Source organism: Pleurodeles waltl, chromosome 5 (assembly GCF_031143425.1).
Source record: "Pleurodeles waltl isolate 20211129_DDA chromosome 5, aPleWal1.hap1.20221129, whole genome shotgun sequence".
In the NCBI taxonomy this organism is placed as follows: Eukaryota; Metazoa; Chordata; class Amphibia; order Caudata; family Salamandridae; genus Pleurodeles; species Pleurodeles waltl.
In genome coordinates, this window is record NC_090444.1 from 1,365,232,645 (window position 1) to 1,365,376,823 (window position 144,179).

Below are 144,179 nucleotides of genomic sequence, written 5' to 3' on the forward strand. Positions count from 1 at the left end.
TGTTAGGTACGGGGTTAGTATCCATGGTCGTAGCGCATATGCACTGTCACCTGTTTGGCAAAAATAAGCAATGTTAGCAGGGCATGGATGGTTTCTACAGTGACCTGTGTGTATGGCTTCAGGGTGTCTTCACAATACCTAAGAGATATCCGTCTCCAAACTCCCCACGTTCTAGGCGTTGGTGTATCCCACTGTGCCTGAAAATGTAAGAGTCATGTGTACTCCCTGGAAATTTGGCTACCATATCAGTGATGACATAATGGGCGTCACATACCACCTGGATGTTCAGTGAGTGGGTACATTTCCGGTTGCGGAACAGATATTCCAGATTTGCAGGAGGGCAAATTTGTATATGGGTCTCCCGCCGGTTTTCCGCTGCCCTCAGGAATCCTCCATGGCGGCGCAGCTTGCTGCGCCGCCATGGGGATTCCGACACCCCATACCGCCATCCTGTTCCTGGCGGTTCGCCCGCCAGGAACAGGATGGCGGTATGGGGTGTCGTGGGGCCAATGGCATGGGCACTGCAGGGGCCCCCGTAAGAGGGCCTAACAAAGAATTTCAGTGTCTGCAACTGCACCCGGCCCACCTTCCCACTCTGCCGGCTCCATTCGGAGCCGGCTTCCTCGGCCCAGCCCAGCGGGAAACACAGAATCACCGCGGCGATCTTCAGACCGCGGAGCGGTGTTCTGTCGGGGGAACTCTGGCGGGCGGCCTCCACCGCCCGCCAGAGTTAGAATGACCCCCTTAATGTCCATGGTGTGGTTGATGTTACATACTAACTCAATGTGTACAGCCCAGGGACCAGCTATTACACCTATGGGCTTCTCTACCAGGTTAGAAGTGCGCCTCTTTTACCTTATTAACTGAGTCATCTTAAAATATGTCCTTCCTCGTGCTATAACATTGTCAAAACTTTGATACGCGATTGCTAAAATAACTGAACGCTTAAAAGTGAGCCAACTGTCAGTTAAAGGTGTGTCCTAAATAGCAAATTTACGTTTGTGGTTTCGACAGTCAAAAATTTGATGAATCTGCAGATTGACTGCGGATTGTGACGGTCAAACATTGACATCACTGCTGGCCGACAAGAACGAGTCCCATTCGTCTCAAAAACTGGTTTTAACAGTTGTCGGCGTGCTTCTTTTAAGGCCGGGCAAATACAAATCAGGTGGACCATGTCTTACTTGGGGCCTTTACATAACCTACAGGAAGATTCTCCTCCATTCTTCCAAGACGGTTGGTCTGCTCTAGATGGTAGAGCTCCTAGACGAAGAGCCAGCAAATGACGCTTGATATGTAGTGCGAAAGTTGAGATCAGATATTGCAATGGCACCAAAGTAGTATAAGTGTGCATACGAAGCCAGGCGTGAGAGCGTTGTGAGAATTTAGATTTGTCAGCTAGAAAGGACTGCAATCCTATTTCCTTTTTTAGCGCGCAACACAACAGTGGATATGAGATGTTGGAGTCCCACAGGCGCATCATTTCTGTCTCTTGCAGAGAATTATACAGATACCTATTGTATACTGATTTTGAATTGTTGCTCACTGAATACCATAAAGCCCCGACTAGGGGGATAGTCGTGTTTTAACTTATTTTGTACCCAGACTTTATTGTGTGCACTTTCCTGTCCAACTGCTGTTGCATTAGGCCAAATTATAACCTGAACTGTGTGGGAGAAGCGGAGCGAGGAAGTTTAAAGAACTGCTTGTAGGTTTTTATTTGTTGCTGGTCCAGTAGCAGGGCGTCTTTCCCGTGTAGAGCTGCGCTTCCATATGTAGTGGCTGGGAGGAATTTGGCCGACATAACAGACAGTAACGGTTTATAAGATGGGCCTTTTAATGTTTTTGCTACGATACAGAAAGCAAACGTTAAAGCTTTGCACTTCTGTGCAATGTGGTGCTTCTGCGGCGCGAGATTGGCCTTATTGTCTATAGTGGAGCCAAGGTATTTGTAGCAGCGAGTTGTTTTGAGAGTAATGCCGTTCAACTTTATATTGTTTGCTAGATTCAGAGGACATCCTATGGACATGGTTTTGGTCTTTGAGGTGTTAACTTCTAATTTGTTTGTCTTTGCATAATCACCTAAGGTACTTACCAACTGCTGCAGCCCTATTTTTGTGTGGCTTAGCAGAACGATATTGTCAGCGTATGAAAGGTGTGATAGAGACAGACTTCCCATCCTTGGAGAGTGTGAGTTGGTTGTGTCCAGCTTCGAGGAAAGATCTGCCGTGAAAAGGTTGAAAAGGTGCGGGCCAAAACACAGCCCTGTTTTAGTCCTATATTTGTCGGTATCCTCCTAGAGATTTTCGAGCCATCCGCTACCTTGACCTGCACCCAAGTTTTGTCGTATAGCATTTCTATGCATCTAAGAGTTCGCTCTTGCAGGCCCCATCTTCGCAATTTGCTCCAGAGAAGTGCTCTATCCACTCGATCAAAAGCACTTTTGACGTCTACGAAACATAAATATCGTTTTTTCTTTGAGCATTTTTCTCGGTTGGCGATGTCTCCTAGTGTAAGAATATTAGTCACTGTACCATATCCCTTCCGAAAACCAGTTTGATTCAGAGGAACCAGGTTATTTGAGTTTGACCAATTGAGCAAGTCGGCCAAGACTAAGGTGGCGAAATATTTGGCCTTGCTCTCAATTAGTGCTATCAAGCTGTAACTGGCTGGGTTTGCTCTACAACCCCCTTTGTATATTGGATTAATGATGGATCCTCTCCAACTTTCTGGAATGATTGTGTTACACTCAACTTCAGTGTATAGGGTTGACAGTGTCGTTGACCAATACTCAAGATCAGCCTTAAAGACAGCTTGCGGAAGACCATTAGGACCAGGGGCCCCATCCCTGCAACACCTCCTGATGGCTAGGGTGACGTTCTTGGCACTGAACCCTGTCCCGCTCTGACTAACGTCTTTGAGTTTTATTGACTCCTTCAGATGCTGATTTGCTTCAGAAGAGGGTGGTTTAAAGAAACTGTCAGCAAGGTAATCCACCCATTTTCCTTCTGGGACTGATGTGAAGTTTATTGTTCTTACCTGCCGGCCGATTCCTTTCACTGTTGCCCAAAAGACCCTTGAATTGGCCTTCCTTGAATTATGAAGTAATTTGAGCCAGAAGTCGTCCTCCTTTTTGGTTCGCATTTGCCATACCTGATTCTTGTAATTTTTCCGTAGGGTTTTTATTTGGGCGCATTGGGTTTTTGTGGGAGATCTATCTTTTATTAGTCTAAGGTTGCGCCTCAATTCCTTTCTTAGTTCTAAAATGTTTACTGGTAGGTTTGAAGACCTTGTCTGATTATTGTTTGGCGATTGACGCCTGGCAGAGCCAAGAGAGGGTACTGACCGTAGAAAGCTGGCCCACGCTTCCACTGCTGATAGATCCTGACATATTGCCGATTGAAGCAAAGATCTTATGTTTTTACAAAGCCTTGGTAATGAGGGCTCCGACCAGATCAGGCGGTTTAGGTTGATAGATGTTATCGTTCCTAGTTCCTTTATAGCTGGAAGAAGGCATGGAGCATTCCAAACGACTTCTATGTGCTGATATGAGTGATCACTGTGGAGAGTAAGTTTAATTTTAAATTTGCTAACATGAGCTAGCAAGGGAAGAGACACGGCTGTATAGTCTATTATTGTCGCGGACTTTGCGCTATGATAAGTGAAGCTTCTCGTCATCGTTGATCCTTCCATTTAGTACTCTCATACACATGTGCTCTAGTGCCTCTACCAGTTGTTTACCCCTTGTGTCCAGTCTTTTCTGTGCTGGAGATATTTGCAGAGGCACTGACTATATGGCATTTTCAGCTGCCAGTTGTTCATCCGGTTCTGGAGTGTGTATTAAGTTAGCATTAAAGTCGCCTGTCACTAATATGTCCCATGCTGGATTGGCGCATCTTATCTCTTCTAGCTTGTTCAGTAGTTCATCAAAGAGCAGTGGGCATAGACATTAAAAGTGACTAGCGGGGCGTGCTGATTATTACTAAAGGTGATTTTAATGGCCTGCAAGTCGCTCTTTGAGAAAGCCAACTGCTCTGTTGAAACAAGAAGTGCCGTTGAAATGTATGTGGCTAGACCACTGCCTGGCCTGCCTGATTTCTTTGATTTTTTGGCACTAATGTAGTGTAGTGAGTAGCCTCCTAATTCGATCGGGTCTTCCAGACAAGTTTCTTGTAGTAGGATTATGGAATAATTGCAACTGGTCATTGCTGTGAACCCGTCTGCTATGATAGATTTTTCACCGGCGATGTTCCAACATTATGGTGACAGCCAAACTTTGATCTATATTTACTGCATTAGATGCGCTAAGTCAATTATTTCTCCTTGAATTTAAAGTGTGAGCTATCCATCTAAATTCAACCTGCTCTCCATTCAGTACAGTTGGGGGGCCACTGATTTTTGAGTTGGGTTCCTTCCCTTTAAACTGCCTTTGTTCCAATTCCCCGGATTCCGGGCCCCCTACGAATTCGAGGGCCATTGGAAATTTTCCTCTAGAGTTTAACAATAGGGGAAAGGGATAGCGTCATCTGGATGGTTCTGATAACGGTATGCCCCAAATTTCGAATTGCTGTTTGACTGCCATTATAATGTAACAATATCACTTGTTCTCCACATTGTTAGTGTTTGTTCCAGCCCGTTTTGAGCGCTGCCAGAGAGGAATTTCACTGATGTCAGATCTGCGGATGCGATTTTCTTAGTTGATGGGAACTCAGCGAGAAGCCTCAGAATGTTACCCCTATTTAAGCTGTCTTGTTGGCCCCGTGATTTATATTGCGGGGTAAAAAGGATCTGCCTTAATTCCCGATCGTTCTCAGTGGCATGAGCGTATTGTAATTGATGGGGGTGATCGGTGTTTCTATGTGACAATGGCCTTCTCAACTGGCCCTGCTCCGACTGACTACTGTACGGTACCATTTTTAATATGGGTGTTTGTTTGACTGAGGAAAATTTGTTTATGAGATTGGTTGTATAAGTTTGCCTATTGTGAAACGTAACTTTTGTTTTTATTAGCCCTTGATTGTTTGTGATTGTAACCACCCTACAGGGATGGCTGTAACTTAGGCTTGTTATCTGGTGCTTTTCGCTGCTGATGTTATTAATGCCGGATTGCGAGCCGTTCGCTGAGAGGTAGAGTTTATGACTCTGACTTATGGACTGTGCTTTTGCCTCATCAGTATTTTTTCTTGAGTGTGGTTTGTGGCTTGATCGATTGCCAGACATTGTATCTGGGGAGATTTCTGTGACTTGCGTAGCACCAGCTTGGGTGCAAGATCCTTTCCGTGGGTGTAACTTGAGGCTCGACATGATGCCCGCTGTAGTATCCGGGAGAGTTGCTGTGAATTGTGTGGCAGCTGCATGCGAAGCAGTGGTTTGGCAAGGTGATACTTGGGGGACCGGTTGCTTCTTGTTCCTACCGGATAGAGTGGCAGCTGATGCCATTGCGTGTGGAACGTCCTTTGGTCTTGGTATTCCAGCTGTTATAGACCCTGGTGGGTCCTTTCTCTGTATTGGAGCATCTGGTAGGTTTGAAGATTTTTTGCTACTCATGTGCGTTTCTTCCGTTGGACACCTCTTTCGGGGTGCCTGGTCCAGAAGTTCCATCACCCTCATCTCCAAAGCGTGCGGGTTAGACTGAAATTGTACTGTCGACTGAAACATTTTGTGTACAACTGACTTTGGTGAAGCAGCTGTTGGCAACAGACCTGAACCATTGACTGCCCCAACCCTTGTGGCTTTCACATGATTTAGGGCCTTTTGATTCCCTAAAGACCCAGAACCTTGGGTATGTGGTTTCTGAAACACCAAAAATATTGGGTAAAGATTGTCATTAACAGCTTTGGCACATGTTTGTTTCCTTGCCTTCCTGGCTCACTTTTTTTGTCTCCTAGATAGGGGTTTCGGTTTTAGAGCTGGACGCTCGTTTGTACACTCAGAGTTAGTGGACACTATTTCTTTCAGCTGTAGTGATTCATTCGTACTAATTGAGTAGATACCCTGGGTATTTGCCTCTTTTTTTATAGGACTACTTGCCTCCAAACCTAGTGTCTTTTGAAGTGTGACTATATCACCTGAATCGTGGTTTGTATTGTTGAAAGTTGCTTCATCGGTATTGCTTATTTTAACTTTCTGCAGTATCTCTGTTAAAATAGTTGGTAACGTGCTTAGTTTATCTATTACTGGGCCTCAGTTGCAAAAGGCTTGCTGATGACTAGATATTTGCTCCAATGGCCAGATGGCCAGCTGATCCAACTTACGATTGATGTCCGCGATGTGGATAGCCATAACCTTCATTAGATCCATTTGTAAGTCAAGCTTATCCGATTGCATGTTAAGAGCCGTCATTAAAGTATGTAGAGCGTTTAACAGTGAGGCATTTAATCGAGTGAGATCTTCCATATCGCTACTCAGGTGACGTGCATGAGTGGAACTTTTGGAAATAATTTTACTTTCTCTATTGATGGTCCCCAGGGGAGAAATAGTCAGGTTGCTTCTTGCCATTGCTTCAACGTCATGTTGTAGTTTGCTTATACCACTAGAAATTTCAATAATTGAGTTAGGCGGCCTTTCTTGTTGCAGTATAGAGGAACTGTATTCGGTGCTGCCCACCAGTAGTGGTTGGTTTGAATACTGATCTTTAGGATTCATTAGGTCAAAGGTTTTTAAGTCCAGTGCTTCACCCAGATCTTTGTTGTTTGTTATTGCAAGTGACTGCAGCCAATAGTCTTCCATTATTACTTCAAAGCACGTGTCCAATCTCTCATTGCTCCCCTGGGTACTAAGATTTAACTGCGGGATGGGGGTCGATTGTTGGCGCATTCCCTCATGCACAATGTTATTGTGTACCTCTGTCGAGATACCTGTGGTGATTAGAGGCTCTGTGTTACTTGGATTGATAGATGTGCCCTGCTGTTGGTCACTTTAAAGAGATTCCCTCTCTTGATCATGAACCGGAGCCGTGATCACAATACTGCCCGCCTGCAGGTTTTTCTTACGCACTGTTGGGCTGCTAGTGACCCTGGAGATGTTTAGTCGTTCATGAGCTGAGCAGTCATTATGCACTTCGGGGGCCAGATGCTTTCAAGCTTCGTGGATGGGGAAATCGACCCCTGATTGTTGAATAGGGTTTGTTGACACCTCGAGGCCCAACTGCCCCGTGGCCATTGGTTGAGGAACCAAAGGGGTTGGCAGGCCCAGGTCGGTGTCAAGATTTGAGAAGAAGGCTGCAGCTGGATCTTTTAGAAAGGCAAACTTTTTGGAAACTCCTGCTTTCTTGAAGTAGACCTGCAGAGGAGTGAGGGGCGATACCTGCTGATCCGGCCTACTACTTTGCGGGCTCTGTGCGGAGCAATTTACCTTCCTTTGTGCCCTTCTTTGAGGTCTTAAAGTGTTGACTTTACCCTTTGTTGGCGGCCTGAGTCGTCCTGATCTCATGGCTACTTTCTCTTGACCCAGATGTCTGCGGGAGAGACACAATTTGCTTGAGACTGAAGGACTAGTGCTGGTGACCTGAGATGTTCGATGAGCAGGGCACCGGGGACTCTCAAAAGCCACACCCGGACCTGGCAGGGCCGCTTCCATGTTGCCCCGGTGTGCTCTGTCTGCTGCAGTTTACTAAGACTGCTGCGCTCACCCTGGCTGGAAGGAGATGGATGGGTCCTAAGCCCAAAGCCTCCTGCCGGATGTTGGTAAGTAAGGTGATGCAGCAGTGAGCTGAAGAGTTGGACTTCTCAGGAATGAGGGGTTGTCGATATTAGGTGCAATTGGTGAGCGGGGCAAGCAGGGCGCCCACAGGCTGCGCCCAGACCTGGCTGGGCCGCTTCCGTGCTGCCCTGGTGCACTCACTCCACAGCTGTTAACTAACACAGCTGCGCTCACCCAGCGCTCTCCTAGCTAGCGGTGCAGTTTGAAGGATTCTTGGTGCAGGTGTTCCTTTTTTGATTTTTGAAAAATGGTTTAAGATGACGTGAAGTTAGCTAGATGGGCGCAAGCCCCTGGTGAGGGGTGAGTGAGGGGAAAGTGAGGGGAGAGTAGAGGGGAGACCCTGGAGGAGAGGGAGACGAGGCTGGAGGGAGAAAACTGAGGGGAGATGCTGCCCCAGGCGGGTGGTATGAGGGAGACCGATGCCGGGGGAAGGCGGCGCGCGGAGGCAGTGGGATCATGCAGCCACACTGCCAATCTCCACCACGCTTTTTGGCGCGCTCCACAGAACCCGGCGTCACCCCTCACCGACCAGCCACCGACCTCAGACCACCACCTTGCACACCTCGCCACTCCTCACCCAGCCCCACGCCCCACCCCCTCACAGGAACTGCCAGGGCACTCTGCCCCACACCGCCTCGACCCTCCCGCCTCACTCACCGTTGTTAGGCCTGCGCCCACCAAGATTTCCAAAGGATTCCGATCCTCCTGGTCCACTGCCTGGCTCCAAGATGGCCCAAGTGGCTTCGAGGTTCTCCCCTCCTGGCTATCCTGGTTAGCCTGCCACTGCTGGCTTGGAACCAGGCGTGTGCCTTGCGTTGCTTGCGCTGCTCGGGCTGCGGGTGGGCAAAGGGAGCACGGTGCTCGGCGGCTCCCTTCCCCTTCCGCACCTGCAACCTCGTAAAAATGCTTGGGGCAACCCGCTCTCTCCCACCTCTCCCGCTGCCTCCCGCTGCCCTGGCGCTAACGCTCCTGCTGCCTTGGCCCTGGCGCTGGCCCTGGCGCTGGGGCTTCGGTGCTTCGGGGCTTCACGGCAACAGGGCAACAGACGGGGCGTCAGAGTTTCGGACGGACGGACGGACGGAGCTCTAAGACGCGACTCCTCCTCCTGTCTCCTTCCTCTTTCTATTCCGGTTCGTCCTCTTCCGGATGACAACCAGTCCTCCTGGACTCCTAATTTTCGGTCACCTTTGAGGTGGGCTACTATGCATTTTTCAGTGAGAACCTAGTCTGTCTGTCTTGGTCATGCATCCTTCAGAATTGAATACTGTTTTTAGGTGACATTGGTACCACAGTAGTCATCATTCAGGCACTTTTCTGCCATTTTAGAAGTACTGTGGACATCCAGTTGGGAATTTTTAATGCTACTTATCCCACTATTGATCAGCCATCTGTGAACATTACATGCAAAAAGGAGCATTCACATGAGCAACAGTGTTTCTAGAGCTAGCAACCCCTGAATCGCATGTCTGATTTAAAATACGTTTTCTTAATGCTTCTTTTTTCGGTGCCTTTAAACCAAATGCTACTGCTTGGAAGTGGCTACATAAAACCTGGAGTATTTTGCCAAATTGTTTTCTGCATCGCACCTTGGCCTGAACTTGAAGAGATTGCTTGTCTGTTTTTTTCCATGATTCTTTAAATTGCAGTGGCTTTTTCACAAAATCAATGGGTTTGTTGTAATGGCCCCTCACGAAGTACTCTACATAGTTTACATCAATGGGAAACTCTCCACATAAAATCCTTTACTCTTTGGGTGGCTTTCTCCAGCAGTAAATGCCTAGCTCTAATGTGGTAATGTTAAGGTTGAGATTAAATGCATAATAACACGGTCATTGCAGTTGAATTAATTTAATATTCCCACTCACAGTGAATTAGTTACACAGAAACACATTTATATGACACAGTAAAGCACTACTTCTTTGTGCACTGTGTCTTTAGACATTTTAGCTAGCTTGGGTCTTCCATACAGTGAAGGAGAAGAGTAACAGCTGAGAAACAGAGTTTCCTCGGGGCATCTAGTTAGTCCTATCCTTGAGGAAACAGATGTTGCTGCCCAAACATATGTAATTTTATGGGGCCCAAGTCACAGGAAGAGGAGAAATCCTAGTATCATATATAAGCCAATAACATTAGGAGAAAGGATTGAGTGGCTAATCTCAGTTTTGTTAATTTACCTAAATATGCAAATAATCATTACAGAAGGCAAAACGGTTAATTAAACATCAAAGGAATTAGCATAATTCAATCATAATAGATGCAAAGTTAATGTGCCTTTAAAAGCACAGCATATTTGTCAAACAATCAAATAGCAAACCCTAAGTCTAGAAGCAAACTACAAGCATCTATCCCTCCCTAAGTGCCAAGCAGACTGACCTGATCTTTCTCGTTCAATGTCCAAAACTAAAGACTCTAAATAATTAAAAGCAGAAAGCTAAACAGCTGCGCTCAAATAAACTCATAGGAAAAACTGGCTGTTCCCTTAAAACCACATATTTTATGTTTTAGACAAAGAAAACACACAATTTTCATAGCACAATAATACATTTCTGAATTGTTACTTGCACAGAACTAATAATGTGATTACTTAAAAATAACACATATCTACATCCGCGAGAGACAAACAGTGAATTGATTTAGCACATAAATAATATCGACATGTTAATGGAGGCTCAGCTAAGTGGCCTTGCAATGTTGCAAGATCAGAACATGCTTTCCCAAAAACTAGTTGTTAGACCTGTTAGTCTTAGGGTGGTCTTCCCCCAAACCTTTGCCTTAAGCCTCCTATTTTTGCTGAATTTGCTTTTGATGGCCTTAAGACTCTGCACGCTTTGCAACCCATTGCTAGCATGCTTGTGCATGTTACTTTAAACATGTTAAAATTGATTTACAGCCAATTAGCATATTCAATTACTTGTATCCCTGGGTAAGTGGTACTACATGTACCCTGAGCCTGTAAATTAAATGCTACTAGTTGGCCTGCAGCATTTGTTGTGCTACCCACTTAAGTAGCCCTTTAAACATGACCCAGGCCTGCCATTGCAGACTGTGTGCCATTTCAACAAGCACAATGAACATTTTGCGAGGCCTAAACCGTCCTTTTAAATACATATGTCACTGCTAGTATAGGACCTAAACAGCCCATAGCTCAGGGTACAGTATATTTAAAACTTTTGGCATGTACCTTTAACTTTTATATGCCCTGGCTGTGAAAAACTATTAAATTCATTTTTCACTACTGCAAGGCCTGCCACTCTCATAGGATAACATTGACTTACCTTATTACATTCATTAAGTGATAAGGAGCAGGTTGGAATGTTAAGTTTAGTCTCTAAAGAAACCCACTTCAATGGTGAAGCTGAATTGTAAGTCACAATTCTGAAAATGCCTCTTTTAGAAAGTTGACATTTTTTCATCCCAGCCATTTGGTACCTGCATTTGGTACCTACAACCTGTTTCCTGGGACACATGACTAGGTGTAGTTGACAGTTGGTCTTTGTGCATTGCTCCCAGACAGTGAGACAAAGGGGGAACAGTTGTTGGTAGGATCGGCCATCTCTGACTTAATAGGTAGGTTGTCACCTACCACGCTTGAACATCCCAAGGACTCTGCCTCAGCACACTCACAAAGTGTTTCACACTAGTATTTGTACCCCAGACAAGCTGGAGTTGTGGCAGGGAGGCAGGGAATACCAGACAGCTCTGTAGGGGGAGGACCCTAGAAGCTTCTCCCATTTCTAAGTGCACATTGTGAGAAAGGGCCTCTTTTTACATAGTTAGCTCCCCACTTTTTGCCTGGAAGATGATGTGGTTTCAAACTGTAAGTGCCCTGGGCCCCTGCTTAACAAGTTCCCAGGGCCAGATCTCATCCCCAAAACTGTACTTTGTTTGGCACTTCAGCCACCTGTGTTAGTCCCTAGTAAATGGTACTCCTGGTACCTAGGGCATGGGTACTGAAGAGGGCACCCCAGAGCTGCAGCACCAATTGTGGCACTCTAAGAGGCCCCACACCAGCCTCTTGGAGTCTGTCATTGCAAGTGCATTACAAGGTGTATGCAAAGTTGCAAAATGGCATGGCACTCACCAAGAGTGCCATGTCCACTAACAGTGCATGCGATTTAGGTAAGTCACCCCTCTGGCAGGCTTGCAGCCCCAAGGCAGGGTGCGCTATAATGTATTTGAGGGCATATGTGTGCACGAGCAAATATGCCCCTTCTGTGTCTTTGCTAATTCTTAGACATAGTAAGTGTACAGGGAAGCCATAGCAAATGCATGTGCTGGACACTGGTCATTACGAGTTCCCCAGCTACTTGATGGCCTTCCTGAACCCTGGGTTGTTTGGTATCAAACAACCCAACAAAATAAACTCACACTGATGCCAGTGTTGGATTTATTCTAAAATGTACCCAGAGGGCACTTCAGAGGTACCCCCGGAAAAACTTAACAGCCCTGGCATGGTTGCTGGCTGATCCTAACTAGCCTGCCACCACTAGATGTGATTTTGGAGTCCAGTGGTGAGATCTTTTGCTCTCAGGAGCCAGAACACAAGGTCTTTCCTGGGCAGAGGTGTCACACCTCCTCCCCCAGGCAAGCCCCCTATACCAGCGGTCAGCTTCAAAGGCCTGGCCACCTTTGAAATCTGATCCCCGCTTTGCTGCTAGCAGCCGAGTGCCACCCAACAGTATTACCCCCACTTTAGGAGAGAAAACCAGAGGGAAAATCTAGCATGGATAGGAGGAGTGGTTACCCTCAGCCCAAACCACCCCCCAGGTGTGGCAGGCAAAATGACCACACCATTTCATTTTCCTTCACTTGGATGGTAGGAAAATAGCCAATCAGGGTTAGGAATGTGACCTCTTCCCTCAGTAAATGATCATTTAGTGGGTGTAGCCACCCTAAGGTAAGTAGGCCATTGGCCACTACTAGGTACTCCCTCTAATGCTCCCTAAATGCAGCATTTAGAGGGCATCCTTAAACCACAACCTCAAATTCAACAGACACAAGTAGAACAAAGCAAAAGAAGACTCAAGGCTCGAGAATTGAAGTCCTGCTGCACAAAGAAAAAGGCAACAAACCCTGCCTGCTGCTCCAAGGACTCAATCATCACTGCTGAGGTGTAGCCTTGAAACCTGAAGGACTCCACAAACCCCCAGAGAACCTCCAGCCTTCTGAAAATCACCAAGAACCTCACTCTGAGTGAAGGCATCACTCCCTGCACCCAGCAGACAAGGAACCCTCAAGTCCGGTAAATGAACCCAGAAGCCCAACCAAATTTGACAACTCAGCGTCTAAGGATAAGACTTGCCAACTTGCAAAAATTGATAGCACTGTGACTCTCCAGGGCTGTGGAGTAGCAGTACTCCGGGTACTAGACCCCCAACATCGGTCAACTAGAAGTGAAGTCCACTCCGGACTCCAAAAAGCCTAGAAGCAAGTATCAGTCAAGGGACCTCAGGACACCCAGGTACTACCCCCCACAGTGGCTCTGCTGAACTGCAATCTACCCTCAAATGTACCTGCTTCTGACTCCAAGACACACAACTCCTGGCTATCCTATCTATGCTGCACACAGCCTCCCTGGCCCCTGCAAAGCCCAACCAGCTGTGCTCTAGGGGGTCCTAATCCCTTGCAACCTCCATGGAGACCTACCAAACTCAACTTTAAGTCCACCTGTGAGATGTGTTTCCAAGTGGTTCCCTTCTCCTCTGGACACCAGCTCCAAGTCTTTCAACCACTGCTCCTGCTTGAACTGGGAACCACCTGATGTTCTCCGGCTGGTTCATTGGACACTTTGATGACCTCTACCTAAAAAATAGAAGGTGGCATTTGTGAGATCATTGTCTTATTTTGTATGCATTTTTAAGGTTTTTTCCATTGATTCCTATGATGCGTAATTACGCACAAAAACTGAACTTTTTCTAAACTTTGAAAAATCATAACTAAATAAGTACTTACAGTATATTGAGTCTTGAGTTAGTCTTTTGAGTGTATGCCCACATTTATTGATACTGTGAGTTTACCCCTGGATACTAAAGTGGGGTTGCGTGGACTCTCTGTGCATTGCATGTCATTTTTGTACACTAAATAGAGAGCCAGCCTCCTACAGCCACCAGGTATGAATAGTAGATGCTCAGACCTCAAGAAGGACTGCTACTCTGCTGCCTGAGTGACGACAATGGGATCTTCACCTTGATTCCAAGACCACCGGAGAAACTCCAAGAACTAGTTGTTTGGCCTCCTGATGAGAGTCTCACAGATGGAAAAGGATCCAACCACCCTGTACCCTCTTCCTGGACTGTGGGACTAGTGACCCCCAAGTGGTGCCACCCCCCAGACTACCCCAGACCTGGATCCTTGGAAGTGGGCCTGAAGGTGCTTTTCCAACCCAGCTGTAGTCCTAACAGAAGCGGTGCAGAGTGATTCATTGCCTTGCTGTTCCACATCAGAACTGCCACTGCACAATGCATCCCAGATGCAGGACCTTGCAGCTCCTCAGAACTGATCCTGTGTGACATATCCTCAAGCAAAGCCTCACATTGCAGCCCTGCGCCTACTCTGAACCACTGCTGCGGGGCACATCCTTGAGAAATGACCGTGCATTGCAGCCCCGCAGCTCCTCAGAACTGCAGCTCCATTACACACTGTTGACAAAGGATCTGGCATCGCAGCTCCTCTGCACTGCCACTATGCCACACATCCTTCATGCGGGACTCAAGGAACTTTGTTTAGTGAACCTAATTTGATCCTTGTATCTACCCCATGCTCCAACTTGTGAATTTGTCCGACATGACCAAATAACCACAGTTAGCACTCTGTGCTTTTAAGCACCAGTTCTACTTCAATCACTAAAATTGAAAATCTCCAGTTCTTACTGTTTACATTTTTTGTGGTGGTGATGTCAAATAATGTATTACATTTTACTCCATTTTTTTTTAATTGGTATGGGATTTTGTGTGCTGCAAAAATACTTTATACTCAACTCATAGCCCAATTGCTTACACTACTGAATCATTATTTGTTGCATGCAAGCAGAGACCATGGTTTACAGCTGAATTAAAATGAGTTTCTAAAACAGAATGAAACCATGAAAGTACAGGGGTCATACACACAAATAAACAAGCACTCTTTTAAATGCTGTTGGCTGGTGTGCCCTACCCATGTCAAATAAAGCTGACCTAAATTAGACACCATGGGGGTCATTCTGACCCTGGCGGTAGACTACAGCCAGCTCAACAACCGCGGATGCACCGCCAACAGGCTGGCGGTGCATCCATGGGCATTCTGACCGCGGTGGTACCGCCGCGGTCAGAAACGGAAAACCGGCGGTGTCCCGCCGGTTTCCCGCTGCCCTGGGGAATCTTCCATGGCGGCGCTGCAGGCAGCGCCGCCATGGGGATTCCGACCCCCTTACCGCCAGGCTGGCTCTGGCGGTTTTGACCGCCAGAACCTGGCTGCGGTAACGGGTATCGCGGGGCCCCTGCAGTGCCCATGCCGCTGGCATGGGCACTGCAGGGGCCCCCTAACAGGGCCCCACCAAGATTTTCAGTGTCTGCCAAGCAGACACTGAAAATCGAGACGGGTGCAACTGCACCCGTCGCACCCCTTCCACTCCGCCCGCTCCATTCGGAGCCGGCATCCTCATGGAAGGGGGTTTCCCGCTGGGCTGGTGGGCGGCCTTCTGGCGGTCGCCTGCCAGCCCAGCAGAAAAACTCAGAATTACTGCGGCGGTCTTCTGACCGCGCAGCGGTATTCTGACGGCGGAACTTTGGCGGGCGGCCTCCGCCGCCCGCCAAAGTCAGAATGACCCCCCATATTTTTAACATGAAAATCGGCTACCACACGGCTACACACATACACAGGCATCATGCAACTTCATGTCTAGAAAGCCCTTTAGCTGAATCAATGCATGTCTTGGTCAGTGTAGCCTACTGCCAATCCATCATGCACATTCCATTCTATACTAAACAAGGCTCATGATCATCTAAGGGTGACCCTAACAACAGATGCAATGAATGTAATTTGGATCAGACTTACACACTCTCAGGCACCATCCTCCATCAGCTGGGAGCAATGGGCTCTGCTGGTGATCAAGCTCTCACACTGGACTGTGATTCATCAGCTGCTACAAACACTTGGATAAACTAAAGATCCAGGAGAAAAGCAGAATGAAAATGAAAGAAACATCAGTTCTGAGCTGGCAGGCGGTTGTAGCATAAACTCCCAGTCCAGCCTCATCTGCTTGTTGCGAAGATATATCTATTGCAGGCAGGGGAGTACTGACCAGTATCATACTCAAGTCTACATGCATCAGAACTCATGTGCCTATACTGCCACTAGCACTACTATTTTGTGCACAGGCTCATTTGGGTCATAAACTCTTGCCCTCCTTATTGTATGTCTTTTCTTTAGGTCTTTGTCCTTAAATACACAAGAAAACAGATTTACTCATAGGTTCCACTCTCCCCAGTACTATGGGGGTCATTCTGACCTCGGCGGTAAAAGGCACTTACCGCCGGTCAGAAGACCGCCATAACACCGCCGCGGCCGCGGTAAACCGCCACGGTCATTCTGACCCGCAACTGCCAAACCGCCGAAAACCCGACACCCTCAATAATCCGCCACACCAAAGGTCAGCGAAAAAATGGCGCTGACCAAACCTCCACCGTCACGCCAACAGAAATACGCCCATACCATTCCGACCCACAAATCCACGCAGCGGTCTTTCAAACGCGGTATTCCATTGGCGGTACACACCGCCGCGGTCAAAATACACACACCCATAGAAAACTCAGCCACATTGGTCACTTCGAAATACACACACCTGATACACATACTAACACCACTCCCACACACCCAACACAATATAAAACACACACCCACATCACCCACAAGCCCCTACGACCCGAAATCATTGACGAAGGCAAGAGACAGAGCACAGAATAGAGAAACCCACAACACAGAGGCACACAACACCATCACCCACACAGAATCCACGCACCAAACACCACACACCACCACACGCACCACACTCATCACCACAAACGCCACCCCACACCTCAACCACACCACCCCATGGCACCCTAAAGACACCCCAGGTTCAGTGACGCCGAACTCAGGGTCATGGTGGAGGAAATAGTCCGTGTAGAGCCCCAGCTCTTCGGGGCACAGGTGCAGCACACCACCATTGCCAGGAAGATGGAGCTATGGCAAAGGATAGTGGACAGGGTCAACGCGGTGGGACAGCATCCACGCAATCGGGAGGACATCAGGAAGAGATGGAACGACCTACGGGGGAAGGTGCGTTCCATGGTATCAAGGCACAACATAGCAGTGCAGAAGACTGGCGGCGGACCCCCTCCTACTCCCCCAGAATTTACCGCGTGGGAGGAGGAAGTCTTGCACATCCTGCATCCTGAGGGCCTCGCTGGAGTAGGCGGAGGAATGGACTCTGGTAAGGCAAATCTTCACTACTGCTTCGCACCCCCACCCCACCTGAATGCCAAATCATACCCCCACCCTCACCCCCTCCCCCATCACACCAACCCCTAGCAAAAGCCTCACCATCACAACCCACCCATCCCAACACCAAGCCCTGCATGCGACCCCAAAGCATGGACACCCATCACCAAAGCATGCCCACTGCACACACACATCACCCCCACAAGCCACCCTCACAAAAGCCCCCACAAGGAAATGCCTGCACATGGGTACACGGACACCCACCCATCACACGAAATCCCACACACAGAAGCAATAACCATACCTTCATACCCCTGCAGGACCCGAACGCCACCACACCGCCACGGAGGGTCCAGAGATGTCCATCCCACCCCCCGAAGAGGCCCCCAGGGATGACAGCAGCTCTGTCTCCCTGGAGCCAGACGACCAGCCCAGCCCATCGGGGACCTCTGGACAGTCGGTTCCCCACAGACAGCCACAGGCTACACCAGACCCAACCCCCTCTGGGAACACCAGCACAGCTCCCACCCAGCGGGCCCATGCCTCTGTCTCCAGGGCACGTCAATCAGCGGTGTGTCCACCACTACAGGGCACCCAGGTTGACCCACCACCCCAACAACAACAGGGACCTGGGGGCAGTGGTAGTGGGCACACCGGCCAGGGGACAGAGGCCCAGGGACACAGGGGAACTGGGAGGGCTGCTGTGCGACAGGGGGGGGACAGGCCCGGGGAACCGACTCTCCAAGAGGCCCTCTCCACCATCATGGGAGCATACCACCGCTCCCAGTAGACGATGGCGACGGTACTGGCCCGGTTCCAGGAGATCCAGGAACTGCAGGAGGAACGGTACATGAGGTTCAGGGAGGAACTGAGGAACATTGGTTCCGCAATGGGGACCATCGTCCTGGCCCTTACCCAGATCGTCACCACATTGCGGGACCATGTGGCACCCCAAAGGGCCCCTGTCACTAGCCCAGGTCAGGAACAGCCTACCACCTCCGCCGGCGCCAGTGGACAGGAGGCCCCCACACAACGACAGGCCACCAGAACCCCACCTCCTGCAGAAGAAGAACCACCCCGCAAGCAGAACCTGAGATCTCACAAGAAGACAGAGTAGGATTGCAAGACCCCCGCCAGCCTAAGATACCCCCTGATGTCATCCCACTGTCCCACATTGTCACCCTGTCCAACCTTGAACTGCCCCTGCTCCATCCTTCCACAGGCATATGGACAATGCACCTATGCGACTGAGAACTGGACTCTGCCATGGACATTACTCCACCCCCCCCATCCCCGCTTCCCAATCATTTACCTATATCTAGCACTTTAAATAAATCACTTATTCCACTTAAATAAACAGGAGTCTGCTTGTATTCTTAACAAATGTATTACACATAACGGTTCAATAATGTCCAGTTACTTTGTGATGACAACATACCAATTTCAATAAGCTTTAGTCCATGGGCAAACAAAGCTGAAGTCAGGCAGTGGGTCATACAGCTCTGAAAAGGGAAGGGAAAGTCACAAATCAGTTAACAGGAACTGGGGGAAACACAGACAGTGGAGACGCATGAGGCCTCAAGTAAATGTAAATTGGGATGGCTGTTCCGTACCTGTGTGCTACTGAAAGTATTGTTGTATGACTGTATCCCTGTTGTCCGTGTCGTCCCTGTCGTCCTCCTCTTCTTCACTCTCCACAGGCTCCACAGCTGCAACAACACCACCATCTGGACCATCCTCCTGCAGAAAAGGCACCTGGCGTCGCAATGCAAGATTGTGAAGCATACAGCAGGCCACGATGATCTGGCACACCTTCTTTGGTGAGTACATGAGGGATCCCCCTGTCATATGCAGGCACCTAAACCTGGCCTTCAGGACCCCGAAGGTCCTTTCTATGATCCTCCTAGTTCGCCCATGGGCCTCATTGTAGCGTTCCTCTGCCCTTGTCCTGGGATTCCTCACTGGGGTCAGTAGCCACGACAGGTTGGGGTAACCAGAGTCACCAATTAGCCACACACGGTGTCTCTGAAGCTGTTCCATCACAGAAGGGATGCTGCTATTTCGCATGATATACGCGTCATGCACTGACCCAGGGAACTTGGCATTTACATGGGAGATGGACTGGTCAGCCAAACAGACCACCTGGACATTCATCGAATGATAACTTTTTCTGTTTCGGTACACCTGCTCACTGTCTTTGGGGGGAACCAAAGCCACATGGGTCCCATCAATGGCCCCAATGATGTTGGGGATATGTCCAAGGGCATAGAAATCACCCTTCACTGTAGCCAATTCGCCCACCTCAGGGAAAATAATGTATCTCTGCATGTATTTCATCAGGGCAGACAACACTCTGGACAAAACCTTTGAAAACATAGGCTGAGACATCCCAGATGATATGGCCACTGTTGTCTGAAACGACCCACTTGCCAAAAAATGGAGTACTGACAGAACCTGCACCAGAGGGGGAATCCCTGTGGGTTGGCGGATGGGGGACATCAGGTCTGGCTCCAGTTGGGCACATAGTTCATGTATAGTTGCTCTGTCAAGCCGGTATGTAAGTATGATGTGTCGTTCTTCCATTGTCGACAGGTCCACCAGCGGTCGGTACACGGGCGGATTCATCCTTCTCCTCGCAAGTCCCAGCGGGCGGTGCCTAGGAAGGACAACATGGAGCACAGAGTCAAGCAACCCACAGGTTCGTTCACACAGCTTGCACAGTACACGAATCGCTATGCATGGAACGGCTTGTATGAGTGGCAATGCAAGGCCTAGGCCTGTGTGACGCAGTAGAAATCATGCCATGTGGGCCCTTGAAATGGCGGCTGCCTGATCTGTGAAGTGTGACAGTGGGATGTGAGGTCACTGCGCTGGCGTGGCACACCGTGGCGGTAGGCGGTCGAAGACCGCGGCGCAAAGCAGCATTGGTTAACATTGAACCCTATGGGTCTCAGGAGCCAATGACGATGTGCGCCGGCGGTCGCGGTACGCACCGCCGCGGTACGCACCGCCACGGGCGTGGCCGCCATTTTCTATCTGATTAATCACTCGAGACCTGATCATCCACAGGAGAGGACCTATACTGCAAGTGCTGCTGTGACCTCGGTCTGGGAGATACAATGGCTGGTCCTCCAGACCAACAGGTTAGTACACAGGGTGCACGCTGAATGGGCTATGCCTGTGTTGAGTGGGGTGTATGTAAGATGGTGGGGAGGGGAGCGAATGAGGAGTGCAACGCACGACAGATGGGAACATATGCCACATGGCAAGGTTGGGGAGTGGGGCCACTCACATCTACCATGCTGAAAAGTGATGATATTTCCTTTCCCACTCTGTACATGTCAAATAGGTCAGCGCCCATCAGAAGGTCGACATTTGGCGTGCCATCGCCAAGGACGTCCGGGCCCTGGGGGTCCACGACAGACGGGGCACCCACTGCCGAAAGAGGTGGGAGGACATCCGCCGCGGGACCAGAAAGACCGCCGAGTCTCTGCTGGGGATGGTCTCCCAACGTAGGAGGGGTGCCAGCCGCCAATTGACCCCCCTGATGTCCCGGATCCTTTGGATGGGCGCGTGAGGACATCACAGCAGACACAAGGGGGTGAGTATCAGCATATTCTGCTATCTTTGCGCGCAGTGGAGGTGTCTGGGTGGGGGAGGAGGGCTGTGGGTAACTCAAGGCCAGGGCGCCTTCTGTAGGCTAGTCCCCTCCGTTAGCCATGGCCCTGTGCCCCCGCCCCCCACCTCTGTAGGGTGCCAAGTACAGCTATCCATGGTCCTGCATCACCCATGTGTGCATTTGTCGTCCATAGACCTGTAGGCCTAGTCACAAGAACTGAGTAGTGTACCCCGAAGTTCAGGTGGCTTCTGTGTCTGTCCTCTCCGCCAACGGTGTTGCCAATGCATGCACTCAACCTGTCTTCATTTTTCCCCCCCACCCATTTTATTTTTCTTCCTGTGCATGTGTGCATTAGCATCATCAGGCGAAGTGGCATCAGGAGAAGTGGCATCGGTGCACGAGGGAGCTGCATCTCACATGGCCCCCGAGGGCCATGCAACGGACTCCGAGTTCAGCAGTGAGAGGGAGGGCGAGGGGAGCTCCACAACGGGGACCCGTGGAGACGTCAGCGACACCGACACGTCCTCGGAAGGGAGCTCCCTTGCGGTGGCGGCAACATCCGTGCCCACCGCAACTACAGGTACAGCCGCCACCCAGCGCACCAGCTCCGCCCTCCAAGCAGCCCCTCAGCGTTCGCCCAGTGCCCGCTCGCACACCAAGGCGGGCATCTCCTTCGCCCCAGGCACCTCAGGCCCTGCCCCAGTTACCCCTGCTGCCCTCAGTGAGGAGGTCATTGACCTCCTCCGGACACTCATTGTTGGGCAGTCTACCCTTTTGAATGCCATAAACGGGGTGGAAAGGGAGGTGCATCTGAGCAATGCATACCTGGAGGGCATTCATTCGGGTCAGGCTGCCCATCAGCGATCGTTCAACGCTCTGGCCTCAGCACTGCCGGCAGCCATTGTCCCTGTCTCCAGCCTCCCTCTTCTAACTCCCTCCACCCAGTCCCAGTCTCCTGTTCCTCAGCCTATCCCATCCACACCATCAGACCAGCCTGCACACACCTCAACACCCAAGGGCAGCTCATCCAGACATAAGCACCACAGATCCCACAAGCATTCACACAAACAACATCCAGATGCAGACATGCCAACAGTCACTATCACCTCTGTGTCCCCCTCCTCCTCGTCTCCCTCCTCCCTCCCTGTGACGTCTCCACTCACACCTGCTTGCACTCCACCATCAGCCAGTACTTCCATCACCAGCACACCCTCCATTACAGTCAGCAGACGTGCAGTCACCACCCCCACTGCCATTTACACATCCCCTGTGTCCTCTCCCAGTGTGTCTGTCACCCCCTCTTCCAAACCACACAAACGCAGGCAGCCACCCACCCAACAGCCATCCACCTCACGACAGCCTCCAGCCCAAGCACCTGCACCCAAAGACAGCACACTTGACTCTCCTACAACCACATCCTCTTCCTCCACTCCCATACCCACTGCACCTACCATTCCCATTGCTCCTAAAAAACTTTTCCTCTCCAAAATTAACCTCTTTGCATCACCTGACCCACCCCCTCCATCTCGTAAGAGTCCAAAGAGCACCTCAGCCACCACCAGCCCTGCATCTAGTATCACCATAGTGCCGGGCTACTGGAGTCCACCAGCTCCTAGGGAAGGAACATCGGCCAGCAGCAAGGGGACAGCCAGCCCACCCCCTGGGAAGAGGACAAGAAAACTTAAGGGCCGGCGCGAAAAGCTTGAGACGGCTGCCACCACGGAGAGTGGCCTTGCCACGTCACCTGCCACATCATCTAAGGGAGGCAAGGGCCCCAGAGCTGCAGCGAAGGAGGGCAAGGGCAGCAGGGCGGAGAAGAGATGCAGCAGCCGAGCGCACCAGGAGGGCCCCACCAGCCCCATACCGGGTGTGACGGACGACACCCACGGGCACAAGACTCCATCACAGGAGGGCCCCGCTAGCGCAAGGTCGGAGGGCGACTAAGCGGGGAGTCTTGGCCAGGTCTGGGTCCCTTGAAAGACAGGACAAGCACCGCTGAAGAGGGCCCCGCCGTGAGGAGCACCGCTGAAGAGGGCCCCGCCAAGACAGGCACTGCTGAACAGGGCCCCGCCGTGAGGAGCACCGCTGAAGAGGGCCCCGCCAAGACAGGCACCGCTGAACAGGGCCCCGCCGTGAGGAGCACCGCTGAAGAGGGCCCCGCCAAGACAGCCACTGCTGAACAGGGCCCTGCCGTGAGGAGCACCGCTGAAGAGGGCCCCGCCAAGACAGCCACCGCTGAACAGGGCCCCGCCGTGAAGAGCACCGCTGAACAGGGCCCCGCCGTCTCAAGCACCGCTTCGCTGGGCCCTTCATCTCAAGGACCGCTCCGCTGGGCCCTTCATCTCAAGCACCGCTCTGCTGGGCCCTTCCTGTCAAGCACCGCTCCGCTGGGCCCTTCATCTCAAGCACCGCTCCGCTGGGCCCTTCATCTCAAGCACCGCTCCGCTGGGCCCTTCCTGTCAAGCACCGCTCCGCTGGGCCCTTCCTGTCAAGCACCGCTCTGCTGGGCCCTTCCTGTCAAGCACCGCTCCGCTGGGCCCTTCATCTCAAGCACCGCTCCGCTGGGCCCTTCATCTCAAGCACCGCTTCGCTGGGCCCTTCATCTCAAGCACCGCTCCGCTGGGCCCTTCATCTCAAGCACCGCTCCGCTGGGCCCTTCCTGTCAAGCACCGCTCCGCTGGGCCCTTCATCTCAAGCACCGCTCCGCTGGGCCCTTCATCTCAAGCACCGCTCCGCTGGGCCCTTCATCTCAAGCACCGCTCCGCTGGGCCCTTCATCTCAAGCACCGCTCTGCTGGGCCCTTCCTGTCAAGCACTGCTCCGCTGGGCCCTTCCTGTCAAGCACTGCTCCGCTGGGCACCGCCGTCTCAAGCACCGCTGGTCCTTTGACAGTGCCGATTCTGTGTCGAGCAGGTGTTCACGAAGCACTCTGGGCACCATGCCTCCTCCAATACCAGTGGAGTCGGTTGTCCATGTGATTGACTGTGGCTTTGCACTCCCCAGGATGGTACAGTGGGCATGGAGGCCCCTCGTGGATCTGGCGTCGTGGACTCATGTGGCTGAGGTGCCCCCCTTTCCCTTCCCCCTGAGGTGCCTGTTGTTTTCTCATCTGATGCCCCAGCAGTGTTCTCTCCAATGGTTTCCGGTCTCCTGTGTGGGCTTTGCCCATGTGTTTGTACACATTGGCCCACGGACGATGGATATTGAAAGGACTGTGCAGGACTTATTGACTATGTTTATACTTTGCACTATGTTCATTATTTCTTTTGTAAATTTCATATGGCATATTTACCATGACTTAAATGAACCTATTTTACACATAAATTTTAAACTTCATTTGAATTATGTCTTTGCATTCTTCCGGGGGGTTTAGGGGGTGTCACTCTGACTTGTTGCTCTGCATTGGTGTGTAGGTATTGGGGGGGTGGGTGTATCGCGTATGTGTGTGCCCGTAAGCTTTCCTCCTCCCCCCTCGCCTGTGTCGTAGGTGCAGTACTCACTGTTGTCGTCTGCGCCGGCGTTCGTACTCCTGGTAGATGAGCAGGTAGACAATAGCCGGTAGGATGTGTAATTCGGGCTCCATGCTGTCCTCCTTCCTCGTGGAGTGTGTATAGGTGAGCGTTTTCCCGTTCGTAGTCTGTTTACGCCGTGTTTTTATCGGCGGGGCTCCCGCCCCGGAAAAGGTGGCGGATTGGTGAGTTGTGATAGGGTGGGCGGTACATTGTCTGCCGCCTGCCTGTTGGCGGTGACCGCCGCGCTGGTTGTTGGTCCCGCCGTGGCGGTCGGAGTGTTAATGTGGCGGCCTGTGTTGGCGGTTCCCGCCAGGGTCAGAATTCCATTTTTTGGACCGCCTGCCTGTTGGCGGGTTGGCCGCCGCTTTATCACCGACCGCCAGGGTCAGAATGACCCCCTATGTCCCTTAACATCATAAATGTAGGCTGAATTATGTTCTTCTTACCTTTTAAGGAGCCCTCTGCTTCTGCAGACAGAATAATGAAAATAAGCATCTTTTACTTTAATATGCCTGGTTGAAAGGTTACCGCACCTTTCCAGAATGGCAGTGGTTCAACGCCTAATTTACTGCAAGTATTAGTCATCATATTGAGTTACTTTAATTGTTGAGTAGCCCTGTTCTTCTTTCCAATGTGTACTTTTAAGTGGTTGAGGTTAGAATCTGGGTACATGCATTGACTTAGTCCTAGCTTGAACACACTTTTAATCCCTTTCTTTAGTGTTTCGGTTTGCTTGATTTGGGCCTGTGATTAGTCTCTAGTCTGGGCTTTGGTATAGGTTAATACACATGCGTAAGTGCTTTATCTCAAATGCTGGTAAGTGGGGTAGTACAAAGCCCATGTCACATACTGCACAATCACAAACCTGCCCTTTTTGTATTTAAAGGTACCTGGGGCTGTGGGCAGTTGCAGTCTGAATAGTAGCTGAGCAGAGCTGATCGAATCTGTGAAGTTTGATATGTTTTAAGAAAGTGATGGGTTGTACACTGGAACATAAGAGAGCCTCTAAGCCTAGTTGCCTAGTAATGAGAAAAGGGAGCCAGGCACGGTATTAATACCAGAGGCCTCATAAATGGCCACTGAGAGTTGCCTGTCTCTCCACAGTTTAGGCAGACCCAAGTCCTTGAGACTGGCCACTGGAGCACCTGTCACACCTGTACTATGGCTGTCCATTTCCCTCCTATCATGCCCTAGGGGGATCAAACTGGTAATTGTGCCACCATGACATGTACCCCCCACCGCCAATTGCAACACTCAGTCTTTATTGCAAATGCAATCTAAAAAATATTTGAAGAGATTCTAATTTGTTGGAAAAAATAAATATTAATAGGTACCTGTTACGAGCAGTGCACAGGCTAAATTTAAGCCTTACCTCTGGGTGCATCTACTGTGTCTGAAAACTACATAATTTCTGACATTAACCAAGGGAGATTAATTTATGGGCTACTCTGTCCTAGAAGATATAATGGGGGTCCCAACAGAATACCAGACTTACCATGGCAGTCCCTCTGGATTAGGAGCCCCACAAAGTGAATAGAAAAATACAAAATGTATGCAAATTTAAGAGACAAACGATAAACAGTATGGCTGGTACAACTGTAAAAGTCAGCTGGAACATTCATCGTTATGGTATTCTCAATTAAACCTTTGTGGAGAGTTTCATTTAGCAGCTGGTGAAAAGGACTTCTAAATTAAGCCAATGCCTTTTCTAGAGTAAATGCATAGACAAACAATAACCAAGCCCACTTTGATATCAATGACATATGTATGGAAAAATGCAGGTAGAGCAGCATACAAATTTCAGGGCCAAACTGGTAACGCTAAGAAGCCCTGGCAACCTTGTTGCACCTGCCCCTGTGGTGGGCTGGGGACAGTGGCAGGGATTGAGGGCTGTAGGGTGCAAGAGTGAAGAACTGCTGCTCTTGTTACTGGGGGTCGATATTGCAGCAATGCTGCATAACCGCCCCTTATGCAGAACCCACCTCCCACTGCTGCAAAACTGTCCGCACTCTTCCAGCTTCCTGTGGAAGTGCCTGAAGCCCACTACAGCAAGTCCAGCTGTTGGAAATGGCCCTTTTGCCTGGGTTATACCAAAATGTTTTGCCTCTGGCCTCCTGTTTTTGACTGTGTACTGCAGTTGCTTTTTCCTGGCTTTAGGACTCTGAGCACTTTACCACTGCTGACCAGTGTTAAAGTGCAAATGCTCTCTGTCTAAATGGTGTTGATGATTGGTTTATTCATGACTGGCATATTTGATTTACTAGTAAGTCCCTAGTATAGTGCATGATATGTGCCTAAGGCCTTTAGATCAAATGCTAATAGTGGGCATACAGCACTGATTATGCGACCCGGGAATAATCCTGTAAAAATGGCTCTGGCATGCCACTGCGGACTCTGTGCCACTATGTGACTCCGCGCCTCTGCTTACACTAGAGCTGTGGTCCCCACTGAGTGCAACAACCTGGACCTGCAACAGAGGCCTAATGTCGCCCCAGCGCCTCCAAATTCCCAGCACAGCGTGAGTCCTGAGTGCTGTGTCACTGATGGCCGTGTCACCCGACTCCACCACAGCACATGTGGCCAAATGGTGTGATCACTACACAGTGAAGTCAATGCCTCACACCTTGGACTGCTCGATTCATGGATCCCGCCAGGTTGTAAGGAACCAATGCCTCACCACTGTCATTGCATCACCTCCTCTGCAACCTTAAGGAAGCAATGCTCCCACCTCCCCTGCCTAGCAGTAAGGAACTGACACCTCACCTCCCTGGTAGCGGTAAGGAACTGATCCTGCACTGGCTCCAGCAACACCGCAACACCGCACCTCCGTGACACCATGCAACGTCATTGTTTCCTCATCATTTTCCAAGGTACTGTACCTGGGGTCCATGCGATTTCGTGACCCGCCCATACACCCTCGTGAGTGGCGTTGGACTGTTGGGAATGACTCCGTCAAGATGACGTGATAGCCCCAGTTGGAGCTTTTTTGTTTCTAAGAGCTACACTAAGACTTATTCTTTCAAAATTGATATCTTTGCATTTATATGTTGGATTTTTGTCATCTTGGTCTTGTTTTACTTAGATAAATATTGGCTTTTTGTAAATGGTGTGGGGTACTTTTGTGGTGTTTGCATTGTGTTAATGTGTGTGTACCAATACTTTACACATTGCCTCTGAGATAAGCCTGACTGCTTGAGCCAAAGTACCAAGGGGGCGAGCAGGGGTAATCTTAGCTTTGTGGCTCCCTTACCCTGACTAGAGTGAGTGTCCCTACTTGAACAGGGTGCAAACCACTGCCGACTACAGACCTCATTTCTAACATTGGTGATCAGCAGTGAGAATATGACTTGTATTTGTGCATGACATACACCCAGTGTACTGGTTTTATTTTTTTATTTTTGCAACTTTGATTCACAATCTTGTCTTAGTCTGGTGAGCCATCAGTTGGAGCTGTAGAGTTTGTGTTTGAGCAGGAGGGGTTGGAGACCTATTCGCTACCTCAGCTCAAAAGGTTCTGCAAGGAGCTCAAATGTCCTGGTAAAGGCCTCACTAAAACGGAGGAGCTGCAAAAGTCACTGAGGGCCTGGTTGGCAGCAAAGAAGGCTTATGATCACACAGGGGAGGAGAACGCTATTGTGGAGGGAGAGAACCAGAACCTGCATAATGATTTTGTGGAGATCCAGGATCTGCCTGAGAGGAAGGCACCTCCCAAGGCAAGCAGCAGTGTTTCCTCAAAAGATCTGACCCAAGAGGAGCTGGAGGATAAGCAGGAGGCTAGAAGGCTCCAAATGGAGCTGGAGAAACTCAAGCTGAAACATGAGAGGGAGATTCATTTGGAACTATTCAGGTTCAAAAGAGAGGCAGAGAAAGAGAAAATTTCCAGGGAGGAGAAGAAATGCTTTTAGCTCAAGAGTTGAGCTTGAAGGATCTGGACTTAAAGAGCAGGTCCAGCACAGATGGTGGCAGCAGTTCAACAGTGCAATCTGAGGGGAAGGTACACATACCCACGGATGTGGTGAAAGATTTTGCTGTAGGGGATAACATGGAGCAGTTGTTCAGGGATTATGAGGTGGCACTGAGGATACGCAGGGACCCTGAGAGAGATTGGGGGGACGGCTGTGGAAGTATTTCTCAGTGGAGGGAAGGGACACTTTGTTGGCATTAGATCCAGAAGATCAGATGAAGTACCCTGCCATGAAGGAAGGCCTAACTAGAAGCTATGGTCTCACCCCAGAGAGTACTAGAGTAAAGTTTAAGGAAAGTACTAAACTTGGTTCCTCGACTTGGGTCAAGTATGCAGATTCTTTCTGCAGAGTGCTAGATGGTTGGGTGAAAGGCAAGGAAGTAGTAACAGACTATAAGGGCTGTACAATTTGATTCCATGGATGCACTTGTCTGATTGTTGTGTTCTAGAGCTGTGCCAGCACTTGATTAACAGCAAGCTTAATGACCCCAGGAAGCTTGCCAAGGACGTGGGCCACTGGCTCAGCACCAGCATCCATAAGAAGTTGGATGTGGGAGACTCAGCAAAGGGTGGGCAGGATCCCCAACTGAAGAAGGAGCAGAAAGTCAAGGAAGACACAAACAGGTCCCCGCATAAGGGGGGAGAAAAAGGTCCCCATTTCCTTTTTGACAGGAAGAAGGGAGGATCTGGCGGGCCATGGCCCAGGGCACCCAATTTTCAATACCGTTGCTTTGAGTGTTCCCAGCTAGGACACAAGAAAGGGGACTCCCTCTGTCCTAAGAAAACCCCTCCTGGTGGCACCTGTACAGGGATGGCCAATGTAGTCATTGAGGGAGATAATCCCCAGGGGCAGGTCATAGACCATACCATAAACGCCCTTAGTTGGGAGGTGCACTCAGAGGGTGAGTTGATGATCCCAGAGTATGGGAGTCATCACGTCCACCAGGTGAAGGTGGAGGGGTTCCTACCCACTGCTGTAAGGGGCACCGGGGCTTGCTTGACTGTGGTTATGGAAAGGCTAGTTTCCCAAGAGCAGTATACCAGCCAGGTGTGTAGAGTGACTCCAAACCATGGGCAGGAATTTTTCCACCCTATGGCTCTGGTGTCCCTAGAGTGGGGTGGGGTGGTGACCCAGAGAAGGGTCATAGTTAGTCCATAGATGCCTATAGACTGTGTTCTGGGGAATGAGTTGCCTTCGGTGTCAGGGGAACTGGGAGAGGTGGCCGCTAAAGGTGCCTAACAGTTACTTTTTCTGGGGGTACCACTTCAAAGTGGAAGGTACAGGACCCCAGCAAGAGGGACAGGTGGAGGAAGAGCCCGGCCATGTCCTCTGCTCAGCCTGAGTGAGCAGTCTCAGGATACTACCCCTGAACTGGTGGGAGGTGAAGTGTAAAAAAGATGCAATGTATGTCGGAACAATGCATGCTGGAACAACGCATACCTGAACAACGAGGTCGGAACAGCTGCATTGTTACGACTAAGGCCTTTACCACGAATGCCTTAACGATTTTTCATTGTAAAGGCATTCCTGGTAAACGCATTAGTGATAGGCATGCATGGTTCCAGCATGCGTCCTGCCTGGCCCCCCACCCCCACCCTTAAAAGTTACCGTGACCTCCTCACCCGCTCCTCGTCCCCCTCCCCTAAAACCACGCCAACCCCCACCCTTGCCCCTAAAACTACCCCAACCCCCACCTTGTCCCTAAAATTACCGCAACCCCCACCCTGCCCCTAAAACAACCCCAACCCCCACCCCATCCCTGAAACCTACAGTACCCCAACCCCCACCCCTTAAACCTAAAAACACCCCCGGCCCTAAAACTACCCCGAGCCACCCACACCGCCCCTAAAACCTAAACCCCCCAACCCCTCCACCCCACCCCTAAAATTACCCGACCCACCAACCCAACCCTAAAACCTAAAACCACCCCAACCCCCATCCCTAAAACAACCCCAACTCCCACCCCATCCCTAAAACCTAAACTACCCCAACCCCCACCCCTAAAACCACCCCAACACCCCTGCCCCTAAAACTACCCCGAGCCCCCCACCCCGCCCCTAAAACCTAAAACCCACCCCAACACCCCTGCCCCTAAAACTACCCCGAGCCCCCCACCCCGCCCCTAAAACCTAAAACCCACCCCAACCCCCCCACCCCGCACCTAAATTTAACGACTCCCCAACCCACCCCTAAAACCTAAAACCACCCCAACCCCCACCCCTAAAATTACTGCAACCCCTCACCCTGCCCCTAAAACCTAAAACCACCCCAACCCCCACCCCTAAAAACCTAAACCACCCCGAACCCCCACCAAATCCCTAAAACTAAAAATACCCCTCCCCCAAACCTAAACCGCACGACCTCCACCCCTAAAACTAAAAATAACCTGACCCCCCACCCTCACCCCTAAAACTAAAAATACACCTCCCCTCCCCCCGCCCTAAACCTAAACCGCCTGACGCCCCCTCCCCTAAAGCTAAAACCCCAACCCCCACCCCCGCTCCTAAAACTAAAAATACCCCAACCCCCCACCCCCACCCCTTATAGTAAACCACCCCACCCCACCCCTAAAACTAAAAATACCCCGACCCTCCACCCCTTAAAATAAAACCCCAACCCCCACCCCACCCCACCCCACCCCTAAAACTAAAAATACCCCTCTCCACCCTCCCCGCCCCTAAACTGCCCGACGCCCCCTCCCCTAAAATTAAAACCCCACCTCTAAAACTAAAAATAACCCCGACCCCCCACACCCACCCCTAAAACTAAAACCCCCACCCCAGCCATAAAACTAAAAATACCCTGACCCCCCACCCCGCCCCTAAAACTAAAAACCCCAACCCCCCCACCCCGCCCCTAAAACAAAAAATACACCCCTCCCCCACCCCTAAACCGTCCAACGCCCCCTCCCCTAAACTAAAAGCCCAAACCCCCGCCCCACTTTCCTGACTCATCGCGTCGTCCTCCTCAGCCAACTCCCTTGTTCTGTGCCTTAACACCTTAACCACGCATGTGCGTTTTTCAGCACGTGTGGTTAAGGCACAAAACAACAAAGTCATGGTTAAGGAAAGCGCTGTTCCACTTTCGTTAACCACGACTTCGTTGTTACGTAGTCGTCGTTCATGGCATTTCCCCTTGGGGTGACAGCCTCCCATGTTTCAAAACCACAAAGGCTAGAGACCCAGGATGGCCTGGAGCCTGACTCTCTACACTGATAGCTGTCAGTGGCCTCTGTTGGTTGTTGTCCTTGTGGCCAAAGTTTTTCCTGGGTTGGGGACCGAAGTCTGACCCAAGGAGTGGAATGGGCCACATCACACTATTGCCATGGTGGTACTGTCTGCCTACTGGATGCATCTGCGAAGTAAGGTTATGTGCTGCACAGATGGAGTCCAGAGATGAGAAGAAGGGTTCCCCCTGGGTTAGTTCAGTGGGCCCTGAGAGTGTAGACATAGGGATCCACCTGGGTTCGGAGAGGTATAGAACTGGCAAGAGCCCCTGCAGTAGTGGGACATTGTCCAGGCTCTATCTTCCTAAGCAGGGAAGTCCATCAAGGTATTAATTGGCATAACTTGGCTTTAGGCTGGGAGTGGTTTGGGCAGGAAATTGCACTTTTTGCTGTGTTATCCCCAAGTCTTTTGCCTCTGACCTCCTGTTTTTGACTATGTGCTGCAGTTCGTTTTTGATAGCTTTAGAACTCTGGGTACTTTACCACTGCTGACCAGTGCTTAAGTGCAAGTGCTCTCTGTTTAAATGGTATTGGTGATTGGTTTATACATAATTGGCATATTTGATTTACTAGTAAGTCCCTAGTATAGTGCACCATGTGGGCCCAAGCCATGTAAATCAAATGCTACTAGTGGGCCTGCAGCACTGATTGTGCCACCCACATGAGTAGCCAAGTAAACACCCAAACGGGGTAAGTGGATAGGAGTGTTTCTCCTTTACCCTGGCTAGAGTCAGGATCCTTGCTTGGACATGGGGTAACCTGACTGCCAACCAAAGATCCCATTTCTAATATAAGGCAATCCCCATGTTACCCTTTGGCAGAGATAGTTTTTGCATTTTACACAGGAACACCTGCACTTTAGCACTGGTTAGCGGTGGTCAAGTGTCCAGGGTATCAAAAACAGCAAAAACAGAGTCCAGCACACATCAACAACCTGGGAAGCAGAGGCAGAAAGTTAGGGGTGACCATGCCAAGGATGCCAAGTCTAACACATGTCCCCCCAGCTGAAAGTGGAGAGAAACTACCCAACCTCATGGGAGTTCTCATCACTAAGGCGGAAGAATCTGGACAGACCATCAGCATTGCCGTTTTCTGTGCCCAGGCGGTGTTCCACCGTAAAGTCCATCCCCTTTAGGGAAAAGGACCACCTCAACAGTTTTGAAATCTCACCCCTCATCTGCATTAACCATCTGAGGGGCCTGTGGTCTGTCTGAACCCGGAAGTGAGTCCCAAACAAGTAGGGTCTTAGCTTCTTCAGTGCCCAAACCACAGCAAAAGCTTCATGCTCAATTGCACTCCACCTATGTAAGTAACCTCCTGCTAATGAAGGCTACAGGTTGATCTAGGCCCTTTTCATTTAGCTGTGATAGCACTGCTCCTATACCATGCACTGAAGTATCAGTTTGCACAACAAACTCCTTGAAGAAATCAGGTGCCCTCAGCACAGGTGCAGTGCACATGGCAGCCTTCAGGGCATCAAAAGCTGTCTGGCAAGAGTCAATCCAGATCACCTCCTTTGGCTGCTTCTTGGAAGTCAACTCATTTAAGGGAGCAACAATGGTGCCATACCCCTTGACAAACCTCCTATATCAGCCAGTGACACCCAAAAAGGCTCTCACCTCCGCCTCGGTCTTGGGAGGCTCCCAAGCCAGAATGGTGTCAATTTTTGGGGTAGGTGTGCCACCCCCCACCTGGTGTCCCAGGTACACCACATAAACCTGCCCTATTTGGTACTTATTTGCCTTAATATTGAGGCGTGCCTATTGCAGGGCATCCAACAATTTACAGAGGTGCTGAGGGTGTTCTTCCCAAGTGGAGTTGAACACAGCAATGTCATCCAGGTAGCCTGCACTGAAATCATCCAGCACAGCCAGCACCTGCTAACCAACTTGTGAAAGGTAGCAGGGACATTTTTCATCCCAAAGGGCATCACTTTAAACTGAGAGTGCCCATCTGGGGTAGACAATGCTGACCAAGACTATTGGGCTGGCCCAAGAATTATTTGAAAACTCAATTACCCCTAGAGTTAACATCTTTGATACCTCATATTTGATGCTAGCCCTGACCTTGTCAATCACTCTGTAAACCTTCTGTTTTACAGGTGGACTGTCCCTAGTGTCCACATCATGTGTACACAAGTGTGGACCCCTGAGATCAAGAACAGGGAGGCAAACTGACCCAACACCTGATGACAATCCCTCTGTTGTTCTGAGGTCAAGTAGGAGGAGGGGTTCACAACCTCCAGAGATCCATCCTTCTCCTTAGCAGACAGGAGGTCAGGAAGAGGCTCACTCCCTTCCTCCACTCCATCATCTGTTGCTAGGAGCATTGTCAATTCAGTTCGCTCAAAGTGCGGCTTGAGATGGTTTACATGAGGGACCCTCAAGGGGTTCCTGGGAGTCCACAAGTTCACCAAGTTGGTGACTTTGCTCTTGTGCTCCACCACATCAAATGGCCCAGTCCACTTGTCCTGGGGCGCCCTTGGCTCCACCAGTGCCATCACCCATACTTTCTGGCCAGGCTGAAACTCGACCAGAGTGGCATTCTGGTCATGCAACCATTTCATGTCTTCCTGGCTTAATTCTATGTTCTCTTGTGTGAGAGCCCTGAAGCAGGCAGTCTGGTTTCTAAAAGCCAGCATGTAACTGAATACATCCTGGGGGTTTACTGGGCGCTTTCTCCAAGCCCTCTTTTACCAGACTCAAAGGTCCCCTAACAGGGTGGCTGTACAGTAACTCAAAAGGACTAAATCCAAGCCCTTTTTGAAGCACCTGCCAGTCGGCGAACAGAAGGCATGGCAAGAGGATGTTCCACTTTCACCTCAAGGGCTCTGATAGGCCCATGATGTTGCCTTTCAAAGTGCGGTTGAACCTTTCAACCAGACCATTGCTTTGAGGGTGGTAAGGAGTGGTGAACTTATACGTTAATCCACACTCATTCCACAGAGACTGGATAAAAGTAGATATGAACTTGGTGCCTCTATCAGGTACTACTTCCTTTACCCCATGTGGGCAAAAACCCCCATCAAAGCACGTCCCACCACAGGGGAGGTGATTGACCTCAGAGGAATGGCTTCTGGGTACCGGGTGGCATGGTCAGTCAAGACCAGGATAAACCTGTTGCCCTTGGCTGTCTTGGGATCCAAAGGCCCCACAATGTCAATACCGACCCTTTCAAAGGGAATACTAACAACAGGAAAAGGGTGAAGGTGCATTTCCCCCCATTCCTGTCACTTGCCTAACAAGTTTGGCAAGACCTACAGTGTGCATCTGAGTGCCTGAGCATTTGGGGCCAGTAAAAGTGGGTGGCAAGCCTGTCAAAGGGCTTGCCTTGCCCCAAATGTCCAGCTAAAGGCATATCACGAGCCAGACCCAGTAGGAAGGCTGTGAATCACTAGGGTACCACCAGCACATGGGCTGACCCAGGCTCAGCAACCTTAGGCTCACTATTCAGGAGGCTGTAATCTCAATAGATCAGGTATGATCCTGGCTCTTTGCCTGCTGCCTGGTCTGCAGCCTGCTGCCGCAAACCCTCCAGAGCAGGACATACTTCCATAACCTCACAGAGTGCCACCCTGGTGGGCCCCTATTCCTACTGCCACTTTGACAGCTCAGGCACCTCCCCCAGTTCAGCCACCTGTTCCCTTGTAGGCTCTGGGGTGTCACCCTCAGGTTCAGGCTCCTCCCGGACCATGGGAACTTCTGGGGCCAGTTTCCCATGCCCCTTGCCCTTCCTCCTAATGGCGGACTCCTGTGCCACTGTTTCAGCCTCCAGGGGCTTCTGACCACCCTGGCACTGCCATTGACCGGGTAAACACACAGACCCGCTCAGGCAGACCCAACATCTCCAAGTGTGACCTGTGCTCCACCTCCTTCCAAGGGGAATCCTCAAGGTCATTGCCAAGAAAACAATCTAGAGGAATGGTTGAACTCATAGCTACTTTCAAGGAACCTGAAACCCACCCCATTCAAAGGGAACCTCTGCCATTCTGCACAGGCACTCTAAGTTGTCCACTGCAACTACTTGGTGAAGTAAAAAGGGATCTATCTGCTCTTCAGACAGCAGGTGACTCCTCATTGTAGTCACACTGGCTCCTGTGTCTCGCGGAGCCTCCACCCTCTGTCCATTAATGGTCACCCACTGCCTGTACTTCTTAGTGTTTTCAAGCACAAGGGTTCTCTGGACCATCTCACTGTCCCCTAGTGAGACAAGGGTCAATTCATCTGGCTCCCACCCAACTGGAACCAACTCCTGCCCAAGCGCTACACTGGCTAAACCCTGTGACTGTACACCAGTGGGTGCCGGTGTCCCCTTGGGGCATTTGGGATCCCCTCTCACATGACCCACCTGGTCATATGCATATCACTTGTGGGGACTCCCCTCCACAGGTTTACCTTTAGATAAACATGGCTTCTTCCCACTAAGGGGCTGGGAATCCTTATCCTGGGATCTAGGTTGGGGTCCTTTAGAGAACTTCCACTGTTTATCCTTACATCCCCTTTCTTCTGAGAGGGTCTAAGCTCACCCTTGGCGTGCTCTCCCCCATACCTCTTCTGGACCCTGGTTCTCTCCCAACAGTCTATTTTCTGCACAAGCTTCCTTGGGGCAGTCAGCTTGTTGTCAATTAGGTGCTGGAGCAGCTGTGGAAAAAAAGGGGCATATTTATACTTTGCGCTGAATGTGCATCATTTTTTTTTACACCAATTTGATGCAAATTTAACTCCATATTTAGATTTTGATGCTAGACCTGTCCGGATGGTTTTGTCTCAGGAAATGACGCTAGGCTGGTTAACGGAATTGTTTTACCTCTAACCAGTCTAGCATCATTTTTTAAGGCAATGCCCCCTTCCCCCGTACTCCCACCTCCACCCGGCTAACGTTATCTTTCCTGACGCTAGCCCAACCTTAGCACCCGCTTGCAGGATTCCATAAATTTGGTGCACGGCTGGTGTTTTGGAATGATACAGGCCAGCGCTATACTTTTTGCCGCAAAACTGCCTTTACACAGTTTTGTGGCAAAAAGTATAAATATGGGCCAAAGACTGTACAAATGCTCCCAAGAAATGAAAGTGTAAAGCCCTCATGTGTTGTGATCTTACTGCCCTTCACCCAACCATCCAGTGACCTGCAAACGGAAGCTACACACTCCAACCAAGTTTGGGACACCATCTTTTTGTAAACTTGTCCCTATACTGCTCAGGAGTCAGACCATATCTTGTGAGAAGGGTGTCCTTCATTATGGTACAGGTGATTCCCTGAAGATCCCCTAAGGATGTCAGAGTGTCCCTCCCCTCCACCTCAAAGTGCTTCCACAGACCCCCCCCCAATGTGCTTCAGGGACCATGTTCATATGGAGAGCAAACTCATACCCCTTGAACCACAAGTATATGTCATCCTCCCTCATATAGTCCTTCACTAAGTCTTTAGGAATGTGTAACCTTCTCTCAGGCTGCACTGAGGTACTGATGGCACCATCCCTACTGGACTGTCTCCACTGATCCAGCTCCCTCAAGCTGAGCTCATGAGCCAGCAGTAAATATTATTATTCACTGGCCAGCCTCCTTCCTTCCATCTCCATTTTGAGCCTCTCTAGTTCCATCTGGTGACTTCTCTCTGTCTGTCTGTCCTGTAACTCCTCAGGAGTCAGACCCTTGGATGACATGCTGCTACGTGCCCTGGAGACCCTCCCCAGGCATAACAGGTACATCCACTACCACATCATGATTACTCTGCTCCTCCTCATCCTCAACCTCCTCCTCTGTGTGCCCCCAGCCCCCTTGGCTGTCATCCAGGCCCCCAGTGCCTTTTGCAGCTCCTCTTTCCCAGAGGAGCTCTTAATGGGACAGGCAGGATCCATACAGAACTGTTTCAGTTGAGCAACTGTGTAACTTTCCAGTTTCCCTAACTCAAAAACAACTCCAGCTGATGCATCTCCAGATTGAAACATGATGCCAAATCAAATGTGCAAAGTTCCAAGGCAGAATAAAGAGTTCCCAATGAGAAGTTCAAGAATCAATAAAAAGAACCCCAAAAATATGGAAGCAGGAAAAAAAATTGTAAAAGAGAAAAAGTAAAAACAAGTAGTATGGGGTCACGTAATGGCCTGCACTGAAAACAGTAGTGTACACTTAATCACTGTATGTCACGTACAAGCACAAGTCCAATCCTCACCGCTGATCACCAATGTTAGAAATGGGGTCTTTGGTTGGCAGTCAGGTTACCCCCTGTCCAAGCAAGGACCCTCACTCTAGTCAGGCTAAAGGAGAAACACACCTGGTTAACACCCACTCACCCCCTTAGTAGCAAGGCACGAGCAGGCAGGCTTAAATCAGAAGCAATGTGTATTTGTACCAGTACACACAGTGATACAGTGAAACACTACAAAATGGACACCAAACCAATTTAGACAAATAGGCAATATGTATCTAAATCAAAAAAGACCCAAACAACAAAAATCCAACATACACAAGTTAAAATATGAATTTTTTAAAGGATAAGAGTCTTACTCCATAGAAAACAATGGAAACAATGATTTTGCACAAAGTACCTTATCTGCGTCAAAAATAAAGCCGTACCAGCGGGCATGAGTCTGAGAAGTCAGCGATGCATCGATTCCTTCCTCACAAAGGAGGCTGTGCATTGTTTTTTCTCCATTCGGGTCGGCGATGCGTCCTTTTTCCCCCTCGCAAAGAGAGTGATGCATCGATTTCCAAACAGGACACTTCAGATCCGCGCAGGGTCAGGATGACTTTGACGCCCAGGGACGATGCGTGGAAAATCCGGTTGCACTGTGTTAGAAAACTGTGCTGTGTGGGGTTCGCGTCATTATCAGCAGCCGCAAGCGGGCGTGGTGGGTCGTTTCTCCAGCCACAATGCATCAATCTCCCAGCTGCGATGCAGGTCGAGCATAGATCTCAGCCTCGAAGCTGGTGGCCTGTCGTTTATCAGCCACGTTGCAGATGGTCCATTGAAAATTTCCCTGCACGCCATTCTGTGCATGGATTTTCAGCTCTTGTTCTGCCAACTTCACCTTTCAAGGGCCCAGGGACTGGATAGGGCACCACTTGACAGGGCAGGAGCCTCAGCAAATAGTCCAGGTGCTGGCAGAGGAAGTCTTTGATGGCCCTGAGACTTCAAAACAGGAGGTAAGCTCAGTTCAAGCCCTTAGAGGTTCTTCCTCAAGCAGGAATGCACAACAAAGTTCAGTCTTTGTCCCCTTTCACAGGCAGAAGCAGCAACTGCAGAATAGCCCAACAAAGCACAGTCATAGGCGGGGCAGCACTTCTCAGCTCTTCAGCTCTTCTCGTTGGCAGAGGTTCCTCTTGAATCCAGAAGTAATCTAATTTTCAGGGGTTTTGGGTCCAATACTGATACCCCTTTCTGCCTTCGAAGTTGGTAAACTTCAAAGGAAAGTCTCTCTTGTTTGCAAGATCCTGCCTTGACAAGGCCAGGCCACAGACACACACCAGAGGGTTGGAGACTGCATTGTGAGAGGGCAGGAACAGCCCGTTCAGGTATTATTGACCACTCCTCCCTCCACTCTAGCACAGATGGCTCATAAGGATATGCAGGCTACATCCCAGCTCCCTTTGCTTCACTGTCTAGAGGGGATTTACAAACAGCCCAACTGTCAAACTGACCCAGACAGGGAATCCACAAACAGGCAGAATCAAGGAATAGATAAGGCAAGAAAATGCATACTTTCTAGAAGTGGCATTTTCAAACTAACAATCTAAAAAACAACTTCACTGAAAGATGTATTTTTAAATTGTGAATTCATAGACCCCAAACTCCGTATTTCTACCTGCTCTCAAAGGGAATCTACACTTTAATCATATTTAAAGGCAGCCCCCATGTTAAACTATGAGAGAGATAGGCCTTGCACAGTGAAAAAACGAATTTGGCAGTATTTCACTGTGAGGACAGGTAAAACACATCAGTGCATGTCCTACGTGTAACACACACTGCACCCTGCCCATGAGGCTACCTAGGGCCTACCTTGGGGGTGTCTTACATGTATAAAAAGGGAAGGTTTAGGCCTGGCAAATGGGTCACTTGCCAAGTGGAATTGACAGTTTAAATCTGCACCTACAGACACTGCAGTGGCATGTCTGAGCCATGTTTACAGGGCTACTCGTGTGGGTGGCACAACCAGTTCTGCAGGCCCACTAGTGGCATTTGATTTACAGGCCCTGGGAACCTCTAGTGCCCTTTACTAGGGACTTATTAGCAAATCAAATATGCCAATCATGGATAGCCAATTACACATACATTTCACACAGAAGCACCTGCACTTTAGCACTGGTTAGTAGTGGTAAAGTGCACAGAGTATCAAAAATAGAGTCTAGCACACATCAACAACCTGGGAAGCAGAGGCAAAAAGTTAGGGGAGACCACGCCAAGGATGCCAAGTCTAAGACCTTAAGATATCTTTTAAGTGTAATTTCCCATTGGGAGCAGATAGAGTTCAGGAGTTTGGGGTCTCTGAACTCACAATTTAATAATACATATTTTGGTGAAGTTGGTTTTTATATTGCAAGTTTGAAAATGCCACTTTTAGAGAGTGGTCATTTTCTTGCTTAGCCATTCTGTGCCTCTGCCTGTCTGTGGAATGGATGTCTCAGTCAGGATGGCAATTGGGCTGTTTGTGAATTCACACTAGACAGCCAGGGAGCTGAGGTGTACCCTGCATATCCTGGTGGGTCTTCCTGAGCTAGAGTAGTGGGAGGAGCTGACACTTGCACTGTCCTTACACAAAGCAGTCTCCAACCCCCTGGATTGTGTGTGGGGCCAGGGCAGTGAAAATACTTCTTTTTAAAACGTGCCTACTTCAAAAATGGAAATGGGTATAACTACTGGACCTGTAACCCCACAAAGTTAGAACACTTCCTGACTGAGGACATTCTGCCTGGAAGAAGAGATGAATGTTATAGGAGGAACTGCCTTTCTGCCAGTTGCTTTGCTGTGGTGACCTGCTGCTTGCTGCTTCTCTCCTGGGAGGGAAAGGACTGGACTTTGCACATCTCATTTCCAAAGGTTCTGCAAGGGCTTCGACTGAGCTTGCTTCCTGTTAAGCACTATCAGGGACATCAACCACTTCATCAGCCCGCACCCTGGCTCTCTTGCTGAGAGTCCTGACTAGCCAAGTGATTCCAAATCCAGTTCCAGGGGGCCTTGTGTGTAAGTTCTGGTGCAAACAAGAAGAAACCAAGCACACTGACTCAAGAGCTACTTTGGAACCTGCACCGCTGTTGAGTCACTGCTGCTGCCTGCACTGGAGCCATTGACCCCGCTAAGTGCAATACAGGCCTTATACCGCTGCAGTGCCTCCAAAGTCTCACACCGAGTGCCATGTCACCGACATCCATAACTCCTGACTCCGCTGTAGCACCTGTGGCCCCTTGATGTGATTATGACACCACAAAGGCAATGCCTCGCATCTTGACCTGCTGGATTGATTGACTTTGCTGGGTTATAAGCAACTTACGCCTCACCTCCCTGGTAGCAGTAAGTAACTGATGCCTCACTGGTTCCAATGTCACCTCACGTCCCCGACTCCGTGCAACATCTTTGTTTCCTCATCGTTTTCCAAGGTACTGTACCTGGGGTCCGTGCAACTCTGTGACTGGCTCACACTGCCTCATGAGTTACTTCGGAGAGTTGGGAATGACTCCGTCAAGATGCTATGATAGCCCCAGTTGGAGCTATTGTGTTTCTAATTGCTATACTAAGATTTAAACTTTTAAAATGTGTATCTTTGCTTATGTATGTTGGATATTTGTTGTCTTGGTCTTGTTTTACTCAGTTGAACTCATATAAATATTGGCTATGTTCCTAAACTGGTGTGAAGCACTTTTTTGGTGTTTTCACTGTGTTACTGTGCATGTGTGTGTGTGTGTGTACAAATGGTTTACACATTGCCTCTGAAATAAGCTTGGCTGCTTGAGCCAAGCTACGAAGGAGGTAAGCAGGGTTATCTTCACTTTGTGGCTTCCTTACCCTGTCTAAGAGTGTCCCTACTTGGACAGGGTGAAAACCACTGCCATCTAGAGACTCCGTTTCTAGCACCGGCTCTAACCACTGCGCATCCACACAAGCAGACCAGCGGTCAAACATGTACTCATCACCCTGGCTTACAAGCAGATGTATGCACAGACCACCAAATATGCAGACCTCCAAAACAAACCAATGTGGGTGGCTCAGTGAAATAAACATTCCAGCTGGTAGATGTGGTGTTGTGGGCATTGAACTCCAATAGTCAAGTGATCCCAATATCTTCAAACACCCCAGGTTATACCTTTGCAGCTCAGCAAGTTCTCTCCAGTTGATTTAGCATCTATAGACACCACCCTCGTTCCTTGATCCCATACAATTAGTGTAAATGATACGATCAAATAGTGACTGGGACCTCTCAAAAACTGAATTCTAGATCAGAAATAAATTTAAAAGATTTATTACAGGAAATCTCCTGAGGCATTCCAGAAAATATAGTAAGAAAAGACTCAGATACAAAAATATAATGTCATCTTCAGAAATATTAATCTTAGTAAGCAGCTATTCCCTATATTTAAGTGCATACTCATGAAGAGTTTTGACAGCATTCTAAGTAAGGAAAATCCCAATAAAGTCAGACGGAGTTTCAGGTGTAAAATGAGAAGTCAACCCTGATTCATTAAAAATACAGGGTTTTATACACATTTTATGCATTAGCAATTAGCAGAACTGTAGATTTAGTACAGCATGATCACCGTTTGCTCACTCTGGGCAAACATCACAAACATTAATTCTTAGTACTAAACAGTTTTTAAATGTAAGATATATCTCCTCTTGCTACCTCAGCAATATTAGTTCAGAAATGTGCAAATACAGTGTGAACCATTTTCTAGACGATCTCCTTTAGGAAATGATTCCATCAGCAGGCCCACGTTGGAACTTCCAGGGGAAGTCCTTCAAAATGATACATAGAGAGCACAAATAAAGTTTAATTCATGATACACACATTTTAACAAATTGTATAATTGACATTAAACCACCGATGTCAAAGGGAACTGTGAGACGGCAAAGTTTACAGTGACTATCTGATTAGGAGGGAGGTAACTAGGAGCAGGGTAAATGACAAAACAGAAATCAGCATCCATTTCTAATAAAATGGTGTCTCACTCCAAAATATGATGTGACTAAATTATGTTTAAACACTTCTGAACTATATTTATCTGTTGTTTAAAGTGCAATAGCATCAGTTCACCTGATACGACAACTTGCAACTTAAAAATTAGATAGAGATTCACACAAATAATTTGTCAGATGGAAAGTGAGTCTTTGGGAGGGTTCTGCATCTCAGAGAGTTACAGTGAATGAGTGCAAGATGTCCACCATGTCTGTCTTTGTGGTCATTCCACAAAAATGGAGTGTTTGGGAGGAAGAAGAAGGTCAAGAGCATGGATAGATGAGGCATTGAGCTACATTTCAGTGAGGATCAGGATGTTAAGATTATGGGTCAGGATGGAGTCTGATAGCTCAAGATAATGATTGACTGCAGATCAGGGAGTAGCATGCAGTTCAGGGAGAAGCTGCTTTCTTTCTGACATGGCTGATCCGGGAGGGTAGTTGGGATCTGTATCAAGTTACGAGGGAATGAGCGTGCACTGGGGTGGTGTCTATGAGTTTTAATGTGGTCAGAGATGATAGAGTTAATCTGGCAGGCCCCTATGGGAAAGGTTGAAGAGGGGGTGGTGACAGATCAGAGAAGCTGGTAGCGAAATTTGAAGCACCATAACTCTTTAGGAGATGGAGTAGGTCTGAGTTGTCAAGGGGAAGTTGTGTTAATTTGGGTCTTGTTGGGCAGCTATCTCTCATTATGATGGAAAAGTGTGAGGGGAGTGTCCGCAAGGGTGATAAGGATAGGAGTGGCAGGAAAACAGAGAGTTACTAAACTGGAATAAAGCTGAAGTGAGGATGGCCAGTGAGAGAGGTGTGAGAATGAGGAAAAGAGCTTGTTGAAAAGAGGCCAATTGTTTTCAGTAATTGTGATAGGATAGGGCTGAACTGTCAGGAATGGACTCTGCAGGGTTGAGGTGTAAGAGGGGGAGGGTGATTGTCTAATATTGCTGCTTTCAAACAAAATATGTATGCCTTGGCATTTCATAAGTTACAAAAATGCCACACAGACATTAACTAGAGCTCTTTTAAAGTGCCATGTATACATTTACTGTTAATAATGATATGGGCTCTTACTTTCATGGAATGAAATGTTTTTGCCATTTGAATGACACAATAGCTGCTATTACGCAAGTTATCGAGAACTCTTCTACTGTGCTTAGTTATCTACATATGGGGCCAGATGTAACAAACATTTTTGTGATCACAAATGGCCCAATGGGCCGTGTGGGATGGCAAAAATGTATTTTGGTATATGTCAAATCCAATTTGAGATTCGTTAACTTGTTACCAAATAGCAAATTTTATTTGAGACTACATACCGATTCAGTATTAGGAAGGGGTGTGTCAAGAGCGTCCCTTCCTAATACCGAATCGCAGAGGTATGTATGATTGTTTTGTGAGCATGAATGCGGTTGCAAAACAATTCCAGTTACCACCAATTTCAAATTGATGGTAACTCATTCGCAAAGGTGAGGGGGTCCCCAAGGGACCACTTCCTCTTTGTGAATACATGCAAAAACATTTTTTAAGAGCAGGCAGTGGTCCTATGGACCACTGCCGGTTCTTAAAAAATGAAAACAAAGCTTTTCATTTTTCTTTTTTAAACGCATCCCCTTTCCCTTTATGGAAAAAGGGCTTCATTAAAAATAAAAATTGCTATATTTAAAGCAATCACAGACATGGTGGTCTGTTGAGCCCAGTACGCCACCATCCCTGTGATTGAAGCCATACACAATGGGTCGCAAATTGTGACCTACCTCATGAATATTGCTGAGGTAGGTCTATTTGCGAACCCTCGCAAATCGCTATATGAAATTCCTGGAGTTTCATACATTCCAATATTGATTACTTAATTGCGGTTCGCAAAAAATTGCAACTAGGCAATCGCTATTGAAAAAAATAATGATACATCTGGCCCCTGGTGATTGGTTTTAATGACAACTGTTTTTAAACAATGACTACTGTTATGTGGAGAGTAGTGTAACTCACCGAATCCTGACTTCAAATGAAGATTTCAGTGAGTGTTGATTTGGATCACACAGCTATCACACGTCTTTTTGAAATACCCTCTGTATAAACTGCACTTTCTTCTGGCATCAGTGAGCAAAAAAGTTTGAAAACCCTGGTGCTTCAAATAAATGCATGCATATTTCTTTCTCTCAGAAAATCTGGAAGTAATTCCCGTTTCTTGCATGTAGTATCCAGTAATTTACCTTGAATTGCTGTGTAGCCATTTCAGTTATAGCACCATGCACGTTAGTTTAATAAACTAGGCCGCTGTGCACCTCGACATATTTTATTCAGCTTCACATTGTTATTTTTACAATAACCAGTTTTACGGCATTGTTTTAATTTCTTCTATCTAACTGTTTTGCTTAGCCCAGCACTATGTTCTCAAACAACACATTCTTGATCACTTTCTGCTTCAGTCAAGGCTACAGTTTGGTACATTCCCGGTGAACGTGGTAGAAGTTTAGTCTCCAACATTCGTAGAAAATACACATCCTTACGTAGGGACATTTTCTTAGAACATTAGCTGTGTTATTATAAAAACACTTCCTAGTCCCATTACACGTTAAAAGGGAGATTCCAGCCAGGGAACCACAACTATATGCTGAATGCTTCGATGCAGATGCTAACGCAGACTACAGGCCTTTGCTCAGGTATGAGGGTTGATGTCGTCCCGGGGGAACCAGAAAGGCAGGATTAGATCTTAAAATGCTGTGCTCAAATTATGATTCAGATAGAAAATAGTCCATCGACTTTAGTGGTAATATGATAGCATTATTCTTATACTTCACTCTCATCGTCACCATTTTAATATTGTTATGTTGTGTCGTTCTGGTTATTGCAGCTCACGCTTTGCTATCTAAAATGCAGTTGTTTTATTAAACCAGTCTTTCAAACTTTTACTGCTTTCATTGTCATTTATATATGAGACCGAATTGTGAATGAGAGAACCGGATGCGACCTGAGTGACCACGACTTCCCTGAGAAGTATGATATGTCATGCGCTCGGCTGCCCAATCATCTCTACCTTTTGGGAGAGATGAGGCACTGCTGGTTAGCCGGAGCAAAACACGGATTTGGAGTGACAGGTGTCACCCACCGTGGGCCAGACTCAGTCTCCCACACTGTGGAAGATCTTGCTGCTCAAAATCCAGTAGTCTCATTAGAATAATGAGAGCCTACGCGACATGGCGCCGCCAATGTTTGGTCAGGCTCTAATTTTCGGGTCCTCCGGAGTATCTCTGTCTCATTATATATAATGACACCTCAATGCCATATGCGGAGACGTCTGTGGTACTGAGGATTTCCACCACAGCTGTGTAGGTAATCATATTATAAATGGCGGTTGTTCAAGCTTGAACTTTAAAAGGAAACCCCATTTTGGCGTGCCTTCTCTGAACTCATAGTGTTACTATCATGGCAAATCCCCAACATGTACAAATAGCTGTTAACCTGAGATAACATCTCACAGCACACATATTAGCAAATGGCCTAACGGCCCAGGGAAGTCCAGTCACATTCGTGGTGGACACCCATGCAGCTTATAGAACAGAACTCTCTTACTCTTGGGTCATATTTCCAGCAGTTGATGGGAACACAAATACATTTCACCAATATACACGTGCGAACGCGCCTGGACAATACAGAGCGCACGCATATTTAGAGATACCTCTATCTTATCAAGAACATAATAATTGGCTTGATGGCGCCCTACCCCATACAATATTACCAGTAAGGTTAGGTCCACTAAGTAATGACGGTCCTACCTGGCCTTTATTGGCCACCTATACACCACATCCTGCGTTTGGAAATTTAGCAGTAGCGGAGGTTCGTCGCTTATACATTGAGTTAACGGCAATATATAGACGATTAGTACAATTTGTGATGCAAACATTAAATAAAAATGCAGCACAGTATAGTCATACACGCACCTATGCAACACAAAATTCACATAGCACTGCACTAATGAGCAACATAGCGCGTAAAAAATACAAAACAACACTAGACATTTCCAATGGGTTTTTCTGCCAGAATATAGCACCTAAAGCAGAGACTTAACAAGCTTTAGCGCACGAGGCTCTCAGAAAAAATTCTGTTGTTTACCTCAGGGGTATAAGAACAGCCCAGGACTGTTCGCGGCTCGTGTCACTGCCATTTTACACGAGATCGACCCTGAAGCATTGTCCTATGTAGATGATATATATCTCACGGATGATGAATTATTACAACATTTAAGACGGGTAGCCTGCATTGTTGTAGGGTTTGCCGAATTTGGCTACAAATTTAACTTCAAAAAAACAAAAATTGCCTTCCTCAGTGTCCTGTTTCTAGGATATGAGCTGTCAAGTGAAGGGAAGAGCCTAGCGCCACAATTCTTAGAAAAGCGCGCACAGTTACAACCACTGAATACAATTAAAAAAAAACAATCATTATTGGGTTTCTTAAATTTTGGCAGGACCTACATTCCAGATTATGCTACGCGCATAAAACCTTCATATGACTTAATAGGTCCCGATTTTTCAAGTAAATTCTGGACAACGGAGCAAACACGCATCCTTAGAGAAATACATACATACATGCTTGCAGCACAACATTTACACACAAAGGACAACAAAACACATTTGGTCATCAGGGTAATAGCTGGGGCCTTCGGTTTCACCTATGTGACATTTAATGAAGGTGAGACAGTCCTGATTGCCTACAAATCACATTTGTATTCAGCAGCTGAACAACTCTTTGCTCCCACAGAGAAAACTCTCACTGCCGTACAGATGGCTGTTATTAAAGAAAGACCTCTTGCCCAAGGCAAACGTATTATTGTCGTTTCTCCGATCCCAGCCCTAGAGGCTGTTACATAAGCTAGTATTCCGAAAGTAAAAGCACTACATCCACGTTGGATACAATGGGCTACGTCTGTAACAGCCACTGATGTAGACTACATTTTTGACCCAAAGTTACAAACTCAAGAATTCCTACAATATGAAGTAGAATATCCAGTTACAGCAAATACCTTGCCTATTGATCAGTATCATAGAGTCATGTACACCGATGGCTCTTCACAATCTGCAATTGGAACTAAACATCAATATTCTGCTGCTTGTGCAGTCGTAAGTGGCTACATGGAAGGGGATACATTTTGTCCTCTACATACCTTTACACAGTCCCTAAGGGATTGTACAGCACAATTGGCTGAGCTAAAAGCTCTGCTGATGGCACTGGAACACACAGATCGGGCACAGCCTACGCTGATTTTTTGTGATTCATTTTATTGTGTACAGTACTTTAATGAATACCTGCATTATTGGCGCCAGAATGGGTTCAGAGACTCCAAAGGCAACGCCATTAAACACAGACTGTGGGGGAAAGTAGCTGACCTGAAAGAAAAGCTACCTAATGTCCAGGTTGTGCATACACTTGGGGCCAGATGTACAGAGCGTTTTGCATGGTGCAAACAGCGAATTTCGCCTCAAGGGCATTCAGGGACATCATGGCTTAGTTGGGAGTCCAACTACAGTACTCGTCTCCATTTCATCCTGAGGGAAATAGTGTTGTGGAGCGATTAAACCGCGATTTAAAGCAATCCATAACAGCCAGAGTCTTAGGTACGGGTCGTAGTTGGCTTAATCATCTGTATGGAGTCCAGAGAGCACTAAATAACCTGCCTAGAAGATCCCTGGGGGGTCGTACTTCATGTGAGTGCCTGTTCAGAACTCAAATGTATGTTCCGGATCTTGATGGTCCTGGCGTGGAGGCAGCAGAAATACCTTTTGACATAAATGAACGTGTCACTGTCTTACAGGAATTGCAACAGTTCCATGATGATAATTCTTCCAAAAGTGCCGCCTCCACAGGAATTAAGGATGTGCCAGTAACATCTACCGGCTGGATTCCCAGAGTTGGGGATCTTGTACGTGAAAAAGTTGCAGTGAAAAAGGAATTTGGCCCTTCTTATCGAGCACCAGTCCCTGTACTAGGGATACACGGCACAAGAACTGTTTTTCTACCTCCATTGGCAGGTGCCAAAGAAAATTGTTTTGTCCCAATTGACAATGTCAAATTACACCATGTGGCCGATCCTGCACAGCCGACCAAGAGGAACATCCAGTAGTTCCCGAATCCCTCTCACTACTGGTGAAGAAGTTTCACTACAAGTTGTTTATACCAACACTGATAGCTCTCCGAGCTTGAGGAGGGTGGAAGATGATCTTGCATTAGTTCCACTAACATCAACTAACTTAGAAACATTTGACCAAGTCAACTCGACTACAAGCCAAACGGATGGTGCTGCCTATAGTATGCCACCACAGGAAACACCAACTCCACCACTGACAACGGCTACGCCATTTGCACGAAATGCCTCTGGGTATTTTTCCGACTTCAACGATGATTTCTCAGACTCATTTGCCTCTTCGACAGCTGATTTGTCAAGTGCACGTAAGCTAACAAACTGGCTTAAAGAAACATATTTCATTTTTCCATGGAACTATATATGGCTTTCTCTGACTGTCCTAGCCTTTCTACTTTGGATTGGTTTTGTTATTACCTTTTTCTTATTAATACATGGTCATTTTCTTCCTGAAAGATCAACAGTTGAACAGGTGGAGGAGGTTTTGAAACCACATTTTTCGTCACACAAAGTCTGAAGAGATTTATCCTTTGTGAACATTTCTGAAGTGCCAATTCCTGATGGGATTGTTTGGGACAAAGTAATGTTTGATATATATGGTCCCACGGAAACTATTAAAATACCGTATGTGTTCAAATTATCAATGAATGATATAGTAATACCAGGCATTGTATCTAATGATGGGGATGTGAAAACAGTTGATTCTATGATGACAGAATTGCAATATTACACTGTCTTTCAAAAAAGAAGATGCTTACCAATTCAAAGAACATTATGATGATATGCATTGCTATAATTATTATGGGCACCACTTCATACATAGAGCGAGCAGTCCCAAAATGGTATTTAATTACACGCAATGGGAACATTGTCCAACTCTACCGCAAGGGAGTTCTAAAACATATTCTGAAAAGTTTGCATATTTTTCTGGGCACAATCAAAAGAATGCTGAATCGTATTACTTTAAGGTACCAACTACTAAGGATATACACATGTTATTGACTAATACGAAATTTAGATATTCGGAATCCTTTGTTTCCTGGTTATCAATAGAAGGCTATGAATATTGGTCCAAATCAATTGATCTGAAAAGAAACAGTGTTTAGAGCATGTCTTATTCCTGTTCAGATGATCTTCTTAAATGAAACTGTGCAACAAACAAGTTGTTTATGCTTAGCAACAATCAGAGAATTAAACATGCCCAGTATACCTGCCCCTGCAAAATTTTACAAATGGTAAAAATACACGAATGCAACTAAAGATGAGCTTGATGAGTGGGTCCAGAATGGTACGTTTAATGCTTCAGTGACACGTCCAGGGGGGTGGTTATTGTGGCCAATAGATACCAATGGGTGTCATCAATGTTTTATTAACTCCTCGGGGGTTTGAAGATGAGTAGGCCAGACCGTCGCTATTTATCTCCAGAACATGCAGATATAATTACAACATATAGTGTAGCAAAATTATGCCAACAGTGGCTAAAATCATCCTCACCAAACGCGGTTAAAGAACACCTCAATCTCTTGTCTAACACCACTGACTTACAAGATTTCTTGTCAGGCCCCAGAACACCACGTAGGAAGTGTTTCCTATATGCAGTATACAATGAAATATGGAAACTTTCCCAATAAGATGCTGCTGTCCGGTTAAGGCAAATAGATCAGGAAAATCTAAAAAAGGCATTAGCTGTTGTGGATAATGGGATTAACACCTTGTCCGACCGGATATATTCAATTAACAACATTGTCTCTTCTGCTATAGACATTATACAATCTGATATGTATTCTTTATACCAATGACAGAGTCAGATCAGGTCCATTATGCAGTTGGGTTGGACGCTTCAAACATTGAAGGGCAGTCGTGTTCCATGGCAGCATGTCAGTGCAAGGGAGATATTTTCTTCTTTTAATCTGACGCAACAACAACAGCTAATGGCTAAGAAAGAGTCGACTTATGTCGTGCTTAACATCGAGAAATTAGAAAAGTTTCCTTTTACCGTGGCCAAAATACCATCGGCAGAGTGGTTAATACACGGGGTTATTAATCTGCCTATTTCCACACTACAATTCACCTCCTGTTTGAAACACATTCCGGTAGGCAGACATGTAAAGCTGGGAGATAGTTACATCCATGAGGTGTGGGAGCTTCCCTTCTCGCAGAAATGCATCAATGGCATGAAAGATGTCATTCTTAGCAGTAGTGAATGTGAGACTTCTGTCAGCCATTCAATGATTTGTAAACAGATGACCTTGCATGGGGCGTGTCACGCCTCGGCTACAAACTTGGCTTGTTATCTTAAGGGAGTTCCAGTCCCCTTGATTAGACCTACGTTCCAGGTGCTTTCAAACGGCAGCTACGTCCTTCTCAATAGTGAAGACTGTTGTGGCATGCGAGCCGGAATAGTTTACGTTGTTTCGGTCTCTAAGATCGTTACATGCTGCGGGAACGTACTGTTTCCCCCCACTAAATTTAAGGAGGTAGCTGATATCTGGCCTTACATTGCTACTTCAAACATGAATTTTGACAAGTTAAGTAGACTCAAGGCTTTATTGTTTCAAAAGCATGTGGCCCTTACATCTGCACGCGAGACCTACGCACTTCAAGTGGCAAGGTCATCAGCAGAAATACAGTCCCTGTTAAATACAAACTTTCCGAGACACTTTGGTGAACTCGTGGGACGAATATTTAATGCGTGCAGCATGACTGGAATAGCACATTTTTTCAAAGCTGTTGGTTCTGGTTTTGTTCACACCTTCTCCTCCATATTCGGTTTGATACCTTCAGCTATCCACTCAATTTTCGGTAATATTTTTGGGGGATTTCGTATAACTTTGGCTTTATTAGCTGGCATCCTGCTGTTGCTGTTGTTTATGCGCAATGGCTGTCCCACCGCAACAAGGGCAAATGACGGCGCTCCCATCAGTGCAGCTGTGTCGTGAACGTATGATGCAGCATTTTGGAGCAACACTCCTGGAGCATTTGGAGTGTGACTGGTCTTTGTCATTCAGACCGGTTTTGTATTGCGTGCAGCCCGTGTTCCGGTGCCTTTGGTGCTCTTTTGAACATGCACTGGAAGTTTGTCTTTCACAGCAGCGCCCCCCAGCAATAGATGCTGATCTGTTGATGTTCTCGCTGAGGGTTCATTACCAGACATGCGCACTGAGGCTGCGTTTGCTATGTGAAGCTAATTATGAGTTACCCTTCCTGGAGGACGTTGCCATCAACTCATCAATGGGCACTCCACGGGATGCCGCCTTGGTTGATACTGGGGCTATGGAACACACTTGCTCCTCGATCATTTTTGGCGCAGACTTTCCGGTTCTGTCATCTGCCGAAGGGGAGGATCTCCTACTTTCCATGACTCGTACTTAATTTGGAACTTTTCTAAATTGCCATTTTCATTGAATTCGGTTATAAGCCACATGCTCATGTTTTAAATTGCCAAGTAGTGTGCTTGTGTGTCCTTTTAACTTGTCAAAATTGACTAGGGTTCTATATGTGTCTTAGGTTGAGAAATTTTAGTTTTGGCTTGAACCACTTTCAACCGACAAGGGGAGGGTATTGTGTAGCCATTTCAGTCATAGCTCCATGCACGTTAGTTTAATACACTAGGCCGATGTGCACCTTGACCTAGATATATTTTATTCAGCTTCACATTGTTATTTTTACAATACCCAGTTTTACGGCCTTGTTTTATTTCTTCTATCTAACTGTTTTGCTCAGCCCAGCACTGTGTTCTCAAACAACACATTCTTGATCACTTTGTGCTTCAGTCAAGGCTACAGTTTGGTACATTGCTGGTGAACGTGGTAGAAGTTTAGTCTCCAACATCCGTAGAAAATACTCATCCTTACGTAGTGACATTTATTTAGAACATTAGCTGTGTTATTATAAAAACACTTCCTAGTCCCATTACACATTAAGAGGGAGATTCCAGCCAGGGAACCACAACCGTATGGTGAATGCTTTGCTGCAGACCCTAACGCAGACTACAGGCCTTTGCTCAGGTATGAGGGTTGATGTCCTCTCGGGGGAAGCTGAAAGGCAGGATTAGACCTTAACATGCCATGCTCAAATTATGATTCAGATAGAAAATAGTCCATCGACTTTAGTGGCAATATGATAGCATTATTCTTATGCTTCACTCTCATCGTCACCATTTTAATATTGTTATGTTGTGTCGTTCTTGTTATTTCAGCTCACGCTTTGCTATCTAAAATGCAGTTGTTTTATTAAACCAGTCTTTAAAACTTTTACTGCTTTCATTGTCATTTATATATGAGACCGAATTGTGAATGAGAGAACCGGATGTGTCCTGAGTGACCACGACTTCACTGAGAAGTATGATATGTCATGCGCTCGGCTGATTTGGAGCGACAGGTGTCACCCTCTGTGGGTCAGACTCAGTCTCCCACACTTTGGACGATCTTGCTGCTCAAAATCCAGTAGTCTCATTAGAATAATGAGAGCCTACGCATCAGAATGATTGAAGGCCATTAAGTAAAATGTAGTTATGTGGCACATGCATTGAAAATAAATACTGTAAAATGCAGTTTTTATTTAGTTCTTTTCACTTCCTGCCACAATTAATATAGAGTCAAATGTACTTTCCATTATTGAAAACAAGCTCTATTTGCACCTTTTGGTCTTGTGAATGTGAATATGTCACACTTTCAAGACAATTACCTATATGTGTGATCATTTTCTAGAAAATCTAATGTAATTTTAGCAGTTTAAGTGAAAGATGCACGCAATATTTCACAAAGCATCAGTTTTGAAGAGTGGAACTTCGAAGTGAGCACTCATAAGGAATCACTTAAAGACTGATTGGAAAATATTGTCTCTGGAACAAGAAGGTTTTATTAAGCTGCGACATAGATAAAAGACATGAATTATGCACAGCGAGTAAATGTATTTATGAGCAAAATGTTAGAGAACATTTATGAAAATGCATTAAGCGACGATTTTCTCCAAACAGTTCACATGGACTGACCAGCTGCAGTAGTTAAGTAATTGGATTGTCGACAGGTACTACCTAATCCCCCGAGCACATTTTAAAAGCCAGAAAACACTGCAAATGTATTCACATCACATAACAGATGTGGTATTTCTTGAAACAAGCTCTCCTGTAGCAAATCTTAATTAATGTATGTTTGCTACTGAAAATTTACCAGACACGAGCACTTGACTTCTGCTGTTATTTTTTTCTACATAGATTATCATTCTCATTTTTATGAATTTTCTTTTTCAGGCAATAACTGCAACATTCAATTTGACATTAGGTAGCATGCAAATTTGGTCTGAGCAAAATGTACATTACACTGGCATAATTTGCATAATTTTGGAAATTTTGTTAGGCTTCTTTTGTGAAATTACCGAAGTTAGGCCCATATTTATACTTTTTTAGCACCGCATTTGTGTCATTTTTTTACTCAAAAACGGTGCAAACTTACAAAATACAATATTATTTTGAACATTTGCGCCACTTTTGCGTAATAAAATGACGCAAATGGGGCACCAAAAAGTATAAATATGGGCCTTAATGTATTATGCCACGTCACATCATTGCGCTGCCTTTCACAACTAAATCAAAGCACAGGAGGACGGAAACTACAAGAACAACCAGTACACACATGGCTGTTGCTCACAGTAATTGTGTTTTTGAGTTTTATTATTGTGAAATGCATCCTTGTGTCAAAAATGTCAATACATATGATTTGCATTTCGCATAATTAAGTGCAATTGTGTGTAATTTCCCCGAAAATGTACATAATTACGAAAAAGCGACTTATGCAAATTTTGCATACCCTTATTGTAAATATCTTTGCTGTCAAGGAAGCCTATGTAGAGAGGCATTTCCTTAATGTGCTTTCCTTGAATATGATCTGCGTGTATGTGAAATTGAAAATCTGATCTATTAGAGAGAGATTGTCTATGAATCCACATGGTATCATGTTCAGGACGTTCTACTGCATGATCCAGCCTTCTACCTGGAATAGATTTTGCAGTCTATACTGATTAGAATTGATGGGTCTGTAGGATTTTGGGTCTCCTTTCACTCCCCTTTTGCATATTGGAATGAATGGCGGCAAGTGGTGTTCAAGGACATGGCTAAGAATACTGTTGTTAGGATTCTTTCCCACCAATTGGGGCAGGGTTTGAAGATTTCAGCTGGAATTATGCTGGGACCTGGGGCTTTCTCCTTGGCAAGATTCTTAACTTGGCTAAAGAGTTCTCCGAAGAAGACTCCTCTGGGGTTAACCTGTGACTCGGTTTTGTTGTCTCATGTTGAGTGGGGTTTCTTCACAGCTACTGAGCACTGCATCCAGTGGCTGAGTTAGTGAAATAAAGGCTGAATTCAAATGCTGTATTCATCTTTCTTCTGTATTTTGCTTTAAACATGTCCTTTGCACACTGAGATTTTCTCTAATTTTTTCTCAGAGGCAGCAATGCTCTATTACTTACAAGTAAACTTCATTCCTCCTGGTCCTGTTGTCCTCGTCCCATTCATCATTAATTGGAGATAACTCTCTCTATGACAGAAAAAAAGAACATGAGGAATACTGGGATATCCCCTTCCCAGCCCCTCCCTCTTTTAGTACATAAGCTGTACTCACCTAGCATTCATCCTGCACTACCAAGCCCCCAACAGAAGGCTCGCAGCATGAGAGGGTGGGAGGGGTGTGATGAATGGGACGAGGACGACAGGACCAGGAGTAATGAAGATTAACGGTAAGTAATAGAGCATTACCACCCGGTCTCTCTAGTCCTCATCCCATTCATCACTAATTGGAGAATACCCAAGCTGGCAAAAACAGCCTTCTGAAAACTGGACAGAGTGAAAACAACACAGGAATCCCAACAAAAAGAGAGCGAACAGACCCTAGTCTGAAATTCCAGGCCAAAACAGAGGCCGAGAGCAAACCAGAAAGGGAGCGACCAGGCCAGATTCAAGGAGCAGAGGAACCGCAGCTAGCTGCCTGGCAAAGCATAAGGAGGGTAACAGACAAAGACTGAACCTAGAAGACCGCAACCATCCATGGAATCCAGCGCAAGAGCAAGAACCCCTACAGAGGAGGAGGACCAGACACCACAAAAGCCAGTGCCACTGCCAGCTTGGGAGATGGACCCAAAAGAAATGTCAACCAACGAAAACCTCCTGGGCCTGATCCATCAAAACCTCAAAGACCAGGCACAGCCTGGAAGAAAAAGGCCTACCAAAGACATCCAGAGCCGTAGAACCGTAGGAAGGAAATGATGCCTCGCAGGTAACTTTAGGGGAAAAAAAAAAGGAACCACAGGATCAAGGAAGAACCATCACACAAAAAGCACAGCAGATTGGAAAAAAACAAGATGGGGATTCAAGAACCATGAGTGCCAAGGACCCTTAGCCCCTAAAATGTAGAGAGGGCTAACCAAGTGACCACCAACAAAAAAAAGTGGAACAGCAGCAACACCCAGAGAGCATGTACCAAAGGCAAGCAGACCAAAACACTGCACAGCGACAGTCATAACTCAGGGAAGCCCCTATCACAGCATCGTATACCAGACAACGACCAGACAGAGAGCCGTCGCAGGAGCAGAGGGAAAGGAAAGGGAAGCCACAAAGATCCACCCACAGACAAGCCAAGTGGAGTGAAAAACCATGACCACCGGAAGTAAACAACAAACAAGCAAACACCACCCTGAGTACGTCCCAGACGGAAGGGAAGGAAAAGGGCACCAATGCCACCTGGGAAAAGAAGCACAACAAACACTAGGGCCAGGGGACTGACTGGGCCCCAACCCCCAGGACCCCCTGTAGACAAGGGTCACAAACGAGAGAGAGACCACGAAGCAAACTGCTCCTGAATGGCCAAAAAGAAACACCGCCACCCAGGAGGTTGAGTGCACCACCATGGCCGCAACACCCACAGAAACCAACCCTCTCAAAAGGAACAACACCTGCCCGAAAGCACGAGCAGTGTGATGAAAGGTAATCAAGAGAAGGCCCAGCGGACCGGTCCAACGGACCTGACAGGAAAAAGCCCTGAAGGGAACCTCCCCCGACTAGGAACAGGCAACCGCAGCGAGAAACAAGGGTGGGGCCGGATGCAAGGAAAACCCCTCACAACAGAAAAACCTGAACAGGCATCACAAGATACCGTAGACATCCGGAGACAATAGAAGAACCCAAAAAGGGTGAGGAGAAACGTGCCACTAGCTGAAAAAACAAAAGCCAGCAGTAGGAACAGGACACCGGCCAACAAGCCCTCCAAGGTGAAGCCCAAAAAGGGAGGCTCCAAAACCTGTGCGGAGAACCATGGGACAGCCGACCACAACCAAAGGCAGAGCTAGAACAGGGATCATAGACACCTGGCCAAGGAGCCACACACAGCAACGAGCCAAGTGACCAGAAAAGAAGCAGCACCACCGGTAGGACCACCATACCCGGCAACAAATGATGCAGAGACTAGCGATCGATGCCGGGATACCCAAAGAAAGTAACTGGCCAATCCACTCCATTCAGAAAAGCACCCCAGCAACCAGGGAAGGGCATGTGCAAGAGGCCCCATCCTGATAAAAGACAGAGCCGCTGCCAAAAACAAAAACAGCTGGCAAAAGGCAACCATGCACAGGAGGTGACCCAAGGCCGCACCTACCAGGCACGACCCTCCCAACTTGATAAGCGCAGACTGCACCATGCGCCGCTCGGGAGGCCCAACTGAAGGCGCCTGGAAAAAACCCAGGCATCAGCAAAAGCACAAAACAGAAGGGGGATATAGAAAGACTAGCGTAATGAAAGCCATAAAGGAGATGTGATCCCCAAAAATGCAGCTCCATATGTGCGAGTAACAGGAACCAAGGGCCTGAAGTGACAGGGAACCACGCAGGCCACAGGGAAAAATACCAGGCAAAAAACAACAACACTGGTAGCTGTAGAAACAGGCAACGTTCTACGTGACAGTAATGGAAAGACAGCGGACTGCGAAGCACAAGTTGGGGAAAAACTACAGACAAACACGAAACAGAACCCACACACCACCGAAAGAGGGCCTGGGAATGTGAACACCCAGAGCAACATCCTCAGGGAGCAGGAATGAGAGACAGTGCCAGAACAGCAAGTGAAAGGAGGGGAAACAGACACCCCTGGATCCCCGTCTCACCCCAATGGCCAGGAGAGGGTCTTCTATATATCAATTTACATGATGGAACAGGCAATGGACGCAGCCATGCCCGCATAGCTTTCACCTCTCAAGGGCCCAGGCGGCCGGCGGCCGGCAGCCTCAGAGTACACGGTCAACCTGGAACCGGAGGTCACGAAGCGTAGCAACCTACAGGCCCAACCTGTTTGCAATTTGCAGGTGTAAAGAGCACGAACTCAGGGGCAGTGGAGCGTGTCGCAAGTATTCAGGCATGCAAACTGATGATCAAGTGATGAGTTGCCCCAAGTCCAGGATGTGGAGCCAACATAAAGATTCAAACCCGACTCCACAGCACCAAAGTCGACAGTGCCGAACAGAATGCCACCTACATGCCACTGCACGGGGATGGGCAGCCGGAGCCACGGCAACGGTCCAAAGGGAGGGGAGCGACCACAGGAACTGTAGATAGAAAGACATAGGAAGGAGCACCTTCAGACCAAACCAGGGTGATCTCTGTCCCACCAGCAAATGTTCCTGGGCTGGCAACCTCAGAGGGGATGGCAACAACAGACATATCCCACACAGAACTGGGCACATGAGTCCAAAGATCACAGGAGGAGAGGCCTGCTACAGGAAGCCATTGCCCAGAGTGTGCCGGGGAGGACCTGGCGGCCATACGAGCACCAGCGGTCGGCAGCTGCTACCACTAGATGGAGATGGCTGGGTCAAGGCCCAAAAGACAAGACCCAGAACACAACGAAAAGAAACACCTCATGAGCAGACCCCCAACCTGCATCAAAAGGATAAAAACCTCAGAGACACAAATCACAGACCCAACCCCACAACCGGAGGGTCCACAAGCATGAGGAAGATGCTTCTGGGGACATCACCATGGAAAAATGCGAGCCACGCAAAGAAACAGAGACACCGCCAAGCGGTACTCACCCCAGGAACCGTCAGATGCTAAGCCGGAAAGCGCGGTTCCAGTGAATGCTCATCAACACCCATGTCACCAGCAGGAAGTCAGACAAGCACGATGCTTACAGCTCTCACCACATGCCTACCAGCTGCCCAGCTGGCCAGGAGATGAGGAAAGCCGACGGCCAACGACGGGAACTGGACCCTCAGCCCACAATTGGAGGGCCCGCCAACCTGACTGTAACATCCTGGAAGATGAGTTCCAGCAGGACGAGGCAACAGCATACCAGGAAGCCAGGACAACAGCAATGAAGGGCCTGCGCAGCGGCCACTGAGAAGCAAACAACTGTGCACCCCCAGTAAGCCCAGCAGACCAAAGGGTAGCATACCCGAAACAACTGTCATCCAAACCCAGCAGGGACGACATCCTCATGTCCGTAGTCTGTCAGAAGACAGAAAAGGGAACAGGAGGAATGATGGGTAAGTACAGCTTATGTACTACCAGAGGGAGATCATGGGGAGGGGATATCCCAGCATTCCTCATGTTCTTTTTTTCTGTCGTGGAGATAGTTATCTCCAATTAGTGATGAATGGGACGAGGACTAGAGGGACCTAGGGGTGAGTGTCTTTTAATGCTGCTCTTACAAGATCTCATTGATTTAGAGTGCAAAGGACAATGTTTGAAGCACAATTCAGAAGAAAGATGAATACAGCATTTAAGTTCAGTATTTGTCTCAATAAATCAGCCACTGGATACAGTGCTCAGCAGCTGTGAAGAAACCCCACTCAACATAGGATAACGAAACTGAATCACAGGTTAACCCCAGAGGAGAATTCTTCGTAGAACTTTTCAGCCAAGTTAAGAATTTTGCCAAGGAGAAAGCACCAGGTCCCAGCATAATTCCAGCTGAAATCTTCAAACACTGCCCCAATTGGTGGGAAAGAATCCTAACAACAGTATTCTTAGCCACGTCCTTGAACACCACTTGCCCCCATTCATTCCAATATGCAAAAGGGAGTGAAAGAAGGCCCAAAATCCTACAGACCCATTAATTCTAATCAGTAAAGACTGCAAACTCTATTCCAGGTAGAGGACTGGATCAAGCAATGAAATGTCCTGAACATGATACCATGTGGCTTAATAGACAATCTCTCTATAATATATTGGATTTTAAATTTCGCATACACACATCATATACCAGTAAAGCACATTAGGGAAATGCCTCTCTACATATCCTTCCTTGACTGCAAAGATATTTACAATAGGGGTATGTAGCTTTTGAGTAATTATGTAAATTTCCTGAGAAATTACACAAAATTACACTTAATTACGCGAAATACAAATCATATGTATGTGAATTTTTGACACAAGGACGCATTTCACACACATAAACGCTCAAAAGCACAATTGCTGTGAGCAACAGCCATGTGTATACTGGTTGTTCTTGCACTTTCCGCACTCCTGAGCTTTGATTTAGTTGTGAAAAACAGCTTCATTATATGACGTGGAATAATACATTAAGGGCCAGATGTATCAATAGTTTTTGCATTCGCAAACGGTGTGAATCGCAAAATTTGGCCGTTTGCGAATGCAAAAACGTGGTCTGCGATGCATGAAAGGCATTCACAGACCAAAAATAAGAAATCGCAAAAATTGAGATTTTTTCCGTTGCGACCTGGTTTTGCGAGTCGCATTTTGCGATTCGGTATTCCGAGTAGGAAATTGCGAGGTGCAAAATGCGACTCGCAAAACTAAGTCTCAATTCGATGCATCAAAAAATCGCAAATTGCGATTTTTCACAGAATGGCATTTTGCACATGCAAAATACCACTAAGTGAAAACAGGTGGTAAACAGGTGCAACCTATATAAAGAGGGCCAGAATGCCTCAGACTCTTTTCCACAATGGCTGCACTCTACGTCATGGCGAGGAGGATGAGGATCTTGGCAGGTTTGAGGAGAGGGAGGAGGAGACAGGAGCGCATTTTCAGAGTGCGCATTACACTTTTTGACCAGACAGAGGAGGAAATATTTGAGAGGTACAGGTTAAGCTCTGCCATGATACTCGACCTGATAGCTGAGCTACAACCCATACTGCAGCGCACAACACATAGGACTCATAGCATCCCCACCTATGTGCAGGTATTATGCTACCTCCACCTTCTTGCCTCAGGGAGCTATCAAGGGGTCATAGCAGCAGCTGGAGGGGTCTCACAGCGTACCCTCTCTAGATTTTTCAATGCATTTATCAACGCCATGCTGAGCAGAATACACCAGTAGATCAGATTCCCCCACACCCCACAGGAAATACAGCAGACAAAAATAGATTTCTACCAGATAGCACAGTTCCCCTATGTCCTAGGTGCCATAGATGGGACACATGTTGCAATCTGTCCACCATCAGCCACAGAGTATGTGTACCGCAACCGTAAATACCAACATCCCATGAATATACAGGTGATATGCAATGCCTCATACATCATAACTGATCTCGTGGCCAGGTACCCAGGGAGCACCCATGATTCATACATCTTTTGCCACAGCGGCATTCACACAAGACTGCTAGCTGGGGAGTTTGGTGAAGGATATCTACTAGGTATTGTCCCTCTGTACACTGGTGCATTGATGGAAGTGTGACGTCAGATGGCTCAGTTACTCATTATACCCTCTGTTCCTTCCAGGAGACAGTGCCTGCACAGTGCGCACCTACATGATGACGCCCTACCTAATCCAACTACACCTGCTGAACGGAGATACAATGCAGCACACAGGGCGACCCGCAATGTGGTGGAGCGCACCTTTGGCCTGCTGAAGAGTCGCTTCCGGTGCCTCCACAAAAGTGGAGGGGCACTACAGTACAGCCCAGAGACAACATGTAGAATAGTGGCTACTTGTGCAATCTTGTACAATATAGCTACCACCAGGGGCATACCTGTGGAAATATCTGATTCTGAATCAGATGAGGATGATGATCCCATACCACCCCTACAGCCAGTAGACAGGACCAGGGCAGCAGAGGGCAGGCAAAGGCGTGCTGACATCACACACAACCATTTCAGATGTAAGTATGAACAACGCAAATCCACTGACAAATGTACCTGTAGTGAGTAAATTTATTACCATAATGTCAGGTAATATAAGTTCCACGAGTACCAACAAAAGTAATTGTGACAAAAAACAAAAGCAGTTAACAGTAAAGCACTATTCCTTCATAGTGTCCACATGCCAGAAATATATGCAGTCCCCTGTGGCCACTACACTCACTCCTTTCGGCCACGCACACCACTCGAGAGCGCAGTTGCCTCAATGGCACATCGAGTGTCTGCCTCTGTGGCAGTGCTGTGCCTGGCACTGCGACGTCTGGTGTCCATTGTGGGCACAGCTAGGTTGCTGAGGCTCGATGTGTCCTCCGTGTCCACCAGTCCCAGTTCACGAGGTGTGGCTGACCGGTTACCCATTATATTGTCTATCACATTCGTGATCTGTACCAGTCCTTGGGCCACATCCCTGCTGCTGTGTGCTGCCTCAACCTGTGCGGCCACAGGACGACGTGATATTAGGGCTGTAGAATTTGCCAGCCTAGTCACAGAGCAACAGAAACCGCCAAACATGCCCATGAAGCGTCGCTCCTGCCTGCGGTGGCTTACCCTGTCGTGGCGCAGCTCCTGACACAGTTCCCTCACAGCAGTAGTCAGATCCATCGTATCCTGCAATGCTTGGACCTGTCCCTCATGCAGCTGTTCGATGTTGGCATTGAAACACTCCAGCTGGCGATGTAGGCCCCCCATGTTTGCATTATGTTGCTGCATCTGCCTTTGTAATGCTGTGTTTTTTTTTTTGGGCAGGCGCTGCTGCTTTAACATAGCCGATTCCAGGCCACCAAATAACGATGTTCCCTCACCTGCCTCAAAAGCATGTGCGCCTGCATATGTAGGCATCCTGCGCGATGCTGTGCTCTGCTGTGAACGGGGCTCCTGCATCCGAGTGCATCTGCCAGTTGGGGACGGTGTTTGTGAGTCTTCCTGCTGCTCATCAGAGTCCTGACACAGTTCTGGCAGTGGCAGTGCCCCAGGCCTGCGTCAGAGTAGCGCAATGTTCAGTGACTCACTCGTATTGGAGTCTGAAGCAGGATGGGTGTCTGTCTCCCCTGCAATGGCACATGCTGTAGCTGCTGGGCCTGGGCCACCTGCAACGACAATATGCAGCATGTCAGTTATGTATGTTACAATAAAGGTCACACAATGGTAATAAAGGTACATTTACTACTCATCACTATGTTGTGGGTGTTGTGTTCTTCTGTGTGTCGCTCTGCCTATTACATTGTATGTGCTACTTTCAGCTCTGGGTTGTGGACTACCACTCCCATAAGGCATTGTTGTGCTGCTTCTTAGATGTGGAATGGACTACTTCTCACAATGTTTTAAATTACTTGCTAATTCCTAAGGGGCTTTTGTGCATACACATATGGGGTTACATTTCAATATTGCACTTACCTTTACTTGTACTTGGTGTGCTGGATGTGTCAATGTCAGTGACCCAACATACTGCTTCTGGGAGGAGTGTGGACTCCACTAGGTCTTCTATCGGGGTGGAGGGTGTCTCTGTGGGTGGTCCGCCTCCTGTGCTCCTGGCCTCCTGCAGTCGTCTTGCCAACCCTCTCCTTGGCACGGTACCACCTCTTCTTGATTTCTTCAACAGAGCGCTGCGCCACTCCAACAGCTCAGATCTTTGTCTGGATATCTGCCCAGAGTCTGTGTTTTTCACTCTCAGGCACCTGGAGTGAGCTTTTGCCGAACAAGCGGTCATGGCTCCTGACCACCTCCTCTGTGAGCACATCCAGCTCTTGCTCACTAAACTTCAGCTTGTGCTTCCTTTCTCCCTTCTCCTTTCCCTGGGCAGAGGTGTCCATGTTGGTTCTGCTGTGCTGCCTTCTTCAGAGACTTGCTTAGTGTTGCTGGGCTGACTCTCTCTGAGTGCTGGTTTGGGTGTGGCACCTGCAAACTGCCTGGGATGACTCACTTCCTGCTTGTGATGTCAGCTGTGCATTCTCGCAATTTGCGATTTTCAATTACCGAATCGCAATTTGCGAAAATGCAAATTGAGATTCGGTGTTTGGGCCTCGCAAACCACAAATGGCAATTTTTAAGAAATCGCTAATTCCGATTCGCAATTTTGATACATGGCCTATTGCGACTCGGAAATAGCGATTTCTTAAAAATCGCTATTTGCGATTCGCAAGGCCATTTCATGATACATCTGGCCCCAACTTCGGTAATTTCACATAAGAAGCATAACACAGAAATTATGCAAATGATGCCAGTGTAATGTAAATTTTGCCCAGACCAAATTTACATGCTACCTAAGCCCCAGTATCTATCTTCTCCCCTCACAAGCACAGCACTGCAATACTTGGTAAACGATATTTGACTAAATAAAAACTGAGTTGCAATATTATGTACGTACTATTTTGTTATCAAAACACTAGCTACTTGCTGGTAGTAGACTGATTATTTCTCAGAAAACATGTCAAACTGAATGTTGCAGTTATAGCCTGAAAAAGAAAATTCATAAAAATGAGAATGATAATCTATGTAGAAACAAAATAACAGCAGAAGTCAAGTGCTCGTGTCTGGTAAACTTGCAGTAGCAAACACACATTAAGAGGTACTACAGGAGAGCTTGTTTCAAGAAATAACACATCTGTTATGTGATGTGAATACATTTTCCGTGTTGTCTGGCTTTTAAAATGTGCTACGGGGATTAGATAGTAACTGTCGCCAATCCAATTACTTAACGACTGCAGCTGGTCAGTCCCTAGGAACTGTTTGGAGAAATTCGTTGCTTAATGCATTTTCATAAATGTTCTCTATCATTTTGTTCATAAATACATTTACTCGCTGTGCATAATACATGTCTCTTATCTATGCTGCAGCCTAATAAAACCTTCTTGTTAATAGTTCCACAGACAATATTTTCCAATCAGCCTTTGTGTGATTACTTATGACTGCTCACTTCGAATTTCCATTTTTCAAAATTGACGCTTTGTGCAACAAATATCTTTCACTAAACTTCCAAAATTACATTAGATTGTCTCGAAAATGATCACACATATAGGTAAGTGGACTTGAAAGTGTGACGTACTCGCATTCACAAGACCAAAAGGTGCAAATAGAGCTTGTTCTCAATTTCTGAAAATGGATTTTACTCTATATTAATTGAGGCAGGAAGTGAAAAGAATTAAATGAAAACTGTGTATTTTAGAAAATTTCTTTTCAATGGATGTGCCACATAATGACATTTTACTTAATGGCCTTCAGCTTTTTGCCAGAGGCAGCAATTGTCTTTTAATGCTGCTTTTACAAATTCTCATTTATTCTCTCTGTCATCCCCATTTATCCTTTTAATGAGGCATTTGTAATCTGTTTGGGCTTTCCTTATTTGGGCAGGTTCGGCCTTAGAGTTTATAAGGAATTTTAGATCTTCGCACAATTTACATTCTTCATCAAACAACCTTGTTTTTCTCAGCAAAACTTGTAAGAGATTTATCGCTGTTGTAACACGTCCATTATACACTTGACAATAGGGATGTAATCAGACTTTGCAAGTTGGTCACCCTGCTTGCAGTACTATCAGAGTTTTCTATTATGATTGCTGACAATTTTACAGTATTTTTACCAGTGAGCCATTTGTTGGTGTTTCTCCCAAGAGTCTGATTCCATCTCACTCTTACTTTGTTGTCCAAGGCCCAGGAGCTCTGTAATTCCTGTGTGGATCTTATCTTATTTGATATGTTTCTTACAGTGCCCAGAAGGAGGGCATTGTGATTGCTTTCCAATATTTGGTGATCACTCAGATTTGTAAAACGGTGTTAATCCGATCAGTCTGAGAAGGATATATTGTATTACTGTCTGTGTCCCATGTGCATTGTAAGGTGAAATTGCTGAGAAGTCGAATTGAGAATGAATTGCGGGCTGAGGTCTAACCGTATAACAAATCAATGGGGTAACCCAATGGACCGCAGGACCTAGGTATAGTTTAGTATGGACAACAAAATGTTCCTGTCGGGTCAACAATTTAAACTAGGAAACCGTATTCAATCAAACAGCAAGTAAGACATAAATTGGCGCAAGACAATTTCTGTGGAAAAAAGAAGTACAACACCAGAACCAAATTGCCAATATGTTGTATTATGGTACACGTCTAGTATACAAGCCATTCAAATCAAATTGGTTGCTTCATTAGGTGATAAAAAGTGCAAAATGTGCTTGTGCAGTGTGATAAGCGACAAATATTTAAAAGTACAGAATGTAAGCTCATTGCAGATCAAACACAAGCAACTACACAAATCACGTTTTGGCTGGGTTTAAATATCAGAGTCTGTATCTTTGAGGCAAGGATAAAGTTCTACTCAATCTTGATCCTGTTTGAGGATAATGGTCCAGTCCATGCAAAAGAAACGTTGCTTGAAGTTTCAACCCAGAAATACATGGTTATTCAAAACGCTGCACACGGGTCTCCATCAGGATTAGCGGATGGGGCAGCCTGAAGGGGGACATAAATAAAAATGTGTCTGGTATATATATAGTATATATATATATATATGTATATATACAATTCCTCTGTTTTTAGCAGTCCGTACCTCTTTGCCAAAAGGAAGAAAAGAGCCTTAGTCACCAGTTTTTTTTGTGCCATTAAATATACCGACTTCAGCAACACCTTGGTGACTGAGACTCTTTTCTTCCTTTTGGTGAAAAAGTACAAACTGCAAAAAATGGAGGAATTGTTTTTTCTATTGTAAAGAGGATTGCTACCCTGTCTCGGTCTGCCACGATGTGGCAAAATGACTTATATGTATATATAGTATTTCTATGCTTTTGTTTAATTCTATTTTCTAACTATAACATCCCTGTAACCTTTGGTTTTTTCAGTGAATATATATTTATGGGCTATCTGGGGCTGTGAGGGAGCACTCAAGGGCTCCCTCGCAGTTCCTAATGATTTATTTATTTATTAAATTATTATTTGTTTTAAAATAAAAATGCCATTATGGGCTATCTGGCAGCATGGGTTAAGCCTTAAGGCTTCCCGTGCAGTGACATTGCTTCAGAAAGCAGGGAGCCGCTTTAAGCAACACTGCCTACTTGCTGAAGCATTTCATCTCTGTCCCTTGCACATGTGCAAGGAACAGAGATGAACGCTTCAGTTTTTTGACAGCTGGACCTGCTTTACAGGTCCCGCTGTCAAAACCCAAAGTGTTTGCTGTGGTTTGGCTTGGCTGCAGAGCTGCAGTCAAACCACAGCAAACAGGTATGTCCTAGGGGTGGGCACCCCAGGGACGCTGGGGGTGGCAGTCCCAAGGGCCATCTGTGGCTCCATGAGGGGGGCCACATGCCCCCCCCCCATGTTAAGATAGCCATGGGAAGGTGGTGGTTATTGGGGTTACTGGAGGTCCTGCATATTAATTCTTAAACACCCAAGGGAGGTGGTGGTCCCTGGGTCAGCAGCACGGGGCTGGGCGCCTCCCCTATATATTCTAACATAGTCCTGGGGAGCTTGCCAATGTAGGCCAGTGTGTGCGCACTTGCACAATCGTTTTTTAAAATGTACTGAGCCTGTCACAGCAGGCCTGTGTGGGTACACTTGCACCTTTGGGTGTTCTTGAACTTGTGTCCAGCCTGCCCCTGCAACTTGTGTGCACCAGGGCACATGTGCCTAGAGAGTGAACAATACTCATATATGTTTTCACTTCCAATGAGGATTGCTCTGTCCATAGGTTAAAATGGGAAAAGTTTGCCATTACTCCTAAATGCCCAAAAAGGGGATTGCAGTGGTTGTTATCATGTTTCCTATCATTGGAATCGCCCTGGCCAACCCCTTCCTATGGTAACGTTGGTTTTATAAATAATCAGTGAGAAATGCCACTTCCAGAAAGTGGGCATTTCTCTGCTCTAAAATGCTTTATGTGCCTTTTCTAATTCAACTCTATTCCACACTGGAGTCTGTGCATTCCCCAGTGACAGCTATAAACCTTATGCACACAACTGGAACGACAAGCCATTTGAGGGTCTGGCTGGATAGATTGGATGGAGAGGTTTTGACACTTTGCCTCTTGGGGCCAGATCACGGCCCTACTAAAGATAAAAATCTGCATTCCATGGCCCCATGGCAGACAGGATTGAAATTTATGGGAGACATCTGTGGATCAAAAGGGAACCCTCTGAACTACTCCCAACTTCAAAGGCACACTACTGGTGCCTTACTGCACTAAACTAGAGATACCCTTGCAGAGACGTGAGACGACAGACCCTGGATCACGTGGTACACACTGCCAGAGAAATGTATTGTGCACAGAAGTATTTACTGCCCTTGGAAGGGACCATACACCCTTCCTGCATCCTGACTGGCCTGAGCTGACTGCCTCCTGCTGTGTGGCACTCTGAAGTGTGCCCTCCAAGGCCTTGTTGGCTAGCCCCAGTTTTCGGTGGAGGTCTCAGGGACATCAAAGACCTCCTGCGAGGGACCTACACCTTCCCCCTGTGTCATCCAGAGAGCTGTACTCTCCTAAGCACCTACATTGTCTGCTAGGTTCCACAAGGTAGCAGCGGTGTGAGTGTGGAACTAAGTATTATAATGGAGACCAGATTGCCTGGTGTGGAGCTGTCAGGATACTTCAATTCGATTTCCTCAGAAGCAGAAGATAACTCCTCAGTCCCGACCCGAGCTACTCACAACAAATTTTAATCCTTCGTGCTGAGTACCCCGGAGGGGGAAAGGGGAATGGGATTGTAGAGAGACTGCCACAGAGATGATGAACGTCAGTACTCAGTCTGCCTCTTCACGTCTAAGATTGGATGCAGCACCTGCAAGAGTCACAGTCGCAATTACTAGGGACATACAACATCAGTTTTATACTTTCTACTCTTAACACTTAATTCTCTTTAATCCTATTATTTCTTCACTCACCCTGAGTTCTCTGTAGCCTTGCTTCTCACTATGAATGATAAGCTCTTCTTAAAAATGCTTATTACTGATTCTGGAAGAACTTCTCAACCTTTGTTAGAGATTGGTTTTATGTTGCTATATATATATATATATACATAGTTGGTGATAATGTGTTCTCCAGATCAGCTGATGTTAGTTGGTTTCTACTTTACATTAGAGAGTTCAATTACGTTTATTGCATTGGTAATTCTTGCTTGTGAAAGTTTGTTTCTCCTGTCGTATTTTGACTTCTGTCAATACTTGTATTTGTAAATGCTTGTTTATTAAAGTTTGCTTCTTCTTTCTTACTTCGACATGTGTTGATAACTTGTATTTGTAAATGCTTGTTTATTAAAGTTTGTTTCTCTTTTAAACTCTACTTTGGTTTATTACCATTGCATTTGTAAATACTTACTTGTTAACATTCATTTCTCCGTTAAACTCGGCCTTCGTTTATAACCTTGGTATTTGTGAATACTTGCTTGTTAAAGTTCGTTTTTCTTTTGACTTTGGAATCTTAAACAGGAACCTTGTAAACATATGGTTCATTCATACATAAAACTCTGTAGCCTTGCCAAACCTCCACTGGAACCGTCTACTATCAAACTCCTCAAATAAACCTTGACAATATTTATCACGTTTTCTGTAAAATAGTCTTCAAGTGTAATTTTACCTCACAGGAGTTTCTGCTCTGAAGCGCGCTCTCTCTCCACACATCTGATTCCTGTCAGACCTCAGTTGAAGTGCCAAGCTTCCAGCTGGTGAGCTCGTAACCTAGCAACCAACCGATTGCAAGACTAGAACTGTAACTAACCTTTAGGACTCACGACGGCCATGTTGAATCTTCTCTTCTTGATTCTTCCTTTGAAATTAGCGCAAGATTACTCTGCAAACCTTCTTCCAGTTTGGGCTTTGCTGTCTCCACTGAGGATATCTCTTTGCTTTTCTCAAGCATTTCTTTGATTTGATTTTGCAAGTTTGTGTGGTCATGACAGGAGCATTCAAAGTACTGGCCACATTCAAGCAGAGTGGCCCTTCACTGTAGGTCCAGGTCCTAACATAAGCATATTGTTAGTTGTGAGCAGATTCACTGGTTGCGGTACACCGCATGGCCTGCTTTGCCAATCAAGCCACATTTCTCTCATGTGGCACACTGGCTGCACCCTCATTGCATGCGGTATCTGATTCACAAGTTGCAACCCTCAGAGGTGGGGGTCTACCTGTAGCACTGATGCATTCTACCATGTGTCATGGCTTGAATCTTTTCTGTGTGGCCGGAATTGTCTGGTGTGACTCAAGCCATCGCCACCAAATGATTTGCCTCATTTCAGGGAGGTACAGCGTTGGTAACTTTCTGTGTGTGAGTGAAATTACCTGGTGTGACTCAACTCATCGCTCACCAGACGGTGTGCCTCATTCAAGGGTGGCACGAAACTGGTCACTTTTTGTGTGCAATCAAAATTGTCTGGTGTGACTCAAGTCATTGTGCACCAGATGTTGTGCCTAATTTCAGGGAGATACAGCATTTGGTAACTTTCATTGGTAATCAGAATCATCTAGTGTGACTCAAGTCATTGTGTTCCACATGCTGTGCCTCACTCCAGGGAGGCACAGAACTAGTGACACTTCCTGTGCGACTGGATTGTCTGGTGAGACTCAAGTTATCACACACCATACGTTTGCGCCTCATTCCATGGAGGTAAGAAATTGGTAACTATTTGTGCACTGGAGTGCCTGGCCTTGGAGGGCACTTTTGTGTTCAGTGTGTGTCCTATGGTGACCCTCCCACCATGCTTTGCGAGCCTGGGCATGTGCCGGAAGGCATGATGCAGAGACCTTTGAGTGAACTTACTGAGTGGTGGACAAACCTCCATTTGTCGACTGTTGCCTGATCAGCCCACTATCTATTGTTTACCCCCACCTTTCCCCCGGGGATCCTAAATGAGTGTGACTCCGGCTGTGATTGGCATAGTATCTGGGGAAAGGTTGCTTTCATTTCCATCTCTTGGAGGATTTTTTTTTTTTTAAACAACAAAGAAACCACTAATTTTAAATAAGTACAAAACTTCAAACACAAAAGCTCTAACTGAATACATGACAGTAATGCCAACGGTGAAACTGAACATATGAAAATATAAAACAGCAGTTTACGCTCACAGTATTTCCCAATAATTCTTCTGTGTGTGGTGAAAGGTTGCTTTCATTTCCATCTCTTGGAAGTCAAACCCAATAACTTTTTCAACTCTTCCAGATTTGTGGGAATCTACCGGCTAGTTCCTGAAACAGCAACCCACTCACAGCCCAGGCTTTGCAGGACAATCAGGGCAGTACATACTAGTCTCCTTCCTGATACCTCTTCGAGCACAAACTCTACATCTCTTAGCAGGAAAGTCTTTTTTAGCCGGGGGAGCAATGTGCTCAGCAAAGTGACAATCTTTCAATCTAGTCATATCCTCCACCACTGCTTCTCTAGGAACTCTTGACTTTCCAGCACAACAAGGCTTGCTATGATAGACTCCTGAAATTTCACAAATGTCATCCTTGACTCTGGAGAACTATCCTTGAACACAACAAAAGCTTTAAAAGTTGCAAAGTGGAACAGGTGAACAGCTAATTTCTTGAATTAAACATAAGCCTTACGAGCAGCAGTGTAGGGTTCCAAACTCTGATCTACTCTATCAACACCACCCATGGGCTTATTGTAGTCGAAAATGCACACAGGCTTGTGCACTTCAGCAATGTCACCCCAAACAGCCACAGGTGAAGTACTCTCATCATGGATGGTAGTTAGTATGTACACATCCCTCCTGTCTACAAATTTATGAGCTAGCAGCTCATCGTTCCGCAAGACACTTCACTGTCCCTTCTAAAGTTTTTTACAGACAAGCTCTCTTGGATAGCATTTCTGATTAGAGCGGATTGTGCCACAAGCAACAGTGTCCACTCTGAACAATTCCTTGAATAACTGAACTCCAGTGTCTACATACAAATGGAGAACTTTGTTAAACAGTCATCTACCAAGTTCCCACACAATTTTCTCACTAACTCCAAAAGTGGGCGGACAACCAGGGGGGTCGATATTGGAATCTCTACCAGTGTAGACCCGAAAATTATAAACATATCCTGCACTACTTTCATGCAGCATATACAATTTTATTCCATACCGTGCCCTCTTGCTAGGAATGTACTGCCTAAAAACCAAACAACCCTTGAACAGGACCAAAGACTTACCTACAGATATTTCTTTGTCTGTAACATAGATGTCTGAAAACCGATCTACCCAATGATCAAGGGCAGGTCTAATATTAAAAAAAACAGTCAGAATCAGGGTGATCTAGTGGCAAGGCTAAAGCATTATCTACAAAATGCAACATCTGAAGAAGAAGCTCATACCAGTTACAACTCATGATTGCAGGAAATATAGCAGCTGCCATCAAGGAACTAGTAGACCAATATGAAGACAGTGATGGCTTCCTTATCAGCCCCATCAAAAAAGTTAAACCCAAGAAATTTTTCAACTCTTCCAGATTTGTGGGAATCCACTGGCTAGCTCTGGAGTGTGGCCTATGTCTGTCATCGTTGTCCCTCAAATACTGCTCTGAACACACATTAGTCTGCTCAACAATCTCTTCCAAAAATACATCGTCCATAAACAACTCAAAGAAGTTGACAGACAAAAGGTTTTCCGTATTTACTCTACACCCTGGAAAACCAGTAAAGGCAGGCAACTGTGGCTGCTCCATGTTTGGTGCTGTTAGACCTGACAGCCTTAGAGTGGTCACACCTAACTTTTTGCCTGCCTCACTCCTCTTTTTTTAGATACTGTTTTTCAGGTTTTAAGACTGCGCACTTTACCACTGCTAACTAGTGCTAAAGTGCATCTGCTCTCTCCGTTTAAACATGGTAACATTGAATCATACCCAATTGGAGTATTTAATTACTTATAAGTCCCTAGTAAAATGCACTTTATGTGCCCCGGGCCTGTAGATTAAATGCTATTAGTGTGCCTGCAGCACTGATTGTGCCACCCACTTAAGTAGCCCCATAACCTTATCTCAGGCCTGCCATTACAAGGCCTGTGTGTGCAGTTTTACTGCCAATTCGACTTGGCATTTAATAGTACTTACCAAGCCTAAAACTCCCCTTTTTCTACATATAAGTCACCCTTAAGGCATGCCCTAGGTAACCCATAGGACCGGGTGCTGTGTAGGCAAAAGGAAGGACATGTACCTGTGTAGTTAACATGTCCTCGTAGTGTAAAACTCCTAAATTTGTTTTTACACTGCTGTGAGGCCTGCTCCCTTCATAGGCTAACATTGGGGCTGCCCTCATTCATTGTTTGAGTGGTAGCTGCCGTTCGGAAAGGAGTAGAAAGGTCATATTTAGTATGGCCAGAATGGTGATGCAAAATCCTGTTGACTGGTGAAGTTGGATTTAATATTACTATTTTAGAAATGGCACTTTTTGAAAGTGAGCATTTCTCTGCACTTAAATCCTTCTGTGCCTTACAATCCACATCTGGCTGGGTTTAGCTGACAGCTCCCTTCTGCATTCACTCAGACACACCCCAAACACAGGATACTCAGCCTCACTTGCATGCATCTGCATTTTGAATGGGTCTTCCTGTGCTGGGAGGGTGGAGGGCCTGACACTTGCATGTCAAAGGACAGTAGCCTGCCCTCACACAAAGGACTGCCACACCCCCTACTGAGCCCCTGGTAGACAGGATTAAACTGAAAGGGGACCTTGTGCACTTCTAAGCCACTCTTTGAAGTCTCCCCCACTTCAAAGGCACATTTCGGTATTTAAATAGGGCCTCTGCCCCTATCAACTCAGACACTTCTTGACAAGACACTCTTGTCACAGACACATCTTGGAGAAGAAACCTGAACCAGAACCTGCATCCTGCCAAGGAGACGGTCTGGCTGCCCAAAGGACTCACCTGTCCGCTTTCTGTGAAGGACTGCTGCTTTGCTGTTGCCCTGCTGCCTTGCTGGTCTCTGGCTGTGGTGAAGAAGTGCTCTTCAAGGGATTGGATAGAGTTTGCCTCCTATTCCCTGAAGTCTCAGGACCAAAAAGACTTCATCTCTACAAGAGAGCCTGCCAGATATGACGCACAACCTGCACCGCAGTGAAAAGTTTAATCCACGCCGAACCGGAACGACGCAGCCCGACTTCGCATTTAGAAGATCGAGGCAGTGCCAGTGTAGCGACCGGAAATTTGACGCACAGCCCACTGGATTGACGCACAGCCAAGCCGGAACCACGCAGCCCGACTTCCAGAGAGGGATCAATGCAGCGCCTGCCGTGTGTTAGACGTTTTGACGCAACGCCCACCGAATCGATGCAGCTCCTGTGACTTCTTCCTGCCAGTTCAGAAAATCCACATATCATCTCCGGGGCATCTGAAAACCCTGCAACCCGAAGAGGATCCACGACCGAGTGCCGGAAATTGATGCACAGCCATCCCTGCGTGGAAACGAAATGACGCATCGCCGTGTGCGGCCCGAGAAATTAATGCTCACCCCTTTGTTTCCACGCATCTCCTCCTCTGCAGTTCTTTGTGGAGATTTTTCATGCGAACCAGGTACTTTGTACTTGAAACAGACTTTGTTTGCTTTTAAAAGATTAAGACACTTTATATCACTTTTACAGTAATATCTGAACATATGCTTATTGCATTTTAATCGTCTTGACCTGCATCTTACCAGATAAATACTATATATTTTTCTAAACATGTGTGTGTATTTCTGTGGTGCTATATGGTGTTATTGCATGATTTATTGCACAAATACTTTACACATTGACTTCTAAGTTAAACATGAAGGTTCAGTGCCAAGCTACCAGAGGGTGGGCACAGGATACTTTGGATTGTGTGTGACTTACCCTGACTAGAGTGAGGGTCCTTGCTTGTTCAGGGGGAACTTGACTGCCAACCAAAGACCCCATTTCTAAAATTGGCAGCAATGGGATAGGACTTGTATTTGTGCAGTGACATACAGTAGCTAAATATTTCACTACCTACCCACAGTTAATGGTCAACCTGATTTTTATCTTTTTCTGAAAATTTGTTTTTCATGACAATTTCTGAGTCTGAAGCAGGAGATGAAGATTTTGATCTGGCCATGCTGGAGACCTACACTGGTAAACAGCTGAGGGGGTTCTGCAGGGATATGGGTGTACCTACCCAGAACGCCTCCAGAAAAGAGGAATTCCAAATGGCGCTGAGGGCCTGGGCAGAAGCAAATTCTGATGAGAATGTTGAGGAGGAGGGTCCAGAGGATGGCCTCTCAGAGGATTTTTTGGCATCAGTGGATGAAGTTACCACTGCAATTGTGCCCCCTGCCAAACCAGGGTGCAGTGTCTCTGATCAGGGCCTGACCGCAGAGGAAAGGAGAGAGGAGAGGGAATTTCAGTTGCAAATGGCAAGGTTGAAAATTGAAGCTCAACAGGAGGAAGGGAGGGCAGAGAGAGAAGCCAAACAGGCTGAAGCTGAGAGAGCAGCCAAGCAGATTGAAGCTGAGAGAGCTGAGGCTGCAGTTGAGAGAGTTTTGGCTGAGAAGAAACTTTTGTTGACTCAGGAACTGAGTCTCAAGGAGCTGGAGATCAAGGCGAGACAGTCTGAGTCCAGCAGTGATGGTGGCAGCATACATGTAGGACCAGTTGGGGAGAAAAAGGTTTGTATACCCAAGAATGTGGTGCCAGGTTTTGTGGTGGGAGATGACATTGACAAGTGGTTGGCTGCCTATGAAGTTGCACTAAGGGCCTATAGGACCTCTGAGGAGCAATGGGGGGCGGCATGCCTGGATGCCCAAAGGACTTACCTGTGTGCTTTCTGTGAAGGACTGCTGCCTTGCTGTTGCCCTGCTGCCTTCCTGCTCTCTGGCTGTGGTGAAGAAGTGCTCTCCAACGGCTTGAATAGAGCTTGCCTGCTGTTCCCTGAAGTCTCAGGACCAAAAAGACTTCATCTCTACAAGAAGGACTCGTTGTGTGGCGAAATTCGATGGACAGCCTGCCAGAAATGACTCACAGCCTGCACCACGGTGAAAATGTCACCGCACGCCGAACCGTAACAACACTGAGAAGATCGATGCAGTGCCAGCGCAGCGACCGGAAATTTGACAAACGGCCCACTGAATCAACGCACAGCCGAGCCGGAATAACGGAGCCCGACTTCCAGAGAGGAATCAATGCAGCGCCTGCCGTGTGGTAGAAAATTTGACGCAACACCCACTGAATCGACGCAGCTCCTGTGACTTAGTCCTGCCAGGTCAGGAAATCCACGCATCATCCCCGGGGCGTCCGAAAACCCCGCATCCCAAAGAGGATCCACAACCAAGCGCCGGAAATCGGCACGCAGCCACCCCTGTATGGAAACTAAACAACGCATTGCCATTTGGTCTTCCAATGGGAAGCCTTTCAGCCGCTGGCTGCTGCACCATTGGCACATCAGTGTCCTCCTCTAAAACAGGCACTTCATCAGCACTGAGAGTGGCTTCATCATCTGATTATTCCTCTCTGACAGAAAATTCATTTCCAGAATCTTGCACTTCCTCCTCTGCCTCAGAAGCAGAGTCAGCCTCATAATCATGGTCAGAAGACGACTCAAAAAGCACACCAACAACCTGCTGAGCAGTCTCCTACAGCTAGCCATGATCCTTCCTACAAAAAGTAATTGGACAAATGCACCACCAACAACCAGCAGTGTGTAAGATAAGTAATAAACAAAGTGTAGCTTTGTCACTAAGAGTTATAAACTCAAAAACTATACCGCTCACTTGCCTGAAAAAGCTTGGCTCACCAGCAACTACTCTGCATAGCCACACCAATCACCAATGATGTCCCACTAAAAAGAAAAAAGAAAAGCAAATTAGACATAAGACAACACAAATATAATTGTGCATAAATCTAAGGACAATTTCACACACAGCCCTGCATTTAGTACACCACCTACAAACATGTCATTCATGCATCGCAGCAATACTCCTTTGGAGTAAATTTATTTACTTACCAAAAACATGAAACTATGCAAACCGCAGGACAACCACTGCCAAAATCGCAACAAGCCACAGCAAAGGAAGCAAAAGCTTTGAACTAGAACAAAAAGGAGACTTAGGGCCAGATGTAGGTAGCCTTTTGCGCCTCGCAAACGGCGAAAAATGCCGTTTGCAAGGCGCAAAAGGCCTCACGTGATGCAGAACCACATTTTGCAAGTCAGTACCGACTCGCAAAATGTGTTTCCGACTCGCAAATAGGAAGGGGTGTCCCCTTCCTATTTGCGACCGCATCGCGATGTAGGGTTGATTTGTGACTGCGAAAGCGGTCGCAAATCAACTCGCAGTCACCATCCACTTGAAGTGGATGGTAACTCATTCGCAAACGGGAAGGGGTCCGAAAATATTTTTTCGGAGCAGGCAGTGGTCCTATGGACCACTGCCTACTCTGAAAAAACCCGAAACAAAAAGGTTTCGGTATTTTTTTCTATTTGCAGCACGTTTTCCTTTAAGGAAAACAGGCTGCAAAGAGAAAAAAAAAATGCTTTATTTAAAAGCAGTCACGGACATGGTAGTCTGCTGTCTCCAGCAGGCCACCATCCCCGTGAGTGCTTAGACTCGCTATGGGGTCACAAACTGCGACCCACCTCATAAATATTTATGAGGTGGGTCTTTGCGACCCCATAGCGAGTCGCAGAAAGTGTCTGAGACACCTTTCTGCATATCAGTTTGCGAGTTGCAATTTGCGAGTCGGAAGGACTCGCAATTTTCAAGTCGCAAATTGGTTTGTACCTACATCTGGCCCATAATCCATTTTAATCACAAATGCAAATACTTTGCCAGTTGACAAACAACCCGCCACCAAACATTTATATATTTTCCATGGTGTCTGGTGTTATCTGCCCCCCCTTTGGGCCTAAACAAATAGGCCAATCTGCCCCCAATGGGGGCAGAAATGGCATTGAATATACTGGCCCCCTTTGGGGGCAACCCTAGCCCAAGGGGACACCCCTTCACACAAAGCACACATACACACACACATGATCCCTGGCGCTAAGTGGATTCTGCCCCCCTTCAGGGCAGATGAGCCTAAAAAAAACACGGCATTATTGAAGGGCATGATACACTGGTTGACAGACCTGGGCCTTCGGGACATCTGGAGGTTACATAATCCTACAGCAAGGATCTACACATTTTCCTCACATGCTCACAATACTTAAGCCCAGCTGGACCAATTTGTCGGGATACAAGAGGTACAGTATATGGTGAGTTCAATCAACATCGAGTCCCACTCCCTGCCTGTGAGAAACTGGGGCTGATTGCAAGGGCCCCATAACTTTTTGCCCCCATTTTCCACTTTATGCTGGTGTTTTCCTGACTCTGATGGTGCCCTGGGTACTGCTAACCAGTCCCAGGGCCTGTGCTCTGTGTAAAATGGATATGCAAATTAGGCTAATTATAATTGGCTAAGTTAACCTACCTATAAGTCCCTAGTATATGGTAGGGCATGTAGGTTTAGGGACCACAGCATAGGTGGTGCACACCTAGGTGCATTGCTGAGGTGCCCAGTGTCATTTTAAAAGCAAGCCTGCCTTGCTGGCTGCTTTTAAATTAAAGTTATATGCAAATTCGACTTTGGAATTAAAGGTACTTCCAAAGTCTTAAACTACCTTATTTTTACATATAAGTCACCCCTAAGGTGTGCCCTATGTGCCCCTAGGGCTGGGTGCCATGTAACTATAAGCAGGGACTTTATAAAAATAGATTTATAAGCCCTGGTGAGGTAAAAACAGCCAAATTCGTTTTTCCCTCATTGAAGTAAATGGCCTTCATAGGCTAGAATGGGCAGACTTTATTTAAAATTTTAAAGTCTCCTTAAATGTTACATACCAAGAATTTGGTATCAAATTGATTGTTATAATAAATCCCACAACTTCCAGTTGTTGGATTTAATATAACTAGTGCAGGTAAAAAGTTTAGACTTTACCTAAAAAGTTGCCAATTTCAGCTCTGCATTGTTTTTGCTGCTGTGCTCTGATTGGCCAGCCTGCAGCAGCTTCTGCCAGGCTACTTTAATGAGGTGTGAAGTGGCCTGACTTCACACAAAGGAATGTGCTTGGGGGAGAGAATCTCCCCTCAGCAGATGGGGAAGCAGGAAGGGGGAGGGCTGCCAAACTGGTCTTCAAAGGCAGAGAAGGACATCTGGAGCACCCAGCAACACCCCCACATCCTGCAACCCCAGACAGCTAGGTGCCCCCTTGATTAGATTAGGAGAGGGCAGGAGAGGGGTGTGTTTATGATTTTTAGCCACACCAGTGGGTGGGCTCAGCCAGATCTCTCCTCCAAAAATCAGATTCATCCATTTTGGATTTTTAGAGACTATTGCCTTCTGGGATGGATTTTTGCCACACTTCCCAGGAAGTGGTCATCACAGGGGGACGACCCTGTCCCTGATTGGAGGACCAGGGCCCCCCCTGCTTTTCACCCAGGAGCAAGGATAAAACTGGCAGACCTGCACCCACGCCTCAGATCCCCACCAAATTTCAAGAAGAAAGAAATACAAGAAGAAGAAGGACTGCCCTGCTGGACCCCTGGCCTGCACCTGGACCCTGCACTCAGAAAGACTGCACCAGCTGCACACTTGGGCTTCACCACAAGAAGGACTTTGCCTGGCTTCCACTGGTTCAAGGAGGGACTCCCTGTTTGCTACAGGTGAAAAATTGCTAACCAGAGTCCCCTGCACCAACTCCTGAAAAAGTGACCAGCTGACCACTGCCCAGTGGCCAAAAAGGAGTTTGCGCCAGGTGCACTCTGGGAGTTGAAGTCCGCACTTCCCAAGGACCATCACAGAACTTCTGGACCCTTGGGGTGAGCTGTGGACCCCAAAAGAACCTTAAAAGAACATCTGGGTGAAGCCCCAGAAGTTTGGAAAAGATTGGAGAAATTTTAGAAAAAAGCTCCATAAAGTGACCGACTCGACGCGGAAATTCTAGCCGGCTTGCCTCAACCGCGACCCGGCCTGACGTCGTGGTTCGTCCCGGTCAAGAAAAACATCCGAAAAAGAGACTAAGTCCGAACGTAAAAAGTTGACCGGGACCTTCCAGCCATCGTATCCGAGAAGGGCTCCACAGACGTCGGATCAAGATCCAAGTTTACCCCGGTCGAAGGATTTTCATCTCGAAAAAACGACTAAGTCCGAAGGTAGAAATCACCACCGAGGAAACCGACTTCGCGTATCCGGACAAGGGCTCCAGGAGGTCGGATCCAACTGGCAGGTTCGTCCCGGTGAAGAAAAACTTTAAAATAAAGACTAAGTCAGAAGGTAACTTTTTAACCGAGGCCTCCCGCGACCTGTAGCCGAGCAGGGCTCCATCGCGGTCGGCCTGAAAGTTTGACTTTGTCCCGGTCCTGGTGCAACCAGATGACCCGATTGGCGCTTTTTGTTTCTATGCGCTAGAAAATAATAATACTTTAAAAATTCATATCTCCGGTTCCCCTGAACCGATTTTAATCGTTTTTGTGTCATTTTAAAGATAAAAATATCAGCTATTTTTATAAATTGGTTTTGGATTTTTAAACTGTTTCCTGTGTTTTATTTAATTACTGTTTTGTGATATTTGAATGCTTTACACTTTGTCTCCTAAGTTAAGCCTTGACGCTCGATGCCAAGCTACCAAGGGTAGAGCTGGGACTAATTTACTGAGACCTAACTGTACTTTTGTGGAGGTTTGTGGCTTGTTGCTAGGTGTAGGTACCTACCTGCCCTACCAACAACCCATTTTCCAACATAATTGGAAGCAGCGACGGGATCCTGTACTTGTGTTCAATATCACGTTACAGTTTTAGATAAAACAAATTAAAAATCCTTTAAATTGTCCTAGTGCAAAAATTGTTTTTAATTTTTAATTTTAATTTTTTTTTTTTTTTAAATTAATTTGGATTAATTTCAATTATTGAATTTTTGTAATTTTTCTAAATTCTTGTTTCCAATTTTTGCAAAAAGTTTTTGTTGACACAAAACTAGGGAACCATGGAGCTTGATCTGGCTAGCCTACCCACACTGACAGTAGTCCAGCTTAGGGGGTTGTGTATTGAGAGGGAGTTGCCTGCAACCACTAATCTCAGGAAGGAAATCCTGATTAAATCCCTGACAGCATGGGCTGAGGCCCAAGAGGTAGAGACAGAGGAAGCTCCAGAGGAGGAACCAAAAGAGGATGATGCTAACTCTAACCACTCAGGGGAGGAAAGGCATCAGACCCCAAGTGAGGAAGAGGAGGAACGGTCCTCACTGGACACAGTCACTAGGGGCAGACCCAAAGCTAGTGGTAGGAAGAGGGTCCTTTCAGGAGGAGAGAACCCATCCATCAGGGAAAGAGAGCTGGAAGCCCAGCTAGCCTACATAGCTTTGGAAGCAGAGAAGCTGGCCCTAGAGAAGAAAAAGTGGGCATACAAAGAAAAAAGAGATGGAAGCAGCGATAAAGAAGCTGAGGTGTCCATGGGTGGGGGAGTTTGCCCCAGATTACCCAAGGGGGTGGTTCCTGCTTATGTGGAGGGGGATGACATAGATAAGTGGCTAGGGGCCTTTGAGAGGGCACTCCAAATGAGAAGGGTTAAACCTCAATACTGGGGTTCCCTTTTGTGGGAGTTGGTCCCCAACTCAGGGAGGGATAGGCTTCTGACCTTAAGGGGGGAGGAGGCAGATTCATACCCTAGTATGAAGAGGTGCTTAGTCAAGAAGTTTGGTCTGACCCCAGAGCAATATAGAATGAAGTTCAGGGACACCCAGAAGGTCAGTACCCAGTCTTGGGTTGACTTTGTGGACACCTCACTAAAGGCACTAGAGGGCTGGATTATTGGCAACAAAGTAAATACTTATGAGGGGTTATACAATCTGATCATGAGAGAGCACATCTTGACCAATTGTATCCAAGAAAGGTTACGCCAGCATCTAGTGGACTCTAAGCTGACCAACCCTAGAGAGCTAGGGGAGGCAGCTGATGAGTGGTTGAGAACCAGGGTGGTTGTCAAGTCCCAGGGGGGAGACTCCAAGAAGGGGGGGACAGGTCCCCAAAAACCTAAGGAGGGAGGTGGTAAGCCCACCACAGAGACTCCCTCTGTACCCCAGAACCCTAAGAAGGAGGAGAGTAAATCCCACTCCCACTCTGACATGCAGAGACAGGGAGACCCAGGGTTAAAAAAGCTCTTGGACAGTAGGGCATGCTTTGACTGTCAGCAGACAGGTCACTTCAGAGGAGATGCAGCCTGTCCAAAGAAAGTGGTTAGCACTGGGCTGTCCAGTGTAGCCATAGAGGAGGATTCCTCAGATGATGAAGTCCTCCTAGCATTGTGCTGGGAGACAGGACCAGATGGTAAGCTGGTGATCCCTGAGGGTGGGAGTAGGCACTTCCACCACATTCAAGTGAATGGGATCCCTACCACTGGCCTGAGAGACACCTGTGCCAGTCACACTGTAGTGAGTGACCGGTTAGTGACCCCAGACATGTATGTCCCAGGAAAGACAAAGAAAGTCAGGATAGCCACAGGGGAGGTCACCTCCAAACCTGTAGCCATAGTGCCCCTAGAGAGGGAGGGTATCCTTGACTGGATTAGGGTGGTAGTCAGTGCTGACCTTCCCCTAGATTGTATCCTGGGCAATGACCTCCCAGAGGTGAGTCTGGTCACAGATGGGTGGTCGCCCAGGGCGCCCCCCCAACCCACAGTCCTGGGGAGTTAGTCCCTACAGTTAGGAGACAGAAGTCCCCAAGAAAAGGAAAGAAGAAAAGGAAGGGTAGGCCACTCTTAAAGAGAGTTCCAGGGAGCCAAGGGCCTTCTGCCCCAGTAAGGGGGGAGCCCAGAGTTGGCACTGGTGAGGCCTCACCTGACCCCAAGGAAGTCCTGAGTAGTCAGGCAGCTGTCCAGATGCAGGGTGTTGCCCCTGCACTGACAGAAGGGAGAGTGGAAGGAGGGTGTCTGCCACAGGAGGTGGTAGCCCCCCACTCAAGACAGCAAGAGGGGTGCCAGGACCCCAAAGATGCCCCTAAAGCAGCTCAGCCACCTGTCAGTGGAGAGCTTAGGGTGTGGTTCTGGGTACTGACAGCTGTCAGTAGCCTCTGCTGGGTGCTAGCCTTCCTGGCAGCACTGTACTTGGCCTGGGAGGCAGACCCCAGGGCCAATAGCAAAGTAGGCCCCCTGACCCTGTTGGTCATGGTGGGGTTGCTCAAGTGTTGGGTGACCTCTTTGGGTAAGCTAGGTGTTGCCCTAGCAAAGTTTGGAGTAGGGGAGGTGGGCACCTCACTACCCAAGTTGGCAGAGAGAGAGGAGGAAGACCCCCCTAGAGGGAAGTTTCAGTTTGACTTGGGTCCTTTTACTGTTGGGATGGCTTCACTACCCAGAGGGAGTGACCCTGACAGGAGGATATAAGGCAGAGTAGGCCCTGCAAAGGGACAGCCAGTTTTCTTCACTGTCTTCCTCGCCTAACAAGCCAGGAAGACTCTCCCAGGGTTGGGCTGAGTCTCCTGGGCGTGTGGGCTGGGGGGTTGGTTGTGTGAGAAACTGGGGCTGATTGCAAGGGCCCCATAACTTTTTGCCCCCATTTTCCACTTTATGCTGGTGTTTTCCTGACTCTGATGGTGCCCTGGGTACTGCTAACCAGTCCCAGGGCCTGTGCTCTGTGTAAAATGGATATGCAAATTAGGCTAATTATAATTGGCTAAGTTAACCTACCTATAAGTCCCTAGTATATGGTAGGGCATGTAGGTTTAGGGACCACAGCATAGGTGGTGCACACCTAGGTGCATTGCTGAGGTGCCCAGTGTCATTTTAAAAGCAAGCCTGCCTTGCTGGCTGCTTTTAAATTAAAGTTATATGCAAATTCGACTTTGGAATTAAAGGTACTTCCAAAGTCTTAAACTACCTTATTTTTACATATAAGTCACCCCTAAGGTGTGCCCTATGTGCCCCTAGGGCTGGGTGCCATGTAACTATAAGCAGGGACTTTATAAAAATAGATTTATAAGCCCTGGTGAGGTAAAAACAGCCAAATTCGTTTTTCCCTCATTGAAGTAAATGGCCTTCATAGGCTAGAATGGGCAGACTTTATTTAAAATTTTAAAGTCTCCTTAAATGTTACATACCAAGAATTTGGTATCAAATTGATTGTTATAATAAATCCCACAACTTCCAGTTGTTGGATTTAATATAACTAGTGCAGGTAAAAAGTTTAGACTTTACCTAAAAAGTTGCCAATTTCAGCTCTGCATTGTTTTTGCTGCTGTGCTCTGATTGGCCAGCCTGCAGCAGCTTCTGCCAGGCTACTTTAATGAGGTGTGAAGTGGCCTGACTTCACACAAAGGAATGTGCTTGGGGGAGAGAATCTCCCCTCAGCAGATGGGGAAGCAGGAAGGGGGAGGGCTGCCAAACTGGTCTTCAAAGGCAGAGAAGGACATCTGGAGCACCCAGCAACACCCCCACATCCTGCAACCCCAGACAGCTAGGTGCCCCCTTGATTAGATTAGGAGAGGGCAGGAGAGGGGTGTGTTTATGATTTTTAGCCACACCAGTGGGTGGGCTCAGCCAGATCTCTCCTCCAAAAATCAGATTCATCCATTTTGGATTTTTAGAGACTATTGCCTTCTGGGATGGATTTTTGCCACACTTCCCAGGAAGTGGTCATCACAGGGGGACGACCCTGTCCCTGATTGGAGGACCAGGGCCCCCCCTGCTTTTCACCCAGGAGCAAGGATAAAACTGGCAGACCTGCACCCACGCCTCAGATCCCCACCAAATTTCAAGAAGAAAGAAATACAAGAAGAAGAAGGACTGCCCTGCTGGACCCCTGGCCTGCACCTGGACCCTGCACTCAGAAAGACTGCACCAGCTGCACACTTGGGCTTCACCACAAGAAGGACTTTGCCTGGCTTCCACTGGTTCAAGGAGGGACTCCCTGTTTGCTACAGGTGAAAAATTGCTAACCAGAGTCCCCTGCACCAACTCCTGAAAAAGTGACCAGCTGACCACTGCCCAGTGGCCAAAAAGGAGTTTGCGCCAGGTGCACTCTGGGAGTTGAAGTCCGCACTTCCCAAGGACCATCACAGAACTTCTGGACCCTTGGGGTGAGCTGTGGACCCCAAAAGAACCTTAAAAGAACATCTGGGTGAAGCCTCAGAAGTTTGGAAAAGATTGGAGAAATTTTAGAAAAAAGCTCCATAAAGTGACCGACTCGACGCGGAAATTCTAGCCGGCTTGCCTCAACCGCGACCCGGCCTGACGTCGTGGTTCGTCCCGGTCAAGAAAAACATCCGAAAAAGAGACTAAGTCCGAACGTAAAAAGTTGACCGGGACCTTCCAGCCATCGTATCCGAGAAGTGCTCCACGGACGTCGGATCAAGATCCAGGTTTACCCCGGTCGAAGGATTTTCATCTCGAAAAAACGACTAAGTCCGAAGGTAGAAATCACCACCGAGGAAACCGACTTCGCGTATCCGGACAAGGGCTCCAGGAGGTCGGATCCAACTGGCAGGTTCGTCCCGGTGAAGAAAAACTTCAAAATAAAGACTAAGTCAGAAGGTAACTTTTTAACCGAGGCCTCCCGCGACCTGTAGCCGAGCAGGGCTCCATCGCGGTCGGCCTGAAAGTTTGACTTTGTCCCGGTCCTGGTGCAACCAGATGACCCGATTGGCGCTTTTTGTTTCTATGCGCTAGAAAATAATAATACTTTAAAAATTCATATCTCCGGTTCCCCTGAACCGATTTTAATCGTTTTTGTGTCATTTTAAAGATAAAAATATAAGCTATTTTTATAAATTGGTTTTGGATTTTTAAACTGTTTCCTGTGTTTTATTTAATTACTGTTTTGTGATATTTGAATGCTTTACACTTTGTCTCCTAAGTTAAGCCTTGACGCTCGATGCCAAGCTACCAAGGGTAGAGCTGGGACTAATTTACTGAGACCTAACTGTACTTTTGTGGAGGTTTGTGGCTTGTTGCTAGGTGTAGGTACCTACCTGCCCTACCAATAACCCATTTTCCAACACTGCCTGATCACGCCACACTGTCTATAGACTTGGCCATCCCACCCCTAATACCCGCTTATCATCCCTGGTGCCTACGCACACCACTTTTACACAAACCTGATGTGATCTGACAGATCCAGGGAGCTCTTAAAATATACATGACACTTAGCGACATGACAGGAGCATGTATCTCATTCGTTGGGCTGCGCTGAAGGCAGCTATCCTGGGGTAATTTGTGGCCATATGCTCTGCGGATAATAAATCACGTAGGGATAAGAGAGGGCTATTGCTCAACCAGGTGAGGGAGCTGGAGTAAATACACCAACAAACAGGTGCTCCAATGATCTAGTGGCAGCTGGAAGCCGCTGGGAAACAGTTGGCAGGTCTAGATATAGACAGAGCGGAAAAGGCACTCATCCATCTTAAACACATTTTCTACACTGGCAGTAATAATTGCAGTAGGCTTCTGGCGAACCACCTCTGAGCCTAACATACAGCTACGAAGGTAGTGGCCCTAGAGAGTGAAGATGGGGAGATGCTCATGACAGATGGGGACATTGCAGCTGGATTTCAGAGGGACTTATACACAGCTCAGAACCTCCTGGAGCCTGCCCCGACCCAGTACCTTAAAGAGGTTGCAGTGTCCCAATTGACCCCTGAAGATGCCTGGGACCTGTATGGCCCGATTTGTATAGAAGAGGTAATATCAGCCATAGACTGCCTCGACTCTCACAAATCTCCCAGCCTGGATAGGTTCCCGACGAATTTTACAAGACCTTTTGCACTGAAATGGCCCGATACTTACTAGGTTATTCAACTCCTTTGAGAGTCCCCGATCGGTTTTGCTGGAAATGACAGGGGCCTCAATTATCGTCGTTCTGAAGTCCGGCAAAAAGAAAAAAGCTAGTGCAAATCCTAAAGACCTACTTCCCTCCTCAATGTTGATTTTAAGATCTTTAAAGGCATTCTGGTGGCATGAGTACATCTACTCATGCCAGCACTGATTGAGGCTGAGCTGGCTGGGTTTGTACTGCATAGACAATGTTCAGATAACACTAAACAACTCCTCTACCTAATAGACAAAGCTCAACAGTCCAATCAAAACCCCATGCTCTTATCAATAGATGCAGAGAAGGCATTTGACAGTGTCCATTGGCCCTGCCTAATGTCGACTATGGTCCATTTCGGCTTTGGCAACTGATTTCATGCCTGGATCCATACATAGCTGTTATAGGTGCTCCAGGGCGGCAGTTCAAGTCAATGGCTGCACCTCTCCAGCCTTCCTTATTTAGCGGGGTTCTAGACAGGGTTGCCTCCTATCTCCTCTGCTGTTTGCATTGAATAAGGAGCCGTTCCCTCAATGGATGTGCGACAATCCAGCTATCACAAGGGTTTGCTTCGGAGGTGACATTAGCACTATTAGCCTCCATAGCCTCCCTGCTAGCTTTCTTTCAGGAAGTTAGTAGATTTAGTGAAGCGGCCAGATTCTGCATTAATATCCACAAATCACAGGCCCTCAACCTCACTGTTCCCAGCACTCATGAGGAACGGCTCTCCCACTGCTTTCCCATCTAGTGGGCTGAACGGTTGATCGCTTACCTTGGGAATCACCTTTTGATATCAATAGTGGCCACCACATCCCTTAAGTATGGGTGACTTCATCAGTAGGTGGTCAAGGACCTACAGTAGTGTTATGGCATCTTATCGCTTCTCCTGGCTTGGAAAGACAGCAGCCATTAAAATGCTGATCCTCCCACATATTCTGTATCTTTTTCAAACTCTCCCGGTGGCTCCACCCCTGGTACTCTCTGATTCCTTCAGAGAGCACTTCACAACTGTGTTTGGGCTGATGGGTGCCCCAGAATGAATAGAGACCTGAGCTACCAACCACTGGCAGAGGGGGGGACTAGGCATACCCTATCTTAAAATTTATTAGCCGGTGGCCCAGCTCTCTCACTTGTTAGAGTGATCCCAGCCAGAATCCGAAAAGCACTGGCTGTTCATGGACTAGGCTGTTGCCGGCATGCACCTCTGGAAGGTTCCCTTGCTGAAGAAACCACAAAGACCCAAAAGTCTCTATGCTTCCCTAGTCACAGGGACACTCCTGCGTGTATGGGATACAAAAGCCATGCGCAAGAGCCTCACCACCATTCCATCAACTCCCTCCAGCGCACATTGTGGGAAACCCGGATTTCACTCGGGCATGGACCAGATCAGATTTCATGAATGGCAAGAGGTGGGTTTTCGCTCAATGGGTCATTTTTTTATATAAAGGGACCCATCCCATTTGCAAATCTAAGGGACTCCTACGACCTACTGGGAACAGAATGTCTACACTATATGTAGTTCTGGCACTGGCTTATAAATCCCAATAATCGAACTGAGGCGGGTCTTCATATGCCAGCCTTTAGGCAGTGGCTTGTGATGAAATCAGGGGGCAACCATTTGATCACAGACCTTTATGGCATCCTTCTACACTCCGCTCAAGCTCCCAAACCTTCCTGTCATATCCGCTGACAAAACTAAATAGGCAGACAGTTCCCACCTCAAGAGTGGAGTGAGATCTACTACCAAGCACGGCATGTAGCTAGCAATATGGCAAGCATAGAAACAGCTACCAAAATCACCTTATACTGGTATCTCACCGCTGCCCGGCTACACAGGGGCAGCCCTGCATGGGACCCCTACCGCTGGGATCATTGCAGCCAACCGGACATGTTGCTCCACATCTTGTGGGACTGCCCCAAAATATCTTCCTTTGGGGACTGGGTCCTAAACAACATAGATGAATGCCTCAATACTATGCTGCCTCACTTTCTGGCCTACACAGTCTTGGGCCTACCAAACACCCTCATGTTACCCCTCAAGGTCCGTAGCCCGTACAAGCTGGCAAATTAGTATAGCCCTAGGGGCGGCTCACCAGACGTTCCTAGCCCACTCAGGGACTGAAAGAACTTCAACACATGAGTTGTAGCTCCAGCGCCTCTGGCACACCCAAGGGATGTAGAAGTTGTCCTTGGTGTTAGCTTTGCAAAGGGGCCTATGCCGGGACATATGGAAACGATACATAGCGCTCTTATCAAAAGACCTCCGTGAACTAACCTCCTCAAATACCTCCGACTCCTCCGACTATTGGTGGAGTGAGCCGGTCCTTCACAGCAATAGTACTACAGCTGCCATCCAGCACCGCATACCACATCCTAGGACTGAATTTGACTGACTGAATCCTAGGACTGAATTTGAGGGTTAATGGAGTACCCGGGGGGAGGAACGGAGTGTTGGGGGTGTTTGTGGAAGTTCAGTGTGTTTTGACACTCTATTTACACCTTACACAGCTATAAATGCAAACAGCTCCCAGCTGGCCGCTGGTTGTAGGTGGATATATGTGTAACACAGATAGAACTCTTGGACATTAAGGTATATGTACAACAGACTTTGGAAACCACCTTATATCACAAGCCCACATCCACTAACAGCATCTTACATGGCATGAGCTTCCATCCATCCAGCCTGAGCAAGAGTTTGCATAGGGGGAGTTTCTGAGAGTAATACGTAAATGCTCCAATGACCAGGAAATGGAGAAACAAATTGAAGAAGTGAAACATAGAGTTTTAAAAAGAGGATATCCAAAACGATATGTCAACCAAGGCAGAGAGATTCCAAAGAGAACACCAAGGGCACCAACACTGATTCAGAAAGAGAAAAAGAATAAAAAAGAGGACATGAATGAAAATCAAATCATAGGGATATTATTAACATTTAGTAAAGAAGAGGAATACATTTATAACATTTTCAACACACATTGGAGTTTGTTGAGAAATGACCCGGATGTGAGACACTTGGTAGGGGAAAGACCCAACATCACATACAGAAGAGTCCCAACTTTACGTGACAAAGTGGTAAAGATCCAATTTGAAAATGAAAACTGCAAAACCTTTTTGGAGGAGAAAACAAGTGGATTTGTGAAATGCCAGTGCAAAGCATGTTACATAGGCTTAAACAAAAAAGAAGTTAAAGACACCATGGGTCGAACATTCAAGTAGGAATAGTAATTTTTACCCCTCTGAAGTCCAATGCTTTCTTTGCTGTTGCACAGGCTGGAGTGAGAATAGTAAATCTTACTCCTCCGAAGTCTAATGCTCTGTTGGAGGAGGAATAATATGTTAAATGCTTCTGAAGTGCTTCAATTTCTCCATTGTTGCATAAACTGGAGTGGGAATAGTGTATGTATTATTCCTGGACTTAAATATGCTTCCTAAAATTGTTTAAATATGTTTATTATAATTGTTTGTTTATAATTTTAATTTTATAGTATGTTTTTATATTTATTTTATTTGTTTCTACATGTTTTCCATATTTTTTTTAAATGTATTATTGTAATTTATATACTGTTTTGGAATTGAATTGTTAATAGCTATTATTATTATATTTATGGCATATATATATATATATATATAAATATATATATATATATATATATATATGCAAATTATATATATATATATATACACACACACACACATATATGTATGTGTGTTTTATAAGTATATATTTTATACAGTATTAAATATTAGTGAGATTTATTTTACTAACATTATATCAATGGTATATATTATGGTATACATTAATATATTTAAGACTTACTTTAAATTATATATATATATATATATATATATATATATATATATATATATATATATATATATATGTAGAACCAATAGATTGTGCATTTTGTTAATGAAATTTATATGAAACAATATTTGTTTTTAATATTTTTGTACTTACCATTAAAAGGATATGGAAACAATATTTTTGTAAGCAATATTTTTCACACAGTGTCCTTGTTATACAATATTGCTGGCTCCGATATTATGTCAGTGATCCCTAAATTGGCAATCTCATTGAGGAACGCAATAAGAATCTTGGGAAATTGGGTTTCTGGTTGGCAGAGATATGCATCCTGTCCAAGCAAGTATTGCAATCCTATTCAGGCTAAGTCACAAAAACACCCTAAGTGATCCTGTGCTCACCTCCTTGTATCTTGGCACAGAGCAGTAAGGCATAACTTAAGAGGCAATGGATAAAGTATTTGTGAACCCTTCATACAGTAAAATAGTGTAAATATCACACAAAAATATACCATGCCTGGCTAGAATATAGAGCTTAATTAAAAGAACAAAACAAGCCCAACACGACAGAAATCCCATAATTAGAACTTGAGATATTAATTTAGAATAAACTGAAGTATAGTTGCTTAAAAGCGTAAAGCTCCAACCGGGACTATCTGGTAATGCGAGACCAGGTCAAATTTGAAAAGTCAGGCTATCCGCAATGGAGTGTAGGTCAGATCCATGGACCAGCCTTGGCTCACTGAAAAATACTTTGGTTGTATCGACATCCAGGAAAAGCAGAGGAAGCGATGGGTCATCATCAATCCTTCGAATGTAGACAATGCATCAGCCAAAAACGCACAAAGTCAGAGATGCACCAAGAATGGAGACGATGTGCTGTGCCATCAGCGATGTGATGCCCTTGATCCTCACAGCAGTGGAGATGTGTCAGCATTGATGGAGATGCACCAGTTCCCAGATACACAATGGTGTTGATTAGTTGATCTGGACTGGAACACTTCAAGGGCCCAGGACTGGATTGGCACCACTTGGCAGGGCAAGGCTCACAGAGGGGAGAGTTCTGGTGTTGTATATGATGGATTGGAAGACTTTTATGTCCCTGAGACTTCTGAAAACAGGAGGCAAGCCAGCAAGCCCTTGGAGTCACACATGTTCTGGGTTCAAGTGATATGGGTCCAATCCTTCTCACCCAGGGAAAGAGGGCAACAAACAGCAGGTCAGCACAGCAAGTATGCAGTTCTTCCAGAGCAGCAGTCCAGCAGAGTAGCAGTCCTTGTAACAGCACAGCAGTCCTTATTTCTGGTAGAGTATCCACGGGTCCAGCAGTGTACTGAGTTGGTAGGGTCAGAAGTCCAGTTTTTATACCCAGTGGTGACTTTGAAGTGGGGATACTATAAAGAAGGGCTTTGAAGTGCACAGAGATTCCCCCTTCCTACCCTGGCTCCAGCCTCTCTAAAGGGAGATAAGCAGTCTTTGTGTGGTGACAGGACACAGAGGCCCTCATTACAACCTTGGCGGTAAATCCTGCTTACCGCCGTGCTGACGGTCGTCAAGATACCATGGCCACGGTGGAAATCTGCTCCAGGTATTACGTCCAACATCTCTTAATCCGCCACAATACAGACACCCACACAAGTCCGCCACACCAAAAGTCAGTGATAAACTGGCGATAGCAAAACCCACAATGTTACGCCAACAGGAATACGCCCACACTATCACGATCCACGAATCAATGCGGCGGTCATTCAACCGTGGTGATCCATTGGTGTTACACACCGCCGCACTCAAAATGCACACACATTTACAAAACACAACCACATTAGACAATTCAAATTACACAAACATGATACACATACACACACCACACCCACACACTCACATCACTATAAAACACACAACCACATTATCCACAACCCCTTCAAATGATTTTTTGGGAAGAAGCAGAGAGAGAGAGAATAGGAAACAGAACACCATCATCCACAGGCACACAACACCTTCACTCATACAATAGCCACGCACCTCAAAGAACACAAACCAACACAACACATCACACAGCACAACAAACATTACCTCACACATCACTCCCACCACATTATGGCACCTCAAAGACACCCCAGGTTTTCTGAGGAGGAGCTCAGGGTCATGGTGGAGGAAATCATCCGGGTGGAGCCACAGCTATTCGGATCACAGGTGCAGCAGATGTCCATTGCTAGGAAGATGGAGCTATGATGGAGAATTGTCGACAGGGTCCACGCAGTGGGACAGCATCCAAGAACACAGGATGACATCAGGAAGAGGTGGAATGACCTACTGGGGAAGGTGCGTTCTGTGGTATCCAGACACCAGGTAAGAGTACAGAGGACTGGCGGTGGACCCCCACAACTAACAACATGGGAGAAGCAAGTCTTGGCGATCATTCGTCCTGAGGGCCTCGCAGGAGTAGCAGGAGGACTGGGCTCTGGTAAGGCAAATCTTTAAGAATATATCCCCCTACCCTACCTGCATGCTATCACAAACTCCTACCCCAACCCTCACACCCATCACCCCAACCCCCCACAGATACCCCACTATCACAATCCACACATCCCAAAACCAAGCCCTGCTTGTTACACCAATGCATGGACACCCATCACCAAAGCATATCCAGTACAGATACTCACTCAGGCCCTAAAATCACCAATCACACAAGGGCAAAGGCAATAAGGCAAGCACAGGAGTAGAGGGTAACTCACCCATTGCACAAGATGGTACACACAGATACAATAACTATGCATTAGCACCCCAACAGGACCCATACCCAAAGTCACCGGACAGGAGGTGCCAGACATATCCAGTAACCCCACAGAAGAGGCCCACAGTGACGACAGCAGCTCTGCACGGCTGGATCAAGATGACCAGCCCGGCCCATCAGGGACCTCTGGACAGTCGGTTCTCCTGCCACAGTCACAAACCACCACTCAATCAATCAATCAATCAAAAAATGTATAAAGCATGCTACTCACCCGTAAGGGTCTCAAGGCGGAGGTGGGGGAGGTCAAAGGGGGAAGGTGGGCTGCCATTTTACTGTTTGAAAAGCCATGTCTTGAGGTGTTTTCGGAAAGACAGGCGGTCCTGGGTCTTGCGGAGGTTGGTGGGGAGGGAGTTCCAGGTTTTGGGGGCAATGTAGGAGAAGGACCTGCCTCCTGAGGTGGTGCATTGGATGCGAGGAACTGTGGCGAGGGCGAGGGCGGCAGAGCGGAGGTGGCAGGTGGAAATGTGGAAGTTCACTCTTTCGTTGAGGTAGGCTTGTCCAGAATTGTGGAGAGATTTGTGTGCGTGGATGAAGACTTTGAAGATTACCCTTTTGTCAATAGGAAGCCAGTGGAGGGATCTGAGGTGGGCACAGATGTGTTCATGGCGTGGGAGGTTCAGGATGAGGCGTGCAGCTGCATTTTAGATCCTCTGGAGTTTCTGCTGAAGCTTGACTGTGGTGCCAGCGTAGAGGGCTTTTCCGTAGTCTATCCTGCTCCTGATGAGTGCATGGGTGACGGTCTTTCTAGTTTCTATGGGTATCCATTTGAAGGTTTTTCACAGTATGCAGAGGGTGTTGAAGCAGGAGGAAGTGATCGAGTTGATTTGCTGGGTCATGGAGAGAGAAGAATCTAAGATGAGGCCGAGGTTGCGTGCGTGGGTGGCGGGTGTTGGCGGTAGTCCTAGGGTGGTGGGCCACCAGGAGTCGTCCCATATTGTTTTATTGGGGCCGAAGATGATGATTTCGGTTTTGTTGGAGTTTAGTATGAGGTGGCTTGCATTCATGTCATCCATTTGGCGGTGTCTAGGAGTCCGGTGTGGAGGTTGGTCTTGGCGGTGGTGGGGTTCCTGGTGAGGGAGATGACGAGCTGGGTGTTGTCTGCGTAGGATATGATGGTGATTCCATGTGGGCGGAGGATGTTGGCGAGCAGGGCCATGTAAATGTTGAAGAGGGTGGGGCTGAGGGAGGACCCTTGGGGAACTCCGCAGATGATCTTGGTTGCTGGAGATTGGAAGGGTGGGAGGCAGACTATCTGGGTCCTTTCGGCAAGGAAGGAGGGTCTTGTGTCGGATTCCTGCATTGTAGAGGCGTGTATGGAGTATTTGGTGGCAGACAGTATTGAAGGCTGCGGAGAGGTCCAGGAGGATGAGTGCGACGGTCTCACCTTTGTTGACTCTGGTTCTGATGTTGTCAGTGCGGGCGATGAGGGCGGTCTCAGTGCTGTGGTTCTTGCGGAAACCAGACTGGGAGGCGTTGAGTGCGTTGTTTTCCTCTAGGAAGTGAGACAGGTGGGCGTTCAAGGGGAGGGGGAGAAGAGAGATTGGGCGGTAGTTCGTGAGGTCATCAGGGTTTGCTTTGGGTTTTTTCAGGAGTGAGGTTACTTCTGCGTGCTTCCAGGAGTCTGGGAAGGTGGCGTAGTCGAAGGAGCTGTCGATTACGGCGCAAAGTTTGGGAGCGATGGTTGGGCTGGCCTTGTTGAAAATGCGGTGGGGGCAGGGGTAGAGGGGGAGCCTGAGTGGATGGAGATCATGGTTACTTTGGTTTCTTTGTCGCTGGTGGGGGCCCAGGTGTGTAGTAGGTTGAGGAGGGGGGGTGCTGTTGTTGGTTGTGTCGGTGTTGGAGGTGGTGGGTGCTGGTGGTGTGAAGCTGTTGTGTATGTCTAAGATTTTGAAGGGGTTGGGGAGGGAGTTGCAGAGGTTCCGTGTGTGAGTGGGGTCGATGTTGCAGAATTTGCGTTTGGTGAGCTCTTTGATGATGGTAAAGAGTTCCTTGCTGTTATGTGAGTTACTGTCTATGCGTTCCTTGTAGTAAGCCCTTTGGTGGTCCTTATGAGTTGGTGGTGTTTGCATATGGTGGTTTTGAGGTTGGAGAACTTGGTCATTGAGGGTTCCTGGTGCAAAGCTTTTTCTGTTTTGCGGCATTTACACTTGGAGGCTTGGAGTTCAGTGGTGAACCAAGGGGTGTTCTTGATGTTGCGAGTGGTGATGTTTCTTTTAAGAGGGGCGAGTGAGTCTGCGCAGGTTGTAATCCATTGTGTGAGGTTATGGGCAGCAATGTTGGGGTCTTATGTGTTGGGGGGGAGTTTTATGTGAGCTGGGTGTTCAGGTGTTCTGCGGGGATCTTGTCCCACATGCAGTAGGGTGTGGTGTGTTGGTGGTGGTGTGTGGGGGGTTTCGAGAAGGAGAAATGGACGCAGTGGTGGTCGGTCCAGTGGAGTTCGGTAGTGTGTGTGAAGGTTATGTGGTTGCTAGAGGTGAAAATCGCATCTAGCGTGTGCCCTGCTGAGTGGGTGGGTGATGTGACTAGTTGCTTGAGTCCTAGGTTCGTGAGGTTGTGTAGTAGGAATGTGGAGTTGTGGTCATGGTGGTTCTCCAGGTGAAAGTTGATGTCACCAAGGAGGATGTAGTCTGTGGAAGTGAGGACGTGGGGGCTGATGGTATCAGCGAATGCATCACAGAAGAGGGGGCAAGGTCCTGGTGGTCTGTAAATGAGGGTTCCTCTGAGGGTGGTGTTGGCATTTATGTTAATGAGGAAGTTCAGGTGTTCTGCGCTGTCAAGGGTGTCGAGTGTGTTGGTGGTGATCTTTATGGTGTTTTTATGTACAATGGCGATGCCACCTCCTGGTTTGTTTAGACGATCTCTATGATGGATTTTGTAGCCTTCTGGGATGGCTATGGCTATGTCGGGCTCAGATGAGGGATTCATCCAAGTTTCTGTGAGGAAGGCAATGTCCGGGGAGTGTGACGTGAACAGGTCCCACCAGGTCCTGGCCAAGAACCTCCCCCTCAGGAAACACTAGCACAGCACCCACCCAGCGTTCCCATGCCACTGTCCCTAGGACACGTCAATCAGCAGTGTGTCCACCACTGCAGGGACCCGAGGCAACCCCACAAACCCAAGACAATCAGGGACCTGGGGTCAGTGGCAGTGGGCACACGGTTCAGGGGACAGAGGCACAGGGTAACAGGGAAGCTGGGAGGACTGCTGTGCGACGGGGAGGACAGGCCCAGGGAACCCACTCTCCATGAGGCACTCTCCAACATCATGGGAGCATACCACCATTTCCAGGAGACCATGGGCACGGTACTGGCCAAGTTTCAGGAGACCCAGCGGCTGCAGGAGGAACAGTACCTGGGGATCAGGGAGGACTTGAAGTCAATTAACACCACTCTGGTCACCATTCCAGGGGTGCTGGCAGGCATGGCCAACACCAGGAGGGACACAGTGGCACACCAACGGGCCCCTGACACTAGCCTGAACGATGAACAGCCCTCCACCTCCGCCGGCGCTAGTGGACAGGAGGTCCCGCCACAGGACCAACAGGCCACCCACACCCCACCCCCTGCAGAATGAGAACCAGCCCGCAAACAGTCCCTGAGATCCAGGAACAAGACAGAGAACATTGCCAAGACCCCCGCCAGGAAAAAAGACTCTCCTGATTGTCACCCTTCTGTCCCACTATGTCACCCTGACAACCTTGAACTGTCATTACTCCACCTCCTATACCCCCTTGGACAATGCACCTGTGATACCAATAGACTGGACTCCACCACGGACATTCCTCCACCATCACCCCAGCCCATTGCACAGCCCCCCTCCACTTATTAGCACTGAAATAAACACCCTTGAATCACAAATCAATCTGGAGTCAGTCTGTACTTTCACAAATGTGTTATTACAAACTCTGTGAAAAATAGCAATGTCAATGTTCATTTTCACATACCAATGTGCGACAGTTGTTGGGCAGCAGTAAACATAGCAGAAGGCAGAAAGTGGTACCCAGATCCGTGAAATGGAAAGCCAAACTGAACTGTCAGGGTCCATACACAGAGGTAAAAAGGCAGAATCATACAATGTCCTACTGTAGTCTGATATGAGAGGAGCAGTGTCAGTCTCTTACCTGTGTCTCACTGAAATTATTGCATGATGATGTTGTTTTGGTTGTCAATATCTTCTTCTTCTGCTTCCTCTTCCTCACTGTCCACAGGCTCCACAGCTGCCACAAGACCAACATCAGGCCCATCCTCCTGCAGAAAAGGCACCTGGCGTCGCAAAGCCAGGTTGTGCAACATACAGCATGCCATGATGATCTGGCACACCTTCTTCGGTGAGTAGTATAGGGAGCCACCTGTCAGAGGGAGGTAACCGAAACCCGGCCTTCAGGAGGCCGAAAGTCCGCTCCATTATCCTCCTAGTTTGCCCATGGGCTTCATTGTAGCGTTCCTCTGCCCTTGTCCTCGGATTCCTCACTGGGGTCAGTAGCCATGACAGGTTGGGGTAACCAGAGTCACCTACAAATATCGAGGGACAACTGTTAGACACACACCAACCCTGAGGGACTCTCCCATACCCAGACACCTATTTCAACTGTGTGGGGACCTTGGCCTCACCTATTACCCACACACGGTGCCTCTGGAGTTGCCCCATCACATAAGGGATGCTGCTATTCCTCAAAATGTAAGCGTCATGCACTGAGCCAGGATACTTGGCATTCACATGGGAGATGTACTGATCTGCCAAACACACCATCTGCACATTCATGGAATGGTAGCTTTTGCGGTTTCTGTACACCTGTTCATTCCTGCGGTGTGGGACAAATGCCACATATGTACCATCAATTGCACCAATGAAGTTGGGGATAAGTCCCAGGGCATAGAAGTGACCTTCCACTGTGGGCAAATCCTCCACCTGAGGGAAAACGATTTGGCTGCGCATGTGTTTCAGAAGGGCAGACAACACTCTGGACAACACGTTAGAGAACATTGGCTATGACATCCCTGATGCCATGGCCACTGTTCTTTGAAAGGACCCACTGGCCAGCAAATGGAGTACTGACAGGACCGGCACTAGCGGGGGTATTCCTGTGGGATGGCAGATAGCTTACATCAGGTCTGGCTGTCCAACTGGGCACACAGTTCATGGATTGTGGCACGATCAAGTCTGTAGGTGATAATGATGTGTCTGCCTTCCATTGTCGACAGGTCCACCAGGGGTCTGTTTACCGGAGGATGACGCCATCTCATCATCTGCCCCAGCGGACGTGCCCTATGGAGGAGAAGGGTGAGTAGAGGGTCCTACACCTCATAGCTTTCACAAGGGTGTTTTGAAAAATTGTGATGTAATCGGTGTGTGGCGCTGTCTGTCCGTATTCCTGCACAAAAGTGATGTGACACAGTTAGTTGCCCTGCCATGTGGCCCCCTGAAATGGTGGCTGCCCGACCTGTAAGGAGGGACAAGGGGAAATGAGGTAACTGCGCTGGCGTTGTGCAGCATCGCTGTAGGTGGACGAAGACCGTGGCGCAATTCAGCATTGGTTATCATTGGCCCCTATGGGTTCCAGGAGCCAATGACGATGTACGCCGGCGGTGACGGTATGCAACGCTGCGGACGTGACCAGCATTTTCTATCTGTTCACTCACTTGATACCCCACCTTCAACAGGAGAGGACCTACACTGCAAGTGCTGCTGTGACCTGAGTCTGGAAGCGACAATGGCTACAGTGTCTGGGGAAAGGGGCCCCTGTCTTCACCGCGGAGGAGTTGGACAACCTGGTGGTTGGGGTCCTCCCCCAGTACACGCTACTCTACAGTCCTCCAGACGAACAGGTGAGTACACTGTGAGCATGATGGATGGGACATGAATGTATGGAGTGGCGTGGATGGAAGATACAGGGGGGGCTGAGACCAGCATGTGAGGATGGTCAGTGTATGTGTTTCTGGGCCAAGGTGGGAAGTTGCGGCCAATGAGTAAGACGAACTGGACGGGGGAGTAAAATCCATTCTTACTTCACTTTTCCTCTAGGTCAGCGCCCACCAGAAGAAGGGTATTTGGCGTGCCATCGCCAAGGAAGTGCGGACCCTGGGCGTCTACCATAGACGGAGCACCCACTGCCGCAAAAGATGGGAGGACCTGCGCCGCTGGAGCAAGAAGACGGTGGAGGACCAGCTGGGGATGGCCTCCCAACGTGGAAGGGGTGCCCGTCACACCATGAGCCCCCTGATGTACCGGATTCTGGCAGTGGCATATCCTGAGTTGGATGGGCGCTTGAGGGCATCATAGCCGCCACAAAGGGGTAAGTACAGTCTCATTAAGCTTACTCTGCACGCTGTATGAGGTGTCTGGGTAGGGGAAGTGGGCTGTGAGTTCCCCTAGGCCAGGGCAAACGTGCCAGGGTAGATCCATTGTTAGGCAGGCTTTGTGGCACTCCAACCCCAAAAGTGGTAGTGGCCATCTACACCTAGTCAGGCTCCTGTGGGTTCCAGGTGTGCAGCAAATTGGCTTAGGCATAGTCCCCCATGGGCATGTGATTTTCCCCTAAACTGTTAGTGCATGGCCTAGGACATAGGGCTGCTCCCTGTGTCTTGTGTCCACCAACGGTGGTGTTGTTGCAGACATTGACCATATGTCTCCTCTGTCTTTCCTACCCTTTTTGTTTTTTCACCCTGTCCATGTGTGCATTAGCATCATCTGGCAGAGGAGCATTGGCACCTGAGCAGGAGGGAGCTGCAACCCACATGGCCCAGGAGGGTGAATGTACGGAGTCTGAAGGCACCAGTGGGATGGAGGGCGAGGGGAGATCCACAACGGGGACAGGAGGAGACACCAGCAACAGCGACTCCTCCTCTAATGAGAGCTCCCATGCGGTGGCGGGCACCTCTGTGCCCACCGCATCAACAGATACATCCTCCACCCACCCTACCAGCACTGCGCTTCCAGCAGCCCCACAATGTGTTTCCCGTGCCCGCTCACCCAGGAGGGTGGGCATCTCCTTCACCCCAGGTACCTCAGGCCCTGCCCCAGTCAACCCTGCTGCCCTCAGTAAGGAAGCTATTGACCTCCTGAGATCCCTCACTGTTGGACAATCAACCATTTTGAATGTCATCCAGAGTGTAGAGAGGGATTTGCAGGAAACAACTGCATACCTGGAGGGCATTCATTCTGGCGTGGCAGCCCAACAGAGAGCATTTCAGGCTCTGGCCTCAGCACTGATGGCAGCCATTGTCCCTGTGTCCAGCCTCCCCCCTCCAACTTTCACTACCCAGACCAAATCCCCTCTACCTCAGCCTATCCCAAGCACACCATCAGACCAGCATGCACACTAAACCACACACAAAAGTGTCTCAGGCAAACATAAGCACCACACATCCCACAGGCACTCACACAAGCACCATACACATGCAGACACACCAACATCCACTACCTCTACTGTGTCCCCCTCCTCCACGTCCTCCTCCTCCCTCCCAGTCTCGTCTCCACTCACACCTGAATGCACTACATCCTCAGCCACTACCTCCATCACCAGCACGCCCATCACCACACACCGCTCATGTGCAATCACCACCCCCTCTACCATTCACACGTCCCATGTGTCCTCTCCCAGTGTGTCTGTGAGCCCTCCTCCCAAACTACACAAACGCAGTCACACACCCACTCAACAGCCAACTACCTCACAACAGCCTCCAGCCCATGCACCTTCACCCAAACTCAGCAGACGTACACCTCCTACATCCACTACCTCTTTCTACGCACCCAAAACCCCTCCATCTTCCCGTCCCAGTGTGTCTAAAAAACTTTTCCTCGCTAACATTGACCTCTTCCCTACACCCCCCCCGTCCTTCCCCTAGGGCCAGGATGTCCAGATCTCAGCCAGGCACCTCAGCCACAAAATCCTCGAGCACTGTGGTCACTGCAAGTCCAGTGACATCGCAGGCAGCACCCATCAGGGCTGCCAGTGTGCCACCTAGTGAGGCCAAGGATCACCCTATTCCGCCACCTGCCAAGGTGAAGAAGGGGCCCACATGCCGTAGGAAAAAGCCGCACCAACCACCCAGCAAGGCCTCCTCCAAGACAAAAGAGGACAGTGGCAAGGTCCCAGCAGCGACTTCTAAGGTGGGGAAGGGACACAAGGCCAAAGGGAAGTCAGCTAAGGGCACGGAGCCTCGGATGAGGGACTGGTGTCACCCCTTCTGCAAGACAGAACAGCAACCTGTACGGCGGTGGCCACCGCTGCAACCACCGCCACCTGCACCGCCACGTGCACGCCACCTGCACGTCTGCTGCCTCTGCTACAGTCCCCAGCATCATCCCCAGTGGGCAGCCATCCGAGGCTGCAGGAGACGTCCTGCTGTCTCCCTCCACACGTGCTGACACATGCACCACCAGCAGTATCTCCGCCGCAGACACCGCCGCAGACACCGCCACCTGCCCCGCGACGTGCTCAGACAGTGCCACCACAGCCGACATGATCATCATCCGCAGTGGGTAGTCGTCCAATGCTGCAGGAGAGGTCCTGGACCCTGCACACACTACATGAGGCACCACAACCAGCACTGGCAGTACCAGCAGTTGGCAGGCAAAGTCACCGCAGGGTGGAGTGTGTCTCTGCCTCCATGGAGTATCATGCTACCTGTTCCCAGAAAATCTCGTGGCTCAGACACCCAGGTGAGGAAATGGGAACTGCCACACACCATGTGCAGCACTCTAGGCATCATGCCCCCTCCAGAACCAGTGGAGATATACATCCACTCACCCAATCCTTGGCAGGATGAAGCATTCTGGGCACAAAGCCCCCTCCAGAACCAGTGGAGCAAAGCATCCACTAACACAGTCCTTGGCAGGATGAAGCACTCTGGGCACAAAGCCCCCTCCAGAACCAGTGGAGAAAAGCATCTACTAACACAGTCCTTGGCAGGATAAAGCACTCTGGGCACAAAGACCCCTCCAGAACCAGTGGAGAAAAGCATCCACTACCCCAGTCCTTGCCAGGATGATGCACTCTGGGCACAAAGCCCCCTCCAGAACCAGTGGAGAAAAGCATCCACTACCCCAGTCTTTGGCAGGATGATGCACTCTGGGCACAAAGCCCCCTCCAGAATCAGTGGAGAAAAGCATCCACTAGAGAGACTGCGGCATTGCAATCCCCAGGACCAATGCGTGGGCAAACCACCCACTTTAGAGACTGTGGCATTGTACTCCCCAGGACCAATCAGTGGGCAACCCACACACTTGAGAGACTGGCAAAGCATCACACAAATACCTCTGAATAAACTAAGGGCCTCATTATAACATTTGTGGCCCTAGGACTGCCAATCCTATGGTAGTGGTCAGACCGCCACACTTAGATGGTCTGACTGCCACATTATCAAACATATAGTTCCTCATTATAAGTTTGGCCGTCTGAGGACTGCCAAACATGTGGTGGCGATCAGGCAGCCTCATTCCTGACAGTTTGAATGCCAGATTATGATCCTGTTGGTCGGACCGTTAGGAGACAGCCACCACCGCCAGGATCATAGATCCTGCAGGTTGGCGCCGGTCAGAGTCATGGTCAGCACAGAGCTACCGAGTTTGGCACTGCCATGTTGATCACAGCTCCATCTTCTGCCAGCCTTTTCATGGCAGTGTCCCCGCCATGAAAAAGTTGGCAGAAAGCCAGTGCTGGGGGCCACAGGCAGGCCCCTGCACTGCCCATGACAATGTCATGGTCAGTGCAGGGGCCCCCCTGCAAGCATCCTTGGAATGCACACTGTCTGCTATGCAGACAGTACGCATTATGAGGGTGCTGGTTTGTGACAGCATTGGCCTCTTTCCCCTGTAGGTGCCAAGGCCAATGCCACCGGACTGTTTCTGCCAGGCTGACTGGCTGAAACATCATAATACGATGTTCCCGCTCGTTAGCCAGGTGTAAACATCGTAATACAACAGGGGGTGAAGCCACTGGCTTGACAGTGGACTCATCCCCACAGCTTTGGCGGTCGAACGATCAGACTACCAAAGTCATAATCGGGCCCTTATAAAGTTTACATACTTTGAATGTGAAGTAACAAAATATTGAGTCAAAATATTTTACAGAGTATCAACAAAAGAAAGGTTTTGAAAATAAATAGTTTTAATAAGTTATGTGTGTATATATATATATATATATATATATATATATATAAATAATAGGTAAAAAGGGTAAAAATATTAACAATAATTCAAAAGTACAGATTAGCAAAAATATGTATATATTCACTGTAAAAACCAAAGGTTAAGGAGACATTATGGTTAGGTTCACGGTTTACACACACAGAATGATAGAAATTCTACAGTTTTAGTTATACTTATCTTAAGAAACTATAACTCACTGCAAAAAGGTACTTAACAGCACAAGTTATAGTTTCTTCAAATAAGTATAACTATCTCTGCTGAATTTTTTAGTTATGTGTATGTTAAATTTGAACCTAACTACAACGTCTCTGTAACCTTTGGTTTGTTTAGGGAATTTCTAAGGTTATTTTAATTCTTTTCCTAAATATAAGCCACCATAACCTTTGATGTTTTCTGTGAATTTCAATGTTTATTTTTTAACATCAAATAATATTTAATTACCATACATTAATCCAACCACAACCACGCATTGCCAAAGGCCAAACCCCGCATGCACCAAAGCGCACCATGAGCACGTCTGAAGGCTGTGTTCAGTAGGGGGTGGCCACATGGGGTATTGGGGGTTTGGTGACTGAAGGCCTCATTACGAGTTTGGCGGTCTGGCTGACAGACCGCAATGTTGGCAGTCATACAGACTGCCGTATTACGAGTTGCACAGCCAAGTCCGATAAAAGGCAGCCAAAATCCTGACACCGCCAGGACTTTGGTGGGTGGGAAAGAGGCGGTCTGATCACCAGCACCGCCAGCCCAACATCCAACCACCGAACCGATTACAAGTTGAAAATCGCCTTGGCGATCTTGCCATGGAGGTCTTCCAATGGCGATGCAAACCGCGTGGTCACCGCTCCCCACAGTAATACACAACACAACATTGGATAGCTTTGAAAAAAACACATCTGAGACACATTCACACACTCAACATACCTACCAACTACACTATAAAACATACCATTCTGCACACTAAAATCCTTTGCATCTCCAACATCAAAGATAGAAGACAGATCAACATCAGAGCAAAGCAAACCATAGATTTGGCACCCCAAACTGTGCAGTGTGTGGGTAGGACAGGTCAAAGCAGCAATGCCAAGGTCAGCAGGCACTGGTAATGTCATTCTACTCAGCAAATATATTGTGTTCACTGCTGTTAGGGCCATTCCCGCTCTACCAAGCCTTTATCATGTACTCGCCCATGGGGATATTAACTGGATAGGGTCTGGGTAGGACAGGCCAAGACAGCAACGCCAAAGTCAGCAAGTACTGGTAATGTCGCTCTCCTCAGCCAGTGCTGTGTTCACTTTTAATAGGACCATTCCCCCTCTACTCAGCCTTTGCCATGTAGTCACCCATGGGGATGTTAACTGGATAGGGTGTGGGTAGGACAGGCCAAGACAACAATGCCAAGGTCATCAGGCACTGGTAATGTCTCTCTACTCAGCCAATAGTGGGCTCACTGCTACTAGGACCATTCTCCCTCTACTCAGCCTTTGCCATGTACTCACCCATCGGGATGTTAACTGAATAGGGTGGGGGCAGGGCAGGCCAAGACAGCAATTCCATGGTCAGTAGGCACTGTCTACTTAAAGGTACCAAGATGCATCATCTAAATGTTTATGGCAGGACACATATTCACTATGCACTGACCACATGATGACAACTAACATATAGAACAACAAGGATCCAGGGCTGCCAGCATAACAGTTCACTAGGTCTTAGGATGACCTAAGCCACATCATGCACATCCACTGTTTTGACTGCACTGCTGGAAAGGTAGGGGTCCATGAACAGACATCCAAGTTCCAAGATACTCAGACATTCTGTAGCAAGGTGACTTGAAATGGAATTGGATTGTTCCCCAAAGGTCAGGTCTATACAGTTGTTAGCAGGTGTGCCTCTCACATAAGGAAAAATGCTAATTCAATGTGTACATGGCCTTAGTCAAATGTCATTGTAAACTGTTGGTGGTACATGTCACAATACAATCTTAAATTCACTGCCTCTCACTTCAACAGGTCTACCTGCCACTGGGTACACCGACACCTATTAAGACACTGCTTCTCCTCCATGGATAAAGCCCTCAGTGAGGATACCACTCCTGCATGTATGGACATTGAGGGCAGCACTGACCCATCTGGGGAACCAGGGCAGATGACACCTGTCAGACTCACCCTGACCACATTGACTCCTCCCAGCCCACTTGCATCAACATCTCAGGCAACTAGTAACCCCCAAACCTGCGTCCAGAGGACAGATTCAACATTCTTGTTCCCCCAGTCCAGGTACCTGTATTACAACAAGAGAGCTCTGACAATGACAGACCTGGACCCAGTGGTGGGGGCCAAACTGTGCCAAGGGCATAGGCACATGGAGTAGGATGCCTGGGAGTGATGGTGTGGGCTAGCAGAATGAGACTGCTGGGAATGGGTCTTGCCAGGACACCATCACCTACGTTTTGGGAGCCTACCAACAATCCCAAGGCATGATGGGCCAGGCACTCACTGAACTCAGGGAGATCAATCAGCTGCAGAGGGATTACCACCATGAAATATTGCAACAGTGGGAGGCCCACAATGCCACCTTGGCCTCATTAACAGAGGTGCTGAGGGACATGAACACCACCATGAGCAGGGATTGAGGACAACACCAGACCCCTCACATTGGCCTAGTAACATCTGACCCTTTGACCTCAGTGTCAGCCAGTGGAAGGAAGCCCTTGCCAGTGGAAAGAACTGTCTCAGACACCCCTGCCTCTGTAGCTAAAGAACTCCCCCACAAGCAGAGACATCCACCCAAGCAAGCAGGAGGTGCAGATGCCAAGACCTCAACCACTGCCAGGAAGTGACCCTTTACTGATGGAGCCCCTTTCTGTGCCATAGATTCACTCTGTTAACTGTTCTTCACACACTATGTTCTAGGATAGTAGGATACTGGACTTTGGACTTCCAATGTTGTGGCAGCTACTCCAATGATTTACACAGTACAGCCCATAGGGTGCTAATATGTCTGGACTGTCACTGCCAAGAATGATTAAACATTGTTCTCTCTAGCTGGATATTTAAAAGTACCATCCCTCTTTCCACAGAAGAAAGGGCTATGTCAGACCCTGCCCCATACTATAGGCAGACAGATTGGTGGATGTTGCCACCAGCTTGACCTTTATCATATACCAAAACCAGGTCTCTCCAACTTAACACAGCCCATGACACAGACAAAGGACAGTACAACAGTCTTTAGTCGGAGGCCCATTCCATTACAATGGTTAGGCATCTAGTGGCATGTTACACATCTATGTCAGTGTAACAAGGTTATCAGAACCTTGTTCTCACCGACAACCCTGGGGCCATTGGGAAAGTGCCCCGGGGACACTGGGGAGTACAAACAGCCGGAGTTGAAACATCCTGATGACATTTACAATGAGTAAGTGGACGCGCAAGGCGTGCGCGAAGTGCATGAGAAAAACCGAGACGTGGCAGGAGAAAGGGGAGAGATCGAACGGACGCCGAAAAACAACTGTACCAAGAGCAAGAGAGATGAGTACAGCTTGAAGAAGTCACAACAAGATGGCTGCGACAGATGACTCGCAGAAGGCACAAAGACCCACCACGCCCTTGGAGGGACGTGGCCCTACGAGGTACGTCCTCGTATATGGGGTTTTGGTACATTTTTGATAATATAGCATTTGTTTTAACGAACAACAAGGGGAAACAGTCTAAGTTTTTCTTATTGCAGGAAACGCAGCACTTCCATGACTAAACTGTGCTCTATGCTGTTTCCACCCACTTGTCTTTTCCATTTTCTGCTGTGTTCTTTCTACCTTTGTGAATACCTCCACCTCTATTGAAAGCACATCAATAGAAATAGAGAAACCCAGAAGGTATATTTATTTCGCACTACCCTCACACAACCCCTCCCTATAATTACAAAATAAGAGAAGAAAACCCCAAAACTTACCTCCATATTGTATTTTGTGTTTCTTTCCTTTCCATGTGTGGAGACAACTTCTGATCTGGACTCAGTACCTAGAGAGAAACAAGAAAAGAACAGATTATATTGGAAGATCTGAAAGGACTAAACCAAGGAGAGAAAGATTACTTGGAGAGTAATGGTGAAAGAAAAATTTAGAGACAATGTTTAAAGACATATAAGGGACTGGGAAACAGAAAAGGAAAGAATAATAAAAGCCAACTCTTCTTTTACCCACTTTATTTCTTCTTCAATAAGGGAAGGTCTTATTTACCAAACTAAACCTGGTACAGTCAGTGTTGTGGCACAGGCACTATGGCCTGCAACATGGAAACATATTGGCATCTACGTACAGCGTATACAGGATCATTATTAACACAATGTGGAGGATAGCACAGGATGACCTGATACAAGACCACATGATCACACACATGAAACAAATGGACCAACATACCATGGCAAATAGGTCTATTCTGCAGTGCAGATAACTTCCCTCCCACTGTTCTGGCAGCCTGGGCGTGGAACTCACACAACCCAAATGAGCGACAAAAGGTACCTGGATCAATTCCATGTCCCCTTCACATGTAAGAACAGCTACAGTGCCTGCCAATGACACAACTCTGAAATATCCACATGAGGATGGCATTGATGAAGAGACCTGGAAGGAAAAAGTGACATACAAAGAGTTTAGGCAGGCAAAGGCATTTATGAGACACAAAAGTCATTTTAAACTTCAGTTTTTCCCTGACAGTGCAATGCGACTGCCCCAAGCACAGGTGATCCTTAAGAGAGGCACATCATCAAGTCTGATGTAGCCAGTAAATCTGGCCTGTATGATGCATAGAAAGAGATGCCCTGTCTTATGGTAACAGAGATACCCTTCTCCACAAATGCTGACCCCTACAGTACCCCATGCAGTCACAGTAATCACAGAACATCACATGCTTACACTCATGTGAAGTACTGATTAATGAGATCTGCCCTCATGTTTCCGCCTTCATCCTCATCACTGCCATCCTTACTTGGCATTTGAGGAGGGTCACCGGTGGTACTGCCAGTTCCCCCTCATCAGGGATGTATGGGATGTTTGACCTCAGGGCAATGTTGTGGAGCATGCAGCAGGCCACAATGATCTTACAAACCTTTTTCGGGTGGGTAGAGAAGGACTCCATTGGATTTGTCTTGCTGGAATCTTGCCTTCAGGAGCCCAAAAGCCAGATCCACAACACGGCGTGTTCTTCCATGTGCCTCTCCGAAGCAGACTTCCCCTATCGTAGTTGGGAGTTAACAACCAGGGATGGTTTGGGTTGGCAAAATCCCCTATATGGAATTGAGACATGCGTGCAACCATCTGTCCAGAGCAACGTCTCAGTAACACCAGATATAGCACACATACACACACACAACATATGTCACTTAGCAACCAGCCAAGCCCTCTTTGGGTACAGTGTGTCATCAGCTGGGGAATGGCGCAGTTCCGCATGATGAAGGCATCATGGACTGAACCTGGGTACCGGGCACACATTTGAAGCATTTAGAGGTCTGCCAAACACACTACTTGGACATTGATGGAATGGAAGTTCTTCCTGTTCTGATAGACCTGTTTATGCCCATGTGGTGGAACCAGGGCTACATGGGTGCCATCAATGGTTCCCATAACATGTGGACTGTGTGCCAAACCATAGAACTCTGCTTTAACATGGGCAAAATCTTCACGTTGAGGGAAACAAATGTAGCTGTCCAGGTGTTCCAACATTGCTTAAAGAACACCCTTCAATACAGAACTGATCATAGGCTGGGATATCCCGGCAGATAGGGCCAATATGTGTTGGAAGGACCCTGTGGTAGGAAAGTACAACACTGGCATGGCTTTTACTATGGGTGGTATGCTATTTGGATGACGTATGAGTGGCATCAGATCTGGCTCCAACTGAAGACAGAGATCCATGATTACCAGCCTATCCAGGTGGTACAACTGTATGACGTCTATTCTCCATGGTCTGCAAATCGGCTAGCGGATTGTAGACAGTTAGGTGTCTGATCTTTCTCCTCCCTGAGTTACTATTTGGGCAAAAAGAAAAAAGACAGTCACTCAATGTGTCCCTAGCAATTTACATTATACATGTCAGCCATAAAATGTGTGATGTCATGTGAATCACTGTAAACATGATACACAACACACACCAGGGATGACACTTGCACATTTGTAAAAAGTTGACTACTTGCTTATTGCCCCTTCTGTGATGCCATCGCTGACACCATCAGCCCTCACACCCTCACTTCTACAGACTACATCCTCCTTGGTGACTTTAACTTTCGCCTGGAGAACCCCCACGACCACAACTCCACATCCCTACTAGACAACCTCACGAACCAAGGACTCAAACAACTAGTCACATCACCCACCCACCCAGCAGGACACACGCTAGATGCGATCTTCACCTCCAGCAACCACATAACCTGCACTCACACCACCGAACTCCACTGGACCGACCACCACTGCGTCCATTTCTCCTTCTTGAAACTCCCCACACACGACCACCAACACACCACACCCTTCCGCATGTGGGACAAGATCCCCGCAGAACACCTGAATGCTCAACTCGCACATAACTCCCCCCAACACCAACGACCCCAACATTGCTGCCCATAACCTTGCACAATGGATTACAACTTGCGCTGACTCACTCTCCTCTCTTAGAAGAAACATCAACCCCTGCAACATCAAGAACGCCCCCGGTTCACCACTGAACTCCAAGCCTCCAAGTGTGAATGCCGCAAAACAGAGAAAGCTTGGCACCAGGAACCCTCAACAACCATCTTCTCCGCTCTCAAAACCACCATACGCAAACATCACCAACTCATACGCACCACCAAAAGGGCATTCTACAAGAAACGCATAGAGAGTAACTCACACAACAGCAAGGAACTCTTTACCATCATCAAAGAGCTCACCAAACCCAAAGCCAGCAACATCGACCTCACTCACACACACAACCTCTGCGACTCCCTCTCCAACCACTTCCACCTCAAAATCTTAGACATACACAACAGCTTCACACTACCAGCACTCACCACCTCCACCACCGACACGACCAACAACAACTCATTCCCCCCCAACCTACTACACACCTGGGCCCCTACCAATGACGAAGAAACAGAAAAAATGATGAATTCCATCCACTCAGGCTCCTCCTCGGACCCCTGCCCCCACTGCATTTTCAACAAGGCCAGCCCAACCATCCCTCCCAAGCTTCGCGCCGTAATCAACAGCTCTTTCGACGACGCCACCTTCCTAGACTCCTGGAAGCACGCAGAAGTAACTGCACTCCTGAAAAAGCCCAAAGCAGACCCTGATGACCTCACAAACTACCGCCCAATTTCTCTTCTCCCCTTCCCCGCCAAGGTCGCTGAGAAGTTAGTGAACACCCGCCTATCTCACTTCCTAGAGGAAACCCTTTTTTTTTTGCCTCCTTCCTCGCCGAAAGGACCCAGAAAGTCCGCCTCCCTCCTTTCCACTCCCCAGCCACCAAGATCATCTGCAGAGTTTCCCAAGGGTCCTCCCTCAGCCCCACCCTTTTCAACATTTACATGGCTCCGTTGACCAACATCCTCCGTCCTCACAGAATCACCATCAAATCCTACGCAGATGACACCCAGCTCGTCATCTCCCTCACCAGAAACCCTACCACCGCCAAAACCAACCTCCACGCCGGACTCCTTGACACCGCCAAATGGATGACAGTAAGCCACCTCAAACTAAACTCCAACAAAACCGAAATCACCATCTTTGGCCCCAACAAAACAATATGGGACGACTCCTGGTGGCCCACTGCCCTAGGATCACCTACAACACCCGCCACCCATGCATGCAACCTGGGCATCATCTTAGATTCTTCTCTCTCCATGACCCAGCAAATCAATGCCATCACCTCCTCCTGTTTCAACACCCTCCGCATGCTGTGAAAAACCTTCAAATGGATACCCATAGAGACCAGAAAGACCATCACCCATGCACTCATCAGCAGCAGGCTAGACTACGGAAATGCCCTTTACGCTGGCACCATAGTCAAGCTTAAGCGAAAACTCCATAGGATCCAGAACGCAACTGCCCGCCTCATCCTGGACCTCCCACGCCATGAACACATCCCATTCCACCTCAGATCCCGTCACTGGCTTCCTATCGACAAAAGGATCATCTTCAAAGTCCTCATCCACGCACACAAATCCCTCCCCAACACTGGACCAGCCTACCTCAACGAAAGAGTGAACGTCCTCACTCCCACTCGCCACCTTCGCTCCACCGACCTTGCACTTGCCACAGTCCCCTGCATCCAACGTGCCACCATCGGAGGCAGATCCTTCTCCTACCTCGCCGCCAAAACCTGGAACTCCCTCCCCGCCAACCTCTGCAAGTCTCAGGACCTCCTGTCTTTCTGAAAACACCTCAAGACATGGCTTTTCGAACAGTAATCGGCAGCACCCCCTACTTTCTTTTTCTTCCCCCCAGCGCCTTGAGACCCTTACGGGTGAGTAGCGCGCTCTATACATTTTTTGATTGATTGATTGATCGACATATGTGTACAAAAACCTCTATCTGGTCAGCTACTTCATGTCCAAATTAATCTATAAACTGCCTGGGATTCAATGCCCAAAATCATGGTTTACATGTGAGGGAGAGGGTGGTGGCTGTACCCCCTATAATGGTGTCATGCCTGCAGGTCTGAATACCTATATTGTAGCAGAAACAATTGACCTATATGACAGGACAAGGGCAGCATGCAATTTTTGCAAGCACATCATTGTTATGCTTGTGCGCATCAAAATATATCATGTCATTGCATTGAATACCTCTAAAATGACGGCTGCTTTACCTCCTCCACTGGACATTAGGAACTGCCCCCGACAGCCAGTGGAAGTTGTCACACTGGATTCTGCTATTGGTTAACATTGCTGCCTGTGACGGTCTTGGCCCAATGGCAGCGTCCACCGGTGGTGACGGTTGCGTAAGTGGTGGAAGTGACTGCCATTTTCCACTGATTCTCTCCCTTGACTCATGACACTGTGCCAGCAAGACCTCGACAACCTGAGCTACTGTGTACTGCCTCTGGGAGCAATCATGCCACATCCTACAGGTGATAGGGTGGCTACCGTCTCATCCGAAGAACTGGAGAAGCTGGTGAAGGAGGTCCTGCCCCTGCATTAACAGCTCTATGGTGCACCAGAGGAGCAGGGAAGTACACCATATGCACAATTTTCTCTGTACCCATACTTATATCATCTTCCATCATCCTAGGCTTCAGCCCAGCTTGCATGATTGTGTCTGCAAAGCCCTGTAGGTGCTGTCAGTGTGCATAAATGGTTGAGTCAATGGACATGTATCTATGTAAATTGACAGGTATGCAGTCCTGAGACAATATGGTGAGTGTGCATTGAGTGTTCCCTGAACCAATGTGCGTTTGATGCACATGTCTAGGTGAGGTGCTCTGACAGCCATCCCCAGCCTAATCTTGCCACTAGATGTCTATAATGTGTAGTCACATGTGGTTGCATGACATCTGTAGGGTTGGCTGCATATTGTAGGTGTTGGTTGGCCACCATTTGTGCTCCTTCTGTGTTTGCACAGTGATCTCTGGTCACATATGGGCTTGTTAAACTGTTGTTCTGATCTCTGGTCACATATGGGCTTGTTATACTGTTGCTCTGAAGCCAGCTAATGACTCACTCTGCCCCTCAGCTCTGCACAAAGGGAGCCAATATAGATTGGCTGTGGGCTACATGATGTAATGTGATGCATGTGATGCTTTTGGACCTGGTGTATAATATAGGCACGTGTGCACAGCCTGCAGAGAAGGGGGCCGGTGTGTTGTCAGTCACTACATAACTGGATATCTGGGCGTGTATCGGTTCCCATTCGCACAGGTGTGACACAGTGCCCACTCCCTGTCTCCCTGGACAGCATGTGATGGGGTCAACTCATGCCTCTCAGCCAATATACGGCTTCTTGAGGCCATGTCCACTGATTACTATGTGATTTGCATTAGGGACAGGGTCATAATCTGCGACTGATGTACCCATGTGTTATCTGACAATGTATGCCACTGCCCTGTCATCTCTTTCATTCAGCTCTGATGTGTCCAGTGCATGTGCATAATATTTTGGACATTGCACATCTGCATGCAGTGTGCCATAGAGTGATGTGCCATTATATTGAACTCTGCTGTTATGGTTATGAGGCTGACCACATACAATGCAGGGCCAGGTTTTTCTTTCAGTACTATAGGCTTTGTGAACACACATGTGGTGATGTGTGTCCCTAAATGTTGATGTGAGACACAGACAACCACCATCAGAATGAGCAGGTGCCTGCAACTGTATCTGCACATGTCCACACATGGAAAGGCTTGCCTATTTGTGTGCTCAACATGTCACACCCTTAAATGTGGCCCATGCACAATGGGTCTGTATGTAGGCTTGCTGTGACATATCAGGACTGTATGCAGCGGGTGTCATTTAGAGTTAGTGGATGTATTTGTTCATTGTTTGCAGTGTGCTTTACCTGTCAACTGCCACATCGTGAGATGTGTCCTATTCGTTTTTTGTTGGACCTGGCCCTTTTTGCAGGGTCACCCCAAATCTTTCCTGCCTCCTTCCTCCTATTTTTTCAGACCTCTTGCTGTTCGCTCTATGACTCTGAGCACTTTATCACTGCTGATCAGTGCTAAAGTGCAGGTGCTCTCCCTTCCTAAGTTGGTTTGATTGGCTTACACCTAATTGGCACATTTAATATACCTGTAAGTCCCTTGTACAGTGGTATCCCTATACCCAGGGCCTGTAAATTAAATGCTACTAGTGGGCCTGCAGCGCTGCTTGCACCACCCACAGAAGTAGCCTTTCAAACCTGTCTCAGGCCTGCTAGCACAGGGCCTGTGTGCACAGTTTCTGTCACTGGGACCTGGCATCTAAATTCACTTTCCAGAACTCCCCTTTTACTACATGTAAGTCACTCCAAAGGTAGGCCCTAGCTAGCCCTCCGGGTAGGGTGCAATGTATATAGAAGGCAGGACATGTGTCTGGTTGTGTGGCCTGTCCTGGTAGTGACAAACAGCCAATTTGGTTTCTCACTGCTGTGAGTGCTGCCTTCTCATAGGATTGCTTTGGAAATGCCCTGCCTTATGTCTAGGGGGTCTGATTTGTGAAGGGTAGCGTAGGCATGTTAGGTATATTTGTAATGGTAGTGAGAAATGCTGCTTACTGGTGTAGGTGGATTTTTTATTACCATTATAGAAATGCCACTTCTAGAAAGTGAGCATTTCTGTGTACTTATGACTCTGGTGCTTTGCAGCTGGACTCCAATCCACGTCTGGGGCAGAGTGACAGTTGGGCTTTGTGCATGCTTTTCATTCAGCCTGTAAACAGGGAGGGTGGAGGTGTCACAGAGATGCATCTACATTTTGAATGGTCTTCCTGGGCTCAGAGAAGTGGAGGCGGGGCACACTTGCATTTGTAAAGGCTGTGCCCTGGCCTCACACAAAGGGCTTGTTTACCCCCAACTGATGTCTCTAGCCTGTGCGGAAGGAGAGAGGGGACACACCTGGAACTGGTTGGAACCTCCTTTCCCCCTCTTTGTTAACACTGCAAAACTGAGTATATGTACAGAGGATTTTTCCAATAAAAAGAGACTTCAGGGACACTTTTGACACAAGAAACATTTTATGGAACTGGACACAGAATGCTGCTGGAGTGACTTACTAGGAACCACCTTGGACTGCTGCTGCTGTGCTGACCTGTGACCTGTGGGTCACTAGGAGGAATTGCCACTGAGTGCATCTCCTCTGTGCTGGCCTGTTGCTGGGCCCTGACGCCCTGTGCTCCTCTTGTGTCCTCCCTGGACTGGGTGCTGTGGCCCCTGCCCCATACATCTACTTGCTTCAGCACAAAGGAGCTCTTTGCCTGGATTGCTGCAGCGCCTGAGGGGCTCCCTCCCTTTCAGTTGCTTAGCGCCTTGAGAGTGCCTAACCTTTCCATACTGGGCACCTGGAGAAGCGCTTGTTGAAGTGTGAAGTGGGTCTTTGGCTGTGCTGCTGGAGAAAAATCACAGCTGTGGCCCAGGCAGCTTATGTTTTCACAGCGGGTCTGGAGTGTATAGTGCTGTGTGTCCCTGGGGCATGAGAAAGTGCAGTGAGGAGTGCACTCGCTCCTAGTCAGTACCCCTGGGGCATAGAAGCCCGTCAAGGAGCGCCCTAGGGGCACATACAGGCATTCGTTCAGGAAGCCTGGGTTTAGTGCAGCTAAGCCGCAGAGGAGCAGGAAGCTGGCTCCCCGTGTCAAGGTGGGATACCTGCCGAGGCTTGACCACCCCATCGAAGAGGCGGGTGGCGAGGTAGGAGGCCCTGGAGGGTTTCTGCTGCTCGATCCCCCTTGGAAAGGGCCCCAGGAGTCCACCATCCTGCTGTGAGGACACGGGCGGCTACGAGGGGAGACTCCCCAGATATCCAAGAGGATCAGGAGTGCTTTGTGGTTCTTTCCCTCCCCCCGGCACATGTTGAGGATCACGAGGGGGGGGGGGGCTGGCCATATGTTCCCCAATGCTCCTGTTAATGGTATTTATTCTAATATGTCTTCCCTGTCTTACCATACATTTCCTGATGTTCCTGGTATGGGCATTTATGAGACGCTTATGACATGTGCATTATTGTAGTAATGCTTTTCCTGACTGCTGCTTATGTTGCAGAATAACCAGTAACCTATGTGTTTTATGTGACTACATTGACTTTCACAGAGTAATAGTACTGTGTAATGTTCTGACAACTGCTTGGGTAGCAGGCTATTACTGACATGTTGTGTTTGGTCTAATGATGTTGTGTGCAATACAGTTTATTTTTATATAACTTGGTGTTGTGTTTCCTTTGTGTTGTGGATAGTGCCTCACGTATGTTGTGTGTGTTGTGCAGACGCTTTACACATTGCCTCCGGAATAGGCCTGACAGTTCGTGCCAAGCTACCAAGGGGTGAGCGGGGTTATCTTGGGTGTGTAACTCCCTCGCCCTGGCTAGAGTGGGTGAGTTCTGTCTGGCTTAAGTGCATACCCTAACCAACCAGAACCCCATTTCTAACAGTTATTGTTTAATGTCATGTGATTAGCTCATGTCCTATCCAAGTCATTGACTTTCTACTTGATCAGTGCTGGCCCTGAGCTGGAGAGTGAAAATACTGCTCCCTAATTTTAAGTGTTTACAGTCATGTCCCTGAGTCCAATGTATGCTGTGTGCCACAGGTGGACAGGATGGTCAGGACAGCATGTCATTAACTAGGTGCACTGACGTATATGTGACTAAACCATTTTGTATGGGACTTCTGGACATAATATTCTGTCATGTCATTTGCATCCATTTAGGTCAACGCCCATCAGAAGATGGGGATTTGGAGATCCATTGTCAAAAAGGTGCAGACCCTGGGGGTATACTACTGGCGGAGCGCCCACTGTGGGAAGAGGTGGGAGGACCTGAAATGCTGGGCCCGGAAGACTGCTGTGGCCCAGCTGTGGATGTCCTCTCAATGAGGACAGGGTGCTCATCTGACCATGACTCGCCTAATAGTCTGCATTTTGGTGATGGCCTATCTGGCCTTGGATGGGCGTTTGAGGCCGGCACAGCAGCAGCAAGAGGGTGAGTACCTAGAATGATCATAATTGTACCTTTTGCAGGTAATTGAGTGAGGGTCAGATTGCTCCCCCTGACAATTTGGCATGAGTCATGTGTCACATATCATCTGAGATCAAATCGGTGTGGACATGCCATGTGTTTCACACAGGTGTGTTCATCCATTTTGTAGCTGGGACCTAGGAATAAACTATGTTGAACCCTTAGTTGATATGCCCAGCATGGAGCAGATATTGTTCATCCATCCTGTTTTGACTGCCTCTTCCAATCTTTCAATAGTTAATTTTCGCTGCACAAGGAGTTTCCATGCAGAGATGAAGGGGCATATTTATACTCTGTTTGCGCCTAATGTGAGTCAAAACTTTTGACGCACATTCGGCGCAAACCGTGCTCATATTTAAACTTTGACGCCCGAGCCCGCTGACCTCAAAATTCCTCAGTGTGCGTCATTTTTTGGATGCGGGAAATCGCCTTGCGTTAATGACATGCAAGGTAGGCGTTCCCGCCCAAAAAATGACTTTAAGGCCTGTGCACCTCATTTATACTCCTGCGTCATTTAGACGCACAGGAGTTGACAGGCCTTAAAAAACGGCACACAGCCTGATGTGCGCCATTTTTTAACGCCTGGGTGAGGGCAGGCGTTAAGGGACCTGTGGGCTCACTTCCATGGTCTCTGACCATGGAAGGAGTCCAGAGGTGCCCTTCCCTGCTCCCAGGGACACCCCCTGCCACCTTCGCCAACCCCCAGAGGACACCCATGGATGGGGGGACCCATCCCAGGTAAGTACAGGTAAGTTGAGGTAAGTATTTATTTTTTAAGTGGCATAGGGGGGCCTAATTTGGGCCCCCCACATGCCACTGTGCCCAATGACCATGCCCAGGGGACAGAAGTCCCCTGGGCATGGCCATTGGGCAAGGGGACATGACTCCGGTCTTTGCTAAGACAGGAGTCATTTCAATGGGGGTTGTGCGTCAAAAAATGGCGCAAGTCCGGTTTGAGGCATGATTTTTGCCTCAAACCTGACTTTCACCATTTTATGACGCACAACCCCCATTTTCCCCTAATGTCATTCCTTAAATAAGGCGCCCACATGGTGCGTAGGAATGGTGTTAGCCGGCGGTAAAAGAAAATACGCAAACCAGCGCCCGCGCTGGTTTGAGTCAAAAAGTATAAATATGGGCCAAAGTCTTTTTAGCCCTGAGACTCCAGGAACAGGAGGCAAGCTCAATCCAAGCCCTTGGAGAGCATTTCTCAGCAGAGCCAGAGGCCAGCAAGGCAGCAGGGCAACAGTAAGTCGCCAGTCCCTTACAGCATAGCAGTCAAGGTGAGTCCTTTGGGTAGCCAGTCAGCTTCTCTTGGCAGGTTGCAGATTCTGGTGCAGAGTGTCTTTCCCAAGAAGTGTCTAAATTGGTAGGGTCAGGGACCCAGTTTAGAGACCCAGAAGTGCCTTTGAAGTAGGGTAAACTTCAAAGAGTGGTTTTGAAGTGCACAAGGTCCCCTTTCAGTACAATCCTGTTTGATAGGGTCCCAGTAGGGGATTTGGCAGCCCCTTGTGTGAGGCCAGGTCACTGTACTTTGAAATGTAAGTGACAGGCCCTTCACCCTCCCAGCCCAGGAAGACCCATTCAGTACGCAGATGTGTGCAGGTGTGACTGACCCTTTGTATTACCATTCTGGCCATACTAAATATGATCTGTGTACTCCTTTCTGGTAAGAATCTACCACTCAAACAGTATATAAGGGTATCCCCAATGATAACCTATGAAAGGAGCAGGCCTCACAGCAGTGGAAAACTAATTTAGGAGTTTTTCACTACCAGGACGTATAAAACACATAGGTATATGTCCTGCCTTTTGTCTACACAACACACTGCCCTATGGGTTACCTAGGGCCTACCATAGGGGTGACTTATATGTAGAAAAAGGAGAGTTTAAGGCTTGGCAAGTACTTTTAAATGCCAAGTCAGAGTGGCAGTGAAACTGCCCACACAGGCTTTTGCAATGGCAGGCCTGACACATGGTTAAGGAGCTACTAATGTAGGTGGCACAACCAGTGCTGGAGGCCCACTAGTAGCATTCAATCTAAAGGCCCTGGGCACATGTAGTGCACTTTACTAGGGACCTACAAGTAGAACAAATATGCCAACTGGGTATGAACCAATGTTACCATGTTTTAGGGAGACGGCATATGCACTTTAGAACTGATTAGCACTGGTAAAGTGTGCAGAGTCCTAAAGCCAGCAAAAACAGTGCCAAAAAGTGGGGGAGGCACGCAAAAAGTTGGGAGTGACCACCCTAAGGCTGTCAGGTCTAACACAAACATTGCCGGTATCCCATCAGGTTTTTCTTCTGTGACTCAGACATACCACACATGTCACAGATGTTTGAGAGCTGAATACAGATGCTATATAATAGCTCCCTCCAAATCTCCACCAAATCTCAGCTTTACCTTCTGTGATTCAGATTTAATATACGTCACTTGTTAAGAGTTGAATACAGTCGATACATAATGGTTCCCAAGAAAAAATCTCCTCTGCAATATTTCCAGCAGTTCTCCCTGGCCTTGACAGTCTTCTACAGCTAACATATTGAGGCTTTCTATTAAGATGCTTATTATGTCTGTGGTAGAGGATCCCAAGTCAAGTCCAATTGCTGTTGATCCCAGGTAACCATTGTTCACTTTTTGCATGAGATTTGATTGTTTTTTACATTTGCCAGGTAGTCATCTGTTAAACCCGGCCCTTTTTTAAAGGTCACCCCCAAACCTTTTGCCTCGTTCCTCCTATTTTTTCTGACCAGTTTTTGTTGGCTTTAGGACTCTGTGCACTTTACCACTGCTAAACAGTGCTAAAGTGCATATGCTCTCTGTATAAATTGCATTGGTGATTGTTTTATCCATGATTGTCATATTTGATTTACTAGTAAGTCCCTAGTAAAGTGCACTAGAGGTGCCCAGGGCCTGTAAATCAAATGCTACTAGTGGACTTGCAGCACTGATTGTGCCACCCACACGAGTAGCCCTGTAAACATGACTCAGACCTACTACTGCAGTGTCTGAGTGCAGTTATAAACTGCCAATTCAACCTGGTAAGTGTGCCCACCTGCCAGGCCTATACCTTCCCTTTTTATACATGTAAGCCACCCATAAGGTTAGCTCCATGGGCAGTGTGCAGTATAGGTTAAAGGTGGGGCATGTACTGATGTTTTTTACAAGTCCTAAAAGTGAAATGCTGCCAAATTCAGTTTCACTGTTGCAAGGCCAATCTCTCTCCCAGGTTAACACAGGGGCTGCCTTTCAATAACTTTTAAGTGGTTTCCCTTTGAGAATAGATAAAGACGTGAAGTTTGGGGTCCCTGGACTCACAATTATAAAAATACATCATATGGTAAAGCTGGTTTTTAAGTTGTGTCAAGGAGACCAGATCCTCGGGGCTTGCGCATGTTCCCAACATGTCCACCTCTTGGCAGCTCCAAACTCCACTAGTTATATAGCACAGAGTTAAAGAATGGCCAAGTGGGGGAATGGGTTTTTGGGTTGGGAACAGTGGGGAAGGAGACCTGTGGAAGCAAGAGATAAACAGCACAATTGCAAGATTAATCACAATGACTTTCAATAAGTTTTGTTTCAAATAAAAAACTTATGCTGAAAACATGAATGGCCTAAGACTTCACTATAACTAGACCTCAAGAATCTAGGTACCTGGAAATCAAGAAAAGGTTAGGCAATGTTTTTACATGAACATTCCAGAATTAGCATATTATATTTTGAACAATAAACTCTCTCCAAAATACTGCTTAGATCACTCTCTGCATTGTAGCAAGAATCAGAGAACACATGTTTTTTTCTCTACATGAATGAACTGTGCAAATACCATGAAATATACTCCGACGTCACTTTCTGATTAAAAGTTTCAAGACTTAAATGTTCAGGGAAAATTATGCTCTTTAATCAAACCGCTCATCTAAGTTTCAATGTCTATAAATGATCGCTCTCTCCGCCAATCTGAATTTCAAAAGTTAAGCATCAGGAAAGAATCGCGCACTCTGTTGCCGATTTGAACATCTAGATTATTATGGAATGAAATTATCGCCACAACACCGATCTATAATTCAAGATTCAAATGCAGGGAAAAGAATCTCGCACTCTGATGCCGATTCAGAATTCACGATACAACTGTTATGAAATGATCCCACACACTGCCGATCTGAATGCCAGGAAGTAACTGCCTGGAAAGAATCGCGCACACTGTTGCCGACTCAGAATTTACAATGTAAATGCCATGAAATGATCGTGCGCACTGCCGATCTGAATGTCACGAAGTAAATGCCTGGAAGGAATCGTGCACTCTGGTGGCGATTCTGAATTCACAATGCAAATGCCATGAAATGATCGCGCACACTGCCGATCTGAATGCCACGAAATAAATGCCTGGAAAGAATCACGCACACTGTTGCCGATTCGGAATTCACAATGCAAATGCCATGAAATGACCACATACACGTGATTTCAAGTTTAGGCCCAAAACTCGAATGTTACTGGAAATTGGAGTCAGGGGCCTAACCCGACCTCCGCCTTACCGCCCTGCCTGAAGATCACCAAATAAGCAAGAGCAGGCCTGGAAATGGCTGGTTAGGCCTCCAGGACAGGAGCTCTGGAAAATGCTGCTGCTCTGCACCGGGACCTATGAATAGTGAGAACGTGGAGCTGGGCTGGCTCCCTTATACAGAGCCAAGCCCCGCTCATGAGCTGCACCCAGCCATGCTGCAAGAAAGGCTTCTAGAAAGTCTTAGAATAAAGGACCACACCCTGTAGTCCTGCAAACAAGCCTTGCAAATGAACATTGAATTACAAACAGCATTAATGACTTTTCAAGGTGGAAGTTCTGCAATGCAAAAGGTTAACACACTGCATAGAAACACAATGCATGAAATATGCCTCTGCATAAGGACTGTTTTTTTGCATTTACGTCACCCGTAGTGCGCGCACTGTCCTGATGTTGACAAGTTGTCAGTTTGGAAATGCCACTTTTAGAAAGTGGGCATTTTCTTGCTTAAACCATTCTGTGACTCCGCCTTGTGGGTCAGACTGACAGTTGGCCTGTTTGTAAATCCCCTGTAGACAGTGACAAAGAGGGAGCAGGTGTGTAGCCTGCATATCCTGATGGGCCATCTGGGCTGGAGTGGAGGGAGGAGTGGTCACTTACACCAGAATGGGCTGTTTCTGCTCTTACACAATGCAGTCTCCAACCACCTGGTGTGAGTCTAGAGCCAGGCCTGGGCAAGGCAGGATCTTGTGAACAACAGAGACTTTCAGTTTGCCTACTTTAAAGTCAGAAAGGGGTATAAGTAGTGGACCCAAAACACCATATTTTTAGATTAATTTGGGAACCAAGAGGAACCTCTGTCAATGAGAAGAGCTGGAGGAGAAGTACTGCCCCTTTGCCTGTGACTGTGCTTTGCTGGGTTGGCTTGCAGGACAAAGACTGGACTTTGTGGTATCTTCCTGCCTGTGAAGTGTTTCCAAGGTCTTGGACTGAGCTTGTCTCCTGTTTTGAAGTCTCATGGCCATCAAAACCTTCCTCTGCCAGCACCTGGACTCTCTGCTGAGACTCCTGCCCTGCCAAGTGGTGCCCTATCCAGTCCCTGTTCCCTTGATAGGTGAAGCTGATAGAAAAATGCTGAAATCCACACACAGGACGCTGTTGAAGGAGAAGTTCAATGCTTCACCTGCATAACAGTGATACAAATAACGCGACCCCTTGCAGCACAGTTTTCCATCACTGTGCAGCCTGATTTCACACGCATCGTCGCTGGGCATCAAAATCATTGTGAACCTGTGTGGATCTGAGGTGCTCTGTCTGGAAATTGACGCATTGCACTCTTGCGGGAAAGTAAAACGGCGTATTGCTTACCCGACCGAAGAAGAATTGACGCATGGCCTCACTTGCAGGTAAGGAATCAACGCATTGCTGACTTTTTCAATGCACCCTCGCCCCTTGCAGATTTATTTTTGACACAAACCAGGTACTTTGTGTAACAACAACTGTTCCATTGTTTTCTATGGAGTAAGACTCTTTTTTATTTAAAAAAATCATTTCTTGACTTGTGTATGTTGGATTTTCATCGCTTTGGTCTTGTTTGATTTAGATAAATATTGCCTATCTTTCCAAACTTGTGTGGTGTCCATTTTGTAGTGTTTGCATTGTATTGCTGTGTGTGTTGGTACAAATACTTTACACATTGCCTTTGAGATAAGCCTGACTGCCTGGGCCCAGCTACCAAGGGAGTGAGCAGGGGTTATCTAAGTGTGTATCTCCATTGCTCTGACTAGTGTGAGGGTCCCTGCTTGGACAGAGTTCAAACTGACTGCCAACCAGAGACCCCATTTCCAACATCATCATATATGTCAATTACTAACCTGTTCATCCCAGGGAGACAAACTGACAACAATGAGCATTTTTATTCGGCAGAAGCAAGTATTCAAGTAACCAAGGGCACTGATTTCATGCCCTTCTAATGAGCACTGCCCATTTGAACATCCCGCAATCAACTATCAAAGGTAGCTGGTAAGAAGCCTTTCAAGCGCATGCAGCACGTTACTGCCTTTTATGACGCTAATCTTCTCGATCTCTTCATTTCTCGGATCGGCATCCACAATGCTGGGCTGTGGAACAGACAATCCAGGAACAAGCGAGGAGGATTAGAGAATCCCACTCTGCATCTGAAGATCTCTGACAGCATGCAATCACCTCAAGACTGGTGTGGCATTAAATACCTGCTGCACCTGGCCACACCCAGTCTGTCACCTGGCCACACCCAGTCTGAGTCATAAGGCTGTTGTACCTGGCCACACCCAGTCTGAGTCATGAGGATGCCACAAGCTCAGGCAACAAGTTGACTCCTGCCCCAGATTCCTGTACAAGTTCTAAAACAAGCATTGGCTCAAGTAAACATTTCTTAAAGGCAACAGCAATCATTGACCCATGCAAGGGCTGGTGATTTGCTTAGGGGCACACTTTACTAAACACCATATGTGGGTTCTGGAGCATATTTGGGTTTACTACCCCTTCCTGCACAAAAACAATCATCCCCACAACGTAGGCACATTTGCACAATGGTGCAAGGGTGCCTGTGCTGGCATATGGCAGCAATTTGTACACCAGAGTAGGGGGAGAGGACAGAAGTGCGCTGTATCTCATAGATACTTCACATTTATGCCCTTTCCCATTGGCACAGGACAGCACAGCAAGGCTCTTCCTATGCCGTCCTGTACCATGGGCCTTATAAATATGGCCCTAGATGGGGCACGATAAGCAACCCTGCCAAAATGGTGTGGAGAATCTGGCCCATTTGCATTTCAAAGGGCTTGCCTCCAGCACACACAAAGAAATCTAACAGTAGTCTTTTGTGATCTTATACTTCTTTGAGCCTTGGCAGGGAAAGTGAAGAACTTTCCAAAACCAGATGTGGGGATAACCTAGAAAAATCCCCCACTTTCAAGGATGGTACCAGATAGATATAAATATTGGACCTCCTGAGCCACTCCTCCTTACACATCTGGGTTTGTGGACATTACAGATGAAACACTGCCTTGTTCCCTAGTAGACTGCCCTGCTTCCAGAGGCCTGCCATGTTCTCCAGAGAGCTTCTCTGCTGATTGAGACCTGACTTGTTCCTCGGAGGACTGCTCTGCTGCTACCAAAGGACTGCCTTTCTTCTTGAGGCTTTCCTTGTCCCCCAGAGGACTACCTTGGTGCTGAAGGTCTGCCCTCCTCTCTGTGAACAAAGACTGGACCTGCTCCCTTCAGTCCAGGCTACCCAGAGTGACTCCCAGAGTCAGTTTTCTGACCTCCTGTCCTGAGCTACAGGGACACAAACTCCAGAGGTTTCCCTGCAACTGCCCAACTGACATGCTGCAACTCGACCCACCTGGGTTGCAACTGAACCTGTATGAGACCTGCTGGCCTCTGCTAGAGTGAGTTCCTGATCTCCAAGAGGTGCCTTCCCCGGTGCTAGACCATTTGCTGACATCATAATGCACTCCTCTACAAGAAAAGGAGAAATCCTGATGTACTGGATTTTTTGTGCAAGACTTATAGAAAGTAACTTTTTAAGTGAGACTAACCTGATCCCTGCATCTAGCCTGCACTCCGTCACAGTCAGCCTGAACTTTTTACTTTTACCTGGTCTAGGAAGACTAGATGACAGTGAATGGAGCTTTGGGCTTTTAGGTGCTATACCTACTGAAACTTAAAAATTGCATATCTCTGGTTCTACAGCATCGGTTTTTGTCATTGTGGTCTCATTCTATTTATCAAAAGTTACTCTAAACAGGATTAGGATTTATTAAACATTACTCTAAACTGGTTTGTGATTTTTCTTGTCTTGTGTTTTCACTATGGACCAGATGTACCAAAGGATTTTACCCATTCTGTGTCAATGGGAAAAAGCTTTCGTACATATGACCCTATATTACTGTTTGTGAGCTATATAAATACTTTACACTTTGCCTCTAAGTAAAGCCTGATTATTTTTGTGGCAAGCTGCCAGAGGGTTACACGCGGGTCAATTTAGTGAATTTGGTGGTTCACCCTGCCTAGCACTGTGGTTGTTGCTTAGGTGGGGGTTTCATCCTCCCCCTCAATCAATAAGCCAATTTGCTGCAAAGCACATCTCACGTTGCTATGCTACCTTGCAAAAACCATAGATTTGGGTAAACGCTTTGCAATTGTTCAAAATATGAGGACAAGTGTCAGGATACATCAGAGGAGAACATGGAAGGCACCAGCACAAAGACAGCTGAGGGCAGCTGTTTTGGAAGTAGGGTAATTCTCTTTAATAAATAGTAATAATTGTAGAAGAGATAGGGGCATATTTACAAGCCTTGTGCATCACTGGTGCATAGTTCAGGTCAATATCTACAGGGCCACACAAAGACACTTTGCATGGCTTTTCATGGCCTTGTAGATATGGGGTAAAGCAGTGCAGCACAAGTCGCTGAAACTGCATCAGGGAGGCATACCATGGATGTTGAGGTAGGTGTTCCCATACAACACCCATGGGTTTTGACACATTCCTAGATTTACAAGAATCTGTAAACCTAGGAATGCATCAAAACTGCATGCCTCTCCAAACAGGTGCAGCGATGAGAAATATATTTATTTCTCCTTGTTGCTTCCTCTTTTTATGTGTGCTGCATTCTGTAACACGCAAAGAAAGTGGAAAATGCCTTCCCGGATTGTTTTTGTGCAGGAGGGTGACCTTCCTGTACAAAATAATCATGATGACAACGCAGACACCCTTGCACCTTGGTACAATGGTGCCTGCGTTGGTGCTAGGCAGCAATTTGTGCACCAGCGCATTGGGAAAGGACGAAAATGAACTGTATCTTGTAGATACAGTGCATTTCTGCTCTTTCCATGTGGCGCTTGCTGAGCTGCCCTGCACCACAAGGATTGTAAATATGCCCCTCAATTTGTTTAGCAATGTGGTGAAGGTCTACATGATGAGATTTCCAAATCTCCGAAGGACCAGTAGATTTGAAGAACAGAAAAACATACTAATTACCAGAGAGATTAACTGGATTGGGGAAGTTAGATACTGTATTTTGTGGTGTGTAGCAATATTTTGAAATCATAGAGTGAGACTGAACCAAATGACCAACATGACTGTATGAAACTTCAGTTAACAAATAAAATACTTATGGATGGATTTATAAATATTGAGTATAGATCCCTCCCACTTCATACAAAGATATATATTAGGCTCATTCCAGTGTGCAACCAACTAATTGAGACCAATGACAATATTTGTAGGACCTTGCAACCATTTATACTACTCATATCACTTATTTGACTGATGCTAATATAATCGTAGGTTAATGGCTCAGTGTTCACAACTAACCAATGTGGCAGCTCACATGAGTGTGGCATGGATAAACAGACCTGGGGGAACCATCAGTTTTGTGATTCTCAGTGGCAGACCCCACAATTCATGCAACATGTTGATGAATTTACATTTACATTAAATGAATGAAGAAGATTGACTGATGATGTATTAGCCACTCCCAGTTATTTAGGGCCTACGAGTGTAGCGATCTGACTGTCGGACCGCCAGACCCATGGTGAGGAGACCGCCACAGAGCTTGCGGTCTCCCCTGGACCTATTACAAGGTTTCTACTGGGCTGACCGGTGGAAACCTCCGAAACAGGAGGTTTCCGTAGGTCAGCACAGTGGAAATTGTGCAGCAGCATTGTCCTTGGCTAGTCAGGGAGCCAATGCCGTTGCACAGAGGGTGCCTCCAGCACCCTCACAATGCGCACTGTCTGTGCATTCCAGGGGTGCTCGACAGTGGGGCACCAGCCTTTTCATTGAGTGGACCTCATCATGAAAATGCTGATGGAAAGTGAAGCTGTTATCAACACAGTGGTGCTGAACTCAGCGCCACCCTGGCTGACCACAATGTTGACTGCCTCCAACCCATAGGGCGGTGGTGGATGTTCCCTGGCCATTGTAGTCAGGGTTGTAATCTGGCAGTTGGATTGCCAGGTTTGCATGTGATGAGGCTGCCAAACTCATAATGACCCCTTTATTGTCTTGCACTGCAAGGATAATTGACTGCTTACCTCTGGAGGACATAGCTAGTGAAATGACTCATACCCAAGTTTTAAGAAATAAGAAGAAATTTAACATCTTGTCTTGGAATGTTGCAGGTAAATGTTGCAGGTAAATGTTGCAGGATTAGCATCCAAAATCAGTGATCTTGACTGGTCCAGATATAAAGTCAACCATCATGTTTGCTTGTTTGAGGAAACCTGGTGTTTTTAGTCCATCATTTTCCATGGTTACATACATTTGAGTATTCTTCCTGTAGCACCCCAGAGGCAGATCATCCGGTGGCCTAATTATTTGGATGATGTTCTACAAACTTGATGGATCAGATAGAAAACTTCATCCACTATGGATATATAACAAACTGAATTAACTCTGCCTTCTCTGGAGTCACTGCAAATCTTGTAAAACCATGTAAATCAACATCCATGTCCTTACAAGGTTCCAGCTGAAAACTCTGGATTATTTAGATAATGCATTGTCTAAGGAAGATGTTGTACGTTGTCCATCCCCTAGACTAAAAATGGCATGCAATTTTAATACTACCTTTCAGCCTATATTACAGTGGTCAGACCTCAGTCAAGTAGATGATGAAACCTGGACAATTCCCCCTAACCAACTGCATCTTATCAAATGTTTTTGCTTTCTCTGATTTGATTTGATATCTATTCCATCCAAATTCACCTTTAACTCTGGAAGACATCATATTTTCATTGATTATATATTTTTAAATCATACGTTTTTTGCTTGGTTCTTTGATATTCAGGTGGATACTAGCAGTGAAAGCGATCATGGCTTATTGATAATGATTCTTAGGAAGACGATTGCTTAGGGACAAATATGTGATCTTCTAGGAATAGGACTAGGAAGGTTGATGTAAGACTTCAGGTGTTAAATAATAGGAAAAGCCTCAAGATAGAAGAGGTGGTTTCTAGGAACCCCATCCCTGAATTATATGCTGCTATTTTATCACTTCTTCAACTATTTCTCACCAGGTTTAAAAGGAGGAGGGAAATCTCTCAATGATACCATTAGAGGAAGGGATTACTAAGAAAAAAAGAAAGTTTCTGTCCAAATCTATTTGAATGGTTAACAAACATAAAATCCAAACCTATCATATTTGGTATGATGAAGAGTGCTGAAAGGGAAAAGAGGCGTTAAAATTGACTCCTGAGATTAAATTATTAAGTAGAAAAGAAATGACAAAGAACTCCTAAAGAAGAAGGAAAAAGACTGGGGGGCATATTTATACTCCGTTTGCGCCGAATTTGCGTCGTTTTTTTCGACGCAAATTCGACGCAAAACTAACTCCATATTTATACTTTGGCGTTAGACGCGTCTAGCGCCAAAGTTCATGGAGTTAGCGTCATTTTTTTGCATGAACACCTTCCTTGCGTTAATGAGATGCAAGGTAGGCGTTCCCGTCTTAAAAAATGACTGCGATGCATATGCGTCGTATTTATACTCCTGGGCAAAAATGACGCCCAGGAGTGGGCGGGACTAAAAAACCCGCATTTGCGCCGGATTTTAGTGCCTGGGTCAGGGCAGGCGTTAAGGGACCTGTGGGCTCAGAATGAGCCCAGAGGTGCCCTCCCAAGCCCCCAGGGACACCCCCTGCCACCCTTGCCCACCCCAGGAGGACACCCAAGGATGGAGGGACCCATCCCAGGGAAGAAAAGGTAAGTTGTGGTAAGTATTTATTTTTTTTTTTTTTTGTGGCATAGGGGGGCCTGATTTGTGGCCCCCTACATGCCACTATGCCCAATGACCATGCCCAGGGGACATAAGTCACCTGGGCATGGCCATTGGGCAAGGGGGCATGACTCCTGTCTTTGCTAAGACAGGAGTCATGTTAATGGCGTCTGGGCACCCAAAAAAAATGGCGCAAATCGGGTTAAGACGATTTTTTTGCCTCAGCCTGACTTTCCCCATTTTGGGACGCCCAAACGCCATTTTTCCCTACGCCGGCGCTGCCTGGTGTACGTCGTTTTTTTTCACGCACACCTGGCAGCGCCGGTCGGCTAACGCCGGCGAACGCCATTCAATAAATACGGCGCCCGCATGTCGCTTCAGAATGGCGTTAGCCGGCGCTAATTTTTTTGGCTCAAAACTGCGTTAGCGCAGTTTTGCGTCAAAAAGTATAAATATGGGCCTGGGTTCTCTAATTATGGGGTCAAATCCTTTATGCTTCGTATTAGAAAATATAGGAGAACATTTAAGAATATTGTTATGCATGAGGCATAGCCAATCTATGCAGGCTACAGGTACATATTGATGAAAATAAATGGTAAACAGTTGTTTCCTTGCTGTATTGAAGGGCCTCCTCATATCACTTTAATATTAATAGTGGATTGAATACCTATTTATCAAGACTGCTAGGGTAGGCAATGACATTTTGGAACCTTTTACAGTCTCAGAGGCCATGAAACCTGTTAATTCCCATACGTCTGGTAAAGCCCTAGGGCTTGATAGGATTCCATCCGAATTGCTCAAGTCTCAATTCACAACCGGGGTCCCATATATAATGGTTCTTGCAAACAGTATTATAAACAAGAAAGAAGGGTTGCATAAACGATCCCATGAACTAAAGACTGCTAAGCCTATTTTTTTAACGCAGGCTTTATTAGAATTTGTTAAGTTTTTGAGGTAATATATCTAGTTATTTTATATAGAAAAGTTGATACACGGTCAAAGCCTAAACTTGCCATTGCTCTTAAAAACAGGTTATAAAACCAGCACCACTTAATTATAGGACTCCCTGGAAAGATGACAGATTTACAGTTCCCTATCAGTTGTTCATTAATACTTGCTTTAGGATACACTATGCAAGACTGTTGGCCCAATATGTGAAGTAACTTCAAAAGCGTTAAACTGGGGAGGAGGGAGGAATGAGTTGAGAGAAAGTCCTTGGTATACGTAAAGCCTGTTGGGCTGTAGACGGTGTGGCTGGAATTCCAATGCACATACGTGTGGATTGCGACTGTGGGATTAGTGTAAAGTAAATGTGTGTGGTGATATGGTTTGCTTTTCTCAAGCGGAGGATTCCAAGGTAAGTATGTTTTTTTAAGGTAAAGATGTGTAGTTATTGGAGGGGACTGTTCTCGGGATATCGTTATCTTTAGATTTTCCAGCAGCATGTCCCAGGTCCTGGCGATGGGACATTTACAGAGGCACCTGGCCTCCTGTCTAGGTAATGCTATGCTCTCGTCACCAGTCTATTTAATAAGCATATTATGAGGGTCCAGTAAAGTCCTAAAAAGGAGCCAGTCCAAAGCATTTGTGAGAGGTCTGCTGATTCAGCAGAGCAGCGGAGATATGCAGGGGTCGACCTCGGAAGCAATTACTGTTAGCAGCCGAAGAGAGTTAGGTTCCATGAAGGATAAAAGTATTGTATCAATTAGAATTTAACATTGCGGGAGGTTGCTTGTTGGAAAGTAAGGGTTTGAGACCACTTCTTTTAATGGAATGCCTTGCCCGCCTCTGACTCCCACTTTTCATAGACTCAAGTCAAGTAGCTAATTCACAGAAAACTTTTGGGCCAATGGGACTATACCGCCTTAAGAATGGCTTTAATTAAATAAGGTTGTATCTCACTGTCTAGCAAGTTTTCACAGGGGTATTAGAAAAACTGATGGAGCTATCGCACTGCATTTTAATTGAAAAATATGTAATATTAAGGAAGAATTACTGTGCTTGATCGTTATTGATTTTAAGTCTGAATTTCACAGTATCCCCCATGATCACTTTGGGTCACCTTGTCAAATATTGGCATTCCTTTAAATTTGACTCAAAATAGTGATTTGAATGCATACGATCAATTTTGCCAAATGATGTACGGTGAAATGACCATGGAATTCCCTGTAGAGCTAAGAGTTCGACAGGTACGTATTATAGCTCATTCTTTGGTTGTATCAATGGGGCATGGTTACCTGTGCGCCAAAAGATGTTTACACTTATATGCACATGACATTAGTCACCCAGGCACCTACTAAACCTTTTTTATAGTTACTGTAACAATCAAAGTCTTGTTAAGACTCAAGCAAAAAAACATCGCTTTTACTTTCTAGAATAATTTTCTGGAGCATTTATTGTGAGTAACCAAGGGCTGAAGAGTGTTTCTTCCTTTGATTACTTGGGTGTCACATTCAACTCTAACAGGAAAGGAGCGTAAAAGTAACATTATTTTGGAATAGAGAACTGCCACTTTAAAACGATCTGATAAAAAAACGTGGATGCATATCTGTGTCTCTAGCAACAGCAGTTGATAAAGTGTGCACATTCAGCAGCTTGTTATGGGAGGGAGATCTGGGGGTATTGTAATGTAGAAAAATCATGTAAAACTGAAAGCCTGTTTTTAAAATCATTCTTTGGTTCTCCCTCACGGTAAATTGACTATCTTTATCCATTATTGTTCGAAATGGGGTCTCTAGTTGGAAGGGGTATGCGAGTAGGGACAACAATCCTACTCATGGTAAATCAGATTAACCTGTACCCTCAGGGCGATTGGCACAGAGCAGTGGGACTTAATTTAAGGGGCATTGTGTCAGGTATTTGTGCAACACAATGATTACAGTAACACAGTGAAAACACCACACGATAGACTTCACAAAGGTTTAAAAAATTAAATAATGTTTATCTGTTTTAAATAAGACCAGCATGACAAAAATCCCATTATCACTTGTCAGTATGGGTACATCAAGTATTTCAAGGGTTTCAAGTATGCAGATCAGTGCAACTTGGGAAGCACCTGTGCGCTTCTATTTGGGGATTTTCGGTCCCAGCTGGGACTGAGGAAAGTTCTAAACACTTAGGCGATATTATTTTGTTAGGAAGAAAGTCGTATTCAATGCTCTCGGCCGGAATCTTGGGTTCAGTACATCCAGGGAAACACAATAGCCCGTGCGGCAGTGTAGAGTGGCTCCAGAGACCTCGTGTGTCTCTTGTGCACAGTACCTGTCGGGGCAGGCAGTGGGGTCTTGGTCGAACTGCTGGTGTCGGCGATCTGGGAAAATTTAGATTGGAGATTGCGTTCTCCTCCTTGGGGTGGGGGCCGCAGTGAGTTGCAGTGGTCCAATGTCGTGCGGCTCTGCAGTGGTGTTCCTTCAGGATTGCAGGTGGGGAGCTCTGAGCCAAGCTGGAGATCAGGCAAGTGTAGGGTTTTATCACACAGAATCAGTGGGTAGTGCAGAGCGAGGTGCAGGCTGTCACTGCAATGGGCTGTTCTCTCATGCAGCTGAGTTGTTAGGTCTCATAAGACGGCTTCTGCAACAAGGTGATAAACATCCACAAAGTCTTTGATGACCCTGGCACTTCTAAGTACAGGGGCCAGCGAATAAACCCTTGGAGTTCTTTCAGGTTGCAAGAGGTTAAAGAGTAGGTTCAGTCCTTTTGTTTTGTTTTTTTATTTTTTAAGGAGAAGTTACAATTAAACGGTCCTGATGAAGCGCCAGTGGATCAATTTCTGACCGAGTAGGCGCGAAACTTGTCGACCCAGCGTTAGGAGTGAATACTCTCTCCTCCTTCCCATTTTTTAGGAGTATAGGAGACATTATTCCCTTGATACTCCTTCACTTATTTTTAACCTTGGCCTGACCCTTATTATAAACATTAAATCTAGTCATTAGGTGTTCAGAGCCAATTTTATATACCCTTCACTCTCCTTTCCTCCTCTGTCAGCACGTCCTGCGGACCTAATTTGATCTGCAGAACCGTTTTCCGGTTGAAGAGCCACCACCTCTTGTGTGGTGGCCCGTCAGACGTTGCAGTGCCGGTCTGACAAGGAGTTAGCCCGATGATGATGCCTAGCATCCTATTGTGATGCTTGAGGGCACTCCTACAACACCTTCTTTCAGTCTTCTTTTCGTCCTCATTGACAATATTCTTGTTTTGGAACAGTGTACACAATTTTTTATAGGTTCAGTCCTTCTCACTGCAAAAGGTAGCGGACAGTAGGCCAGCACATCAGAGCAAGTTGCAAAGTGGCAGTTCCTTCTGGTAGCAAAGCAATCAGCAGGCAGCAGGCCAACACAGAAGAGCAAAGGTCAAAGTGGCAGCCTCTCCTGGCAATGCAGCTCCTCTTCTTGGCAGAGTCCCCTCAGGACCCAAAAGGGAAATGATTTGGTGGGGTTTGGTGTCCAGTGCTTATACAAAACATGCCTTTGAAGTGGGGGAGACATCAAAGAGCCCTTTGAAGTTCACAAGCTCCCTGCCCTTCATTCCCTGGCTCCAGACACTCTACAGAAGGGTATGCAGCCCTTTGTGTGAGGATAGGCACAGCTCTAATCAGGAGGAAGTCTAAGCTCCTCCCTCCCCTCTGGCCGAGCAAGACCCATCAGCCTGGAAATGGACCATCAGTATGCAAATGTCACACCCAAGCTCCCTTTGTGTGTAACTGTCTAGAGGAGAATGCACAAAACCCAGCTGTCATCCACCCCAGTTGTGTATTCATAGACAGGCACAGGCACAGAATGGTTAAAGTAAGAAAATGCTAACTTTCCAAAAGTGGCATTTTAAGACTTACAATTTAAAATCTAACTTCACCATCAGTTGTGATCTTAAATAGTGTGCCCAGAGACACCAAATTTCAAATTTTGTCCTTTTCCCTATTGGAAGTTATGCTTAAAGGTTGCTTAAAGGTAACCCCAATGTTAACCTATGAGAGAGATAGGCCTTGCAGTAGTGAAAACTGAATTTGGCAGTTTTGTTATACCAGGACATGTTAAACCTAAAGGTACATGTCCAACTTTTTAAATATAATGCACCCTGCCCTTGAGGCTAACCAGGGCCTGACTTGGGGTGATGTATATGTATTAACAAAAAAAGTTTGAGTCTGGCAAGTGGGTGCACTTGCCAGGTCAAAATGGTAGTTTAAAACTACACACATAGGTATTGCAGTGGCAGGTCTGAGACATGTTTGAAGGACTACTGTCGGGCGTGGCACAATCAGTGCTTGCAGGCCCATTAGTAGCATTTAATTTATAGGCCCTGAGCACATACAGTGCACTTTACTAGGGACTTAAAAGTTAATTAAATATGCCAATTGTGGATTAGCCAATATCATCATGTTTTAAAGTACAGAGCACCTCCACATAACATGAGTCAGCAGTAGTAAAGTGCCCAGAATCCTAAAGCCAGCAAAAATGAGTCAAGAAAACTGGAGGTCAGAGGGCAAAAAGTTAGGGGAAACTATGCCAAGGATGCCAGGTCTAACACATGTCCCCCCAGCTGAAAGTGGGGACAGCTACCCAACCTCTTGGAAATATTCTTTGCTACGGCGGAAGAACCTGGAGGCCATCACCATTGGCATGGTCTGTTCCAGGATGATGTTCCAACATAAAGTCCATTCCCTGTAGGGAGATGGAGCACCTCAACAGTTTGGGATTCATATCCCTCATTAGCATTAACTATCTGAGGGGTCTGGCGTCTCTCTGAATCCAGAGTTGAGTGCCGAACAGGTATGGCCTCAGCTTCTTCAGTGCCCAGACCACAGCAAAGGCATCCCTTTCTATACTGCTCCAACTCTGTTCCCTGAGAACTAACCTCCTACTGATGAAGGCTACAGGTAGAAGTAGGCACTCTGCATTTAGCTGTGAGAGCATGGCCCCTATGCCATGCTCTGGGGCATCCGTCTGCACAACAAACTCTTTGGAGAAATTGGGGGCCCTGAGCATGGGTTGTGTGCACACAGATTCTCTAAAGGCATTAAAAGCTTTCTGGCACTCCTCCATCCAGATCACCTGATGTGGCAGCTTCTTGGGAGTTAGCTCTGTCAAAGCAGCAACAATGGTGCCATACCCCTTATTGAATCTTCTGTAAAATCCAGCAAGTCCTAAAAAGGCTCTAACTTCTATCTGGGTCTTGATGGGTTCCAAAGCCTGAAAGGTGTCAATTGTGGGATGCAAGGGCTGCACCTTGCCACCCCCCACTTGGGGTCCCAAGTAGAGTACCAAACCCTGCCCTAACTAGCACTTACTGGTCTTGATAGTCAGGCCTACCCTCTGCAGAGCCTGAAGCACTTCCCTCAGTTGGCACAAGTAGTCATCCCAGATAAAACTGAAGACCACAATTTCGTCTAGGTAGGCGTCATTGAAGTTCTCCAGTCCGAATAGGACCTGATTTACCAACCTCTGATAGGTGGCATGGGCCTTCTTTAGCCCAAAAGGCATGACCTAGAATTGGAAGTGCCCTTCTGATGTAAAGAATGCAGACCTCTCATTTGCCCTTATGGTCAAGGCAATCTGCCAGTACCCCGACGTTAGGTCAAATGTGTTATGGAACTTAGCAGCTCCAAGTCGATCTATGAGCTCAACAGCTCTGGGGATAATGTGTGTTCCCATCCTGGTGACTGCATTGAGCCCAGGGTAGTCCATACAGAACCAGAGTTCAGCTGTTACACCTGGCGGGGCAGCCTTGGGGACCACCAACACATGTGTTGCACCAGGCTCAGAATCATTAGGATCACTAAAGGGGAGATAATTCTCGCAGTTAATCAGGTGCTTGCAGGTGTGCCATCAGCTGCCTGGGCCTGAGCCTGCTGCTTAAGACCCACAAGAGTAGGGCATTCTCTCTGTTTTGGCACACAACTGGAAAACAAAGACAGAACAGGTGCCCTGTTGCAAATAAATTGTACAACCCCTGGAAATCTTTTACCTTATCCCTTCACCCAACCATCCTATGCAAAAATAATCCACACAATCCAGCCGAGTCTGTGAGGAAATCTTCTGACTATAACTGAATTCTGTCTATATTTTTCTGGGGTCAAACCAAACTTTCTGACTAGGCCCGCCTTCATGCAGTAGTGAAAAGTGAATTTAGCAGTTTTGTAATACCAGGACATGTTAAACCTAAAGGTACAACTTTTTAAATATACTGCACCTTGCCCTTGAGGCTAACCAAGGCCTGCCTTGGGGTGATGTATACATAATGAAAAGGAAGGTTTGGGTCTAGCAAGTGGGTTCACTTGCCAGGTCGAAATGGTAGTTTAAAACTACACACGCAGGTATTGCAGTGGCAGGTCTGAGACATGTTTGAAGGGCTACTGTAGGGGGTGGCACAATCAGTGCTTCCAGGCCTACCAGTAGCATTTAATTTACAGGCCCTGAGCACATGCAGTGCACTTTACTAGGGACTTACAAGTTAATTAAATATGCCAATTGTGGATAAGCCAATATCATCATGTTTTAAAGTTCAGAGCACATGCACTTTAGCACGGGTCAGCAGTGGTAAAGTGCCCAGACTCATAAAGCCAGCAAAATTTAGTCAGGAAAACAGGAGGTCAGGGGAAAAAAAGTTAGGGGAAAACACACCAAGGATACCAGGTCTAACAATTATCAACTGGGATTATTTCCAACAGATATCGTATCATGTTTAAAGCCAGTGCTGTAGTGGGATTGCTTATTGAATAATGTGGAGACTGGTGTTTATAGAAAAGTAGTTCGTGATGTTCTTTCAGTTATAGATTGTTATGACATGAGTCGGGTTTGTTCACTTCATTATCAGTAGCAATCTTTTTACCTGGAAGAGAGCCAGCCATAGGAAATGAAGGGCAACACTGTACAATGTTGTAATTTAAGAACCTTTCTATTTGAGGCTGTACGAGCAAGTCAATCTAATATCGCCACATCTGGGTGGACTACCCAAGAACTATCTCATACGTAAGGACGAACCTGTGTGAGATTTTGGGATGTCAAAGTATGCCGAAAACTATTTTACAATTTCCTATTGACAGGTTCCCATTAGCTAAGCTACCACGCTGTGGGGACGAAAATTCAACTCATCTGGCCATTGCTTTTTTGAGATAAAGAACCAGTCACAAGTCCATTTCTCCTTTTCCTGCAATGTATGGGAAACATAGAAAAACAGTACTTGATCCTATGACTGAAGAAGCGAAGAGCTAGACATTATGGGCCATATTCATACTTTTTGATGCAAAACTGCGCTAACGCAGTTTTGCGTCAAAAAAATTAGCGCCGGCTAACGCCATTCTGAAGCACCATGCGGGCGCCGTATTTATTCAATGATGTTAGCCGGCGTTAGCCGCCGGCGCTGCCTGGTGTGCGTGGAAAAAAACGTCGTACACCAGGCAGCGCCGGCGTAGGGGGATATGGAGCTTGGGCGTCAAAAAATGGGGCAAGTCAGGCTGAGGCAAATTTTTCGCCTCAACCCGATTTGCGCCATTTTATTCGACTCCCAACCCCCATGAAATAGCAAAGACAGGAGTCATGCCCCCTTGCCCAATGGCCATGCCCAGGGGACTTCTCTCCCCTGGGCATGGTCATTTGGCATAGTGGCATGTAGGGGGGCACAAATCAGGCCCCCCAATGCCACAAAAAAAAAAAAAAAAGTACTTACCTGAACTTACCTGAATGTCCCTGGGATGGGTGCCTCCAGCCTTGGGTGTCCTCCTGGGGTGGGCAAGGGTGACAGGGGGTGTCCCTGGGGGCATGGGAGGGCACCTCTGGGAACCTTCCGAGCCCACAGGTCCCTTAACGCCTGCCTTGTCCAGGCGCTAAAAAACGGCGCAAAAGCGGCCGTACGTCATTTTTTTTGACCCGCCCACTCCCGGGCGTGAATTTTGCCCGGGAGTGTAAATACGGCGCACATGCCGCGGAGTACATTTTTTAGACGGGAACGCCTACCTTGCATCTCATTAACGCAAAGTAGGTGTCCATGCTAAAAAATGACGCAAACTCCATGGACTTTGGCGCTAGACGCGTCTAACGCCAAAGTATAAATATGGAGTTAGTTTTGCGTAAAAAAAACGACGCAATTCCGGCGTAAACGGAGTATAAATATGCCCCTATGAGACAGTATTCGGATTGTGCAATCTGGGACAATGAAAGTGGGATTTTTTGCTATCTCCAAATATTTGTTCTTTGATTGGACCATTGGAAAGAAATGCATTTTTATAGTAATTTAGCAGAAAACACTTGAACGCTTGTTTTTATTTGAATACACTGTTTTAAAGTAATACAATTTAAATTTGAATGTGTATTTTAGTTACTATTTCATGTCTTGAAGTTGATATATTCATTGTACATATCTATGTATACTATTTTATTGAACGTGTTTCCGAAACAAGCTTGATTTGACTCTAACTTGACTTGAACAGCTGAGACTGTTGGAGGTACGAAATGGAGAGCATTAACACCTGTCTTTTCCAGTTGGGCCTTGTTACTCAAGGCACTGTATGGGCAGAGTAATACACGTTTAATACACAGTTTTTTCACCACATGTACTAAATTGGACTAATAGTCTCAGTAACTTTCTTCCTATTATGGCAGATGTAATATCCCACGAAAGCTCAGATTACATATTGAAAAGACACATCCCATTGATTGAACACTCATAAACCTTTTTAAGAATGCACTAATTATGTTCCTCTCCAATATAAAGAATCTGATAGTCTGCCTTAGTTAAACACTTCCTAATATCTTTAAGATCTAAACAAACACCTTCTCTTCCCACAACAATACACTAGTACCATCCCACAAATCGTGCCAATTTTTTCAAAAGGACCCATCAACAAAACAAGTCCAATTCCCCACAAATACAACCACTAGCAGAGGAGGTTGTATAGCACTAATCTATTTTATCTGATGTTGAAGGGTATAGCATAAAAGGCACTGCTTGCTTCTCACTTCAATGCCTGCCATTTCACACTGCATCCAACCAAAACTCAGTTTTATTCTCATTCTGTTGTACACCACAAAGTAGCTACCCACTCGTTCTTCCCGGATGGCAAATCACACCTACCAGGACAGACCGTTTTCTCATCCCAAAATCCATACTGATGCAAGAAGTCCAATATATGGGTAAGCAAAGGCAATAAAAAATGTACCTCAACAGAGAAGACAACCAGATATCACTAAGTTTAACCCAATTAGTAAATGCACCCACAGGTAACACCGTCGACTTACTACTCTCACAGGGCACGACTGTCTCCAATCTGAAAGTCAAACTGCAACCATGGTCTAAACATACACTAATCTTCATTTTATGGTCTACCCCACACCTAAGATACAAAAGCCCAGATCAGGTACTTCAGATTGGCTGCAGATCACGCAAAAAAGTAGCGGAAAATCCTCACCAAACGGTAATTCACAGCATCATGTATAAATGGCTTCTAAAATGAATAGCAGTATCACATGTACTGTGCATACTGCTGCCCCTGCGCAATCTAAGGAAAATAGTCACTCCACAAAGCTAATAACAAATGATACAATCTGGACTTGGCACAACTTAAAAGACTGGATTGCAAACTCAAATTCAACAAATCGAACCACTAAACAGATAGACAAACACTACTGCAATGTAGATGCGTGGAGATCACAGAGTTTTACAAAGAGCCAAGAACATATATTTCTCGGATTGTGAAAGCACCAACTCAATGAAGAACCCACCAAGTTTCCATTAAAAACATTCTTTTCTCAGTCAGCAAGCCTTCCAAATCAATGAGCATTTAATGCTCCCAACTTCCCACCAAACCTGTCTTCAAAATCGAATAGTACATTCTTACTTCCAACATCTTAAGATAGTTTATTACATCACTCAGTCAAGGCTTGGGCAACTTTTGAGTCTTGCCCCTTCCGCCCTTGTGTAAAAAAATTAATTGCTATTATTTTTTATTTTTTTTAATCTGCTATCGTTTCTGATTTTATATGATAGGTAAGAGATATTTGGTTCCACTGCTAAAAGAGGTAGAGGTCAGAAGATGCAGGCCTGCTTTACAGGATGCGATAATACTCACATCTTTGTAAATATGCACTGTACTGTCATTTCAGCAAAGGTTACAGACTGTTGTTCGATCAAACAGTTAATTCCATGACAGTAATTTGAGGTTTCATTAACCCATTAGTGAAAATAATCGACATGATCTTCGGAACCGGAGCAATCTGTGCTCACTTACGTCTGTTACTTTGCTGAAACTGTAATGCATCTATCAAATCTGCAGTTGTTTCAGCAAGTCATCCATATGTTTGAAGACATTGCAATTATTATGTACAATGAAATTCTTGAGAATAACAAACAGTATATTACTGAATAGCATGAGCAGAATGGTGACTTTCCCTGATGGCACTAAAAGTAAAGGGTAGTGTCTCTAAATTACAATATAGACTAATCAAATGGGTATCTGTGGAGGTCCACTGAGTTATGCGAAAGATGTGGTAACGGTCTATAGAGACTATTGCATAGGAGTAGTTGAGTAATCATCCGAGAGGAGGGGAAGGTTATCCTAGTGATTTAGTAAGGTATCAGTTAAATACTAAATTAGTAAGCCTGTAATGTGTAGGGAAACTTGACTGGTGTTACAAGGGGGTCTTGTCTTCCTTATCAGTCTCGGATAGTATTCTGTGTAGCTTATCCCACTCTCTAGCCACTGAGGGGCAGATTCATCATTGTGTTGTGTCTCCCTCGTGACAGGAAAGGGTGAACAAGGGCGATGCAACAACAAAGTCTGATTATCAAGCCACGCAAGGCCACCTTGCATGGCTTGGAGTGGCTTGATAAATCTGGAGTAACATCAGGCAGAGCAAATCACTACCTTGTATTACTCTGCCCCAGGGAGGCAGTCCATGGGTGGAGCATGAGTGTTCCCATGCATCCACCCATAGAGTTGTGAAACATTCCTAGATTTACCAACACTAATAAACCTGGGAATGAGTCAAGATGCTACGCATTCCCAGGGGAAGTGCAACAAGGAGAAATATCTTTAATACTCCTTGTTGTTTCCTCTTTCTAAGTGTTGCATTTTACAGCACACTTATAAAGAGGAAAATGCCTCTGAGGATAATTTTTGTGGAGGAAGGTACCCCTTTCTGTACAAAAACAATCCTGCCTGCGTAGGGGAAGGCAACATCATATGCGCTAGTGCTAAGGAAAGGACAAGAATGTGTGTATTCCCGTCCTTGTGTGTATGTTGATAAATGCACTGCATTCCTGCCCTTTCCCTTTCATGCAGTGCAACACAGCAAGGTGGCTTGCTGTGCTGTGTGAAATAATGATAAATCTGCTCCCGGGTATTTATGTAGGCTCAGGATTTCTCCCTGTGCAACACTGTGTCTTCGCTGGTTGCAAAAGTATGAACTGTAAGTTCCCATTGTTTAATGTGGAGTCTCAAAGCAGATTTTGTATGCATTTTGATAGCCCGTTTTGCCCTTATTATTAAGAATTCTTTAATTTAGTGCCTGCCCTACTTTCCCTAGGATGGGGGGGAAGGCCCATAAGGAAAGCCTCTAGGTGGTGTAAGTCTCCAGTTCAGTTATTGTTTCACTAAAGCTTGAATTGCACACCAGAACTGTGTGATTACGGGGCAACCCCATATCATGTGGAGGAAATCTGCTTTCGTAGAGTGACATTGGGGGCAGCAAACCTTTCCATTAAGTTGCAATTTACTAATCACAAGGGTATACTTGTAAGCCCTGTGAGCTTGGTAGTACAGAATCTGCTGCAATGTAGCATTGCAGGGGATATCCCTAGGGTATTCAAGAAATATGTCCCAATTCCTGTCACTAAGGGGCTGCCCGGGGTCAGTCACCCAGCGGGTTCTGAGCCTAATCAAGGTGGTGGTGTGCAAAGTCTGCAGGGGCCTCTATAGCCATGTAATGAGCTGTTGTCCTGTGCTGGTTCTGAAAAGGTACTATATGTAGCTGTGTGGTTGGGGTTGTGGGCTTATGATGCAGCAGAGTCCTCCCTCACATCGGCACCAGAATTGTCCTGTAAGTCAGGAAGGAACAAGGAGGGGGTTCTCTATTGGTCAGTAATGAGCATACAGGAATTAAAGTCCTGGTTTCAGAGAGATACCCCAGCGTGGTTAACGCCCACCTGCTCAAGTGGGTTGCAGCCATGCTATCGCAACCCAGTATGCATGCAAGCAACAAGGTATGTGCCAACTTGGGTGCGTAAAATACAGTATCTTTTGCTTGCTGTAATGCCCTCCAGGGGCAATATTCTTCTACACGTAGGAGGCAGGGAGTGTGACAGGAAGAGAGGGAGTGGTGCCCTACCATTGTGTGGGTTGTAACAGCCAACAAGCTAATTGCTAAACTGTTAACTGCTTTAGTTTGTTCCCACGCTTGCTTAGATTTCACTGTGCCAGCCAGCATGAAAGCCATTTGGTTTGAGCTGTTAAATAATATGGCACAAGATCCTAAGCCCCCGTGCCCCTTCTTCTACTAGCCTCTTTAGAGTGTCTAAGGCTACCCTGGGGCAGATACTACTCCAGATCAAGTCCAACAACATGCAGTCTAATTCTTTAAAAACATTTCTCAGTAGGATACATGGCAAGTTAGCATACAATTAAAGGAGGAGCAGCAGCACTATAATTTTTGACAGTGCTATCTGACTAGCTGCAGTGAGAGAGAGAGAGAGAATACCAAGAAGTCGCTTGAGGCCAAACAGCATTGCCATCAATTACATCAGCTGTTGTATGATAGACCTGTAACCCTAAATATCTAATAGTGGAGGCCTCCCATTTAATGAGAATGGCCAAGGGGCCATCCCATACTTGGGGGGTGCAGCGTCCTCCCCAACCTGGGTACCCACCAATAAATGCATCACATACTGAGCTATGTAATGCATATCTTTATTCTTCAGCGTGTAACCGCAAACTTAACATTCTAAACCTGCATTCACTTCACAACATTCTAACACTTATGTCATCATTCTACAGAGTCTTTCAAGATCCATAAAGGTTCCATCATACACACTCACAGAACACAACATCTCCTCCTCTGTTAAATAAAAATGTTCAACTTTTGAAAACATTTACACATTATAACTCTTCAGTGAGCCTTCTTGGTGATTTGGTGACTCATCCGGATTATGTCTTTGGGAATTGGGAATCAGTAGTCAGAGTGTCCATGATCTGCTTCAGTGACATAGAAGCAATGGCTGTCTGGGACTTTCCAGTCTCTACATTGACAGTGTCTGATGAGTGTTGAGTCACATGTTTGAAATGTGAGGAAACTTGCATTATACACTTTCCTGGAGGTTGGGAAATCACCATGTGCCCTTTACTCGTTACAATATGAAATGGATCAGCATCAAACGGAGCATTCGATTTACTACTTTGTGGCTAACAAATGAGCACTTGATCTCCTCGAGTGAAGATAATGTTCTTTGCATGTTGCTGTTTGTCAGCATAGGCCTTCATTTTCTGTTTACAACTGAAGTATGTGGTGTGTGTGTTTTTAACGTACTCATGAACCCTTCAACAATGCTATTAGCCTGTGGCCAAAGAGTTGTGCTCTTCTGATGCTTCAAGTTAAGCAGATTAAGGAAATCCACAATATGGCCCTCATTACAACCCTGGCGGTCGGTGGTAAAGCCGACCAGTACATCTCCCATGTGAACGCCAAGTTTCCTGGCTCAGTGCAGGACGCTTACATTCTGAGAAATAGCAGCATCTCTTATGTGATGGGGCAAGTCCAGAGGAACCGTGTGTGGCTAATAGGTGAGGCCAAGGACCTTATACCCTGTGAATAGTTGTCTGGGGTTGTCCCTAAGGGTTAGTGTGTGTCTAACAGTTGTCCCTCGACATTTGCAGGTGACTCTGGTTACCCAAACCTGCCAT